Source organism: Impatiens glandulifera, chromosome 8 (genome assembly GCF_907164915.1).
Source record: "Impatiens glandulifera chromosome 8, dImpGla2.1, whole genome shotgun sequence".
In the NCBI taxonomy this organism is placed as follows: Eukaryota; Viridiplantae; Streptophyta; class Magnoliopsida; order Ericales; family Balsaminaceae; genus Impatiens; species Impatiens glandulifera.
In genome coordinates, this window is record NC_061869.1 from 22,722,179 (window position 1) to 22,866,357 (window position 144,179).

The following is a 144,179-nucleotide window of genomic DNA, read 5'->3' on the forward strand; positions in this document are numbered from 1 at the left end:
GAAGTTGGTGTACTTTTATCGATTTGTCGATCTGTGTAGACCACATTAAATGTCGAATGGAGACTCGAGACCGGTATCATTAAATAGGAATGTGTCTTACGTTTCCAACCATAGGTAGCAATCAATTTATGAAGCAATGTGACTCAAGTTATGAATTTTTAATCGCTAGCGTGTCCGATTCATTCCTATTCTGGTCGTATTGTCTTGCATCGCCAATTTTTGGGGTTAAGATATTTGATTCGAATTTAGATAAACAGTCCTGTATAGAATTCTTCAAGGTTTCCAAAACATCCAATATCATCTAAAGCCATCGAGTATAGCAATCTGGGTGAATTTTTGAAGTTGATGATCTTTGTCGAACGTCATTCAACAAATCAATGCAAAAAACAGGCTTTTTTTAGCCTTTTCAAATATGACGCGCCTGATGTCATCATGACGTCACCCGGTCATTTTAAAGTAGCTTGGACACGCACGAGCTCCTTGTGTTGAGTTGCATTGACTCGGGCATGACTTGACCGATTTAACTCGATTTTGATACTTTTACCCTTTTAAATCCTTCTACATAAAATTGCAAATAACAATATTATACTTAAAGGTTATAATTTTTCGAACCAGTTAATTTGAACATATTAGGTCCCTTGAATTCCGACTCTTTATAAAAAGTGACGTTTGGTTACAAGAACAAGCCTTAAAATAGATATTCTATATATTTTCTCCAACAAAAATATTATACACAAAGTTTATGATTTTTCAAATGGATCAATTTGAAGGTGTTGGATCATCTGTAACTTGAGTATTTTAGGAAATTGGCATTTGGACAACTAATCAAAGGTCATTCTAAGCCAATTTTGAAAAGTATTTCTAATTTTAGTTTTTCTGATCCAATAATTAAGTATGATTATCTTATTATATTAAGATTTATTTTAATTTTAAAGTGTAAAAATGAGATGTTTATACCAACCTATAAATTATTTGCACTTCAACCAATATTTAAGGTCATATTTGAAAAGGTCCGTGTCACTATTGTGATAAATCAAATTAATGTTATATATAATTAAATATTATGTGTTTTCAGTTTTATCAGTTTTTTAGTTTAGTAATATTATATTTATTAAGGTGTTACCTATTTATAAATTATATTATTATATAAGTTCTTTTATTTAACATTTTATCTTCACAATACACATCTTTATGATTTGTTTTAAAAAATATTTAAATAATTTAATATACCTTCTAATGTTTTATTAATTTTTTTTAGTTTTTAAATTAGATAACATAATATCCTTTCATTTAGTTGGCAGTATTAGATTGGAGAATCCTAAAGTTCTTTTCAATCACATTATTGTAGCACTCACAATTCTATGTAGCTCCATATTTGAGAATATTTTTATGTTTGATACACTGTAAATTTTGTAGTATTCAGAAATAAAATGTAGTAATTTGATTGATAAGAGATTTGGCTTAAATAGCCTTACAGCCTAAAACTAAGTCAACAAATGAAAAGTATAAAAATATGATAAACTAAGTCAGCCTAAAAACAAGGCACGTCAAAGGAAATAAAATAAACTACTACTGCTATTACTACTAACTGCTACTAATACTAACTGCTATTAAGACTTAGTCTTTTATTTTGCTAATACTAAATTTCTTCAACAAACTCTCCCCTAAACTGAATATCATCACTTCAGTTTATACTCTGCATCCTGCAAATTCCAAGTTTTGCCCCGAGTTTTTCAAATGACTCCAACTTCAATGCTTTCGTCATTATATCTGCAGTCTGTTCATGTGTTGCACAATATGCAAACTCAACTTCCCCATCATTAGACAGCTCACGTATAAAATGGTATCTAATATGAATGTGCTTACTTCTACCGTGTAACACTGCATTTTTAGCAAGCTTTATGGTAGATGAGTTATCACAGAACAAAGTAATACACTCATTATGAGAATAGAACAATGTTTTAAGCAGTCTTTTCATCCACACTGCCTGACAAGCACACAATGCTGCAGCTACAAACTCAACTTCTGTAGTAGATAGTGTTACAATAGGTTGCTTCTTAGATGCCCAAGCCACAGCCCCTTTTCCCAATGTAAAAACATAGCCAGAAGTGCTTCTTCTATCATCAAGATCTCCAGCATAATCACTATCTGTAAAGCCAACCAAATTTCCTTCATTTCCTCTGTTGTATAAAATGCCAAGATCCAATGTACCCTTTATGTATCTGATCACCTTCTTAGCTGCATTCAAGTGAATTTCTGTAGGCCTTTCCATGTATCGACTAATCAAGCCAACTGAATACATCAGATCAGGTCTGGTTACAGTCAAGTATCTGAGACTTCCTACTATCCTCTTGTAATTTGTAGCATCCACAGGAGGTCCCTCTTCATCCTTGATAAGTTTAATACCTGGAACTATTGGATTCTTTACAGCATTGCAGTCCATCATCCCAAACTTATCAAGTATTTCAGTGGCATACTTCTTTTGACTAATGAAAATTCCTTTCTTGCCTTGTTGAACTTCTACACCCAAAAAATACTTCATTTTCCCAAGGTCTGTCATCTCAAACTCCAGCTTCATAGACTTCTTGAAATCCTCAATCAAGCATTCATCATTCCCAGTCACAACAAGATCATCAACATATAAGCTCACAATGATGATTCTATATCTTGATACAACCTTGATAAACAATGTAGGTTCTGATATACATTTTTGAAAACCATCTCTGACAAAATATGAGTCTATGCGACTATACCATGCCCTTGGAGTTTGTTTGAGACCGTACAAAGCTTTATTCAACTTATAAACCTTGTGTTCTTCTTCCTTTTTTATGAAACCTTCTGGTTGTTCAACAAAGACTTCTTCATCTAGCTTTCCATATAAAAATGCACTTTTTACATCTAGTTGAAAAACAGTCCACCCCTTTTGTGCAGCAACAGCTATAACTAACCTGATAGTGTCCCATCTAGCCACAGGTGCAAACACTTCATTGTAGTCTACTCCATACTTTTGTGCATACCCTTTCACTACAAGCCTAGCCTTGTGTTTCTCAATCTCTCCTTTCTCATTCAACTTCGTTTTGAATACCCATTTCACCCCCAATAGGTTTGGCTCCTTTAGGAAGTTCAACTAAATTCCAAGTTGAATTCTTCTCTATAGCTTGTATTTCTACTTTCATTGCATCTGTCCAATTTGAGTTTGTTACTGTTTCTTCAAAATTAACAGGATCTTGAGAGACAAGAAGAGCTAGATTCACATTTTCTTTATCTGAAATATCTGCTCCCATCACATAATCTTCTTGCCATCTAGGTGCATTTCTCAACCTTATTATAGGTGTTCTTTGGTTTTGAATTGTAGATTCTGGATTATCTGATCCACTGTTTGTATCTTGATCTGATCCATCATCACTTTGAGATTTATTCTGTACAGCAACATCAATTTCTTCTAATATGTCACCAGCCCATTTAAGTTCTGTCTCTCCATCTTCATTCCAGTTCCAACTTTTCCCTTCCTCAAAGACCACGTCTCTACTAATGACAATTTTCTTAGTAACTGGATCATACAAACGATAAGCCTTTGATTGGTTGCTAACTCCAAAGAACACACAACAATGGCTTTTGTCATCCAGCTTAGCTCTCTTCTGATCTGGAACATGCACATGGCCAATACACCCAAACACCCTCAAATGTTCCACTGATGGTAACACACCAGTCCAAGCCTCTTCTAGTGTTTTCCCTTTAACAGATTTAGTGAAACTCCTATTTATCACATAAACACACCATTGCACAGCCTCTGTCCAGAAAATCTTTGTAACATTTCTTCCTGTCATCACACTTCTTACAGCATTCATTATAGTTCTATTCCTCCTCTCAACCACACCATTCTGTTGAGGAGTATAGGCTGTAGTTAACTGTCTTTTAATTCCTTTACTCACACAGAAATCATCAAACTCTTCTGAATTAAATTCACCCCCTCTGTCAGTACGTAAACATAATATTGATTCACCACATTCTTTCTCAACTAAAGCCTTAAACTTCTTAAGCATTTCAAAACTTCCAGATTTTTTAGCAAGAAAATAGACCCACAATTTTCTACTAAAATCATCAATAAAACTAAGAAAATACCTCTTTCCACTTGATGATACTGGTGTAATGGGACCACACAGATCTGAATGAACTAACTGTAATTTCTTGGTAGCCCTCCATTCATTCTTCTTTGGCATTTTTTGCCTCGGTTGCTTACCAACCAGACATTCAGAGCAGATGTCCTTTGGAATGTTGATTATAGGCAGCCCCTTCACTAACTTCTGATTTTGCATAGTTTGTAAGGCTTTGTAGTTGAGGTGACTGAATCGACAATGCCATAACTTGACCAAATCTTCTGTGACTGTTTGTAGACAGATTGAGGATTGAGGATGAGTGACAGTCTTTATTATTATGTCAAATCTGAGAACAAACAATCTGTTTGCTGTCATCATTGATGTGAGTATCAATCCCTTTTCTGGATGAAAGATCTTACATTTGCCATTCTGAATTAGAATTGAAAGACCATTTTCTGAAAGTTGCCATATGCTCAACAAATTGTTTTTGAGGTCTGGAACATAAAAAACTCCAGAAATTGTATGTTTTGGGGCTCCAATATGCATCCTTATACTTCCTTTACCACTAATTGTAAGTATTGATCCATTTCCAAGCTTGACAGTACTATTAAAACTTTGATCTAGTTGAGAAAACCAATTCTTGTGTCTACACATATGATTAGAGCAACAAGAGTCTAAGAACCATGATTCTTTTGGCTCTAGCTCAGATATTTCAGTCTCTTGATTTTCTGCATAAGCCATCAACAACATTTCTTCTTCTTCGTTAAATTCTGCATAATTTGCCTTATCTTCCCATGATGGACACTCATATTGATAGTGTCCAAGTTTGTGAAAATTGTAGCACTATACTAGATCCTTATTTCTAGGTACTCTGCCTCTTCCTCTACCTCTAGGCGAACCTCTTCCTCTTCCCCTGCCTCTTCCTCCATCTGGTACATATGCACCAAGGGCATGTTCTTCTCCCTTTTCTGTCTTCTTGAACTTATGTTCATGAACAGATAATGAGCTTTGCAGCTCATCAATTGACATCTGTCTTGTATCTCTTGCCTCTTCGATTGCAACCACCACGTACATGAATCTCTCGGTTAACGTCCTGAGTATCTTTTCCACCACCAGGTAGTCGGGCATCACCTCACCATTGCTACGCATCTGGTTTGCCACAACCAATACCTTTGTAAAATACTCCTTAATCGTTTCACCTTGCTTCATTTCAAGCACTTCAAACTCTCTTCTCAAGGAGTTCAACAACGACCTTTTAACCTTTTCATTTCCCCCAAATTTCGTTTTCAGAGAATTCCAGATGATGTTTGAGGAACTTCGATCAAGAATCTGTTCGAACGTAACCCGATTAATTGCCTGGAAAAGGATATACTTTACTTTGCAATCCTTTGTCGTCGCCTCAGCAGAGGGGTTCTCCTTTTCGATTCCATTCTCTACGATACTCCATAACCCTTTAGCCATCAACAAATTTTTCATCAATTCACTCCAATGATCATAGTGTTGGCCGTCGAATTGAGGAACTTGGACGAGACTACCCTTATCGTCACCCATGGCTTCTTTGATAAACACACTGATTTCCTCACAAAACACTCGTGTTTAGTTTTAGGTATATGGCTCTGATACCAATTTGTAGTATTCAAAAATAAAATGTAGTAATTTGATTGATAAGAGATTTGGCTTAAATAGCCTTACAGCCTAAAACTAAGTCAACAAATGAAAAGCATAAAAATAGGATAAACTAAGTCAGCCTAAAAACAAGGCACGTCAAAGGAAATAAAATAAACTGCTACTGCTATTACTACTAACTGCTACTAATACTAACTGCTATTAAGACTTAGTCTTTTATTTTGCTAATACTAAATTTCTTCAACAAATTTATGATTCGATAATTTTTATCAAAACAACATATTCATAAATACGTAAATGATTCACCAACATATAAATCTTCTCTTTTTAGTTATCCTTATACAAGTCATAGCAATGATGCACACTTTTTATGTGACAATAGAAATCATACATGCAAAAATGTCACGAAAATAAATATTACCATGGACAAATGTAGAATAATATGTTAAAAGGTGTTAACACATTATTTTGAAAAATGCAATGTCTAATTTTTTAAGTTTTTATTTGTTCAATAATTATAATGTTGGATTAATTGTAATATATGCTCAATTCGTCTTTGAGGATCTTACCATAGTTTTTAATTTTTTAACTTTTTAACAAAGACTAACAATTTAGTAAGCCTACTAACTTTTTTTTTTTAATCTTTGTGGGAAAAATTAGGTTAGTTAGAATAGTTGACTTAACTCAATATTTTTTTGGAAAACAACTTATTGCCATTTAATTAATAAAACAATTAAAAATGGGAAAAAAGACATGAGTTCTTGAATCAAACTAGATAAATCCTAGTTTGATTTTAAGAAGAAAGACACGGACAAAGCTCAAAACGATTAAGGACATCGCTGAAGAATCAAATAAATGAATACGAACAATCACACAAACTACAATTAACACAAGTCAACTAACTCGCCTTATACAAACATAAATCAGTGACTTTTTCGAATATAATACCATATTCTCGACAAAGCATCCAATTCTCGAAGTGATAGGAATACGCCTCCATGTGTGGATTAAATCTTGACTGTCCAAAATGATATCTTTCCATACTTGCTTCTCATTTCGCGGAACTCTATAAAACGCACTCGCATTTATTTAGGCCCAACGTGATAAAAAATCGAAGCAAAGAAACATTTGAAAACATTATATAAGAACCGATTACCCCTTGCTTTAACGATGACAGCCTCTTTGATCTCATGACATTCCGAAGGAAAACTAGTGAACCCTACGCATCTCGAGAACCTCTTCCATAACACATTAGTAAACGGACATCAACCAAACAAATGGTCCATTGTCTCCTCATTTTCATTGCATAACAAGAACTTAGTATCCGATATATCCATGAATCCCTTGAGACAATCCCTAATTGAAAGTCTTTTCCTAAATAATATCCATAACACGAACTATTGTCTCGGGATGATCTTAGAGGACCATACAACATGAAAGTAGTCCACATTATCTCCCTCTCACGAATAGAGTTTCAAGTTAGTTTTGAATTGAATTTCCCGTCACTCTCACCCATCAAAATATGTGAATCAATAGTTTCATTAAAATGCAGCGTTTGGATGTAATAGAATATCCTTGCACCTTCCAAAATAAGCATTAGAAATTCATTACATTCCCCATCACGTATATCTCTAACCATGGAAGTAAGACAATCTATCCTTATTCAAACACCCCTGAACTCTGCCTTAAGTAGAATAGGCTGATTTTCGAACCAATGATCGTTCCAAAACATAGTACCCGACCATTTCCCAACCAAATATTGAACAATAATGTAGCACTGTCCTTAAGCTTAAGTATCTTCTAAAATGACCAGTCATTTCCATTTTAATTTTGCTTGTCCAAATACTAACTCAATGTATTTTAGTGTGCCTTAACATCATTTTATGGATATATTGTAACTTATCTCTTACATTCTTTTTGCCAATTACTACTTCATAAGTATTGTGAATACCTAGCTAAGGAAGTCGTGATCAACGTGAGTTACTCCGTTACATGTTGTAAGGATGCCTTCATTTCCACGAATTCGGTTATAGAGACCGTTTCAGGTAATGGGAGTTCTTTGGCCATCTGGTGGCGTATAAAAAGTTCGGTTTTTGGGCCTCTCATTCTAGGGGTCGTGTCGGCTTATCGTAGTCGTGGACTGTTGCAAAGAGAAAGATGTGAGAGTTTGTAGATGTAACAAAGTACAAATGTATATGCATATAAAATGAACTTTAGAGAATAAACATCTCCTTTGTGATTTGATAAGCAAACATAGAGTTGTTATATAAACATACTCTCTTAGTTTGTTACAGATAGAGCTCTATTGTTGTTACATAGAGTATGTTATATAAACATACTCTCTTAGTTTGTTACAGAGCTCTATTGTTGATATTTTATAGAGAGAGTCTAAAAGGGAAAAAGTTAGGGATCACAGGCTTGTAGTCCTATTGTAACATGTTCCCACACTAGAAGCTTCCTCCTCTTCATTTTTCTTTACCCTCTCGTATTCTTCAAGAATGACGATCTGATAATTCTTTTGCTCTTTTGGTATACCCATCTGAGAGGCATTGTGTCATTTCTTGAGGTATCTCACATAGGACTTGTGATTGATTGGCCTAACTATATCAATGACATTTCTCGAGTAAGGGGGCATGAAGTCACGACCAAACTGTTTATAGAGGTCATGAGTATAGTAAGAGGTAACCCATTCTAAGATCATGGGTTCATCATCCATCATGTACGCAATTTTCTTGATGCCATGGGAGCAAATCCCTAAATTTATCGTCATTTTCTACGAGGGGTCCAGGTGAATCCTTCTTCATTCTCCTATATTGAAGAGAAGGGGACAAGTTGTCTCTGAGACATATTGGCGGTAGGCGTCCAAGCTTGTCAAGCAACCAAATGTAGAGGATCAGAGGTGAGTCTCTTTTGCTCACAGTGGAGGTTAAGAACGAGTCGATCAAACCCATCAATGTTTCAGCCAAGATGATACTTGATGGGTCTTTGTTATCCCTACGCATGTGGTATGCTACCTCCAGGATTTTGGAGGATATCTTATTATACACTCGAGCCATGAAGAAATGGGCCAACAAGACTGTCATCGTCATCAAAGAGCATGCCATACTTAGGGGGACTTGTCCATACATGATTTCCATATTTGTCAATTTTGGAAGTCAATGACAATCTTTATGATGATTGTTTGAGATGTTGTTTTTGTATATTTGTATTCCTCTTGTAAGAACTTTCTTAGGGACATTGATTCTACAAATGGTTTCAAATGCAGAACGTTAATTTTGTCCATCATCAAGATAATTCGAAATTCCTCTATGGTTTGGCACATAGACCTTTCTCCCATATAATAAACCTGTCATGTATGGCTCCACCTTCTTTGTATTTGCAACATGAAGGTGAGGTTTATTCTAAAGTTTTTGAACCTCATGTTGGGGGTGAATCCGTAAATCTCATAATTTCACTCGTTTTCTCGAAAACATTCATTCCATAGGTATAACTCGACATCCGTCAGCATGGACATTGTTTGTGATTGGAAATTCAAAACATGTGTTTGATTTGAAAAGAATGAACATGTTTGAGATTCTTATTTATATTGTACATGCATACCATAATACATATATAGTAGTCAAATAAAGGGTTATAGTGACGAGGTTTTGGTTGTCTGAGCATAACAAATAACCAGCTTGGTGATAGTAACAAAGTTTTTTTCTAAGGGGAATCATAATAGAATATTATTCACCGATAGTGGAGGGGGTAAAAACGCCTCCATAAACAGAGAATATCAACTCAATTAGAAATTTCCCCCACCTCCACAATGCCATTCGTCCTATTGGACGACTCATCGTCAAAGGGTGGGGTCGATCCCGTGCATTCTAATTTTTCCTCTCACAACATCACTCGATTTATGACAAGTTTTCATTCCTCATTGACAATAATTGCACATAAGTGTAGAAGTACCGATCCCGGTTGTGTACTTCTTTACAAGTAAGAAGAGTGATATACCCATTACACATAAAGGCTTTAAATATGGTAAAACATATGCGTCTTTTAGGTGTTGTACCTTTTAAGACAAGTCTGTTAAGTTGAACATGTGATACCAACGTTTCCAAAGCCAAATTTATATTTTTGAGTTAAGCATTTAATCTCCAACAGAGTCACCAGAAAGTTGTAACACCTAGAAAACCCTTAGGGTCCAGAAAAGCTCGAGTTTTGAAAAATTTCAACATCAGTTTGCGTGTTAGAAATCTCTTTTTAAAATAAAATATTATTTTAAATTATTTTAAAATGATCCCTGATAGCTTTTGAAATTAATTAAAATAATTAATTTGGGTTCAATTTTTAAATAATCTGGGGATTTGTGTTTTAATCAAATAACAATTTGATTTTTTAGAAATTCATTTTTTCAATAAATTTAAAATAATTAATTTAAAGGATTATTAATTTAAATATAGTCTCAAATTTTTTTTAAAATCAATAAAAATGGCGTAGTGCATAGACGTACTAGCCATAATTTCGTTTAGTTCATAGTTTAGTGGATACTCGGGAATGGATTTTCGCGCTTAATCCTCCGTACCCGTTTTAAAAACAGCCTCTAATTATAAAGTTTGCTTTTAAAAATCAATTGTATAACGTTTTCTTTTACCGGTTATTCTTTCGATCCTAAGCATGCATAAGGTTTGTGCATTATTTAAAATATTTTAAAAATAATCTTTAAATGCTGATACATATTGTTGATGATCGTTTAGGAGAAAAGTACCTAAAGAAAATCAGTCATTTTTAAAGTCATTGGGGTTTAGGGATAAACACAAAAAAACATTTATCAAAATATTTTTTTTTGGAAACATCCCAAAAATATTTTGAAAGCATTTTCTAATTTTTTTGGATTTTAGAAAATAATTTGGGTTCCAAAATTACAAAAATAATTTTGGATTTTGAAAAGTTGAACCAAACAAACTTTAGGACTAGTGATCTAAGCCTGGGGTTCATATTTTTCGGTTAGAGTCAAAAGACCCTCGGTCTGGATTGAGGAACCTCTCGACCGAGGCTTGAGATCTTTGGTCGGAGTGCCAAATTCATCGGTCCTAGGTTTGTTTTTTTGGTCGAACCTCAAGGTCATAAGTGGAAGTCATTGGTCCTAGGTTCGGGAGTGATCGGTTCTAAGTCTGACCTCTGGATCGGATATAAAAGTCCTCGGTCCTATTGAAATTCTTGGTCACACTCCACAGTCCTAGGCTTAGATTTTTCAATTGGACATCTCGGTCTAGATCGAGGATTTTTCACTTAGATCTCTCGGTCCTAGGCTAACAAGCCTCGCTCCTCAAGAACACAAAGGTTCAATTTTGAAAACATTGTATTAAGTTCGGATTCTTTGATTTTTAAAATCTAAATTTGGGTTTTTCTGTTTTAGATTGATTGATTGTTTCTAATTTATCCATAAAGTTCATAAATGATCCAATGAATGTTTTTCAACTATAAAACACCATAAACAACAAGCATATAAGCTTACACAATTTAAAATATAAAAATTTCAAATTCAAACTGTAAATATGAATTAGAGAGTGATTGAAACCTTATCAAGGATTGAAGAACACTCATTGATCCTTAGTGATGCTTTTGGGATGCTCATATTCAAGTTTTAAGGTCTCAAACAGAAAATTCAAAAAATCCGAAAACTTGAAGCTTTAATGGCGAATTTTTAATTTTCTTTGATTTGAAGGTGGAGAGTGGATCTCTTGTCCACGGAATGACTCAAAGGGAGTATTTATAACTTCCTTGAGTCGGTGGAAGATTCAAGTTGACTGAATCAGTCAAAATCCATTAATGGTGTTTTGGATGTTCTTGAGTCAACTTTAAATATGGATGAATCTTCCCTATTTTTATAGAATAAATAATCACCGTGGTAGGATGATCATTTCAGTCTTTAAATCAGCCGAAATGGTTGATTTTAGACTATATTTCATCTTTGGCATCAAAGACGGAACTTTATTCTTATCCATCCGTCGATCGCGTTGGATTAGATGGTGGCACATGAAACGATAACATTTCATGCACTATCTAGCGTTTCAGCATAGGTCTATTGGCGATCGGGCGTCTCGATAGCGTCCTAGTTAACAGAGCTAACACCTGGCTAGCTAATCCGGTGTGATGCGTGCGTGCGCTTCCTCGGCTATAACTGGCTACACGTGTGTGTCTAAAGTGTTGGATGAAAATCTAGCGCTCATCCGATGGACACGATTCCTATTGCAGCTGATCTTCATAGTTTCGGCCACATTGGATCTTGAATTTTATTTTTATTTAAAATCTTCGGGGTTTGTTTGAAATTGATTTTTCTTTCACCCAATATAATTTTGATCTTTTTAAATACACAAAATATTAAAATAATATGACAAATATATTACTGGTTTATATAAAAAATAATTGTGTGAATATTTTTGGGTTAATTATAAATAATTTTTGGGGATGAAATGGGTACCACATTTCATCCTAAATTATTTATTTTTTTTCATTGATTTTTTTTAAATTTATTTTAAGATAAATGAGTACTATATTTATCCCTTTTTTTTTTTACTATTTCTCTAATTAATTAGGCTTTAATAATCACAATAATTAGTTTAATTAATTGTTTTAATTGAGTTTTTGGTTATGGGGTTAATTTTTTTATTCTAAATTAAATAAAAATAATTAATTTAATTTTATAAAGTGTGTAGTTTTTTTAATGCTTACCTGTATTTTTTTTCTATTTTATTATCATTTTTTACCATATAATATTTATAATTTAATTGAATATTTATTAAATAATATTTGAAAGATGCGATCGTAATTATTAATATTAAATTTAAAAAAATATTTGAAAATTATAATATAAAATATTGTTTAGGTCAATCCTTTAATATCAAAACTTTGATTTAAGTGATCTCAAAAGTAATAATTAAGCATGTTTGTGAGTTACTTGACATTAGAATACAAAATATTAATTTTTCTTACTCCTATAACAACTTGTATGTCCCAAAATTGATAATAGCGGACTTCATTTCTTTTTGGATACAAGTCGCCACCTAATTTATTTCAAAAAAACTAGGTAAAAAATATTTGTTTGTTTTTTACTTTTTCATAGATTCTTTCAAGTTCGATGTTTTGTTTGTGTAGGAAAAGGCATCGATGTTGTGTCCCATACCCCTGTCTTGTTGGGCAATCTCTACTAAAAAAATTATTGGCCTTTTATAAAACATGATAATTTTATACTTTTATTTAGAAACTTTTTTCCTGTGCATGCTTATAAAAGTGAGCTTATTTCTAACATTTGTGGAGATGCACAATCTATTCATAACCATGCATTTTATGTTCCACATGGGTAATGAAAAGAAAATGCTAGAAAATAACATCCAAGTTATGCCTATTCATGAGAGGGCAAATTTTGGTCAAAACTTGAATTTATTCAAAAACAAATTTAGGTTAGTGCACAAACAAATCATATTTAATATAAAAATAATCTAGTAATTTTTCAAAAAAAAAAATATAATGAAACTCAAGTTAAACACAGCATAAGTTTGATAAAATAGAGAAATTGTCTCAAATGAGTCCTAAAATCAAGATAATTTTCAAAATTGTTGAGAAAAATATTCTAAACCATTTTTCTTTCAAATTTTAAAAAATTCTTTTAAGCATTTAAAATAAAAAATAATCTGGAGAATTAATACTGTGAAGTAATTATAGCCCATAATTAAGCTCGGGTTAGGAACGAACAAGATCAATGTCTCTAGCGGTTTAGATGTGGTTCGGGCGAGATTGGAGGCTAGAGTGGTTAGGAGCAAACCTGGTCATGAAGGTTCAACCGAGGCTGAAAACAAGGGAACCTTAATTTTGCCTTTCTTTGATTTTCGAATCCTTAACCTCCACTTTTATTTATCCTTTATTTGATTTTTAGATAAGGCACATATGAGCCCCGAGTCATCAGTTTGAATACCTAGATGTATGACTTTCTTCCGATATTATTCTTCCGCGGTCAGAGCATTTATTCCTCGGTCGGTCAGTTGCACAATGACTCGGATTCTTGGGTCACCTCCCTCACTTCCTCGGTCACCACCAAAGTCTTTGTTTATGATGCACAACACATTTTCTTTATATTCATTCATCTCATTAGTAGACCAACAATAAGCCTAAAATTTCTATTTGATTTGAAATATGATTATACTACTCTAAGACTTATCAATCAATTAGAAAACCCCTATGTGGTGCTTCAATTTAAGTTTTGTTTGGGTTAGGACCTCGGAATGGTGAGCACACGAATACACGATCGTAAAAGTAATTAAATGACTGATCTTTGTTTGCGCCCGTCACTCTTATACGTGACCGTGTTGACTCCTTTTTGACCGCCTGGGCACCTTATTTGGGGAAATTTGATCAAATGACCCTCAAAAGAAGGTCATTTCCATTTTTAACCTAAAAAAAATCAATTTTTATTTTTAACCTTTTTTTTAAATTTTTTCTATTTCTACCCTTACTAACCTTTTTTTTTTCCTCTTTTTCTTTTTCTTCTTCTTCCTCTTCCTTTTCCTTTTCCTTTTCCTTTTCCTTTTCCTTTTCCTTTTCCTTTTCCTTTTCCTTTTCCTTTTCCTTTTCCTTTTCCCTATTTCTCCTTCCCGTTTTCTCTTTTCTCCCCCTCTCTTCCCCGGCGACTCCTCAGGCGACATTGCTCCAGCCAGCCACAGCCGTCGTCCCCCAATCTTCCCTGACGACCTTGGTCCAGCCCCAGCCGCCGTGTCTCCCTGAAATCACAAACATGCCGACTCTCGACGATTGTTAAGCCCCGGAGACGCTGTGCCCGACGTTCGTCCAGCATTACTGAGGTTAGTAATGCTTAGTTAGTTCTACTCCCCAATGATTTTTCCGTTTTTTGCATGTTGAGTAAGAAGTTTTATGGTTGTAGTGTTTTAGTTTAGTATTTAGGCTTTTGTTAGGGCTTAAGGTTGAAATGCTTAGTTAATTCTATTGTTTTGGTTTGAAATGCTTTGATCCGAGAAATGTAGTTTAATCTGAATGGTTTGTGAATGAGGCATGGATCGTGGGGGTAGGGCGTGGGGGTTGTGCGAGGGACGTGGGGTAGTGCGTGGGTGGGGCGTGGGCTTGGGCGTTGACGTGGGCTTGGGCGTGGGCGTGGGCTTGGGCGTGGGTGAGCGTGGGAGGGGCGTGGGCGGGGTGTGGGCTTGGGCGTGGGCGTGGGCTTGGGTGTGGGCGTGGAGCGTGGGCGGGGAGTGGGCTTGGGCGTAGGCTTGAGCGTGGGCGTGGGCGTGTGGGTGGGGCGTGGAGCGTGGGCTTGGGCGTGGGTGGGGCGTGGATTTAATTGCAATTCAATTGCGTACCACGCAATATGTAAAACGAATTTGATAAATTTATTAATAAGCGGGGATAGCTCAGTTGGGAGACAGAGTTGTTATGCATCCCATAATTGAGATGCATGAAAACTGCACATGTCAAGTGTGTTTTTTTTCCTTTTCTGAATTCAAATAATACAAGTAATATGATTCTTGGTTAAGTTTAATTTCTTAAAATAGTGTAGTTAGTTAGCAAAGAATGCAGGTTATACTAAAACTCTGCTTCTGGTTTGGTTCATTGCAGGTCTTAGATCTTAGTGTGGATCTAAGTGCAGCCAGTGCTGCAGAAGAATGAATGAGCAAGCACACTCTTATCCAGTTTTTAATTTCACTGTCATTTGTATTCTCTACTTCTTTTTTAAAAAATGCTTAGAATTCGTATTTGTGGATTTATCTATTCCGATAAATTAAAGCACAAGACTCTCTGTTTAAAAGAGTTCAAATGTTAGTCGGAGTGGAATCTCCAACAAATTATTATCATCACAAGAATAGATTATGGATCGCCAAGAGAGCTTGAAATAATATATACTGCAATTTTGACTGGACAATCAATGAACAAAATGAGTAAAAAATACACTCCCTACTTAAAACACATATAACTTTCAACTTGTAGCATCTGCATCTTCTTCAACCTTGGGTTTCATACTGTCATAATTTAGTGGTGGAATTGGCAACTTATAACCGACAATTTCCGACGATACCCTTGAACTCTGAAAGCCCGACGTTGTATCGATCCTTCTTCCAGAGGAAACTCCTATGAAGTAAAAGGATAATCACGTATGATGATTTTGTTTATGTAGTACATATTGAAGAAGGAAATAAATTGAAAGGAAAGCAGCCAATTTTACAAACCCTGGAAGATGAGGACGACACAGAAGAGGATTGTGCATATCATGGCAAACAGATTGCAATTAACCGATGTTGAAGCAGCTTTGGCAGATTTAACCTTGAGTGCTTTGATTCTCTCAACTCTAGCCCGTTTCAAGATTATAAGTTGAGAAATCTCTATGATTAGCTTCTGATCAGCAACATCAAGTGACAAAGGTTTTGAAGATCGAGGAGGCCTTGGAGGTTTTTAGACAATTTTTTCTCCTTAACTACTTTAATTCTTGTCTCAAATAATTTCACATCATCCAAAACATGAACGTTGCTACTGCTGTTCATAGTTGTTTCAGTGGATCCATCAGTTCTTACCAGAGACCTGCAGCAAGTCTTGGAATAAACAACCCTTTGTTCTTCTTCTTCATCTTCTTCCTCACTAATACACACACCAACACTTAAAGCATAACAACTCTGTTTTACCAGGGATGTCACATGAATTGTTTAAAATTTCCAATAGAAAAAATAAAAATTTACGGTAAAGTTTAGTAAGAATAAAATTGAAAATTTTTTTAAAAAAATGTTAAAAATAAAAATGAAAATTTTTAAGGTTAAAAATGGGAATGACCCTAAGGGTCATTTGATCAAATTTCCCCCTTATTTGATTCCTATTTTTTTCTTGCCTAGTTGACTATGTTTGAACGTGGTTGATTACGTGACTTGCCTTTTCTTTTCTGCAAGATACACAAAATCAAAAATTAATACTGAATCTTTTTTAATAACATATATTAGTTTTTCATTTATTTATTTATTTTTGTTTTATTTAAGTTTTCCGATATTTTATTAATTTGGATTTTGTTGATACCAAACAATTTTTCAAACCAATTATTTATTTTAAATCTCGTACAATGAACCTAATATGAATTTATGAAAGTATTTTTATAAGCTCGTAATATTAAAAATTAAAAATTTAGGTGTAAAAAATAATGTCTATACAACCAATGTAACATTGGTATCTAGTAATGTGTCATCTCCTTTTCTTAAGAGCATAGTCATGTTGAACTAATATAACCCAAAAAAAAAAAATTCTCTCTAATTTAGAGAATGTTTTGTCTCTAATTTAAAGATTTATTCGTAACTCATGAAGAATAACGAAAGTGTCATCATCCATTTTGAGGAAAACTCTAATTATTTTAACGGTGCAGGCATGATATTTGTTTATTAACTTATTAATGACCAAAGAATTAGATACTCTAAAAAAACATGTAAACTTAAATTAGAAGATAAAGAAGAAGAGAATAAATAGAAAAAGAAAAGTTGAAGAAGATAATAATCGAAAAAGTAATAATTATACTCATAAAAATAGTATTAACTAAAAGGATAAAATAATAGATAAAAAAAAAAAAAAAAAGTTAAAGAAGAAGATTACATAAGCAAACTACAACAAAGGAGTTTTTAGAAGGAGAAAGGGGATAGCGCATTCTTCTCCTTTTTAGAAACCTTTCATTCCAACCATTCACATTTATAATTTATAATAAAGATATATTTTAAAATTTTATGACACAGTTTTAATTTAATTTCAATGAATAAAACCATTAAATTAAGAAAATAAATATGTACTTTTTATTTTTAATATGAAACAAATATATCATTTCTCATGTCATGTTCTATTATTGTCTTTAAATTATTCTTATCATTTTCTAATATACATATATCATTTAAAAAAATCAACAATATTACCATTATAACTTTATTTTTATTCTGATTCCATTTATAAAGTAAAAGTTATTTACATAACTCAAATTGTAAAAATAATGTTAATGTTATTATATTTTGTCCATAGAACTCTAATTTCTTACCTTTTCAAAGTCTTGAAATAATTATTTATTCGAATTCATATGGATGAACGTACAAATTAAGTATTTAAATGATTCTGAACGATTGTTGAAGAGAGGGTTAGCAGTCATATAATTATAGTCTTCTAATCAATAATATTGAGATTAGGTAAGTTATTGGAATTTTCTAGATTTTCTTTTATTGTTTTTTTTATAACAATTTTAATTGATTTGTGTCATATATGTAAACATGATTTTCACTTCCGTGTTTTAAATGAGAATCAAATTTGTGACATTTCTTCTCTTAGAAATCACTTTTATCACTCGATCTATATCAATGGAGTATATTTAAGGGTATTTAATATTTACTTTAACCGAATATATAACCGACCGGATTTAAATCCACCGAATTCGAATAAGCTAAATTCGAATTTCATTTTCAGTTTTTGAATCGAATCTTAAACCAATTAGAATTCAAATAAGGTGTTCGATTTGATTTTAGAGTTGGGATTTCAACTAGAAAACTAAACTAAAAACCGGATTTAATTTTTATATTTATTTTAGTTATATATTTTTGTAATAACTTCTGTAATTTATTTTTTATTTTAGGTTTTGTTTTTAGATGTTTTGATAACTTAATTGAAAAACAAATTTAAAATTCAAATTCAAAATTAATTTGACAATAAAATTAATAGAAAAATTGAAATTCATTTGAATTCGAATCGGTGAGGTTTAATTCAAATTTATTCAGATTTGGTTTGGTTTTCAAATTAGCTTACAAAAATCAAAATTCAAAGAACACGAACAGAGAAACTCAAAACTGTAAAATCTAACTGATGAACACCTCTAAACTTAATGAATTTATTATTTATATAGAAAGTTATACCTCGTTAAAAAATAATGCATTAATTAATAAAAATAAATTTCTAAGTGCGTGGTCATAAGTATCTCACGTGAGTTGAGGGAGAAAATCAAATGTAATGTAGTAATTTTTAGATTTTATAGGAAATAATTGAACATTATTTGAATTAAATTTAAGGTAACAATTAGTAGTGTACTTGGTTTACTAATTAAAATGAGTAATATAAAAATTGATCAAATAAACCTAATAGAAAACAAAAGTAGAAATCTATATGATGTAAAACATATGAGAGCGTTAAATGGACCTTTCTCTAAGGCTGGGCCGACAAGGCCCATGCGAGTATACTAAAAAATTTAGAAACCCTAATTTAACCTATAAATATAACCAAGCTTCTCTAGCCGCACGTCTATCAAGGTGTTACTTTCTCGGAAGAAGCCTAATTTTCCACCACCGCCATGCTAAATTGCATTTTTGATTCACATATGCACCTCCCATCTTTCCTAAGTCATTTCTCTGAACTGTCACTAGTATGTTTTCATTATGTGTCTCCATTTTCCACCGTGAAGAATCTAGAAAACATATATATTATGAACGTCGAGAATCCAATCTTCATTTTGGGTAACGTTTTAACTTTCGGTTAAACATTTCTAATTTATAGTACATTGAGTTCGATCACTAATAATTTATTTTTCAATTTGTAGTTACAAGATTTCAGATGGACACGGTTAAAGTCATCACTATTTTGGTTCTTAATATGAGGCGTGACTTGTTAGGGAGATATTTATTTATAGAGAATGTGTGTATTTTCGAGACTAAATCAAGGGATAGAGACTCTGTGTACTTAGAAAACCTTAACCTCCACAGCTGGCCATTCATCATCATTAGAAATCTCTGTTGGATGATATGTTCATGAAATGCAATGGATTGGGTGTTTATGTGTGGAACCCATCGACTAGGATTGGTTGTTTATATGTGTGGAACCCATGTATCATCGTCTTGTATGTGTTCTTAAGAAAATGAATTTGTCCATTTTTCGGGGGCGTGAAAACACATAAGAACTCTTGAATGGAAATGATGTAACTCTATGTAATATTTTAGAACAATATAAAAGTTATTAAGATCTCATGTCATTTTGAATTGGCTACAATTTATTTTTTATGCTTAAAATAATTATTGAAAATTTAAATTTAATAATAATAATAATAATGCTTAATTCTGGATTGGATTTTATTTTTAGATAAAATGAGTCTGATTTATTCCCTATGTTAACAGTATAGATAAAAAAAAAGTTAAATATTTATAAAAAAGAATGAATGCATAATTAATTATGAAATTTCATTTCAGAATATATGTCAAAAGCCATTTCTCTTTTTAATGGTACATTATATTCTTTTTTTAATAAATAATTTTATAAATATCAATAATTATATATATATATATATATATATTAATTATTTTATAATTATATATTAAATATATAATAATTACATAATAATTAATTAATAATATATTTAAATAAAAAATAATTCATTTAATTTAATGATTTGTCTCTCTTTTATATTAATATTTAATCTATTTAAAAATTAATTTACAAGATATTTAAATAAACTTTTATATTAATATAATTTTATCTCTGCATACTTTTTTAACTTTTTCTATATTTATTAGATATACTATTATTTTAACTTTTTTTCTTTCTTTTAACTTTCTTAAATTTCATATTTTTTCTTCACTAACTTTTTTTAATAAATAATTTTATATATACATCAATAATTCTATTTATTTTAAATATTTTATAATATATAAGTATATATTAAAATTTTAAATATTTTCACTTTACTGTCTAACTAAATTTTCAAATAATATATTAAAAAATAATTATTTTTATATACTCATATATATATGTATATAATTAAATTCAATAATCACAAGTGACCCAATAGTTAAATGATTAGCATTTCAAACTCAATATTAAAGTTGATCTTTCAAGGATGAGATATAATAGAGTATGTGAATTTAAATTTGAGGGACCGAGAGAATTATGGTGTTAATAATAAATATTTGAATGATAAGATATGTGGAATACGTAAATTCGAATTAGAGGGACGAATTAATAGTGGTTCGAATGTAGTTAATAGTGAAATCCTATGAAAGAATGATGGTTCGTAATGTCATTCTTGAAGGAATTTATATATTTTGTTGCGTAAAATTTTAATGAGTAGTACATTTTATTATATTTTAAAGATATTTTATGCCTATTTTACAATTAATTTAACAAATGTGTAAGATAATTTAAAAATATCAATTAAAAGATTTGACGAAAAAAATTATATACATATTCAAAATAAAATAAAATAAATGTTTATCTATTTTTGGTGGAAAGTTATGATTGCTTTTATTTTTATTGTAAATAATAAAATCTTAACAAGGTGGTGAATGCTTCTTTACAAGATAACATGTATTCCAGTGCACCATAATGAGGTAGCATGTTATATGATATATCTGTATAAAAAAAGAACGTGGATTTTTTATTTTTAGAGATTTGAAGATGCTGTCATCTTCTATTTCTTGAAGCAGTTCTGTCCAAACGATTACCTTACATATTAAATTATTGATAGCCTTCTTGATAAATTATTCATAAATTTGAAAGTATATTAGTCATTCGAAATATGTCTAATAGAATTTGTAAACATAGTTATAGAGTAAACAACTTAATTAAATATAAGGATTAATTATCATAGGAATTGTGTCTTGCACACAATTCTTTTCTTTTAGTATTTACATAAACATTGCATGCCTATCCCAAATTATTTTAGGTTACTAACTGTACGATGTTTTATCGGTCTGCGTAAAATGCAAGTGAAGCGTGGTAGATCAGTCGGTAGATAAAAAATCCTCGAAAAAAAAAAAAAAAAAACTCAAATTAAGGAAACAATTACTCTAAAAAAGTATTCAGTCATCGAAAAAATGATTCCAGGGGAATCACATGTACCTGAAAATGAAGAGATCTCTATAAATTATGTTTTGATTGGAAAAATATGGAATCGAAATTAAATTGACATCGATGAAAATTTTTCATATGTTATAACATGCGATATTGTTAATAAAGATGAGGATCTTGAACCAAATTTTGTAGAAGAATGCAGACGGAGAAATGATTGGCCAAAATGGAAAGATGCGATTGAAGCTGAATTAAAATCGCTCGCAAAATATAAAGTTTTTGGACCTTTCGTCCGTACCCCCGAATGTATTAAACCGATCGGTTATAAATGGGTATTTATAAGAAAAAAAATGAAAAAAATGAAATTGTCAGATATAAGGCACGACTTGTAGCCCAGGGATTCTCGTAAAGACCTAGTATTGATTATTATGAGACATATTCTCTTGTGGTGGATGCAACAACATTTAGATATTTGATAAGTTTATCAATACACGAGAAGTTGCATATGAGATTAATAGATGTTGTTATGAAATATTTATATGGCTCCCTTGAGAACAACATATACATGAAACTCCCTAAAGGATTTAAAATGCCTTTAGCATGTAGTTCAGATTATCGAGACCTTTACTTGGTTAAATTATGCAGATCTCTATATGGATTGAAACAATCTGAACGTATGTGGTATAAACATCTTAGTGAATATTTGTTAAATAATGGATTTCAAAATGATCCAATATATTCATGTGTGTTTATCAAGAGATCTGGATCACAATTTATAATAATTGCAATTTATGTGGACGATCTGAATATTATTGGAACCACCGATGAACTATTTTAAACAATTGATTATCTCAAGAAAGAATTTGAGATGAAAGATCTCGGGAAAACAAAGTTATGTATTGGCTTGCAACTTGATCATTTAGAGAATGAAATTTTTGTCCATTAATCTGCTTATACATCAAAAGTACTAAAATGATTTTTTATAGATAAAGCACATCCCTTTGAGTAGTCCAATGATCGTGAGTTCGCTTCATGTAAATAAAGATCCATTTTGACCTCGTATGAGTGATGAAGAATTAATTGGTCCTAAAGTACCATATCTCAGTGCTATTAGAGCGTTAATATATCTAACTAGTCATACTAGACCCGATATATCATTTGCAGTAAATTTACTTGTGAGATATAGTTCTTCACTGACAAAGAGACATTGGAATGGAGTTAAACATATTTTTCGGTACCTTCAAGGAACTATGGACATGGGATTATATTATTCATGTGTATGTGAAACTGAATTGATTGGGTACGCAGATGCAGAATATTTATCTGATCCTCATAATTGTAGGTCTCAAACGGGTTACGTATTCACATATGGTGGTACAACTATATCATGGAGATCTATGAAACAAACAATTATCGTTAAATCTACAAATCATTCAGAGATCATAGCTATTAATGAAGCAAGTCAAGAATGTGTATGGTTGAGATCAATTATGCATCACATTCGAGAATCATGTGGTTTATCAGTAAATAAAAATTCTCCAACAATTTTATAAGAGGATAATGTTGCTTGTATTGCGCAATTAAAGGAATTAAATATTAAAGGCGATAGAACGAAACACATATCACCAAAATTCTTTTTCACTCGTGATCTCTAGAAGAAAGGTGATATTGATGTTCATCAAATCCGTTCATTAGATAATGTAGCAGATCTATTTACAAAGTCATTGCCTACTACGATCTTTGAAAAGCTAGTGTATAAAATTGACATGCGGAGATTTAAGAGTATAAAGTGATGTTACAAAGAGGGCACTAAGCATACGTACTACACTCTTTTTCCCCTTCACCGTGGTTTCATCCCACTAGATTTTTCTGATAAGGTTTTTAATGAGGCAGTATGTAAATGGCATTCAACATGGAGTATTATAAATATAATAATAAATGGATGTCATTATGTATGACCTTTGACCTTTCATATTTCATCGAAGACCTTTTATTTTGTATCTTACATTTATTACTCTTTGTTTTAGTCCTATAAACAGGATATGTATGGTATATTGTAATGTGTCTTATTTTTTAAGTAATACGAATCTTCCTTAACTCTCTTGTTCTTTGTAGTTCTTTGTATTATTCGTTTATAACAAAATTTTCTTTATTGACATGCTTATATTAGACCATTTTATTGTTCTAATTTTCTATGTGTTATTTAATTTAGTTTTAAAAATATCCCACAATAATGTGTGTGAATAAATAAAAAAAAGAAGGAAATCAAATTGAAATACTTGTTCTACTAAATACTGTTAGATTTATTGGACTAATATATATAAATAATGTGTTTGGGCTATTGTCTATTCAGAACCCAATTGATAAAGTGATCCACTAAAGTATTTTGGTTATTGGGCTAAGTCATGTTTGGTTATTAGTATGGTACGATTTATTATGTGTAGAAACCGTCAATTTATTTATTATTTATGATGGTTAAATAATAAATAAATAAATAAATATAAAAGGGTTGTGGTTCCCCGATTCACAAGTAGCCAGTTTTCATTTTCTCATTAACCTCCATCGTAAGAGAGAAGAAGGGAGAAAACCGCTTGTAGAATTGGAAGAGCAAACCCAAACTCAAAGATCTTCATAATGAATTCAGGTACGCTTCCGCTTGTTTAATCAACTTATGGACATAGAGAAATTTATGTATTAGGATTGTGATTCATCCATGTTAGATATTATCGATCTATAAGATTATATAAGATTATAGATTAAAGCCTAAAAGAAAAGAAATCTAATATGTATTTGTTTAGAATCATGAATTTAGGACTAAAGAAAATTCCTACAATTGGTATCAGAGTCAATCTCTATGTTAGTTTGTTGATATTAAGATTTTTTTTTTTATGATATCATATTATGATTAAATCATGAATTAAGATATCTAGTAAAGATGATTTGAAGAAGAATGATTTTTTTGGGTTTGCGATTCTGGTTATTATTATTTTCTGGTTATTATTATTTTCTGTAAATCTTTAATTTATTATTTAAATAATAAATTAAAGATTAAGTTTTGAAAAGTTCAAAAATTTAATTATTTATTTAATAAATAAAGATTTTATTATAAATAAATCATATAACCTCAATTAAGGAAATATATAACCGATATATATTATTATTGAGATATATATTATTGAACTCTAATTAAGGATATATATATTATTAAATATATGTATTTACAGAAAACTGTAACCGATATATATTATTGAATATATATAAAATAGTTGATTATTTTATAACCTCTAATTAAGGATATATATATTATTAAATATATGTATTTACAGAAAACTGTAACCGATATATATTATTGAACTATAATTAAGATAATTAAGGATATATATATTATTAAATATATATTTACATGAAACTGTAACCGATATATATTATTGAATATATATAAAATAGTTAATCATTATGTGATATATATTTATTTATTTGGAACATAAAAAAATATAATTAAAGAATTATATATATATATATATATATATATATATTTAAAAGAATTATATTTAAAATATATATACGGGTTGTATACCTTTTTCATAATAATATTAAGAATTTAAGGAATTAAGAATTTAATTAATAAATTCAATTCGGCTTTTGAGATTTAAGGAGTTTATTATTCTAACTAATCAATTGAAACAACATATTACCAAAGTAATCTATCTTGTGAATGTTGATTCGGTATATAGATTTTAAATGATAAATACGTCTGTAATTCATGCGGATATTATATCGGTCCAAAGATAGATTAATATTGTCGGGCCGAATTACAGAAGTACTTGTGATGATGAATATGTGACGATTATTCGGTTCCATGTGAACAATAATTCAATCCAAAGATAGAATCATTGTTTGACAGGATTTACTGTCAGTATTTGATCATTGCACAAAATATCACTTACAAGTTAATATTTATGTCCAAAGACTAAATATTAATGTTGTGCTAGATATTTTTTTTTTGTTGATGGAAAAATCTCAATGTGAATTTATTAATCAAGATGTAAAAAAAAAATGTGTTCATAGTATTTTTTGTTTAATTTCAGTTAATGCTTCCGCATCTACAATATCTGCCAATGTCAATTCTATTCCTATACTGAATGGAAATAACTTTAAGGATTGGAAGGATAATGTTTTGATTATCCTCGGGTGTTTGGATCTAGACCTTGCGCTTAGGATTGATCGACCCATTATTACGGATCAAGGTTCCCTTGTTGAAAAACAGGACCTTGAAAAATGGGAAAGATCAAATCGCATGTGTCTAATGATCATTAAGCGAGGAATTCCAGAAACGTTTAGGGGTGATATCTCTGAAGTCGCTAATGCTAAGGAATTCATTGAGGAAATTGAGAAACGTTTTGCAAAAAACGATAAGGCTGAAACAAGCACGCTTCTTGCGAGTTTGACCTCAATGAAGTATAAGGGAAAAGGAAACATAAGGGAGTACATAATGGAAATGTCTCACCTTGCTTCAAAACTAAAAGCACTAAAGTTAGAGCTTTCTGATGAATTGCTCGTGTATTTGGTTTTGATCTTTCTTCCTGCACAATTTAATCAGTTTAAGGTCAGTTATAACTGTCAGAAGGAGAAATGGACTCTTAATGAGTTAATTTCATATTGTGTGCAAGAAGAAGAGAGATTGAAGCAAGATCAGACTGAAAGTGCTCATTTGGCTTCAGGAAGTAATTTCAGAGATAAAAAGAATAAAAGGAAGAACCCTAAAGAAGCTGCAGGTGGTCCCGTGCAAAAGAAACAACAAACTAAAGAAAATGAGGAATTTAGTTGTTTCTTTTGTCGGCAATCCACACACTTGAAGAGGGACTGCACTAAATATCACGCATGGCGTGCAAAGAAAGGTGAATCTCTTACTTTAGTTTGCTCTGAGGTTAATTTAACTTCAGTACCGAGTCACACTTGGTGGGTAGATTCTGGTGCTACTACTCACATTAGTGTTTCTATGCATGGTTGCCTGAGCTGCCGAAAGCCAAGTGATGATGAAAGATTCATTTTTGTGGGCAATGGCAAATCAGTTGAAGTTGAGGCTATTGGGAATTTTAGATTATTATTAAGAACTGGTTTTTATTTGGATTTGAAAGACACTTTTGTTGTACCGTCTTTTAGACGGAATTTAGTTTCTATTTCCGTTTTGGACAAATTTGGTTATTATTGTTCATTTGGAAATGGTCAGTTTAGTCTTTCTTTAAATTCAAATATTATTGCAAATGGTTCTTTGTCAGTTTATGATAATCTATATTTACTTGATACAATTGCCTCATATAATGAAACTTTGCATACAAGTCATCGCGGTACTAAAAGAAAATTAACAACTGAAAATTCTGCATCAATTTGGCACAAGCGTTTAGGTCATATATCTAAACACAGAATTGAAAGGCTTGTAATGATGGAATTCTTGATTCTCTTGATTTTTCCAATTTTGAGGTTTGTATTGGATGTATTAAGGGAAAGCAAACAAACGTAAGGAAATTGGGTGCCAACAGAACTACAGACGTCTTAGAACTCATTCATACTGATATTTGTGGGTCATTCCCTACGGCTTCTTGGAATGGTCAACGATATTTTATTTTGTTCATAGATGATTATTCAAGATATGGCTACCTTTATCTCATTAGTGAGAAGTCCCAAGCACTGGACGTGTTTAAGGCATACAAAGCTGAAGTAGAAAATCAGCTTGGTAAAAGAATTAAAGCTATCAGATCTGACCGTGGTGGTGAATACTATGGTCGATATGATGGATCAGGAGAACAACGTCCAGGACCATTTGCTAAATTCCTAGAGGAATGTGGAATTGTACCTCAATACACTATGCCAGGTTCTCCTCGCATGAATGGTGTATCTGAGAGACGAAACAGAACTCTTAAAGATAATGTAAGAAGCATGATTTCTTATTCTACTTTACCGGAATCTCTCTAGGGAGAAGCAATAAAGACTGCATCATATATTCTCAATAGAGTTCCAACTAAATCAACAACTAAAACTCCTTATGAGCTTTGGACCGGAAAAAAGCCAGTCCTAAAGCATTTTCATATTTGGGGATGTCCAACAGAAGCAAGGCCTTATAAGCCTCATGAAAAGAAATTGGACTCCAAAACAGTTAGTTGTTACTTTATTGGATATTCTGAGAAATCAAGGGGTTATAAGTTTTTTGTTCCCACGAACAGAACTATTTTTGAGACGGGAAATGCAGTGTTCTTTGAGGATATTGAGTTTGAGGGGAGAAATACTAAGGAATTTGTATTTGAAGAGGAATTTGTTCAAATTCCTATAATTGCTACTGATGATAATCATGAATTTATTTATGATATTAATCAAGAAGTAATTCCAGAACTTCAAGACAATAATACAAATCTTCCCATTGAAAATGAGGTAAACATTCCTGAAGAACAAACTCAACAACCTCAAGAACAAATGCCATTACGGAGATCCACGAGAGAAAGGAGAAATGCTATTTCGGATGACTATATTGTATTTCTCCAAGAACATGAAGATAGAGTTGAAATGATGGAAGATGATCCTATCAACTTACATCAAGCAATGCATAGTTCTAATTCTCATAAATGGATTATTGCCATGAATGAAGAAATTAAGTCTATGGAAGACAATGACGTTTGGTATCTAGTCTCATTACCTGAAGGTGCGAAACCTATTGGTTGTAAATGGATATTTAAAACCAAAAAGGATTCAAAGGGTGATGTAGAAAGATATAAGGCACGTCTTGTTGCAAAGGGTTTCACTCAGAGGGAAGGTATTGATTTTACAGAAACCTTTTCCCCTGTTTCGACAAAGGACTCTTTTAGGACGATCATGGCATTAGTGGCGCATTTTGATCTTGAGCTACACCAAATGGATGTTAAGACTGCGTTTCTAAATGGAAACATTGATGAAACAATTTTTATGAACCAACTAGAAAATTTTGTGGTGGGAGATCCAAATAAAATGGTTTGTAAACTAAAGAAATCCATATATGGTCTCAAGCAAGCTTCTCGTCAATGGTATCACAAATTTCATGAAATTATTATCTCGTTTGGTTTTGAGAGTAATTTAATTGATGATTGTGTATACCACAAATTTAGTGGGAGCAGACATATTTTTTTGATTTTATATGTTGATGATATATTGCTCGCTAGCAATGATACAGGCTTACTGCATGAAACTAAAAGATTTCTTTCAACTAAGTTTGAAATGAAAGATCTTGGTGATGCCTCTTTTGTATTAGGAATTCAGATACATCGAGATCGTTCTCGAGGTATACTTGGATTGTCACAAAAGAGTTACATTGAAAATGTACTAAAGAGATATGACATGCAGGATTGTAAATCAGGAAACACCCCCGTTGTTAAAGGAGACAAATTTTGTTTTCAACAATGTCCTAAGAATGATCTTGAAGTTAAAGAAATGCAGAAAATTCCTTATGCATCTGCAGTAGGAAGTTTGATGTATGCACAAGTCTGTACTCGACCAGATTTGGCATACATTGTCGGAATGTTAGGCAGATATCTAAGTAACCCTGGTATGGATCACAGGGTAGCAGTCAAGCGGGTTATGCGTTATTTGAAAAGAACTAAAGACTACATGCTCACATATAAGAAATCGGACCAACTGGAGATCGTTGGATATTCAGATTCGGATTTTGCTGGATGCCAAGACAGTCGGAGATCCACTTCAGGTTATATCTTCATGCTTGCTGGAGGAGCAATCTCATGGAATAGTGTTAAACAAACACTCATTGCTTCTTCCACTATGGCCGCTGAATTTATAGCATGTCATGAGGCATCCAATCATGGAATGTGGCTGCGGAATTTTGTCACTGGGCTAAAAATTGTGAAAGGAATTGAAAGACCACTAAAGTTATTCTGTGACAATAAATCAGCAGTCATGTATTCGAACAACAATATGAGTTCAACTAAGTCAAAGCACATTGACATCAAGTTCCTAGTTGTTAAAGAAAGAGTTCAGAGTGGTCATTTATATATAGAACATATTGGTACAAACTCTATGATTGCGGATCCGCTAACTAAGGGATTACCACCCAAGGTCTTTTTGGAGCATACTGCTCAAATGGGTGTTATGTTATTTGAAGATATTCAGATTTAGTGGGAGTTTGTTTCTTTATATATGTATGTTATAAAGACTTATTGATTACTGCAGTTTATGGATAATAAAGAATTTTGTTACACTCTGTTTATAGAAAATTTTGATCTCATTAGGGACCAGTTAGAAGTTGACATGATGGATCACACTGGATGTCATTTCTATGCTACACATCCGTACTATGATCTATGTCATTTAATTATATTGATATTCGTGATCATTGATGGGTTGAATTACGAACTAATGTAATTAAACCGCTTTGGTTCAATGTTGATATGATTAATGGACGAGATTGATTTGGAGTGACTTTAAATTATGATAGCCACATTATTTGCGCATAAAGATGAACACATGTAATTATATATATTGTCCAAGTGGGAGATTGTTAGATTTATTGGACTAATATATATAAATAATGTGTTTGGGCTATTGTCTATTCAGAACCCAATTGATAAAGTGATCCACTAAAGTATTTTGGTTATTGGGCTAAGTCATGTTTGGTTATTAGTATGGTACGATTTATTATGTGTAGAAACCGTCAATTTATTTATTATTTATGATGGTTAAATAATAAATAAATAAATAAATATAAAAGGGTTGTGGTTCCCCGATTCACAAGTAGCCAGTTTTCATTTTCTCATTAACCTCCATCGTAAGAGAGAAGAAGGGAGAAAACCGCTTGTAGAATTGGAAGAGCAAACCCAAACTCAAAGATCTTCATCATGAATTCAGGTACGCTTCCGCTTGTTTAATCAACTTATGGACATAGAGAAATTTATGTATTATGATTGTGATTCATCCATGTTAGATATTATCGATCTATAAGATTATAGATTAAAGCCTGAAAGAAAAGAAATCTAATATGTATTTGTTTAGAATCATGAATTTAGGACTAAAGAAAATTCCTACAAATACTACTACCATGTATTCAGTGCATTTGCACAACTAATGATATAAAAATTTGTGAAAAAAATATTACAGTAAAATTTTGATAGTATTTTTAACCATTTTAAGTTTATGGACGGGTCAACTCAAAATCCGACTTAAGTATCTATTTACCCTCACATATATATTCAAATTAATCACAAACTCTCGACTTGTCAATCCGAACATTTTAAAAATTAAGCATCATTATATATAAACTAGCATGTATCCCGTGCATTTGCACGGGTAATAATAATATAAAAAAAATTGTGAAAAAAATATTACGATAAAATTTTTATGGGTGGGTCAACCAACAATCCGACCCAAGTATCCATTTACTTTCACATATATCCAAATTAACCACAGCTCTCGGTCCAACAATCCGGACACTTTAAAAATTAAGCATCATTATATATATATATATATATATATATATATATATATATATATATATATATATATATATATATATATTAGTTAGTTAAAAAGTTGAACTTATATTGTTAAAATATCACGCGTTTATCAAATTTTGGGTTGAATTTAAAACATAAAGTGTTATTAGTCTAGTTTGTTAAAAGTTTATACTTGTTTTGTTGTTTTGTTAGGTTGCAAGTTCGAACCATACCTATAGCATTTTCGACCGGCAATCCGAACATTTTAAAAATTAAGCATTATATTTTATATATATATATATATTATATAAATTGTAGTTCATTTCATAGAAATTTGTCATCTTGTTAAGCTTTTATTTAAAACTTTAGGGTTTTGTAAAGGTGTTATCTTCAACCTTAGAAATATCCTCTTTTTGAGTTGTTTTATCGGTAGAATTTATATTTTAAAGAAACCCTCTTCTTCTTCTTCTGTGGTTCTGGGGAGCGAAAACGAGCCGCCGGCGAGAAGAAGACGAAGTAAGTAGCGAAAGCAGATGTTAGGACAAATGGCGACTACACTAGTCTCCCTGAATGATTTAAAATGCCTGAAGCATGTAGTTCAGATTGTCGAGACCTTTACTTGGTTAAATTATGCAGATCTCTATATGGATTGAAACAATCTGGACGTATGTGGTATAAACATCTTAGTGAATATTTGTTAAATAATGGATTTCAAAATGATCCAATATATTCAAGTGTGTTTATCAAGAGATCTGGATCACAATTTATAATAATTACAATTTATGTGGACGATCTGAATATTATTAGAACCACGGATGAACTATTTTAAACAATTGATTATCTCAAGAAAGAATTTGAGATGAAAGATCTCGGGAAAACAAAGTTATGTATTGGCTTGCAACTTGATCATTTAAAGAATGGAATTTTTTGTCCATCAATCTGCTTATACATCAAAAGTACTAAAATGATTTTTTTATAGATATAGCACATCCCTTTGAGTAGTCCAATGATTGTGAGATTGCTTGATATAAATAAAGATCCATTTCGACCTTGTATAAGTGATGAAGAATTAATTGGTCCTAAAGTACCATATCTTAGTGTTATTAGAGCATTAATATATCTAGTTAGTCATACTAGACCCGATATATCATTTGCAATAAATTTACTAGCGAGATATAGGTCTTCACTAACAAAGAGACATTGGAATGGAGTTAAACATATTTTTCGGTATCTTTATGAGAGTATATTATGCATATGTATGTGAAGCTGAATTGATTGGGTACGCAGATGCAGGATATTTATCTGATCCTCATAATTGTAGATCTCAAACGGATTACGTATTCACATATGGTGGTACAGTTATATCATGGAGATCTATGAAACAAACAATTATCGTTGAATCTACAAATCATTCAGAGATCATAGCTATTAATGAAGCAAGTCGAGAATGTGTGTGGTTGAGATCAATTATGCATCACATTCGAGAATCATGTGGTTTATCAGTAAATAAGAATTCTCCAACAATTTTATACGAGGATAATGTTGCTTGTATTGCACAATTAAAGGAATGAAATATTAAAGGCGATAGAACAAAACACATATCACCAAAATTCTTTTTCACTCATTATCTCTAGAAGAAAGGTGATATTGATGTTCATCAAATTCGTTCATTAGATAATATGTAGCAAATCTATTTACAAAGTCATTGCCTACTACGACCTTTGAAAAACTAGTGTATAAAATTGACATGCGGAGATTCAAGAATATAAAGTGATGTTACAAAAAGGGGAGTATAATCCACTAAGCATACGTACTACACTCTTTTTCCCTTCACCGTGGTTTTATCCCACTGAATTTTCCTGGTAAGGTTTTTATTGAGGCAGTATGCAAATGGCATTCAACATAGAGTATTATAAATATAATAATAAATGGATGTCAGTATGTATGACCTTTGACCCTTCATATTTCATTGAAGACCTTTTATTTTGTATCTTACATTTATTACTCTTTGTTTTAGTCCTATAAACAGGACATGTATGGTATATTGTAATGTGTCTTATTTTTTAAATAATAAGAATCTCTCCCTTAACTCTCTTGTTCTTTGTAGTTCTTTGTATTATTCAATTATAACAAAATTTTCTTTATTGACATGCTTATATTAGACCATTTTATTATTCTAATTTTCTATGTGTTATTTAATTTAGTTTTAAAAATATCTCACAATAATGTGTGTGAATAAATAAAAAAAAAAAGAAGGAAATCAAATTGAAATACTTGTTCTACTAAATACTACTACCATGTATTCAGTTTATTTGCACGACTAAATGATATAAAAATTTATGAAAAAAATATTACAATAAAATTTTGATAGTATTTTTAACCATTTTAAGTTTACGGGCGGGACGGGTCAACTCAAAATTCAACTCAAGTATTCATTTAATCTCATATATATTTAAATTAACCACAAGCTTTCTACTCGTCAATTTAAATGATTATATATAAATTATATAAATTGTACTTCATTTCATAGAAGTTTGTCATCTTGTTTAGCTTTTATTTAAAACTTTAGGGTTTTGTAAAGGTGTTATCTTCAACCTCTTTGTGAGTTGTTTTATCGGTAGAATTTATATTCTAAAGAAACCCTCTTCTTCTTCTTCTTCTTCTGGTTCTGGGGAGCGAAAACGAGCCGCCGGCGAGAAGAAGACGAAGTAAGTAGCGAAAGCAGATGTTAGGACAAATGGCGACTACACTAGTCTCCTCTTCCTCATCTTCTTATCTCCTCCGACCGCCGTCGATTCATTCTCCTTCTTCTTCCTCTGTTTTATCTTTCTTCTTCTTATCGAAGAAAAATCCTCTGTCTACCATTCACCACCACCACGAGAAGTCGCCGATTTCCATCGTCTCTTCTTCTTCATCTTCATCTTCATCCTTGAATCGTTTGTCTTTTCTACCCCGTCTATTCTCCAATCCTTGTCTATCTCTCTCGATTTTACCACCACTTTGTTCTCTTTCAACCTCCCAATTAACCACTGAACTGACTGCTGATGATGATAACGAAGACGGGTTTGTTGAAGAAGAAGAAGAAGAAGAAGAGGAAATTGGGAAAGATGAAAGTTTGAAAAGTGGTGATGTTTTGTCTCCATTGATTGCAATGAGAAGGAGAGAACCAATGGCGAAATTGCCGAATCTTACAATGAAAGAGAAGAAAGAGCTGGCTTCATACGCCCATAGTCTTGGGAAGAAGCTGAAGAGCCAACAGGTGGGGAAATCTGGTGTGACTGACTCTGTTGTGACTGCACTGATCGAAACACTAGAAGCTAACGAGCTCCTCAAGGTAAAACACACACACACATACATACCTTTAGCCATTTTGATATGTATGTAATTGAATGTTGACAGCTGAAAATACATGGAAGCTGTCCTGATGAGTTAGATGAGGCAGTGAAGAGATTAGAGGTGGGTACAGGGTCAGTAATGGTTAGTCGAATAGGTAGAACCATTATCATATATAGGCCAAGTCCAACAAAGTTGAAAGTGGAAGAGAAGAAGAAACTAAATCAAATTGCATTTCAGAAGAAAAGGCTGGCCTTTTACAATTCTCAGGTTAGTTTTTGAATTTTAATGATGGGTGTAATTCAATTCATCATAAATTGAGATGTTCTTACAGAAAAATAGGCAACAGCAGCAGAAAGAGGAGTTACAAGAAGGGCCTAAGAAGCTATCTGGACGTGGTCGAAGAGGAAGCAGCAGATGGACAAATTCTTCTTCTTCTTCTTCTTCTTGAGATGCAGATTGCAGATGCAACAATCAATCAATGAGTTATTATTATGCATTTGTTTCATCTCTTATGAATGTTGGCATGGGAGGGAGGAGGAGGAAGAGTGATTTTCTTGAATTAGTTCCAAATTCTCCTGAAATGTGTATGTGTCTGATCTTATCTGATATTAAATTAGTATTAATTATCTATACTAAGTAGAGTTGATAAGAATTTCAATTAGTTTGCTAATTATAATAATACACTAACATAAGTATATTGCATCTAACTGTTGGGGTTTGTGTCTGATATAAGAAACAAAAACTTTTGAGATTATAGATGTTTAAACTATTCAATCATTCATCTGAAGTTAAATATATAAGTACAAATTATTGTAGACTATATAATTTACTTTGCCTATTATTTGAGAGCTTTGTGTTCACCAAATGAAGCAAAGTTCCAAATTCATTGCACACACAACACACTTTTAAAAGATTTCACTTAAGGCTGCCCAAACAAAATGTGATCAGACCATTCTAAGTAGAATCATGAGTTTTGTGTAAATTTTTAAATTACTATATAATGGATAATTTCAAGATATTAAAAAATATATATTACTTATTAACTTTAAAATTTAATACTTAATTAAAATGTATTTTTAATTCTTTTACTATTTTATTGGAAAAAAAAAATGTGACAACAAGATAATTAAATATAAAGTTCTAAACACACTTAACTATTTAATCATGTGTGCAAAATTTGTCAACTGAAAATTTTGAACCCAAGACCTCTCGAAAAGACTGAGAATATCCACATCTTGTTTTCGCTAAACTAGAAGATGAGATAAAATGTGGTCACAAGAATTAAACACATACACGCAAACACAATATAATATTATTATATTAAATTGATTAATTATTTATATTTTGATGTTAGAATATATATATATTATATAAATTTATTTTTATATGTATTATAAAAAAAAATTAATAATTTTCAAATACCAAATTTAAAAAAATTAAATATATTAATATTTTATTATAATATCTTAAATAATTAGTTGAAGATTTAAAAAACTTAAAATAATATAATATAAATTTAAAAACTAATTGATCTATTTAACAGTATATTTGGATATCTTTTAAATAGTTGATAAATATTTATTATTTTAATTTATAATATTATTGTTACAAATAATCAGGGATAAGCATATTAGGGTTTGATTCAATTTCCACTCAAACCCAAAATATTAATTTGCGTAAGTTAATTTTAGTTGGGTTGAGTTTAATTTGGGTTGGATTAGAGTTACCCAAATTATTTCGATTATATAAATTTAATTTAATTCTCTCTTATTAATCTAATATAAACTAACCATCTTCCAACTTTAATATATTCTCTTGATTTTTACTATGTTTATCTCCATTATAGTCAAATATGTTTTTGACATGATTAACATGTTCAACACATTTTTTACACGTTTTTTTACGTTTTTGGCACGTTTAACACATTTTCACACTTATAACACGTTTTTCACGTTTTTGACACTTTTAACACGTTTTTGACACATTTAATGCGTTTAACATGTTTTTCACGTTTTTGGCATGTTTAACATGTTTTTCAAGTTTTTGACATGTTTAACATGTTTTTCATGTTTTTGACATGTTTAACACGTTTTTGACACGTTTAACACATTTTTGGCACATTTAACAGATTTTTAGCACATTTAACACGTGTTGTTATATTTAACAAAATTTTCACGTTTTTGCCACATTTAACACATTTTTGACATTTTAACATGTTTAATATATTTTTGCACATTTAACACGTTTTTGGCAGGTTTAACACGTTTTAACAAGTTTTTGACATGTTTAACAATTTTTTGCAACTGTAATACATTTTGGCATATTTGACACATTTTGGCATGTTTAACGAATTTTTCATGTCTTTTTGCATGTTTAACATGTTTTTTTGGATGTTTAACATGTTTTTGACATATTTAACAAGTTTTTCACGTTTTTGATACGTTTAACATATTTTCACGTTTTTGGCACGTTTAACATATTATTGATATGTTTAACACGTTTTGACACATTTAACACGTTTAATACGTTTTTGATATGTTTAACACGTTTTAAATGTTAAACGTATTAAAAATTTGTTAAACGTGTCAAAAACGTGTTATATATGCCAAAATGTATTAAATGTGCCAAAATGTGTTAAACGTGTCAAAATGTGTTAAATATGTCAAAAACGTGTTAAACGTGCCAAAAACGTGAAAACATACTAAACAAATCAATAATGTGTTAAACATGTTAAAAATATGAAAAATGTGTCAAAAACGTGTTAAATGTGTCAAAAACGTGAAAAACGTGTTCAACATGTCAAAAACGTAAAAAAAATGTGTAAACGTGTGAAAATGTGTTAAACATGTCAAAAATATGTTAAACATGTGAAAAACGTATTAAATGTGTCAAAAATGTGAAAAATGTGTCAAAACGTAAAAAACGTGTCAAAAACGTGAAAATGTAAAAACGTAAAAAAACGTGAAAACGTGCTAAACATGTCAAGTGTGCCAAAAACGTGAAAACCGTGTAAAAAATGTGTTAAACATGTTAAAAACATGTTAATCGTGTTAAACGTGTTAAAACGTGTTAAGCATGTCAAAACATGTTAAACGTGCCAAAAACGTGATAAACATGTTAAACGTGTAAAAATGTGTTAAACATGTTTAAAAGGTGTTAAATCTGTTTAAAACGTGTTAAACAAGTCAAAAACGTGTTAAACAGATAAAAATGTGTTAAATGAGTCAAATACATGTTAAATGAAAAAATTAATTTGGATTACCCAACTCAACCCAACCCATAGCCAACTCATATTAGTAAATAATATAGATTGGGTTATGAGTTGAGTAAATTTAATTTTGGTTAAATATGTGTTGAGTAATACGGGTTGAATTTACCATTACTCATTCCTACAAATAATTATATATTTTAAAACAGTATTATTATATTGAATAAAAAAATCAATAAAAATAAATTAAAAAACTGAATATATATATATATATATATATATATATATATATTACTAACCATGTTAATATTAAAATTAGTAAAACATATATTTCAAATTTATTTATTAAAAAACTAGCAATATTTATTCCTAACAATTATTTTTATATCCTTGCTTAAATGCATCCCTGTATTATTAAAAAAAAAATTGTGTCATCTATGTTTCTCTTTATATTCTAGGGTAGGTAACCCATTTTAATTTTTTTTGTTTTTTTTACTTTTTTTAAGTTCAAATATTTTCAAACAATTAAACACATCTTTTCTCAATCTATTTCAAAACAACCATAATTTTATCTTTTTCTATTTTGAAGAAGGTCTGAAAGTAGTTTGTGAGTATAAAATTTTAATTATACAAAAAAAATTAATGACAGAGGAGCCAAAATTTACAACGAAATTGGAGTGGGGTGATGTTAAAATGTAAGATACTAAGCATAATTTTAAATGTTCATTTATCTCTTTTTTATTCATTAATAATTTTTCTCATTATCTTCATTAATAATTTATTCTTTTATATCTTCAATCTTTATTAATAATTTATTTTAAACACTGATAAGAAAAATAATAAATAAAATAATAAAATAATAAAATATAAATTTTCAAATATATTATATTTAATAAATATATATTTAAAATAATAAAAAATTAAATCTAAATTTTTTAATTAATTATTTCTCCTTTCTCTTTTTTAATTTTTTTTTCATATTTTATTTTTTTTATAAATGTATTATAAATTCAATCAATTAACTCAAAATGTTATATATTATCTTTTTTTATATTATTATATTGGATAATAATTAATTTAAAAAATTAAGAATTTTTATATTTATTTTATTATTCTCTTAACTATATATTTATCAAATATAATATATATTTTTTTATTTTTTTATTTATTTTATTTATTATTGTCCTTATTATTATTTAATTTTTGTAAATAAATAAGTTAAATAATAAAATATATAAACATATATTTATAAATTAATAATATAAATTATTAATGAAATTGAAAAGAGAAAAAATAAATTATTAATAAAAAAATATAGAGAAATTATTAATGAATAAGAGAGATAAATAAACATTTGAAATTATATTTAGTCATAGGCCTAGTCACCCTTCCACGTCATTTCGCTACATTGCAAACGGAGAGAATTGAAAGACACAATAAAATAATTAAGCTTCTTCAAATTAGAGAAGGGTAGAATTTCGGGAAAAGAAAAAAATTTGATTGTTATGAGAAATATTGAGCATAAAAAAAATGATAAAAAATATTGTGGTTGTTTTAAAAAATTTTAACGTGATTTTTATCCTTTATTATTAATATATATTTATAAAAGCTTATAAATTTATCTAAAAAATAGCTTGGTTCTGTGGACAAAAGCATCCAAAATGGACTACAGTTTTAGAAGCATAATAATATTCACACCATGTTTAAAACCTTGCCTTTGTGCATGGACTAAGGATTGCAAGAAAACAAAGTAATTAACGTTTAAATTTGAACCAACTGATCTACGATTTTTGAAGAGTTTAACCGATCTTAGTAATTCAATTGATCAGTTTAGTGACGATAATGACTCTACTGAACAACCATGATTAAAAAAATTATGTACAATTCAGTTCTAATTAAAATTTCATACCTATACCTTGACCCCTCTCTTAATAATAAGAGTACAAATTTTGTTTTGTAAAATGAAAACATATTTATAATAAATCAATTTATATGCATTTTTCAAAACATTTTTTTAGAAAAAAAACAAAGTTTATATTACTTTATTGAGATCGTATATAACTTATCGAACCAACCACTTTGACTCACAACCAGTTTAAAACCAATTACGCAAACACTCTTCTTTAGTCGTAACTTTCGAAAAATTGATATGTTCCAACATTTTAAATGAATTAATTTACCATCATTAGTAATAATATTAAAAAATGATAATATATATTCAACACAAATTTGTTATAATGTGTGGAAATTTCCTTTTGAATTTGACTAGCTAGTTTCCATTGACCGTGTCAAAATAGTTAAATTCAATTGTGTAGCAATCATGCAAGACCAAGCATGCATGCTATAAGTTGAATAGTATGCAAAGACGACGTCGTCCAACTTTGAATAAGAAAGAAAGTTACACTTGTCATGTGTCAATCAATTGTTTCTAGTTAATTAAGGTTTTCCAACCACTATTTTCCTTATTTTTTTTCAAATTTACATTTATTAATTTTAACTTGTACAAACCATGAATGAATACATTTGAGTGTGTGTCACAGATAGAATTAAACATCTACATCGATTCAATCCCCTATTCTTTAGACCGATTCAGTCTCTCCCAAAGGTTGGAAAGCCCAAAAAGAAAGTTATTAATTTAAAAAAAAAACCATTTAGTATAATAGGTATGAGAATAGTCTTAGGCAACCGCTTAGTTGACCTCACAGCACGGTCTGTCCTATACTGATCTCATTTAAATAGAAAAATCCATGATATGTCTATCTCGTCGACAACCCCTTTTTATCGTAAAAAGTGTATATATATCTATACAAAAGACTTCTTATTTGAACATTTAAAAGAGAAATAAATAAAATGATATTATTATTCTATTTGTAATTTGACCTTCTTTAAAATATAAATTTTAGAACGTATTGAGTATATGCAAATTTAAAAAAAAAAATAAAAAAAAACAAAATTAAATTACTAATTTTGAAATATTTAATTTACTCAAATTTATCGACCTTTCTATTAACAATCCTAAACAATTTTTATTTTATTTTTTACAAATGTATTCATTTCAATTAAGGTCTTATTTGATGGTTACGATTCTACTATATCTGTTTATTTCATTTCGTTGAAATCGATTTTACAAATATATATTTTTAATATAATACATCAATTTATTTAACTTTGATATAATTTTTTTTAAATAACTGAACAACAAATCAAAACTCCAATTAATAACGTTACAATTTCCCATAAAAATTATAAAGTATGTAAAGTAATAAAAAAAAATTAGACTATTTATTTTTTTAGTCATTAATTGTAACTATTATTTTTGTTAAATTATTTTATTATTTTTATTAAGTTGAAAATCGTATAATTATTGTCACATTTATTTAGTACAAAAATTTATTTCAAACAAATATTATTTATTATTATTAATGTTACATTTTATTTGATTAATTGTTTTAAATTTTATTTTAAAATAATGTCAATTCAAAATATATAGTCAAATGTTCAAACATAAAATATCAAACCGACGTATAGTTTCTTGTTAAAGTAGAACCGACGTAATGGGTGATATTTAAATTTATCTATCCATTCTATTTATAATTTCATAAAGAATATCACAAATGGAGGTTATAATAAATACAATGCCATGTTCCATGAGATGAGATGACCCACCAAATTATTCATTCGTTTGTTTGTAGTAATAATAACCATAACCATCTCTCCCATCTCCCTGTATTGTCGGTCGAACATATACATATTCCTTTTATTTATTTTTGTTAGTTTTAAATTTATTAAAACAATTAGAGTAAAAATAAGCATATGGTTGATTGCTTTGCTTTGTTTTGCTTAGCTAGAAAAAATAACTTGGTGATCTTGACTTAGGGATGTATACATAGTGAATTGGACCACAATACAACACTTGGGTAACCAATTCACAAATACCCGTTCCCTTCGGAATACCCTACAAACGAACATGTCAAAAAATCGAGAAAGAGATATACATGACAAGGTCGAATGATCTAAGAAGTTGGATAACTAACCTAATAGATCAATATCAAAATGACAAATGGCTTATGAGCTATAATCTATATATATATAATGTTGCTTAATTTTGAAAATGTCTGAATTACCGGATCGAGAGATGTGGTTAATTTGGATATATATGTGAAAGTAAATTGATATTTGGGTCGGATTCTGGGTTGACCCGCCCATAAACTTAAAATGGTTAAAAATAAAATAAAAAAATGTTATAGGAATGTTTTGAAATCCCAACCTAACAAAAACAGCTACAACTTTTTAACCAACTATGTTAATAACACTTTTTATTTTTAATTTAACATCAAATTTGATAAATGCGGGATATTTTAACAATATATTTTTATCTGTGTGCATCGCACGGGGATCTTCCTAGTTTATTCTAAATTGTCAATAACTTACCCAGTCGATACACAAGAAATACATGTATTGACTAACGAGTCACTTTTTTTTTTTATCAATGCTTAGACTTTTACACATTTCTAACCAAGAATACAAAACTTAGGTATTACCCATTGAATCAATCTCAAATTATTCCATAGTGACTCTCCATTTTCCTCACAAAGACGACTTCCATTAGCAATATATCATAATCATTTTCCTTTGATATCGGTCATCTTATTTACCCTACCATGAATTGAACTTCATTTGAAAAAGATAATTTAAACGGGATGTTTGACGCCCAAATATGTTCCCACATAATGAAATTTGACGAATGTGCCACTATATATCGAAAATGTTTTATTATTGGCCTATCAAAATAATCATCAATTTTTGTTGTCTCGCGTTTCTATCTCGTCTCGTTTAGGATTTTGCATGAAAGAAGTGTACGAGAGATTAGTTGGGTTGAGAATATTATTAGCTAATAAGAGATTCATTTTCTTTTTAATTTGTAATATATATAAATTATAGGTTTGTCCTATGGATGGAAGAAAGATTTTAGCAAATAGAAAATTTTGACGAAGTTAATAAAATAAAAACAATTAATTAAACAAAACAAAATGTGTTTCAATCCCATGAGAATACAATTCTAAAACACTTACAAGCTTATTAATATCACATAACCGATTGTAATGAATTTATTTTTGTATATGATGTTAAAAAAATATTCAATTATGAAAAAATACTAATTCAAAACAAAATATAATGACTAGAGGATAGAAGCTCAAATTTTTATTATACATAGAGGCATTAAAAAGTTATATTTAATTTAATTTATATACTTTTTTTTCAGTTAAAATTTTAATAATCAATAGAAGATTAAATCATCATTTTAATTAATCATAATTTTTTAAATAATCAATGAAATACAAAAATTAAAAATGACCTTTTAAACCTTAACCATAAAATATTAAATAATGAAACAAATATAAGAAAGAAAATAAGATGCTCTTAAATCTTTAAAAGTGCAATGAAATTTCTATTCAACCATAGATTCCATATACCAAATATTGGCATGCAATAAATCAATAGACTAAAATTAAAGAGAAACTCCATAACACAATGCACCTCAAAAAAGAAATCTTCAATGTTACATTATTCCTTCTTATTTGAATAATTATTTAATATATATATATATAACTAACCAAACATTAAACCAATTAAACCAACTAGCATGTATCCCGTGCATTTGCACGAGTAATAATATAAAAAACCGTGAAAAAAATATTACGATAAAATTTTTATAGGCGGGTCAACTCACAATCCGACTCAAGTATCCATTTACTCTCACATATATCCAAATTAACCACAGTTCTCGACCCGACAATCTGGACACTTTAAAAATTAAGCATCATTATATATATATATATATATATATAGATATATAGATTATTCGATTCACTCTCATATATCAATTTTGTATACCATTCTAATGCAATATTATTTTTCTTATAATAATAATAATTATGATTAGTAAGTAATCATCCTACCCTTTTGATCAAAAACTTATTTAAAAAAATCTCTCAATGTCACATTATTTTTTACAATTTTTTTTTTTTATCATTTTTATATTTAAAATGTTACTTTTATGATGTTTTCTTATATACGTTCCCGGTAGCCTGTAGAACTGTTGGGTGAGCGAGCTAATTTTTTTTTTGATCTTGTTCATGTTTGCATGCAGAAAAATCAGCTTTCGAATTTAAATTCATTTTGGGTTTCAAATCGCGATCTCTAATCGTTTTTCTCGAATATTTATGAGTTCGATAACTTGTTAGACATCATCGTGTTTGTACTTTTATATATATATATATATATATTTTGAGATTTTTTTTTATTTTCTACCATATGCCATAGCCGCCCCCAATTGCATTTATTAAAAAAAAAAATGAATTCCCCCACATTTATGATGTTTTCGTCTTCAACTTCCTTTTTATCCAGGTGGGTACCCCCATTTCATTGTGAAGTAAATTTATCAACTTTTTTTTTATATCTCCCCCTTCATCTTATTAATAATTATTATTCCATTATTTGATCTTCCCTCAAATTCTTTTTCTTCTTCTTCTTAAAGCTTGATAATTCTTCTTAGAGAGAGAAAAAGAAGAAATGGAGTATTGCATTAATGAATTAGACATGACTACACTTCAATCTACTATCCCTTTAGATTCCTCTACTTTCCACCACTTAGACGATTTCTTCTCACTCAACTCCGGCGCCGACGCCGACGACGACAACAACAACGTCGACGGCGTCGACTTCTCTTCTATCGATTCCTTCCTTGACCTCTCCGACGACCACCACCATCAATTATTACAAGAAGACCAATGGAAAGAAGAAGTTTCTAATTCTCAAGACAAACCAGGAAACATCCAATTTACCACCACCTCCTTCCCCGGCGGCGACTCTCACGTAGTCGAATTTCCACTTTTGGTAAGTACCCATAAGTCCATAATCAATTTTCTTTAATATTTTCAAACAATTCATCATAAATAAATAAAACCCAATTCATCATTTGCAGCAACAAGTCGAGGATTTTGAAGATCTAGAATGGTTATCTCGAATTGTAGATGACTATGATTCAGATTCCAAATTAACCCTTCTCTATAATCCCCCCATAAACCACCACCACCACCACCGATCTCATCCGCCGCCGCCGCCGCCGCCCCTTCTCTGCTTCTCCTGTCCAATCCCAGCCAAACCCAGAACCAAAAGAACAAGACTCGCCGGAAAACTATGGGGAAACGCCGTGACCGCCGCTTTATCAAATTCCTCTTCCTCTTCTTCTTCTTCCTCAATAATATCCTACGGTTCTTCAAACTCTTCAATCAGTTCTAATACCAACTTAACCATTCCAATGAAAAATCAAATGAAGAAAAGAGGGTGGTCGGAATTGGAATCGGAAACGCAGATTCGACGTTGTAGCCATTGCCATGTTCAGAAAACACCTCAGTGGAGAAGTGGTCCTCTTGGTCCAAAGACACTTTGTAACGCTTGTGGAGTTCGGTTTAAGTCCGGCAAACTTTTCCCGGAGTACAGACCGGCGTGTAGTCCGAGCTTTACCGGCGAACTTCACTCGAACAGTCATAGGAAAGTATTAGAGATGCGACGGAAGAAGGAGACTATTGATAAACCGGGACAAGTGAGTTTTTGAGGATAGACCGGTTCAAAAATAAATCTATAGAAAACCGGGTTAATTGGAACTTTAGATAGATAGAATTGATGTATAATTACTGAGTTAGGCAGGCAGGCCGGCATCAAGGGTATAATAGTACTTTTCTTCATTTTTAGAAAGCAGCCTTTCTTTTATCCATTAATAACAACAGTAATTTTTATATTATTTATTTGAATTAAATTTACTTATTTTAATGTTTTTATACTCAATCAGTCAGTTCAGTTCCATTGCAATAAAATCCTGATAAAAAAAGTCAAAATAAGGCAGGTGAGAAATAAATATTAATAAAATTATTTGAGTGATCTAACACTATCTATGTTAATGTTTTAAAATACAAATTAATTTTGACTAATTGGGATTTGGGACCACATTAATTATGTTTAAACACATGTTAAAAATGGCCACTTGGCTTTATTATAAACTCAGTTTATTTTTGGCTGATTACCTTATTTTTCAAATATTGATGTCATTTTTTTTTATCAGTTTCAGGTTATAATATTTCTATATGAAGTAAAACCAACAAACTTTTTTTCAATAAAAAGTTAAGAGATTGAATTAATAAAAAAAAAATTATTATTTAAATCAAAAGAATCTAATATTAAGCAAGACTTTCATATTTGATACTATATTTTTAATGTATTTTTATTAAGAATATTAAATTTAATCATTTAATTATCGATTAATATGATATACGAAAACATTAATTAAGAAATATTGTTAGTCACATTTATTTAATTTCTTTCTTTTAATATAGAAAGATAGAACGACTCATAAGATGTTTTAAGTGAAATTTTGTTATTTTTATATTTTTTTTGTCACTTAAAATATCTTAATGAATTATAATTATTTAATTTTAAATTAATTTACTTGTTTACAATCAAAATAATAAAAAAAAAAAGTAGCATAATCTTCCAACATAGTATACTCTAATTTAAATCTCATTTAAATTGATTTATTTTTTTAGTGAAATCAAATAAATATTTTAGACAAAATTGTTTACCCATGATAGGGTTATAGTAATACTAATGATACAAGTTATTTTTTCTTACTTATAAGCCTTATTGATCATAGTAAAAAATTAAACAAATGAAAAAAAAAAAGATATTATTTATGCTTACAAAATAATAAATGAGTGAGTTGAAAGGGAGGGTAAAGCTAATAATGAAGATGAATGGAAGCCAGCAAACCAGAAGTAATATAAATGGTCCAATTTCTCCACCCACTCAAGTCTAATATTAGTTATTTTTATGACCCACTTCCTTTATCTTTTATTATTTTTATTTTTTTTACACAAGCAATTGCTGATTCTATCTATCTCTTCTTTCTACTTTTTTTTAAAACTTTGAGTGATCAAGATAAGATTAGGAAAGTTTGCATTATTATTTATCAATAAACCATCACCACCCATGTGGGCTCTCTCATGTCTCTACCATTTCAAATAATCCCACCCATGTGGGGGCTCAAGTTTCATTCTTTCATCATCAATTAAATAATGAATGAATCTTCAAACTTATATTATAATAATGGCTGATGACTCATTCCAGTTTCAAATAGTCATCACACCCAAAACCCAACCCACCCATTTCAACATTTTAGAGCTTGTTCAGTTTGGTTTCTTAAATAAATTTTTGTTTATTGAAAAATGTTGATAGTGGTGATTTTGAAAAGTGGGTATTTTTGATAAAAAATAAAAATAAAAAAATAAATGTATTAATATATAATGATCAAATAATTTATTTATTTTTAAATAAAAGGTATTTAGTATTTTATTTAATGAATTTAGTAATGTAATTAATGAGATAGTTAATAAAATAATGTTTAATTATAATTAAATTTATAAAAAAAAAAAAACTGTATTACACCCAAGAAAAAGAGCAAGGAATTTACCTTGCACAGCCTCCATAAGAAAAGATTTAAACATTATTTAAAAGCAATCCATATTCAATACAAAACAAGTGGGTATTAAAGAGAAATCATCCACTTTCACTTATTCATAAAGAAGATTGATTTTAATAATAGAAAGATATAAAGGAAAATCTTACATACCTGCTGTAAAATATATATTTTATATATTGTAATATATTTTTTTAAACGATGGGTTTCACCACTCCATTGGAGTGCGATTAATCTCCGCGAGTTACATAGCCCGCAAACACACCTAACCAAGCGAGCGAAACTTGTCGCCTGACACGGGTTCGAACCAAGGACCTCCAAGAAAGCTGAGAATACCCATATTTTGTTACCGCTAAACTAAAAAATGATATATATATTATAATACTCAATGATAACTTAAGTGACAAAAATCCATATCTAAAAGATTAAAAGTTCATTGGGAGTGAATTGACCTCCTATATTAGAAATTACTTGTACATGAAATTACTCATATTTATTATTATTATTATTATTATTATTATAAAGTTTTCAACATTGTGAAAGAAATTAGGCAACACACCTACCTTATATGGTTTTTTTTTTTGCTTCCACTCAATCCTACTTTCCTTGTGATCTTGACATTAATCTAGAAAATTGTCAAATTTCAGATAATAGAAACAATGGAGAAACTGTTACTTGTATTATTATTGAACTTTATTAAGTTAGAGTTACAGTATTTTCCATATAACAAATCTAAAACTAAAATTAATTATTGGTTACTTATTAAAAAAATAAACTCCTATATTCAAGAATGTCACATCATCAATCATGACATTTTATATTATTGAATAATTGAATTCGATTGTAGCAGAATACAAATCCTATACACTATTGTCACATTGTTCAGGCTTCAGGCTGCAACCATTTACATAAATCCAGCATAATGTGACGGCCCATTCAATGGGTTGACCAAAACCCAAAGATGTGAAGCCCTTTATGTATATATCCTAAAAGGTTATAAATTTTGTTAGTTTTTTTATTGGACTCTCTAAAATTTTCTAAAAGTTCTTTATTGTAGATAAAGATATAGAATTTTCTAAAATTGGTAGATAATAGAACTTTCTAGAATTCTTTAGTAGTTTTTAGGTCTAGGTATATAATAGAATTATCTAAAAAATCTTAGGTGATAAGGAGGATCTAGAAAGATCCATCAACTTGTATATAAACAATTCTTGGCTATAAACCAAGCACCTCACACTTGTAAGCAACAAGCAATAGATAAGATATTCTTCAAGCTCTTTCTCTCCTAAAGTGTTCCTTCTTCTTGCATCTTTTAAGAGGCTGACTAGCTAGTATTGAAGCAATTTAGACTAGTTCCGCACAAGACGATGAGTTATTCAGTGACCGAGTTTCTACCCGTGACAAGTGGTATCAGAGAAAAAGTGGTATCGTATCCACATTTGTGCTTCCGCATTCAAGAGAAGATCGTGCTAAAAGAGATGGATTCAAGTTCCAAAGTCACAAAGGTTTTGATCGGTGAACAGAAGGACAAGGGGTTCAAGAGGGGCAAGTCCATCAAGAGATGTGTCAACATGAAAGCGTTGATGACTCGACTTGAGGAAGGCATGTGCGAGCACCAAGAGGCTCTCGAGATGTTTAGCGCGGTGGCCGATATGGTGACGGTGTTGGATGAGGCTGGTGAAAAGTTGGAGAATAAGGTCATGTGGATCATTAACAATGTGAATTGTAGAATTCGTGACAAAGTGTTGGGATCGGTTCGAGGTGAGGTTAATTATATCCGGAAGGAAGTGCTCGAGACAATTCGAGGGGAAGTCCATGTGATGGCCGACGCCCTTTAGAGGTAGATGATGGGGAGGCTCGAATCGATGGAAGATCGAATTTGGTGGAATGGAGGGGAACTTAGAGGTGTGGCACCTCATCGGATAGAAGTTCCCAAACCAACTACGTTCAAAGACTCGAGGAATGCAAGAGAAGTTGAGGACTTCCTATAGAGCATGGAACGATAATTTCGGGCATCAAACATACTTGATGATCGCGCCAAGTTGCAAACGACCCCTTATTCCTGATTGAAATGGGGCTATTGTGGTAGAGAAGGCGTGAAGCAGACATTGAACGAGGTACATTGAGGATAAAAACATGGGAAGACTTCAAGACCAAGTTCAAGCGCCAATTCTTCCTAGAGAATGCTGATTTTGAGGCTCGGAAGCGGCTAAGTCAACTTGTGCACGACAAAACCATCAAAGAATATGTGGAGTTCCAATAATTGATGCTTGAGTTACCTAATCTAACGGAATATGAGGATCTATTTGCATTTGTTAATGGCCTAAAAACTTGGGTATAGTTAGAGTTGCAAAGGGCTAAGGTGAAGAACGTCTCCGAGAAAATTGCGGTTGCGAAGAGGTTGATCGAGCTCAAGGTGACCGTGGACAGACCGAAGTTCAACGGAGAGGATGATGAGAAAGGTGGAAGAGACCGTCCACCTAAGAAGTGGCATGCACACAACAACTTGGGGAGGCAAACGGTCGAATCGGGTAAGCCAAGAGTCTAACATATTTGTGGAGCTCATAATCACATAAAATTTATGTGGCCGTATAGTGGGAAAAAGTTGCAGCGGTTAAAAGAATCGAGTCCTCCGAGGAAGAGGAAAGAACTCGAGTGAGATCCTTAAGACTACGCAATGCTGTGAAGACTAGTGATGCGGAGCCGATCAAGGGAGAAAATAGGGGCTCGATGTTCGTGAAAGCCGTGATCAGGGGAAGACACATCAAATCACTAGTGGATACTTAAGCTACTCAAAAATTCATGCGTGAAGGAGTGGCTAAGTCATTGTGTCTTCGCATCAACCCAACAAGAGGGATAGTTAAGTCCGTGAATATAATAGCTAGGCCGGTGGCCGGGGAGGCTAGGGGAGTGCACACCAGGAACAAAGACTGGAAGAGAACGAACTCATTTACGTTAGTCCCTATGGATGACTACGAAGTAATGTTGGGACTACAATGGTTTGATCAAGTACGTGCTTGCATAATGCCCTATTTTGATTCACTCACCATTTTGGATCACAAAAATACTAGCATGATACCAACAAGAAGAGAATCAGATGGAATGGACATATTCTCGGCAATATGATTCAGCCAAGGTCGCAAACGTGGTAAATGAACATTTGTCACTTTTGCTATGACAGATGATGGGACAATTCCAAGGGAAAATGGGAAGAACCCGAGTATGTCCAGATAGCTTGCGTCGAGGCCTTCAAGGGCTCAAGGCCAAAGACACCAAACAACCATCAACTCCACAAAGTTTGGCCATATTATACGTTGGTCAAAGTCAGTCTGCCTTCACTCTCGCCAAATCCTTAGGAGAGGAAGAAAATATTGCTCGGGCATCTTTGGACAAAGTCACCAAAAGATGAAGAAATGGACAGGTCTGAAGAGGCGTGCAGTTGAGTTTAAGGAAGGGGACCGAGTAATAGGGAAATTACTCCCGCAACAATTTAAGTCTATACGATATGTGCTCAAAAGCTTGTGTGTAGATACGAGGGACTATTTAAAATCAAGAGACGTGTGAGAAATGTCTCATATCAATTGGAGTTGACCGCCATAAGTCTACCCAATGCTGAGAATAGTAGGGGAATGGAAGATCACTCATGGCACGCCAAACAAAAGTAAAAAGTATCAGTCCAAGGTCGAGCCGAGGACGACCACGACTTAGGTGGGGGAGAATGTCACGACCCATTCAATGGGGTGACCAAAACCCAAAGATGTGAAGCCCTTCATGCATATACCCTAGAAGGTTCTAGATTTGGCTAGGCTTTTCTTTTTGTGAAACTCTCTAGAATTTTCTAGGAGTTCCTTATTGTACGTAAGATGATAAAACTCTCTAGAATTCTCTAGGAGTTCCTAAAAGTAAATAGATAGTAGAACTTTCTAAAATTTTCTAGGAGTTCCTAAGTCTAGGTAGATAATAAAATTCTCTATAAAATCTTAGATTATGAGGAGAATCTAGAAAGATCCCATCCACTTGTATATAAACGAGTCTTGGCCATAAACCAAGTACTTCATACTTCCTTACACTTGTAAGCAACAAGCAATAGATAATATATTCTCCAAATTCTTTCTCTTTCAAAGTGTTCCTTCTTCTTACATCTTTTAAAAGACTGACTAATTAGTATGGAGGCAATCTAGACTAGTGCAGTCGTGACAATAAGCTTGTTTCTACCTTTAATATTAAAATATAAGTCATCTTGAAACCACACTTTTGTAATAATTCAGTTAATATAAGATTTAATTTCCCTTTAAACTAAGTCATATTAAATTATTAATGGTCATTTATAACAAATAAGGGTAGAAGAGAAACTTGTATGGCCAGTTATCATGATGTAAAAATGTATAAAAGGCCAAAAACACACCATCCTTAATTTACATTGACTAACTACTAGAAAAGATGATTAAGAAATTTACAAAATATTTCAGTAGCAATATTTTTCTTTCCTCTTGTATATTTGTCTAATCCAAAAATCAAAATATCTAGAGTTTAAGACAGGATGGTCCGGATGGAAGAGAAAAACAGAAGAAATAAATAATAGCAAAGTGATGACTAGGTCATTTCTAATTTTTTATTAATTGATGTATAGAAAAAAATAATAGCCCTTCATACTTTTTATCAATCTATCAATCTAAGTCTCTTATTAATCCATTGTATATTAATTTTTGACTGAAATTATGTCTAAACATATTTTTAACAATATATGAACATAAATTACAACATTGTCATTATCATTATCATTATCATTATCATTATCATGTTTACTAACTTTATCATCATATAAATTCTCACATTTACATAAATTATATACTTATTTTAATACAAAATTCCCAAACATGTATGTGTTTCTGGGTTTGTTCGGTCCAACTTATTTAAATAACCTGGAGAAGGAAAAATAATTATTGATAATTATTTTGAAGAGATGATGATGTTTTTTTTTTTTATAAAAAAACTTAAAAAGTATTGATATATATTTAAAAAATAAATAATTATAATTTAAAATATAAGGTATTTTAATATTTTGGTTAATGAATTGATTGATTTGAAGGATGAAAGAGGGAATGAGTGGACAATTGATTTTGTTAGGTTATTTGGAAAATTCAAATCCGAGAATTCCTAAATACTCCTAAAAGTTATCATCATGTTTTTATTGAGAATTGAGATCTCTTATCTTCATTCTCCAAGTTACAAAATCATTCCAACATTTCCTAAAGATAATGAATTTAATACTAATTGTTTTGAAAAGTGAGCCTAAAAAAGAGATGGATAAACCTTAATATCTTAAAAATCACAATTGAACTACAAAATAATATGTTATCTTTCTATCATATTTCCGTTGTAGTCTAGTTGGTCAGGATATTCGGCTCTCACCCAAAAGACCCGAGTTCGATTCCCGGCAATGGAATCTTTTTATTCTTTTCTTATTAGGGTTTGTTTATACGACGTCGTTTACATACAGATCAGGGTATTCCTGCAAATAATAATAGATAGATAGATAAAAGAGAGATCTTGAGATTTTGATAGCTTACGAAAATGGCGATAACTCTCAACAATGGATTCAAGATGCCATCAATCGGCCTTGGAGTATGGAGGATGGAAGGAAAAGACATTAGAAACCTCATCATCAATGCTATCAAGCTCGGATATCGCCACTTCGACTGTGCTGGTATTTTCTTCCTTCTTTGCTTTCCAAGCAGCTTAAACCCATTTCATCTCTTTCGATCTCTTACTTTTTTAACTTATAGATGATGATGATAAGTGGGTATTTATTATTTCTGTTGTTTGATGTAGCTGATTACAAGAATGAAGGAGAAGTTGGTGAGGCACTAGCTGAAGCATTTCAGACTGGATTAGTCAAAAGGGATGATCTTTTCATTACAACTAAGGTACTCAATGGTATCTTTGTTTTGAACCCTTAATAGATAGATATAGATATGCCATGATTATTATAATTATAATTAAAACCCTTCAAATGCTGATTCCAGCTCTGGAATTCTGATCATGGGCATGTACTTGAAGCTTGTAAAGACAGTCTCAAGAAGCTTCAACTGGATTACTTGGATCTGTATCTTGTTCACTTTCCAATAGCCACAAAACACACTGGTTTAACCCTAACCCTTGATTCTGTATCAGAAAATACATGATATAGGAGGACCTTTATGTGATTAATACTGAATTGTGCAGGAGTTGGTACTACTTCGAGTGCTTTGGATGAGGATGGTGTTCTTGATATCGACGTAACCATATCCCTTGAAACTACCTGGCATTCAATGGAAGATTTAGTTTCAAAGGGTTTAGTTCGTAGCATAGGAATCAGGTCTAAATAAATAAATAAATAGTTTGAATGTTACGAATTTTGTTGGTGTTTATTGATGTAAATGTTTATTTATTTGCAGCAACTATGACATATATCTAACCAGAGATTGTCTAGCCTATGCTAAAGTGAAGCCAGCAGTGAACCAGATTGAAACTCACCCATATTTCCAGCGCGAATCTCTTGTGAAATTCTGTCAAAAGCATGGTGTTTGTGTTACAGCACATACACCACTTGGAGGATCTGTGGCTAACACTGAATGGTTCGGCTCTGTTTCGTGTTTGGATGATCCCATTCTCAAGGTGACGTGGTTTTGCACTTGGTGTTGTTGTTTTCTCATCAATATTAGTATTATTAGCTAATTTGACTTTCCATTTTATTTTTTAAAAAATATAGGGATTGGGTGAGAAGTATAAAAAGAGTGTAGCTCAGGTTGTTCTTCGATGGGGGATTCAGAGAAACACAATTGTGATTCCGAAAAGCTCAAAGGTGGAGAGATTGGAGGAGAATATCAAAATCAGTGACTTCGAGCTGAGCAATGAGGATATGGATCTTATCAAAAGCATTGATCGAAAAGCTCGTACAAACCAGCCTGCTGTATTCTGGGGTATCGATCTATTTGCTTGACTTTGCTCATATCCATTTTCTTATATCAACTATGCATTTTCTTGTTTTGCGGTGTTTAATGATTGAAAATTAGGATCATGAATTTTGAACATTGTTGATCCAATTTGAAAGTCATCTTAATATAAACTACCATCTTATTTGTCAAATGAACTAGGTGTTTACCTAAAAATTTCAAAACAAATTATTGTGTTTGATCAATAGAGAGTTTATATGATGTATTATGTGCCAATTAGAAATGGAGTTAAAATTTTTATTACTAAACAATTGTATTATGAACTTTCTTTTTTAAATCCTCAACTGAGTGCGGTTATCAAGTTAATTTCATTCAAAACAAATCTGAAGGTGGCAGTTTAGGGTTTTATTTGCTTTTACAAAATTTATGGATTTCATGATGCAATGAAAAGGACTTCGATGCTTGGATTGGGAATGAGATTTTGAATAATGTCTTTTTTTTAAGGTTTCATAGACAAATTTATTTTCACTATCATGGTGAGTTAAAAGTAGAGATAGTCAATTAAGTCAAACTGTATATATGTGAATAATTCTTTAACTTAATCAATTAAGTCAAACTGTAGAGATTTTGAATAATGTCTTTTTTTTAAGGTTTCATAGACAAATTTATTTTCACTATCCTGGTGAGTTAAAAGTAGAGATAGTCAATTAAGTCAAACTGTATATATGTGAATAATTCTTTAACTTAATCAAATTTATTAGGGTATTTCATATGAGAAGTGAGTCGGTGTCTAATAGACCAAAGATCGTGTTGTGTTTGATTCTTATTTATAATGCCTTAAATTAACGTAGATATCATGGTTGTTAGGGTCTTGTCATGAATTTTAAGGGACGACAGTCAAACAGAAAAATAATAAATGTTTGTAATGCTAATCAGAAAGCTGTTTTGTTATTACAAATTCCCTATCATGACATGAATAACAAACCATACAAATATACACACTTCAGAGCTTGTTTGTTTTATGCAGTTTATTAAAATTTAAATAAACAATTTCTTCTTCCTCCACTTTGTAAGAGCTTTTTCTGTTTAGGGTAATTTAAATAATTGGTGGTAATTTTGAGGGGGAAATTGGATGAAATAACCCTCCTAAGAGGCTTATTTCCAAATTTAGTATAAGCTAAATAATTTTTTCAAATATAATTTTTTCCCTATGCAAAAAGACTTTATTGCCCTTAAATTTTGTTTTAAAAAAAAAAACAGTATCATTTCTCCTTCCCTTCTCCCCTTCAGTTTTTCCTCCCTCTCCCTCTTTTCAACTTTCCCCGAAGACGACCGATCTAAGCTCCACCTCTCCCCGACGATGAAAAGCCCCCGAAACCCCCATCTCTCCTCGACGACGATCCAAGCCCACGAAACCCCACCTCTCCCCCGACGACTATCCGAGCCCCCGACAACATATACGAGCTCCCGACGACGATCGAAGCAGAACTATTATCCAAGCAGAACGACTATCTAAGCCCGCAACATTGAAGGTGAGTTTAGGGTTTTATCTTTCATGTTTTTCCGTTTTCTATCCGAGTTTTTCCGTTTTCTATCGTTTATCTTCCATGCATGCTGAAATGGAAGAATGGTTTAGGGTTTATTGTTTAGGTTTAGGTTTATTGGCTGACTGAATCGTTTTGGGTTTAAAATTCATCTGTCGAAGGCTGTCGAAGACGACGGTGCATTTGTCGCAGGCGACAATGCATCTGTCGCAGGCGGAAAATACTATTCGCCTGCGATAGATGCACAGTCGTCTGCGACAAATGCACAGTCGTCTGCGACAAATGTTTTATTTGATTTAAAGAAGTGATAATTCCTTTCATTAGTCTGACATAATGTTTTTTTACCGATGACACAAACCAAATGCAAAACCAAAACGGTTATTGAGAACTTTCCTGGCCGTGTTTCATGAAAATTCCACTTGCACTTGCTTGTTAAAACGTAGGACAAGTTTAATCACTTTGGTCTTATGGTAAGGGCTATGAAGACTCAATTTCAGTATCTATTGAAAGCCCGACTGTAATTTTCTCCGGAACAATAATCCATCAAATGTTTATGAGGAAAAGCAGCTCCAATTCAAAGGGAATAACTTTCCTAGTCAATGGTCAACAGCTGTATTGGGGCATGAAGGAATATGCCTTGGTGACAGGCCTAAATTTTGAAAGATTTATTGTGATCGAAAACTGGCACGTTGAAAAATGTCCACCCCTAGTCCATAAATATTTTGGTGGCAAAACAGTTGTTAGAGTGACAGAGGTTCAAACAGTTTTTTCTCTGATGCTCTGAGAAGGATGATGCATGGAAGCTTGGGCTCATCAATCTTATTTACCAGTGTTTTTTTGGATCTGATAATAGGAAGAGGGTATGTTTAAAAATCTTCAGCATAGTGGAGGACATGGAGATGTTTCTTCAATTTCCATAGGGAAATGTGTCATTCAATTCAACCTTGAAGGGTATTGACAAAGACATGAAACATCTTCGGCAGCTATATCTGGAGAAGAAGGAAAGCTGCGGAACTGTGATGTTGTTTATACTATTAGTGGGTTCGCAATAGCCTTCCAAGTTTGAACATATTTGGTTATAAAGACATTTGTCCCCAAATTTGCGGATATGACCGAGGAACAACCTATATGTCCAAGGATATTACTCTTTACAGCCTCCAGAAGCAACAACACTGTCCAAGAGGTATCCACTGCCCTCCTGAAATGCAATGTGTTTCAAAGATGATGATGATGTTGTTGATGAGGCTGAAAACAAAGATGCTGTTGTTGTTGAGAATGAAAACAACAAATTAGCTGATGATGATGTTGTTGTTGATGAGGCTGAGCTGAGTTGGGAAAAAATGAGGCTGAGTTGAAGATGGACGACAATGAAGATTTGGCCACGAAGAAGAAGAAGGAGTTCACCACGAAAAATGAGTTGGGCACGAAGAGGAAGGTCGAGTTGACCAAGAAGAGGTTGCAGGAGTTGGCCAAGAAAAGAAAAGTGGAGTCGGAAAAGAAGAAGGATGATGTAATAGAATTGACTCCAACAAAATTTGAGGGACATAATTTTCGGAGAAAGAAGAAGTCCACACAATTGGGGAACTACACAGACCCTAATGTTGTTTTATTTCTCCAAATTCTTCTCCACTAAATCAACATCAACATCTTTTTCTGTTGTTTTATTTCACCCAATAATTTGATTATGTGATTGAACATAACACGTTGATCCTCTTTGATGACCTTCATTTCAGTTTTAAGCTCATTCACATCCCTTATCAGCTCCTTCATATCCTTTCTCAGCTCATCAAACTTCACATCATTCTGGACTTGAGTCACCCGATTGTCTTGGCTAGTTGGAAAATTGTCTTCTTTATTTTGAGGACTTGTTGCTGAAGGGACATGGTTAGATTCACGAGTAGTAGACCGAGAGGTGTCTTGGCTAGATTCATCACTAAATGACTTCTCGGTCCTCTTGGGCGTCGGTTTGGGAGTACTGTCATCTTCATTCTTTCTCTTCCTACAATCCACTTCAAATAATTCATCATAAATGTAGCCTCCCATTTCTTCAAAGTCTTCCCCGCAGTAGTTCCTCTTCTCCTCCACAGACTCATCAATCTTGTTAAACACATTGCATTTCAGGAGGGCAGTGGATACCTCTTGGACAGTGTTTGTGTTGTTTCTGGAGGCTGTAAAGAGTAATATCATTGGGCATATAGGTTGTTCATCGGTCATATCCGCAAATTTTGGGACAAATGTCTTCATAAATAAATATGTCCAAACTTGGAAGGCTATTGTGAACCCACTAATAGTTTAAGCGACATCACAGTTCCCCTTGCAGGTTTCCTTTTCTCCAGATATAGTTGTCGAAGATGTTTCATGTCTTTGTCAATATCCTTCAAGGTTGAATTGAATGACACCTTTCCCCATGGAGATTGAAGAAACATCTCCATGTCCTCCACCATGCTGAATTTTTTCAAACATACCCTCTTTCTATTATCAGATTCAAAAAGACACTGGTAAATAAGGTTGATGAACCTAAGCTTCCATGCATCCTCTTTCTCAGAGCATTAGAGGAAAAATGTTTGAACCTCTGTCACTCTAACAACTGTTTTGGCACCAAAATATTTATGGACTAGGGGTGGACATTCTTCAACGTGATAGTTTTCGATCACATGAAATCTTCCAAAATTTAGGCCTGTCACCAAGGCATATTCCTTAATGCCCCAGTACAGCTGCTGACCATTGACTAAGAAAGTTATTCCCTTTGAATTGGAGCTGTTTTTCCTCATAAACATCTGATGGATTATTGTTCCTGAGAAAATTGCAGTCGGGGCTTTCAATAGATACTAAAATTGAGTCTTCATAGCCCTTTCTATAAGACCAAAGTGATTAAACTTGTCATTCGTCTTTAACAAGCAGGTGCAAGTGGATTTTCATGAAACACGGTCATGAAAGTTCTCAATAACCGTTTTGGTTTTGCATTTGGTTGGTTATGTCAGACTAATGAAAACAAATATCACTTCTTTAAAGTAAATAAGACATCTGTCGCAGACGACTGTGCATCTGTCGCAAACGAATAGTATTTTTTGTCTGCGACAGATGCATCGTCGACTGCGACAAATGCACCGTCGCCTTCGACAGCCTGCAACAGTCTTCGACAGATGAATTTTAAACCCAAAACGATTCAGTCAGCCAATAAACTTAAACAATAAACCCTAAACCATTCTTCCATTTCAGCATGCATGGAGGATAAACGATAGAAAACGGGAAAACTCGGATAGAAAATGGGAAAACATGGAAGATAAAACCCTAAACTCACCTTCAATGTTGCGGGCTTGGATAGTCGTTCTGCTTGAATAGTAGTTCTGCTTCGATCGTCGTCGGAGGCTCGTATATGTCGTCGGGGGTCAGGGGAGAGGTGAGGTTTCGTGGGCTTGGATCGTCGTTGGTAAGAGGTGGGGGTTTTCGGGGCTTTTTGTCGTCGGGGAGAGGTGGGGCTTGGATCGGTCGTCTTCGAGAGAGTTGAAAAGAGGGAGAGGGAGGGAAAACTGAAGGGGAGAAGAGAAAGAGAAATGAAACTGTTTTTTTTTTTTTTTAATTTAAAGGCAATAAGGTCTTTTTGCATAGGAAAAAAGTTATATTTGAAAAAATTATTTATCCTATGCTAAATTTGGAAATAAGCCTCTTATGAGGATTATTTCATCAAATTTCCCTTTTGAGCATGGTAATTTTTTTATATAAAAATACTTAAATCGTATCAATATATAATAATAAAATATTTATAAATATATATATTTTAGTATTTTGAGTAATTTAGTATAAATAATGTTTAATTATTGTTGAATTTAAAAAAAATGGTAAGTGTATAAGAATTGTTCTACAATATTGAGAAATGAGGGTTTAAGCTGGGCATTGAAAATTGTAAGTTAATTATGTTGATTTATTTCTTAGAAAGAAAATCATTATAGTTATTCATTTTTGTGTTCAAATTTCTTAGCAGAGTGGCATAACAAGGGTGAAGATGCATTGTTAAACCTTTATTTTTATTCTTTTCTTAAAATAGATAATAAATTTATCAATCAAAAGTAGAATAAATCTGTTTTTGTTTGGTTTCTTTATTTGATATTTGGTTTAGTTAAGTATTGATGTTATACATAAAATAAAAATAAAATCATATGCTTTGGTCTTCCCAAAGATTCTTATATTATTTTCTCAGTCCATAAAATAATAATAGTAACAGAAAAGAGAGTGCCATATAACATTATTCCTTATTATTGTTCTATTGTCCACTTTAAAATTGATTTATTTTTAGAATTTAAGTGATATTATTGACTAATCCCTTTATAACTCCCAATTCTAATGGATCCATTTGAAAAATCTTTCTTTCTAAAGTTGATCTAAGATTAGGTCTGAAATTAAAAAAAAATATATCAAAAAAACTTATCAAAACATTATCTCATCTAAATCAACCCACTTCAGAAACTAAAACAACAAATCTAGACATGTCTAAATCCAGTTAGTTTTATTGTGTTTGAAATAGTCCAGTATGCCTAAACAAAATATCACAGACTTATTTGTCATACTGATTTCAAAAAACAACACAACATTGCTCCTCCAATCAATAAAAGCAATGAAACAGAGCATCCAATTTCCTGATTTTTAGGATTAATGTTCTGCCAAGTTAAATTATGAATTGCCCATGTTTTGGTTGGTTGGTTGATCTTCATTAAAAGAGTTGTTTAATAAGAGGAATCCTTACTTGTTAGGAAGTCCATGAAGCCGATCATTTGATCTGTTGCTTCATTCTCATTGTCCTCCTCCAGTGATACAATTCCTAAGTGTGATGGATCTTCCAACATCATTTTTGCCACTAAATAACCTGCAATCGACCATGTTTGGAATTTACGCGCCTGTTTTCCTATGTACCTCCCAAGCTTTCCATCATAGTTAGTATTCAGGCCACCCGTCCTTCTGCAGTCTCCTTTCTGCCAGCTCGATTGCTCGTTTCGCTATCTGCGGCCTTCCTGTCTTTATGCACGACCACTGTCAACACCCACAAAAGCACTGCACACAACACAACAAGTCCCATAAATCTGGTTTTGAAGAGAAAAAAACATAAAACAAATTACCTGGCCTAGATCCTCCATTATGGTAACTCCATTGAGTATTTTTGGGATCGCACCCGGTTATAATCCTCCACTCGTGGTTTTGTAAAGCGGGATAACAAACCTTGACAGGCATTTCTCCAACAAGTTCACCCCAACGCGATCCTATTAGATCCATGATGGCGTGAGACTGTTCGGGAGTAGCCAAAGAAGATAAAATGGCAATGCAATTTCCCATGCAAAACCAACGAAAATCCATGTTGGAAGGACCAACATTTCCAACAAAGTAACCGCCATGAACGGGCATAAAATCAAATACCCATTCAGGTAGAGAATCCGGCATGATATTGAACTTGTTATTCGCTATGTGTGAATTTCCCTCCGTCTTGTATTGAACACTGCCAAGGATAGTTGTTCGCTAAGAGACCTCTCATCATATGATAACTGTCTCTAGGCTTTGGCTTATCCAGTAATCTTGAGAAATCAATATCCGCAGATGCCAAGATCCTTGTTAAAGATCGAGTCAGCAGTTTTCTTACAGACTTTTTCGATCATATCTGCATTTTGTTGGGAAGAATCTGTTTTTCCTTCCATATTTCAAGAATCTGTACATCAAACTAAATCTACTTGAATCAGTGTCCAAAGATTGTGGAGTCTTGTAAACAGATAAACAACGATCAATCAACATCCATAATACCAAAAGATATAATGACAGACAGCCATTTCTTCATCAACTGATCCAAATTTGAATCAAAATGTCCATAAACAAACTCAAAAGAACAAAACAGCATTGGCTAGTGTTGATGTGAAAACATGGAAAATGAACTCAATATATGCATAGAACAAACAAGAAAAGTAGAAAAAATCATTCTGCAAAACCTGGAGCAGAAATAGATTGGTATAATCAACAGTCAGGAGACTGAACCAGAATACTTACAGTCCAAAAAGACTAACCGTGGAAAGGTGATGCTGATTAATGATAATGATGAAGTTTGAATGTTTCAATAGTTTGAATGTGATCAAGTACAGTTCTCAAATTCTGGATAGTTTCAAACTGTTCAAAATTTAAAAATTATGCATAGTTAAGTTCTCACAGTATTACAAATACATTTACATTGGGCATATTTAGAATCATTTAAATCGATAATTAAATTGAATTTGAATGAATAAATGTTATTAAATTTATTAATATATACATAATTATAAAAAAAAATTTATACCATTATTTTCTAAATCAATAACTCAATAAGATATTAAAACTTTTTGTTCAAATCCTGTCATGGGTCTCAAAACATAGCTAATTTCATATTTATTTTAAAATATGCTTATTAATAAAAAGTTTTTTTCATAAAAGAAAATTATAACCGATTTTGTTAACAAAGAACTTTGTTTGAATAATCTTGAGTAGTGTTATTTTAAGATGGATAAATTTTGATAAAAAAAAACTTAAATAAATTTTTATTATAAATTTAGTATTTTGGTTAATAATTGTAGGGTTAATTATTTTTAAATAAATCCAACCGATTAATAAATGAATCCATTTAGGTGATGTTAAAATTTAAAAAAAAAAATGGTACACTAAAATATAAATAAATGTTTGAAAATATATATACTAATAAAAAAATCATTAAAAAATTATTTTGACTTTAAGAATAACTATATTATTTAACAATATTTTTTTTTATAAATAAATTTGATCTTCTAACCCATAAATAAAATCAAAATTGTCAATTTGGTGTTACATTTTGATGTATAATATGAACAAACTGAACTGCTTAACCATTAAAACACTTCACTTGTTTTCACCTTAGGGCAAACCATCATGCATATTGTCTTTTTCTATGTTATTGTTCATAAGGTTTGCTTATAATCAAATCACATACAACATTTCAACCAAAAGATAGGTTTTTCGTTTTATTTTTGTTCCGACCGCGACAAATCTGTGAAATAACTATAGCTGAGTGCTGTTTTACATATTGTAAAATGTAATTTTGAAAATTGGCTCATATCCTATTGTATGTTCCAATAAAAAAACCAAAGAAAATGATCCTCAAAGCTCTTTATTTGGACACAGTACAAGAAATCACAAGATTTTGTTACAATCAAACAGCTACCTTCTTCGATGTCACCGAATTCACAATGGTCGCAAACTCAGGTCCCTGCACCAATTCAATTCCATACAAGGATTAAAACCTTAATCCTGTTTAGGGCTTGTCAAGTGTGGTTTATTACTATTTTTTCAAACAGAAAGCTCAAGATTGTACCTTTAGTGAAGCACCTCCTACCAGAAATCCATCAATATCTTCTTGTTTAGCCAGTTCACCACAGTTGCTCCCATTTGCAGATCCTGTAAACATGAGCATTATTTCACATACAAGATAGCGAACAATATGTCATTTCTGTAATATTTCTCATCGGGACTGTGAATTCAAATGGGATCATATCTGGAAACCAAACTAGTCGTCACACGTGTTCTTGAAACAGTGTTTAACAGGTGATCTATTGTTCAAAATTGCATCATTTACATTTACAGTGCATGGATAAACTAATAGAAGCTAGTAAAATACCTCCATATATAATACGAGTCTTAGAAGCAACTTCAGCAGAAACATTATTTTTTAGCCAATCACGAACAGCAGCATGCACCTCCTGAGCTTGTTGAGGTGTCGCAACTTTACCAGTTCCGATTGCCCACACAGGTTCATATGCAACAACTACATTATCCCAACTAGGCACAGCATCTGCAAGGAAAGGGATATGACTTATGAGTTGCATGCTTAAGATTAAGAAGAACCCGAAAAAGCATAACTCCAGAAACCTGCAAAAGCCTTCATCTGCTGAAAACAGACATCAAAAGTTTTTCCTTCCTCCCTTTCCTTCAGCTGTTCTCCTATGCAGGCTATGACTCCAACACCCTGGCTCAAGGCATAAGCAGCCTTCTTTCCTATGAACTGAAAGACAATGAAAATAAGTTTTCTAAATAATCTACTTAGACTATAAGATATATCAGATGAATTTCGGGCATTTTTTGAAGCCATGACAGATATGAATTTTTTAACCTCATCATTTTCCCCAATAATATGTCTCCTCTCAGAATGACCGAGGATGACCCATTTGCAGCCAATATCCTTTAATTGTTCCACACTGTAACAACAAGATCACAGAATTGGTAAATGTGTCAAAATGGTAAACCAACTATAGATTGTGAACAGAAACACCTCACATTCTATACAAGAAACTGAAAACCAATCAGCAACAAAACATGAGAGACGTACAAATAGTGAAAACCAGACCATTTTGTGTGTAACCCCAGAAATATGAGGAATTAGCAGACTCGTAGTGAAATTTGCACGGTAGCAATAAAAACTATATCCTTTAATATAAATCTTCCAAACCCCATAGTAGTTAGACCTAGGGGCGTATATAGAATGTGGATTGACAATGGTAACAAAATAGTCAATAACTACTTGAATGGCTTGATGTGTACCTAAACAAGATGTATTCTAACTATCATCTCATGGCAAAACAAGTTAAAATATATTGATTTGACATCTTTAACATCGTCGATGAAATAATCAATAAATGAGTTTTTATGCAGGTTTAGCCTATTTTTCTGTTTAAGTTATTTGACATGGACACATTTTAAAGTTTTTCTTTGGGCATGACAACCGACTATTTGTTGCTCTAATTATTTTTTACGTAAATAATACACTTATCTTTAAAAAACGGATTGGACAGTTTCTAGTTAATGCTGCTTTGGATATTACTCAATGGAACTTGATCAAAAAGAAGCAGTCTAACCTAATTTCTCCAGTGAAGGCCCCACCCTTGCTGATCCATGAATTCTGAGCTGCAATCTCAATTCGATCTGTTAGTGAGCCCTTCACCTGATCTAAGTAAAGGAAGGGAGGTCCAACAACCACATCTGCAGCACAAAAAGGAGAATGAAGTTGTAGTTTTCAGGAATCAAAAACACTTTTTGTGCAATTTTAACAATACAGTTCAGAAACAAAAAGAAGCATAATTTTAGGTCATTAGAAGACATATTTCTAACAATTGCTGGAACAAAGTTAAACCCTTAATTTTGCTAATATGAATCGAACTTCACATGATGTAATACCAAAACAAAGTTAATACACTGAAAAGGAAATATAACTCACCAACATCCGCCTCCAATGTTACATTATTCAGGTCAGAGACAAGCTTGGAGATTGACTCCTTAGTTCCATTCTAAGAAAACAGCAATCACAATAAGGTTATGACACAAAAACCTTATGCATATCCAAGAGCTAATGAAGATCAATGTTCCTAAATAAAAAAGCCTTCTCAAACAGTATTCAAATTTAAAACATCCTCAAATGAATTCCCTAACTCCATTGTGATTTTAGTTGACCAAGTAGAGAAAGTTTGCAGATACTTACACACTTCCAGTTTCCACCAACAAAGAACTGCAATAAAAAAAGAACCACATCAGACATTGTATGATAGAACAAACAAAAAGGCATAAGATAAACATAATGATCTAAGTCATGATTTAAAGATGTCATGACGTATAGGTTTTCATTCATACCCAGAAAATGCTCAATCTTTAGAATCTAAACCAAAAAGTAATGAATCCAGCAGAACAAATCAATGTCATTGATATACATACATTCTTACTACAGAAATGAAAAATTGGATGGGGGAAAACAATACCCATAAAAAAAGAAAGTACCTTTCCAGAACCAGCCATGGTGATAACCCCTCTGCAAGCTTTCGTCTTGGAGGAGAGACGGAGATGGGAATCGACGCGATGGAAAAGAGATTGAGTTGCAGAAGTGAGAGAAAGTGACTGGTCGAGCTTTGAGCAAGATCGACGGAGACCAGAGAAGTGTGGGGCAGTAGATATGGCAGATTTAGGGCCGGAGAGTTGGGATACAAGAGATGTTGAAGCTACCGCCATGGCCGCCGATTCTGGTTGATATTTCTCTCTCTAAAGCAATAGTAGCTACAGCAGGTTTGGCTAAATTTGTGGCGCTGTGTCCAGTTGCTATCTGATATATAAACCACACAAGGCGCGTATACAATGTAACAACGCGTGTAATGCAATTAAATTGTTAATTTTGAAACATACTCTTGTATTTTTAACATAATTATGACTTTACACTCATACTTAAATTCTTCTTTTTTATTTTAATTTATTTTTTCAATTCCAACTTTTAATAAATACAAATAATAAAATTAGAAACTTGACATTTGTTCTCTTAAATTTAATTAATCACTATTAAAAAATTTAAAAAATTAAAAACTTTAATTGAGATAGCTAAATTTGTAAGTAAATACTAATTATTTAAAATTGTTAAATTAAAAATTAATAATTAATAAAAAAATTTGCAGTGTAAAAATTTCTTTAAAGTGTTAATATAAGAAATAATAAAAACTTCAGTCTTCAACCATTTGAATTTAAGTTTTTAAATTATAAATTTAATATAATATTATTTTTAAGTATTTTAAAAAAATAGTGTATATTGATCTTAAAATTATATGAATGAGCATTCCTAACCATTTGTAATATATTATTTATATGTTCATCTTCATATCTTATTCTATTTATGTATTCTCTCAAATTATATATCTTAATTTCTTTAGTGACTTTTTTTTTTATAAATACAATAATGCAAAAAGTGGCATGTACAAAAGGGAAATTTGATATGAGGTTATTTGATCTGATGGTAATATTATAATTTTTTTGCGCTCGTGGTTCTATATTTTTTTTATACGATTTTGCCCTTGTCGCGAAACGCTAAGTCACTTAGCGTTTCGCGAAGTGGATTAGGGTTAGTATAAATACTCAAATATTTTCATTTTCTTAGTTTTCTTTCTCTCTCTTCTCCCGTTCTCTCCTTCACGGCGGCCAGCGGCGACGACGGACGGCGACGGACGGCGGCGGTTATCTATACAGATCTATACAGATTTACAAGATCTTCTAACATAATCCATTTATGTTTTTACCTATACAGATTTACAAGATTTATAACCCTAAATCTATTTTGCATGCAGGTTTCCGATTATAGGGTTTAGGGTATGCAGATCTCCGATTCTAAGGATTTGAAGGTCGTCGAGGTAGATGTTCATTTCAGATCTGATAAACAGTTATGTTCATGTTTACATTTTCTTCATTTCAAAACCTTTTCATATTTCGTTCATATTTGTTCATATTTGGTTCATATTTGTTCATATTTGTGGGTTCATATTTGTTATTTGGTTCATATTTGACCATTTCGTTAAGTGTGGTTCATTAATGGGTTTTGCATATAATCTTGGATCATATGAGTTCCGTTTCAGGGAAGATTCGCTAAGGACTTACCGTTTCGCTAAGTGCTTAGCGTTTCGCTAAGTGCTTAGCATTTCGCTAAGTGCTTAGCATTTCGCTAAGTGCTTAGCACTTAGCGAAACAGATCTTGTCTGTCTTCATCACCGGTGAAACTGAGCTCATGATTCCTAAAGGCTCCAGTTAGAGCCATGAATCCTTTGATGGTTGCAAAAGCCTTAGGTGGAAAGCTTACATGGTATGTATCATGTATGTATGTAATGTAAGAAAATAAGAGTATAATTGAAATTTGTTTGTTTGATTGATTGTAGTTTCGAGAGGGATTGGCTACGGAAAGATCTGAACGTGATTGGGTTTGGGTTGATCGGATGGTTAGCACCTTCCAGTATTCCGGCGATCAACGGACTCTTTCCAGCATTGGGACTGAGCAATTAAAATATATTTCTGTTTCTTTCTAATATTAATATACATAAACAAGTAAACAAACAGGTTAGGCTGGTTACTTGACACTTGAGATTGTTCTTGGCATTGACTTTTGGACAAATTGGATTCAAGGGCAGGACTGAAGATTACTTCAGTAAATAAATAAATTAATTCTAATTAAGAAAATAATAATATATAAAAAGTGAACTACTTTCTTTGGTATTTGTTAATGAATGTTTAAGCTGCTTTTGGTATTTGTTAATGAATGTTTAAGCTGATTTTGTTTCATTTCTTTCTATACCATTTCATTTATGCATCAAACTAAAACATAACCATTTCTCTACAAATGAACATTTGATTTATGCAAAAGTAAAAAAAAAACAAACAAACATTTTCTATACCATTTCATTTATGCATCAAATTAAAACATAACCATAACAAACATTTTCTATACCATTTCATTTATGTATCAAATTAAAACATAATCATTTCTCTACAAATGAGCATTTGATTTATGCAAAAGTAAAAAAAAAACTATAAAAACACCATCTGTGGGAATTGAACCCACAACCACATGGTTAAAAGCCACGCACTCTACCAGCTGAGCTAAGACAACTCATGTTACAATATTTAGCGAAACGATAAGTCCTTAGCGAAATGGGAAGTCCTTAGCGAAACGGGAAGTCCTTAGCGAAACGGTAAGTCCTTAGCGAAACGGGAAGTAAACCCTAAACAACAGTGATTCGAAGATGCATAAACCAAACATCAATAAACTTGAAATATCATAAGATAAACGTACCAAGTGGAACAGTGCTCGTGCTCGTCGTGAAACTCATTGTCGTTTCGCCGCCGTCGCCGCCGATCGCCGCCGCCCAGTTTAGAGAGAAGGAGGAGAAGAACGGGAAGAGAGAGAAGGAGAAGAAAAGAAATGAAAAAAAATGAGGGAAGTTATATTAAATAGTAAGGGTAATTTGGACATTTCACACATTTTCACTTCGCGAAACGCTAAGTGACTTAGCGTTTCGCGACAAGGGCAAAATCGTCCAAAAAAAATAAAATCACCACGAGCGCAATTAAATTATTAAATTACCACCAGGTCAAATAACCCAGTCTTTAAGGTCATTTTGTCAAATTTCCCGTACAAAATAAATCAAACTAATATTAAAGAAAAAGGTTCAAAAATGATTATCAACATCTCCAAATTAGAAAAAGGAAAAGAGAAACATAAAAAACTAAGTTATGGTCTGAACAAAAACTAAGTTGTGTAATTTGCTTTTGTGTAGGTACAACACAAAGAAGAGCGCGATCAGACGGGTTGTCTGAAAAAGAGCGCAAGCAAATGGAATCTGAACTTCATCAGACTGGTTTTCTGAAGAAGAGCGTAAGCAAACGAAGTCCGAACTTCATCAGACGGGTTGTCTAAAGAAGAGAGCGAACATACGGAGTCTGAACTTCATCAAACGGGTTGTCTGAAGAAGAGCGCAAGCAGACGGAATCTGAACTTCATTAGACTAGTTGTCTGAAGAAGAGAGTAAGCAAACGGAGTCTGAACTTCATCAGACAGGTTGTCTAAAGAAGAGCACGAACAGACGGAGTCTAAACTTCATCAGACGGGTTGTCTAAAGAAGAGTTCAAGCAGACGAAGTCTGAACTTCACCATACGGGTTGTCTGTAGAAAAACGCGAGCAGACGAAGTCTGAACTTCATCAAACAGGTTGTCTAAAGAAGAGCGCAAGTAGTCAGAGTCTAAACTTCATCATACGGGTTGTCTAAAGATGAACGCAAGCAGACGGAGTCTGAACTTCATTAGACGGGTTGTCTGAAGAAGAGCACAAGTAGACGGAGTCTGAACTTTATCAGACAGGTTATCTGAAGAAGAACGCGAGCAGACGGAGTCAAAAATTCATCAGATGGGTTGTCTGAAGAAGAGTGCAAGCATACGGAGTCTGAACTTCATCAGACGGATTGTCTGAAGAAGAAGCACTAGCAAACGTCTAAGTTTCAATAGACGCTCTGGTCTAAAGAAGCACTAGTAGACGTCTAGACTTCAACAGACGCTCTAGTCTAAAGAAGCGCTAGCAGACGTCTAGGCTTCAACAGACGCTCTGATCTGAAGAAGCGCTAGCAGACGTCTAGGCTTCAACAGACACTCTAGTCTAAAGAAGCGCTAACAAACGTCTAGGATTCAATAGAAGACTAAAGTAGTGCCCGTTCATATTCCTTGCTCATTGCCCGATAAATGACAAACTACCACATCAACACACACAATAATCCACGGAATAATGGCACATGTCAATATTCAGATTCGACTGTTGCATTAATTGTCATGCATCATTTATACAAACCTTCTAAGAAGCTCAAATAGTCACACGCCATTCAAGTAGGGCTACGATACTCAAGTGCGGCTACAACACTCAAGTAGAGCTACGCTACATAGCACGCAGAGCTCTACAACACGCCATCATTGAATGCAAAGTGGCTGTGACTCATATATATATGTGGATCTTAATCGAGAAGGGGTTGGACGTATTGCACACATTACTGCCACTATTCAAGATTACTCCCTCACTATCCCAACTATAATTCATATACTATATATTTTCCATTAATATAAGATGAGAGAGAAATTGATGTAATATCTGTTAAGAATATTAAGCGTTGTAAGTTAAATAGAGGGTGTCTGTTCAACAGAGTGAGAGCTAGGAGTTTAGGGTTTATGCATTGTTAAGTCATGGGTTTCTGACCGAGCTTGTGTAGAGACTATACAAGTTAAAGTCTTCTAGTGTATCCTTCTGGTAATAAAAGAAGGGGTGACGTAGGAGTTTTATCTCCGAACATCCATAAACAACTCTGTGTCCATTTCTTACTATCTTATTCATACTACATCAATACACTTCAAATCTAGCAAGTTATTCCGCACTTAAATCTGATTCAAGAGCTCACGAAGATTTGTCATGAGAATAGAAATAGGTCTTAACCTCTAATAGGGTTAAAACCAAATTAGAAGTCGATAGTCGTTCAACAATACTTAACCCCACCGGTTGTTGTTGACGCCGATCCCAACAGCATACGTGTACAAACGTATTGGCCAGAGTTTATTTTAGTTCGTAGTTTGGTGATACTCGAGAAAGAGTTTTTGCGCTTCATCCTTCGTGCCCGTTTTAAAAATGGTCTCTACTTATAAAGTTGGTTTCTGAAAATCGGTTGTATCACGTTTTATTTTTACCAATTATTCTTCCGTTCCTAGTCATTCTAGACTAGGTTTTAGCGTTATATAAAATATTGAAACAACAATATTTAAATATTGATACCTTTTGTTGACGATAACTAGAGAGGAATATACCTTAAAAATATCAGTTATTTTAAGGGTGTTAAGGTTTAAAAATAAACACCAAATAAGCCTTAATCAAAATATTTTTTGTGGAAATATCCCAAAAATATTTTGAAATCATTTTCTAATTTTTAGGAATTTTTAGAAAATGGTTTGAGGGTCCAAAATTAAAAAATAATTTTGGAATTTTTAAAAGATAACCAAACAAGCCTTAGGACCAGAGTCCTAAGTCTTGGATTTGTTTTTATAAGTTGGAGTCTAAAAACCCTTAGTCTAGGTCGAGGAGCCTCTCGGTCGAGGCTTGGGATCTTCAGTTGGAGTGCTGAAGTCCCTCGATCTAGGTGCTAAGGACTCTCAGTCCTTGACTGAGATCATCGGTCTAGGTGTATCAACCCACCGGTCCTAGGTTAGCTCTAGGCTAAGTTCATCGGTCCGAGATTAGGGAATCCTCGGTTAGGGTCAAGACTCCTCGGTCCTATATATACAAATCATCTGTCGGACCTCTCGGTCCTAGCTTAAGAACATCGGTTGAACCTCTCGGTTCTATTAAATTTCTCGGTTGGACCTCTCGGTCCTAGGTTCAAATTTCTCGGTCCTAAGTCTCAGTCCGGACCGATGATTGTCGGTCGGACCTCTCAGTACTCAAGAACACAAATGTTGCAAATTTTTTTATTTTTGATTTAAGCTTGGATTCTTTGATCCAAGAGTTTGGGTAGCTTCACAAAGCTTCCAAGAACGGTGGTGGAACCAAACCGGGGCCAACATGGGCTGACTCCAGGATTAGTTGATATTTTAAATAAATAGTACTATGATAGAAATAAAATGATATGTTAAAATATGTAGTATCAAGTAGTTGTAGTATTAATTATTTTAGCCAAATGACCCGGGTTCGATCCCCGATAATGTTTTTTTTAGCCCATTTTGAAATTTGATCCTGGTTCTGCTACTGTCCAGGAGCATGTCGATCATCTTCTCAAGGTATCAATCAACCTTGATGATGATCAAATCGTTCAAAACAGTTTGTGATCAAAAAATGGATTTTTGATTTTAAAGCTATTTTGAGGAGAAATGAGCTATCCAATATCTTTCTTATATCTCATATATTTGATTAGTACCAAAATAAGAACACTGTCTATTCGTTTTGACCAAATTAAGAACTCAAATTTTTTTAATTATTTTGAAAATTTTGATTTTGATCAAACGTGATCGGGATGGCTCAAACATGATTCAAACAGTTCCCAACATGATTATTATTTTTAGAATAAAGGAGAGCTAGCATGGGCACCCCCACAACCATGACTCCCGCTTAAACTCAAAACTCTTCCAGATGTAATCGATCCCGTGACATTTTGGTCTCTTAAGCCGATTCTTACTACTAGGCGAATCCATATAAATGTTATACTTTAAAAAAATTATTATTCACTACATTTTTTATATATTTATTTAAAAAAAAATTATAATACACCAGTAATATAGTCATTTTAAAAATACATTATGTACATTTGACCATCCTCAGTAAACCCAACAACCTCTACTCATAAAACAATCCATTTAATAAAAAAAATATTTATTTACTTTTTAAACATAAAAAATTATATATAGTATTTTGATTAAAAATTGAGAATTTTTATTTAGTCATATTTAATTCTATAAAACCATTTTTTTTATTAGTTTTTAAAAATAAAATTAGGGCACTCAACAAAATTTTAATACGAAATAACCCAAAAACTCAAGCCGGTTTGATTCTCCCTTGATTCAATAATCAAAGAATGTGACTGCATTTGTACTAAAAGATTTTTAAAAAGTACAAACATTTAAATTGATCTTGGTGTGTCTTGTTTTGCTTAAGTTATTAGGATATCCATTGGTTGAAATTCTAAATTGTGAGATAAAATTGTACACTCGTTGATTCTTCAGGAGCTTAATATATTTTATAATGATTATTAATCATTGTTTGTAGGTCACGCGCTTGAAATGTTTAGATCCTTAGCTTCGTTTGATTCCAGTTTTTAAGTCAATTTTTGCTGGGTTTTGCATTTTGTTGAATTAAACTATGCCTTAATTAAATATGTGGAGATTTTTGCATTTCAAATCTTCATAAAAAAAAATAACTTTTCAGAAAATCTTAATAATATAACTTTTCAGTTTAATAAAAGATAAAAATGATTTAATAGAATTTTTATTTTATTTTTTAATAAGAACTTCATCATAATAATAAGGTAAATAATCGTGCTAACTTTCTCCATATGAATTAAAAAAACTAAATTATTGCAGTTTAAAAGCAACATGCATTATCCCTGTTTTTTTTGTTAATCAAACTAGGCTTTAAAATCTTTGATTTGTGATTAAAGTGTGGATATTCGTCAACGGTGGGTCTGATTAAGATTGTTAGATAGAACACAAGCTTATTTAGACGTTAAGAATCAGCTAGGAACATTTTATTGATATCTTTTTAAAGTTAAACCTACCTATATAGATTAATCATATAGGTATATTTTAATCCATTTTTTTTATTTGAAAAGAAAAAATTCGTGTAAATTATGTACTAGTACAACTAGTTCAGTTAACCGTATCACCTAATAAAAATTAACTCATTTAGCCTTTATCAATAATTAATACTATATATTACTAACTATAGTTATTTTTTTTTTTATTTTAAATTTATTAATTTTAATTTTTTTTATTAATTAATTAATTAATCTATTTTTACTATTTTTTTTGTCTATTCTTATTTTATTAATTAATTAATTCATTTATTTTCTTTTACAATTTTTTATTTGATTATTATTTTTTACTATTTTGTTTCTTACTATATTAACATATATTATTTTAAAATTATTTGGTCTCTTTTAAGAACTAATATTTAAATAATTCAATATTTATTATAATATTTAATTAACTAATTGATAGAATAATATATTCATTTGTCATTTCATGTGATTTTTATTCCAATTTATATAAATATGATGAGTACATAATTTGTGTTTAACTTATAGAAGAATAGTTTACACTGCAAATAATTTTTTTTAAAAAAAATTATACAAATAATTATTTAATAAAAATACTTTAATAAAATATAAAAATATTAAATTATCAAAACATTTTAATAATTTATACATTATAATATTTTATAATTCAAGTAGACCAACTAATTTTAAAATAATTTATATTGATATATAGAGAAACAAAATAATAATTAAATAATAAAAAAGAAATAATAAAAAAATAAAATTAATTAATAAAAAAAATAAACAAAGAAATAGTAAAAAGATCATTGAATTAATGAATTAATAAAAAAAAAAGTAAAGAGAGAAAAAATAAATATTTAATTAATAAATATTAAAATTTTAAAAAACAATTAACCATGTTTAATTGTACTAATAGATACTAGATGAGTCAATTTTTAATAGAGATGAGAACGTAGATGAGTCAATTTTTAATAGAGATGACAACGGGTACCCTACCCACCGAGAAGTGAAGTATCCATCTCCGACCCAATTTTTATTTTATTATCCATCCCGACCCCAAACCCGACGGGTATATCTATTTCTATCCCCATTCCTGATTCATCGGGTACTTCATACCCGCCGAGTACCCCATTATCCAATTAATTAATGAATTTTTATTTATTATTTTCTAAATATATTAAATACTAAATGTTAAAAACTCATATGAAATATTACTTACTTGTATAGTTATATTGTAGAAGTTGAATAATATACATACATAAACTTCAATAAAAATTTAAAAATTAGAGAGAAGTTCTTCAAAAATTAGAGTAAATGTTGAAACAAAAGAAAGATAAGAGATGTTAATCTTGAAATAAGAAATGAATGGAGAGAGAAAATATTTGTTATTAAAAAAATAGAAAATTAAGAGTTATGAGGAATATAAATTAAATTAATGATGACCTGGTTGAGTGTGGGTATAACTAATTAATTAATATATTTAATGTAAATTTGTAATTATGGTAATAATATAAAATTTGAAAAGTCATTTAATTTTTTAATATATATATATATAATATTAATATTTCGGGTATCGGGTTTGGTTTTGCACACTTCCCATCCTGAATCCGACCGGGTAATCATTTTTACTTCCCATCCCCGACCCGAACCCGAATCTAACTATCGGGTACCCACGGTTATCGAATATACGGGTACCCATTATCATCCCTAAATATGTACGTTTAAATGAACTTTTATTAATTCATACGTTCAAATAAACTTTTTTTTTCCTAAAACAATTATATTTTTATTACATTATTATTATTAATTTAATTATCAAATTACTTAATTTAACAATTAAAATACTCTTATTAAACTAAAATTTTAATTATAAAAAATTATTTTAATAATTCATTTTATAAAATATTCAAATAACTTTTATTTTATATAAAATAGAGAAGATCTATATATTATTAAGGAATAGTGAAAAGATAAAATATGTAAAGGTCACAAAGAGATTGTTTGATCTTGTTTATAATTTATTTTCAGGTTTGGTAAAAAAAAAATCTTAATTTTATAAAACAAAAATATGTCATTCCTTTAACCATTCCGTCATGGATGTTTAGCGAGATCCTCATAAATTGAATAACGATAAGTACTAAAAATCTACACTTTAATTTATAATATTTAAATAATTATTTTGATTACTTTTAAATAAATAAAAATTAAAATAATTAATCCAAAAATCTATTTAAAATAATTAATTAGGATTAATCATTGTCTTAATTAATCAAATTAATTAAAGATTAAGAAAAAACAAAAAATAAAATTATTTAAGATAAATGCTTTACCCATTTTATCTTAAAATTATTTTAGAAAAAATGAGGGACACAAATAAATAATTTAGAATGATTTTTTTATCCATTTGTCTAAAATTATTATTTATTTAACCTTAAAAATATATATAAAAAATAAATAAATTAGTAAAATATTTTCCATATTTATTTCAATATTTTGTATATTTAAAAAGATCAAAATTAAAACTAAAAGGTGAAAGAAATGTCAATTTTAAATAAACCCTTAAAATTTTAATAAAAATAAATATCAGTAATCGGGTGTAGCCGAAATTCTGTTGAATGGCTACAGCCCAAACTATAGCCATCAAATGAGCATCGGATTTTCATCCAACGCCCATCAACAACACACATAGCCCGTTGTAGCGGAAGCAGCGCACGCCCAGGCCGTAGGGGAGCAACTAACATGGATGTTAGCTCCTTCCATCTAAACGCTAATGGAACGCTAACGGAACGCCTCGCGAACGCTGGACATGCACAAAACGACACCGTTTTGGCCTCCGGTCTTCTTCTTCATCGCGACGCCACGAGGATAAGGATGAAGATCCTACCACGATGATCATTTCTCCTTATTAAAATAGGGATGATTCATCCATATTCCTACGACTTAAGCCAAAAATAGCCAAAAGCCATTAATGACTTTTGGCTGATTCAGGCCACTTGAAGCCTCCACCAACTTAGGGCAGATATAAATAGACCCCTTGAGTCATTCCCAATCCAAGGAATCAACCTCCCCTTTAAATCAAAGAAAATCAAAAATCCGCCATTAAAAACTTGAAACTTTCTGATTTTTCAAATTTTCTGTTTGAGGCCTTAAAGTTTGGATTTGAGCATCCTTAAGGATCAATGTGTGTTCTCCAATCCTTGGTAAGAATCCAATCCTCTAATTCATATTTATAGTTTGAATATAGAATTTTTATATTTCAAATTGCATAAGTATGTATGCTTGTTATTTATGGTGTTTTATGGTTGAATAATGATCCTATGATCATTTAGAAACTATCTAGATAAGATAGATCCGATCAATCGATCTAAATAACAAAAACCCATATTTGAATTTTTAAAATAAAAAAACAGAGTTTGATGTTCTTGGGTTAATTTTGTTGAATCACAACCCAAAAAGTTTCCCAACATGATTGTAATGATGTTGGACAATTGTTTGGATCCATCCCGATCATGTTTGATCAAAATAAAAAATTTCAAAATAATAGAAATTTTGTGTTATTGAATTGGTTCAAACAAGCTGCAAATGTTCTTATTTTGGTATCAATCAAGTATATGTAATATAAGGAAGCTATAGGATAACTCCTTACACTTCAAAACAAATTCAAAATCAAAAACCAAATTTTTAATCACAAACTGTTTTTAACAAATTGATCATCATACAGGTTGATTCATACCTTAAGTTGATGATCAACATGTTCTTAAGAGCTTTGTAAAGCTACCCAAACCCCTGGATCAAATAATCCAAGTTTAAAAATTGAATTTATAAAACTAAACCTTTATGTTCTTAGACCGATGCTCGTTAGCCTAGAACCGAGAATTTCAACAGGACCGATAGGTTCGATCGATGTTCTTGATCTAAGACCAAGAAATCCGACCGAGGATTTCCACTTAGGACCAAGAGGTCCAACCCGGGACTGAGACTCCTGAACCTCACGACCGAGAACTCTGACCTTACGACCGAGAATCTATGAATGGCTAATTGAAATCGCCCCATAGTAATCAAACCGAATTACCCCGTTTGGGGCGGTTTCCCCCGAAATCGAATGAGGATGGAATGAGGATGATATTTGTGTCCCTCGCCCCGACCCACCCCGATTTTGTGCCGAACACTATAAACACAATTAAATATATAAAATCACCGATATATTTATTTATTTACTATATTTTATAAGAGTTGTAAGTTTATTTATTTATAATAATATAAAATTTCAATATATTACAATAAATATTATATTAAAAAAAATCGTTTATATAATTGTATTGTATAATTTTTTATTTAATTTTTTTATAAACGGTGCTTCGCGGGATACCTTGAAACCGAACGGTGTAGGGATGATATTAAAAAATCCCCGAAATACAAATAGTACGGGGATGATAAATACATTCTCTACCCCGAACCGTCCTATTGCCATCTCTACGAGAATCCCAACTTGGGATCGAGAGCTCTCGAACCCAAGACCGAGGGACTTAGCCTATAGCTAGCCTAGGACCGAGAGATTTATACACCTCAACTAAGGGACCTAGCCCAAAGCTAACCTGAGACCGATAGGTTTGTACACCTAGACCGGCAAGATCAATCAAGGACCGATAATCCTTAGCATCCAAATCGAGGGACTTCAACACTTAGAACGAAGATCCCGAGCCTCGACCGAGAGGCTACTCGACCCCGACCGAGGGTCTATCGACCTCGACCGATAAAAATGAACCCGAGGCTTAGGAATTCGGTCGTAAGGCCTATTTGGTTCCACTTTTTAAAATTCAAAATTATTTTTATAATTTTGGGACTCCAAATCATTTTCTAAAAATCCCGAAAAATTAGAAAATGCATTTAATTTTTTTTGGGATATTTCCACAAATATATTTGACAAAGGCTCGTTTGATGTTTATTTCTAAACCCTAATGCATTTAAAAATGACTGATATTTTTTAGGTATTTTCTCTCTAAGAAATCATCACCAACATATACCAACATTTTAAATATTATTGTTTCAATATTTTAAATAACGCACAAACCTTACGCATGTTTAGGACCGGAAGAATAATCGGTAAAAATAAAACGTTATATAATCAATTTTCAAAAGTCATATTTATAAATAGAGAGCGTTTTTAATAAGGGTACGAAGAATGAAGCGCGAAAGTCATTTTCCGATTATCATCAAACTACGAACTAAAAGAAAATTATGGTTAATACGTTTATATACGTATGCCAACATTTATTGATTTTCAAAAGTTAATTGGCGTCTCTGTTTTAAAACAAATAATCTTTTAAATTAATTATGTTTAATTAATTTAAACTAAAGGATTTTCTAAAAATCAAATTGTGATTTGATTATCATAAATTCACGGATTATTTAAAATTGAACCCCGACGTTAATTATTTTTTAATTAATTTTATAAGTTGTTAAGAATCAATGATTTTTTTTAAAAATAATGTTTGATTTTAAAAGAAAATATCTAACACGCAAATCGAAATTGAATTTCTCGAACCTCGAGCTTTTCATGGAAACCTATTCAAATGAGTTTTTTTTTCTCAAAGGGTTACAAAAACCAAATTTTAATTAATTTTTTTTGGATAAATCATTGTAATTTAGGATAAATCAATAAAATGACATCAATTCAAATCCATACAGAAATTGGGTTTATGATAAAATAAAATCATAAATCGCGAATAGTGAATCAATTGAGGATGAAAAATTAGTTTAGTTCTCCATTTTTTAAAAAAGAAAAGAAAAAAATGACAAGATTTATTGAACTCACAATTCTTTATATATATTTTTTTGAATGTCAAGCTGACCGAGGAAATTTGTTGCCCCGCACACGAATGAGAGGTTAGGCCTCTAGCCTAGTTTTGATCGATAAACCCTTGCCCATGACCAGTGTTAGAGATCTGCTCCCGCGTAGGTGACCCACGACCCGTTCTATACGGAGACCCGAATCGACACGCCTTAAGCGCTATTTCTTTTATAACATTGATTTAATTTCTTATTTTTGTGTTTTAGTGCCTTATTTGATTTTTATAAAATTAAAAAAAAATATAATTTATTTTTAACTAGAATAAAATATTTGTACTTATGGCTCTTTTTCAAAATTTCTTTTGATGTACACAATTGGACTTTTAAAACCCAAAAACTATGAAATTGATTTCTTTGTGTTCACAAAATTTATTTGTAAGCATACAAACTTAATGTTCATTTTTTGAATTATGTTGACACTAGATTTTCACACCCGAACATATTTTAAATAAACATGGGCTAGTATACTTGATTATTAGAACGAAAATTCAGAATAATTAATTAATTTAAGAAAAGGTCCTCTAACCCATTTCAGGGTTAATTAAAAAACTCAATTTCTTTTTGTAAAATATTAAAAAAATACAAATATAAATAAATATAGTTAATAAGGCGAACATGTAGAGCGTTTAGAGACTAATACTGTGTTTTTATGTTTTACAATGCTAAAGTTGCCTTGATTCTGGTGCGAGCCAATATAATGCCTTAGAAACAAAAGAGAAAACATGTTTCTTGTGCACAAGTTGTAAGGAATATTCATGAACTTGTAGCTACGGTTGTTTTTTGGCACAATTAGAATACATCAGAAGATGTTGAGAGTGAAAAAAGTTTCTTAGTATATAAAACAAATTCTTTTCACCATTAAAATTTGTTAGGATCGGGTTAACTATAGAGAGGGGTTCTGAATATAGTTAACATCTTTAAACTTTCAGTTTGATGTTAATCTTGTGAGGGATTAAGATTTGTTTCTATTCTTCGCAAATCTTCGTAAGCTCTTGAACGATTTCAAGTGCGAAACTGTTTGCTGGATTTGAAGCGTTAGAGAAGCGAATGCAAAGAGCGGAAGGGAAATAACACACAGAGTTTTATGGATGTTCGGAGATAAAACTCCTACGTCAACCCCTTATCCTGTTTCTAGAAGGATATTCATTAGAAGACTTTGATTTGAATAGAATGCTACACAAATCCGGTCAGAAAACATAGGACTTAACAACCGCCTATTTATGAACTCCTAGTTAACTCTCTGTTGAACAGAACAACCTTTGTCAACTTACAACACTAAAATTTCACATAGAAAAGACAATAGATGAATTACAGAATAATCACATGGAGAGTAAGCACAACACTTGGAAGTTTGGAATTCTTGCACTTGTGTTCATAGAATAATCATTAAGTTAACGAGAGTGCAAAAGTGAGATTCTAGAGCGAGAGCAAGAGGGATTCACCGTTGTCCTTGGATAGCTATATATACTAAACTTGCACCAACGGTCGAATATTCATTTTGGACACGTGTCAGCTACAAAATGGATGGATGCCAATAGTACAAGATTGTATAGTAGAGTAAATGCGTTTAATCGTGGAGAATCAGTTCGTACATCAGAATATTCACAAGAATGTGGTGTATAGGACAGTATATAACGGGAGCTGGAATATTTAAATACGTGGAACTTGAAACAACTCCTGAAAACAAAATTCATTATAACGAAAAGATGAGAGTATGTTGATTAAATAACTAGTAAAGAAGCACATATGATTGGATTAAGACAATAAAATATAGGCATTGACTACTGGATAAACAACTGAAAACAAATTTCCGATAATATGATTGCCGAAGAAAATAGGAACATCAACATAATTATTTGAAAGAATATAATATTGTTAAAATATATATAATAATAATTATTAAATCCCTCCATCAATGACTAAGGTAACCATTAATGGAGGTAATAGAAAATTATCATTTGATTGACTCAAGAACAACAATATTCAAAATTAAATCCAACCTAATCTCAAAACGCCATAAAATCTAGAGCCTAATGTTACGACCCATTCAGATGGGGTAGGAATGTCAAGCCCACAAGGTGCATTCTCTAGAAGTTTCTAGGTTTGTGTAGCATTTTCCTTTTGTAGAACTCTCTAGAATTCTCTAAGAGTTCTCAAAATTAGGTAGTTAGTAGAATTCTATAGAAGTATCTAGGAATTCTTGGGTCTAGGTTAGGTAAAATAAGAATCTAGAAAACCCTAGGTCAAGGAGGATCTAGAATGATCTCTCGACTTGTATATAAACAAGTCTGAGTCATAAACCAAGTACCTCCCAATCTTGTACATCACACTTATAATAAACAATATATTCTTCAAGCTCTTTCTTTCTCAAAGTATTTCATCTTCTTGCATCTTTAGAAAGACTGATTAGCTAGGATTATGGCAATCTAGACTAGTGTCGCGCAGGACGAAGAAATATTCGGTGATCGAGTTTCAGCCCGTGATAAGTGGTATTGTATCCACGTACGTGCTTCTATATTTGAAAAAAGATCGTGCTAAGAAGGGATGTATGGAGAGGTACTTTCGGGCATCAAGTATATTTAATGATCGTACCAAGTTGGAGACAATATCTTTCTTCTTATAAGAGATGACATTTCTATGGTGGAGGAAGCGTGAAGTAGACATTGAACGAGGTATGTTGAGGATGGAAATATGGGACGATTTCAAGACCGAGTTAAAGCGCCAATTCTTCCCCGAGAATGTCGATTTTGAGGCTAGAAAGAGGCTAAGTCAACTTGTGCACAATAGTACCATCAAGGAGTATGTGAATGAATTCCAAAAGTTGATGCTTGAGTTACCTAGTCTAATGGAATAGGAGACTTCGTTTGCGTTTGTTAACGGTCTAAAGACTTGAGCATAGATAGAGTTGCGAAGGTCCAAGGTACAGAACGTCTCCGAGGAAATAGTGGTCACGGAGAGGTTGATTGAGCTCAAGGTGTTCCTGGATAGGCCGAAGCTCATCCGAGTTGATGAGGAGAATGGTGGGGGAGACCACCCACATGATAAAGAGAAAAGTGGGGGAGACCTCCCATCCAAGAAGGGTCATGCACAAAACAACTCGGGGAGGTAAGCCGATGAATCAGGTAAGTCAAGAGTTTGTCATATTTATGCTGCCCATAATCACATAAAGTTTATGTACCCGTTCAAAGGGAAAAAGGTTGCAGTAGTTAAGGGAATCGAGTCCTTCGAGGAAGAGGAAGAGACTCGAGTGGGATCCTTGAGATTCCTCAATACTGTGAAGACTAGTGTTGCAGAGCCGATCAAGGGAACAAAGAGGGGTTCAATATTCGCGGATTCTTTGATCGGGGGAAGGCGCATCAAAGAACTAGTGGATATAAGGGCTACTCACAACTTCATGCATGAAGAAGTAGCTAAGGTATTGGGTCTTTGCATCAACCCAACGAGGGGGATGATCATGTCCTTTAATGTAGCCAAGACTATGGCTAGAGACGCCAAGAAAGTGCACACCAGGATCGGAGACTGGAATGAGACAATCTCATTTATCTTAGTCCTTATGGAAGACTACAATGTAGTGTTGAGACTACAATAGTTCGATCAGGTATGTGTTTGTATAATACCTTTTTGGAACACGGGAAGACTAGCGTGATATCAACAATAAGGGAATTAGAGGGAATGGTCATGTTCTCGGCGACAAGATTCAGCCGAGGTCGCAAATGTGGTAAAGGGACATTTGTCACTTTTGCTAGGAAGGATGATGGGGACAGTTCCAAGGGGAAATGAGAAGTACCCAAGGGAGTCTAGAGAGCATGCGGGAAGGCCTTCGAGAGGCTCAAGTCTAGAGGCACCAAACAACCATCATCTCCATAAGTTTGGCCATAAGTTACGTTGGCCAAAGTTAGTCTGCCTTCTCTCTCGTCAAACCCGTAGAAGGAGAAGTAAATCGTGTTCGGACATCTTTGGAGAAAGTCACCAAGAAGATGAAGAAAATGGCAGATTTGAAGGGGCGTATAGTCAAGGAAAGGGACCGAGGAAGGGGGGAGTTACCCCCGCAACAATTGAAGTTTGTGCACAAGGGGCTTGTGCTTAGATGCGAGTGACCGATCAAAATTGAGGGACGTGTAGGAAACGTCTCATATCAGTTGGAGATGATCGCTAGAAATCACACAAAGCATCGGTCTAAGGTCGTACCGAGGATGGCGACGACTTAGGTGGGGGAGAATATTACGGCCCATTCAGATGGGGTGAGAATGTCAATCCCACAAGGTGCATTCTTTAGAAGTTTCTAGGTTTGTGTAGAATTTTCATTTTGTGAAGCTTTCTAGAATTCTCTATGAGTTTCTTATTCGAAGTAGGTTGTGGAACTCTCTAAAATTCTCTAAGAGTTCCCTGTTTTTGGTATGGTCATGGAACTCTCTAGAATTCTTTAGGAGTTCCTAAAGTATGTAGATAAGAGAACTCTATAGAATTCTCTAAGAGTTCTCATGAGTAGGTAGTTAGTAGAATTCTCTAGAAGTCTCTAGGAATTCTTGGGTCTAGGTTAGGTAATAAAAGAGTCTAGAAAACTAAGTCAAGGAGGATCTAGAATGATCTCTCCACTTGTATATAAAAAGTCTTGGCCATAAACCAAGTACTTCACAATCTTGTACATCACACTTATAATAAACAAGATATTCTCCAAGCTCTTTCTCTCTCAAAGTGTTCCATCTTCTTGCATTTTTAGAAAGGATGACTGACTAGAATTTTGGAAATCTAGACTAGTGTTGCGCGGGACGAGGAAATATTCAGTGACCGAGTTTCAGCCCGTGACATTAAACTTTGAAACCATATTATAATAAAGGAAAAAAATGTATATGAATGTTATATATTTAATTATATAAGTTATGTTTACTAATAAACATTATATTCGACTTATAAGAAAATTAATATAATATAATAATAATATTATCATAATTTATAATATTAATATCTTACATATATATTATCTTATATTCTAACATAGACAAATATATTTTATTTTACATATATATGACTATCAAAGTGCAGTTGGTTGAAATTATTTTTTATATATTTAATTCACATGCTGAAACAAATAAAAATGTATTTATTAATGATAATAAAAATATTCTTAAAATATAAAAAATCAGTTTGAAAATTTTATTGTATCTTTTCTTGATTAATAACATCATAAAAATTCATAACCTCTTTCTTCATCCTCCACTTTAACATCTTCATTATCAACATCTAATAAAAAAGTATAAATAAACTAATGAAGTATCATACTTCTCAAACTATACTAAATAAAATCATTTCACATTCTTTTAAAAATATTAGATTACTAACATACTTTTTTGTTTTATTTAAAAAATAATTTATAACACAATTTTTTATTTGAGGAACAATAAAATACTATACATGAATATAATAGCAAAAGAAAATTATCGGACACAAATATTATACAAATTAAATAATATCGATCTAAACTAATTATTTATAATGGAAATAAAATAACTAAACTGACCTGAAATCAAAAATATTGTCGTCTCTCGAAGATGTAACAAAGACTATGAAAGACAAAGACGAAGATAAAAAAATCCTACAGAAAAGATGTGATAATTAGTAAGAAAACAGTAAAATAATATACAAAATGATATTAACAAAGAGTTCAACTAACCTTCAACCTAAAAACATTCTCAAGATTCAAGATAGAATCATGCAGGTAGAAGAAAGAAGATGATTATAATAAATCCTAAAGAGAGAAATGATAATGAGAAAGATGAGAGGAAGATGAAGAGGTAAAAAGTAAAAGATAAATTAGAGATAGCGTGTAGAGGGAAGGAAGATAAAGAAATTTTCAATGGAAAAGAGAAAAGTAATGATGACATTAAATAATGATTTCATTTATTAATTATATATTTTCATTAAATAAATATAATTATATTTTATTGGTTCGATTCGGGGATCAGTTCGGTGCATGTAAATACCATCCCCGCCCCGAACCCCGGTCAACATATTTCGGGTTTTCCCCGACCCGCCTCGATCCCCAGTCAAAGCGGGGAAAACCATACCAATCGGTTCGGTTCGGCTCGATTTCAGCGGAGCGGTTTCAAATTGTCACCCCTAGTAGGTAGTGAAAAAAGTGATTTGTATCAAAGGTACTTTGAATTTTGGTGTGTTTTACAAAAGGGGAGTTGTTGGAGAGTTAACTATCTATACAGATAGTGACTATGTTGGAGATATTAATGATAGAAGGAGTACACGTGGTTATCCACTCCTTTTGAGTGGAGGAGCTGTAGCATGGGCATCGAAGATGCAACTAATGGTGACTATATCCACAATAGAGGCTGAGTTTGTCATAACAGCTCACTATGCTTGCTAGTGTATTTGGATGAGGAGGATTTTGGAGAAGTTTGGGCTGGAGTAGTCAAGAAGTACTACAATCATTTGCAATAACAGTTAAACTATTAAGTTGTCCAGAAACCCTATTCTTCATGGTCGGAGCAAGCACATTGACGTTCAGTTTCATTTCTTGAGAGATCTTACAATTGTATTGCAGGCATTCTAACTAAGATATTACGGTGGGAGGTTTTGTCAAGTTGAGGGAAAAGCTTAGAATATGTGCAAGAGTCCGCGTTCAGTTTAGGAGAGGCATTGTTGGGTTTAATTTAGTCTTTAGTCAATTGCAGAATAAAATCCTATCTTTTAGGGGTCAATTAGTTGTCCTAGTATTCGATTTTTCAGTTATGTTTCCATAGATTTCTACGCCACGTTCTTGTAGAAGACTAAGTCTTAACTGTTAGTTTATTTAAATTCAAGCAAGCAATATTAATAATTATTGAAGCATTAAGCTTTTGTCTGAGTTAGGGCTGCAAATGAGTCAAGCCACTCGTGAACTGCTCGCGAGCCGCTCGTTCAAAACTCGACTTGAACTTGACTTTGACCAAGTTCGATCCGAGCTCAAGCCGACTCGTTTAATATTCAAGCCGAACTCGAGCTCATAAAATGTTTGCTCGATGGCTTGTCGAGTTTTTTCAAGCCTAATAATATATAATATATTTATTTATTTAATATAAAAAAAATTTAAAATTTAAAATAATTTGTTTTCTTTTCTCTCTCTTTTCAAAGCCATATAAAAGCCCACAATCCACATTATTATATTCTATTGTCATAAAACAAAATCATAATTCCTAATGTATCAAATCTTAAGTGACTCTTCGTCACTTTTTCTCTTGTCTTCACTGTTTCTTCTTCTTTTTCCATTTCTTCTTCTTCATCATCAGTAGTCTTCACCCTTTCTTCTTATTTCGCTTTCATCATTATTTTCACTCATTCATAATTGGTTAATACATTTTACATGATATCTCTCATCTACACTATTTCTCTCATTCATTCGCAAGAAGCTTACAAATAAATTAAAATCAATTTCATTTCTATTATAGCTAATGCTCCTACTATTAAATAACCTTGATTTTTTTTATTTTTTATTATAAGAAAATTGTTCTTATATAGATCGTTCATAGATCTATATAGAAAAATACTATTATATATATTGATCAATTAGTCAAGAACAAAATAGGTTTACAGTTTGTATTAGAGTTAAATTGATGATAGAAAAAAGGGAGTAGACAATATTATATTATATATAATATTAAAAAGATAAAAAAAATTAATATATTATATATAATATTAAAAGAGATAAAAAAAATATTAATATATTATATATAATAAAAAAAATATTAATATATATTTTGTATATATTATGAAAAGATAAAAAAAATTAATATATTTATATATAATATGTTGAGAAAGAAAATGAATTTACAAGATTAATAATATATTATAATATATAAATAAATTAATAGTTCTTATTATAGATAAGTTAATAAATTCTTATTATATTTGTACTTAAATAATTAAATATATATAATAATATTTAATAGAAAATTGGTTAAATTTGTTTTTGTGATATGTACTCTTAAGTAAGTTAAATTTTAATTATTTGTTTTAATATTTTTTTTTATGTTAATTACTTTTAAGCTTAAATATTTTATATTATTAAATGTAGGTAGTTACATTTGTGCTATACTTGATTGAAGAACGTGACTTAAAAAATGTTAATATATTGAATGTTCAAACAATTTGTATTTTGATTTTGGAATTTTATATTTTAGATTTTTGATTAGTAATTGTAGTTTGATGCTTTTTGGATTATCATGTTTTTGGAATTTTAAATAGTCATGATTATTTCATATATTTATTTTAAAATATTATGTTTTAAATATTAAATATGTATGAAAGTTTAATTTTTCATTTTAAAAATAATTTTTTGTTTGATTTCGAGCTCAATCTTGAGTTCAAGCTTTTCGAGTTGAGCCAAGCTTATAGGTAAATAGTCGAGTCGAGCTCGAGCTCAAATTTATAAACTCGTTCGAGCTCGAGTTCGAGTCGAACTAATAAATACTAAATCAAGTCGAGCTTGAGCTCAAGAAAATTCGAGCTCGACTCGACTCATTTGCAGTCCTAATCTGAGTGATTTCTTTTAGTTCAGAAAACACTCAGACATTTAATTTATGAATCGTAAGATCGCAAGTTGAGTTCAATGACAAGATACATGTTTTTTAAAATTGCAGTTAGAACACTTCTTAAGACATTACATTTAACAGGAGAAGCCACCTCTCTCATTTTAAATGATTGAGTCCTATTATGAATGATAAGTTTGAGTAAGTAGTTTTTTCTACGACAATTGTTTACTTTAGTTCATAATTTGTTTTTTTATAATGATTCAAAGCACATATATATGCAATAATTTTATTTTTTAACTTTAGGAAACTAAAGCACAATTAAGAGTAATGACACAAACTTTAATTTCAAATATTTTAAGTGTGAGTTGAACATGTGATATTTATTCTCTTATATATCATGTTTTGTCACTTCAGTTATCCTATTGGGTTTAATATGTTTTTTTTTTTTAAAATAATTACAAAATTTGTAAGAGTGGAGTATCAATTTATTCATATAAGTTAAATGAAACCATTCAAAATAATGTTTTATTCTTATAAAGTTTTGAAAATGATTTTGAGGTGTTAATTGATTTAAATATTCTTATTAAAATCCAAGAGTTCCTCATTTTTTATTTTTTAATTGGTTAGGGTAATTTTAACTTGTAAATATTTTGTAAACATTTCATGTCATTGAAGGTAAACATGTTATTAAAATATAATAAATGATTTTGTTTTTCTTTTTAAAATTAGTTAATTAGAGTGTTATAATCAAATAATATATATATATATATATATAATTAATGATTTGTTTATGTCATTTAATTTAGACGTCTCGAATAGGATATGTGACAGAACTATACGTTTTTATAGTATATATAGCATAATATCTTTTATAACCTAATTTCAAGTAAAAATTTATCACCGCCGCCGCAAAGATAGAGAGAGTAGAGAGTTATACAAAGAGATTTATGAACAATACTAACTACTTGGTCGTGGTCAATGAATCACAAGGTTATAATAGATCTAAGTATCATTTATCAAATTGTCTATATTCATTTTATTCTCTAATTTCACTTATATTTTTTAGATTTTACAACAATGCTGACTATTTGACCAAGGTCAATGAATCGCAATGTAAGAATCGATCTAAGTATCATTTATCAATTTGTCTATATCCATTTTATTCTCTAATTTCACTTATTTTTTTAGATTTTACAGTTGCGTATGTTTCAGATGAATATTTTCACTGACGTGATGGAGTCAATGAGATTTACGAGGGCTCTCTTCCGAAAAAAAGTGAATCAACTTCTAGGTGTAAGTGTTCTTAATTTCTCCCTCAAATTTGTAAAACATAATAAATTCTCCTATTTTCCAATAATTATTTTGTTTATTGAGTTGAAATTCATATTCCTATTTCAAATGTGAAATTATAAACATCATACAGGAGTGTTTGAAATCATATGTTTAGATCAGTGAATGACAACATAATAATTTACATTTATGTTTCATTTGCTCTGAAACTATCAGATTGTTGAGTTTTAAAAATATTCTATGAAATAGATGTGTATAGTATAAATGAATAGATATATTTGTTATAATGCTTATAATTCTTCCACCATGCATAAAAGAATTGTAAAACATAGAATGATAATTAAGATTATAATGAATTATTAGCTCTCTTATCGAAAAAAATATTTTTTTTCTAAATTATTTGTGCATAATATATATCTTACACTACTTTAAGATGAATTTTCAATATTATACATGTACAAATTATTATTATTAAGTGGGTCTTTAGTAAGAATATATTTCACATGCTTAGCTCTTTTATGGTGCACACAAATCCTTTTAACATATAATCACATATTGATTCCCACAATATATTTGTTAAGAGTTCTTTGACTTTGGAACTCTTTCATTAGTCTTTGTATCCTTAGTACTTCACATATACTACGTGTCAAATCTCCCTGTTCTAATTTAACAGTGTAGGTTTCAAAACTGATATATGTTGTGATGCACTTATAATAGATCTATCTAGATTTCAAATAATTTTATAAGACATGACTCAATAATTGGATATCAATCTTTAACTTAAAATTGTATATTCATACTTATAATGATAACAATGATATCATTTGCAGGTTTTGTATGGAGTCAATCATGGAAACTCATTAAAGAGAAGCCGACTACATGATACAATGTAAGAAGTCCAAGTCTTTATTTTTCAATAGTTCTATGTAATAGCTTTACTTATTTTATTGTATATATCTTTATTATTTAAATTGTGTTACACTAACTTTATTATTCTTAAAATCAATGACTTTGGAGTTTGGTATAGTTTTAGTGATCAATGTTTAGAAAATACATAGAATTGTTATAAAATATTTTAAATTACAAGGTTTGTTATCTTATAATTGCAAATTTATCTTAGGACTTTAGGAAAGCATTACTGATCAAATTATAGGTAGTTGATCACAATGTCAATATAGAGATTGTATTAGGATTAAACCAATCCAATATAATATATATATATATATATATATATATATATATATATATATATATATATATATATATATATATATATATAACTTTTATGTATCTAACTTTTAAAATTAATAAAAAAAAATTGTATTAATTGTCTAAGTAGTTTTTAAGATAAACATATATTCATTCATCTTGGTTCAATTATCCCGAGTGTACCTATCCTAACTCTGATTTCTTGCTCATATGGATTTTAGGTACTGTGGTTATGGCTTGAGAGGAATATCTTCCCTCCAGCCTTCCTTAGGTTCCTTCCATATATGTATGTATGGCGGGTAGTAAGAGTCTCCTTGACTCCACGGAAAGACACATATCAATGCGAACATTTAAAGTGTTTATTGACAAGGTTGAAAACATATTACAAACCGGTCACACTTTCGAAGAAATCACTTACTTAGTTTATAGTATTTCTTTGACCCTCTAGTACTTGTCTTTTAATTGAATCACCTTGTAATCTGAACAGAATCAGAAAGGGGAGAGATTAGATTATCATATCTCTAGACAGATCGATCCATTTGGTTATTTTATGTTATCAACAACGACCTGCTGCATGGATAGAAAGGTATGTTGATTTCTCATTGTTTCTCAAAAATATTTACTGAGTTACTTATAGTTTAATAATATATCTGTTACTAATATGATGGTGCAACAAAAACATTTTTGTTAACTGATGATGCAGGTGGAATTGAGCATTTAGAAGAATACGAAAACGTAAAATCAATGGGTTGATAAGGTGTGAGAGAAAGATGATGGTGCTACAAAATAATAAAACATAATAATCCCTAAACAAAAACAAGCGGACAACAACGTCCAAGAAGGAGGAAGAAGGTCACTTAACGAGAACAACAAAGGAGGAAAGTCACTTCAAACGAGATACCAATAAAGGAAAAAAATTGCTGCAGAAAACATCATCATTGGTCGAGGACCTCTACTAATGGGGAATTGTTGAGGTGTTCCTTGCCATTGCGGGCGGGTATTTTTAAATTCCGGGTAAATGGGTCAGGGTTTTCTTTTATGAAAACGGGTTAGAGTATAAATACTTTTTTTTGGGTATTTTTCTCATAACATACAGTAAGGTTGAGAGAGAGTGAATTACAGATCTAGGGTTTTCTGGTTTCCTTCTTCGTCTTGTTCTTTGGCTGATCCAGAGAGATAGATTGGGGGAGTTTTTGATTGTGGAGTAGTCCAATCATTCCTAGTGTAATCACTTCTTTCATTTGAGAGCAAGGCATGTAAGTTTCTACTATTGACATTTCTTTGATTTAGTGAAACTTATCCCTCCCGTGGACGTAGGTCGATTTTGACCGAACCACGTATATTGTGTTGTCGTTTATTGCTTTGTACTATTTCAGTCTTCGTAATCTGTTTGTCGTCATAGACGATTTGGAAACTGATTTATTACAGGTTTGATTTCGAAGAAGATCCATAGTTTTGCTGTTGCAAAACCCAACAGTGGTATTAGAGAAGTATTGATTGGTTATCTGTTTTAACATTGGAGTAGAGTGCTCTGCTGGTTTTTTGGCGAAATTCATAGAAGAGATCAACTGGTTTCTTAGCTGGGGTTTTTGTCAGTTGTTAAGGCAGTAATAATGGGGAAATCTAGACCTGATATGGTGAGTTTGAATGGTACAAACTACAGGCAATGGAAACTGATGATTAGTGATCTGTTAGTTTCAGATGATTTGAATGAAGAAATTGAAAATGAGGGTGTTAGACCTGAGACTACAAAAGAGGCTGATTGAAAAAAGACAGATAGAAAGGTCTGCAGCTTTATTCGTTCATGGGTTGGTGTAAATGTTGTGCACCATGTTGAGAATGAGACTACGACATATGGTGTGTGGAGCAAACTTGAAGCTCTCTATGCTGGGAGGTCAACAGGGAATAAAGCAGCACTAGTACGAAGGCTGGTGAATCTGAAGTACATTGATAATAAATCAATTGCTGAGCACTTGAATGAATTTCAAAATATTTTGAATCAGTTGAGTAGTATGAAGATAAACTTTGATGATGAGGTGCAAGCACTTTTAGTCCTTGGATCTTTGTCTGCAAGTTGGGAGACACTTATTATCACTCTCAGCAACTCAACACCAAATGGTAAAGTCAACATGGCATTTGTCACCAGTTCCTAACTTGATGAGGAGAATCGAAAGGGGGGTAAACCCTCTAAGTCTGATATGTTGGTGGCTGATAGAGGACGATTAAAGGATAATCGAAATGGTTCGAGCAGGGGCAAGTCTAGAAGCAAGTCTAGAGCTCCAAAAAAGGATGGTGCTTGCCATTACTGTGGCAAATTGGGTCACTAGAAAAATGAGTGCTGGAAATTTAAAAATGATAAAGTGAAGGGTTCAGTGAACCCCAAAGAAAAGAAAGAATAGAGTGCAGATACATCTGCTTATGCTTCAGATGGTAAACTTACATATGCTTCTAACTGTCAAGACTCTTGTCTTAGCACATTTTCAAATGAAACAGCATGGATTGTTGACACAGGTGCATCATTCCATTACTCCACACAAAGGTTACTTCCAGTCTACAAAGCTGGTGATTATGGTGAGGTTCGCATGGGTAACAGTGGTGTGTCCAAGATAGTTGGTATTGGTGATGTTAGAATCGAGACAAACATGGGCTGCTTCATAACATTAAGAGATGTAAGACATGTTCCTGATTTGAGAATGAATTTGATTTCAGCAGGTAAGCTCGATGATGGAGGCTACCATAATGTTTTCAGTGGTGGAGCATGGAAGCTAAGCAAGGGTTCATTGGTTGTTGCACGAGGTAATAAATGTTGTTCCTTATATAAGACAAATTTGAAAATTGTCTATGATGCAGCATATTCTATTTTGATGGAGTCATCCTATGAGTTGTGGCACAAGAGACTAGATCACATTAGTGAAAAGGGGCTGAATGTTTTGATCAAGAGGAATGAGTTGCTGAATCTCAAGGATGCTCATCTTGAAAATTGTGAGCATTGCTTGAAGGGTAAGCAGAACAGAGTCTCCTTCAGTAAGTCAAAAGTTGAACTGAAAAAGAATGTCCTTGAAATGGTCCACATAGATGTTTGTGGTCCTATGAAGATTAAATCCATAAGTGGGGCTTCCTATTTTGTAACCTTCATAGACGATACATCTAAGAAGGTTTGGGCTTATGCTATAAAGTCCAAGGATGAGGTTGCAGCAAGGTTTGAGGTCTTTCACAAGCTGGTTGAAAGAGAGACAGGAAGAAAACTGATGAGGGTGCAGTCAGATAACGGGGGAGAGTACATAGGCTCATTTGATGATTATTGCAAAGAGCAGGGTATTCGACATGAACAGACTGTGCCCAAGATTCCACAACAAAATGGTGTGGCAGAGAGGATGAACAGAAAAATGTTAGAACGGATGAGGAGTATGCTCTCCCATACCATGTTGGCTAAGCATTTCTGGGCTGAAGCCATGAGCATTGCAGTGTATATGATCAACCGTTCTCCCTCCAAGCCATTGAATAATAAGTGTGCAGAAAGCGTCTGGTTAGGTAAAGATGTTAATTATGACTATTTACGTGTTTTTGGTTGCAGAGCTTTTGTGCATGCTCCAAAAGATGAGAGGTCTAAGCTAGATGCAAAAACCAGACAATGCATATTTTTGGGGTATGGTGATGAAAAGTGGGGATACAGGTGTTATGACCCAGTTGATAAGAAGGTTTTGAGAAGCCGAGATGTGGTATTTCTTGAAGATCAGACTATTGAGAATTTTGAAGATGGTGAAAAGCTTGATGCATACATACGTGACCTTTCTAGTCTTGAGTTGTCTCGTGATGTTGAGGAGACAAGGCCACATGTAGCTTCAGACTCAGATAGTGATGATGATGTTCCTCAGGGTCAAGCTGTAGGCCATGGAAATGATACTGATACTGAAACTAATCTTAGTGATAATGTTGAGGATGATTTTGAAGTTCAACAAGAAGATGGAAATCAACAGAATCAACAAACAGAGGTACTTAGGAGGTCTACTAGGGAGAAAATATCAAGTTCTAAGTACCCTGCTACAGAGTATGTCCTTCTAACTGATTGTGGGGAGCATATATTCTATAAGGAGGCTCTTGAGGATGCTCATAAGAAAGAATGGCTAACTGCCATGGATGAAGAGATGAAGTCATTGCTGAAAAATGACACATATGATCTAGTTGAAAGACAAAAGAACATAAAAGTATTACAAAATAAATGGGTATACAAGATCAAGCAAGAAGGTGATGATAGAAAGACAAGATACAAGGCTAGGCTGGTTGTCAAAGGTTTTGGCCAGAGGCATGGAATCGATTATGATGAGATTTTCTCACCAGTAGTGAAGATGACTTCTATCCGGGTGGTGTTAAGTCTAGCTGCTTGTATGGATCTTGAGGTTGAACAGCTTGATGTCAAGACTGCATTTCTCCATGGTGATTTGGATGAAGATGTTTATATGGAGCAACCTGAAGGTTACAATAAGAAAGGTGAGGAAAGCAAGGTGTGCAAACTTGTCAAAAGTCTGTACAGTTTGAAACAAGCACCAAGGCAGTGGTATCTTAAGTTTTAGTCGTTCATGATCATCCATGGATACATGAAGACGTCTACAGATCACTGTGTCTTTGTACAAAAGTTTGCTTCTAATGATTTTAGTATACTTCTCCTATATGTTGATGACATGCTGATTGTTGGGAGAGACAAGCTCAAGATTGCCAAGTTGAAAAAGGATTTGGCTAAGTCTTTTGAGATGAAAGACTTGGGTCAAGCAAGACAAATTCTTGGAATGCAGGTCATTCGTGATCGGGTGAAGAAAAAGTTATGGTTGTCTCAAGAGAAATATATTGAGAAGATTCTAAAACGATTCTATATGGACAAGGCAAAGTCAGTTGTTTGTCCATTGGCTACACACTTGAAAATAAACAAGACAATGTCTCCCAAGGATGAAGAGGAAAGACAAGAAATGTGCAGTGTTCCATATGCTTCAGCAATAGGCAGTCTGATGTATGCAATGGTCTGTACTAGACCAGATATAGCTCATGCAATTGGAGTAGTTATTCGTTTCCTTTCAAATCCTGGTAAGACACACTGGGAAGCGGTTAAGTGGATAATGAGATATCTTCGAGGGACCTCCAAATACGCTTTGTGTTATAGTACTGGAAAGCCACATGTTGAAGGGTTTTCTGATTCAGATATGAGTGGTGATATTGACACACTGAGATCAACTTCAGGGTGTTTGTTTACTTTTGGAGGAGCTGTATCATGGCAGTCTCATCTACAGAAATGTGTTGCTTTGTCTACTACAGAAGCTGAATATATTTCCATTACTGAATGTTGTAAGGAAATGAGATGGATGAAAGAATTGTTGAAAGAAATAGGCATTACACAAGAAAGGTTTGTGGTGTTTAGTGACTCACAAAGTGTTATACATGTGAGCAAGAATCCAAGTTTTCATTCACGTTCAAAATACATCCAAAGAAGGTACCATTGGATCCGTGAAGTGCTCGAGAAGGAGTTATACTTGGAGAAAGTGCATACAGATGAGAACGGGTCAGATATGATGACAAAGGGCTTTCCAAGAGGCAAGCATTAGATATGTTGTGCCAAAGACGGAATGGTTCTGGCAGGAGCGTCACGATGATGAATGTTTATAGCAACATTCTCTCATGGCTCGGAAGGGGGAGAATTGTTGAAGTGTTCCTTGCCATTGCGGGCGGGTTTTTTTAAATTCCGGGTAAATGGGTCAGGGTTTTCTTTTATGAAAACGGGTTAGAGTGTAAATAATTTTTTTAGGTATTTTTCTCATAACATACAGTAAGGTTGAGAGAGAGTGAATTACAGATCTAGGGTTTTCTGGTTTCCTTCTTCTTGTTGTTCTTTGGATGATACAGAGAGAAAGATTGAGGGAGTTTTTGATTGTGGAGTAGTCCAATCATTCCTAGTGTAATCACTTCTTTCATTTGAGAGCAGGGCATGTAAGTTTCTACTATTGACATTTCTTGGATTTAGTGAAACTTATCCCTCCCGTGGACGTAGGTCGATTTTGACCGAACCACATATATTGTGTTGTCGTTTATTGCTTTGTGCGATTTCAGTCTTTGTAATCTGTTTGTCGTAATAGACGATTTGGAAACTGATTTGTTACAGGTTTAATTTCGAAGAAGATCCATAATTTTTCTGTTGCAAAACCCAACAGGAATAACAGCAACATCGTAGGAGGAAATGCGCACCTAGGTAAAAAAGAGGTGGCTTCGGTGAAACTATAGAAATGAATGTGAAAGAAGTGGTCATTTGAGTGGAATAGAAGTGAGAACAATCAAAAATGAGAATATGTCTCATGAGAGCAAAATTAGATAAAAGAAAAAAAAGGTGATATGTTGTTGACATGAGTTTAGTTTGATACTCTTGAATAAACCATTTTAATTATTAGATTATATTTTTTTCTTTTTTTATATATTTTGTTTTATTTTAATGATATTAAGTTATACTCACATTTTTTATTGCTTTAATTTTATGATTATGTATAATATTTCATTTGAAAAACATTTTATTACTAAGAGATACAATAAATAAATGATATTTCACTCGCAAATAAATGTAAATGAAATAAATAAATATATATATATATATATATATATATATATATTAGCTGAAAATTAAAAGAAAGGCGGTCGTGCTTTAATTGATGCCACGTGGAAAACAATTGAAGTAACCTCACTAATAAAAAAAAATGAGTAGTAGTAAGGGCGAAAGCCGCCACTGAAAGCCTTTAAAATCGTTACTGATGACATTCTGTAACGACATTTATCGCCGTTACCATTCGTTACAGAAACGAGCTTTACTAATACTCTTTCAGTATTCTGTAACGACTTATAAAGTTAATTAAAATGGTTGCCTTTATTGTTTGTTTATAATAGTATGGTTGATTGGTATGTGTGTATAAAACTGTATTTGGATTTTTAATTAATATTGTAAATATTTTTTTTTTGTTATCTCAATACAAATGTAAAATTTTTAAGTGGTATTTAATGTCTAAAAAGTTCTACCAAGATGATTTATAAGGTATGGAATGATGGCTTTAAGATAAGAAAATAGATTTCGGTTAGATGTGCTTTCTACATGCGCCTCAATCTCCCTTTCTCATTCGACTTGAGGCAAAAGAGAAGTCATACGAAGAAAAGAAAGGTTCTTTCATGCAATGCATAACGAGCGCGCCTCTATTTAATCAATACAAATAAATTGTGATTCCGATCTTGCAGATATTTTGATTCCAACGAACGACAAAACCTATTGTCCAAGACCATCCCTCAATTCATACTTGTCCTAACTCTGCTCTAGCTCTAGGAATTTGGGGAAGACTATGCTAATCATAAACTTGTTTTCTAAGTCTATATATATATATATAGCATTTGGCAAGAAGAATGTGGAAAAAAAATAACATATATTAATGCTTGTAATCATGAAAATTTAACATACCCTAATTTATAATAATATTTAATATTTAAAAATAATATTTCAATTTTTTTAATTTAAAATAATCAAAAACAAAAAGCTAAAACTAAATTATGATTAATTATTGTGATAATTAAACCCAAATTAGAAAAATTAAATAAAAAAATGAGATTAAAATATTGTATTTATTTTACCCAAATTAATCTCAAAAGGGGTTCAAATAATTTAGTTATGATTTTAGGCAAAAATTATGTATAGATTATGGCTTAAAATAATTAAATAAATACCCCAAAATACCCAAAAATAAAATAAATGAACATAATTTTTATTATGTTCTAAAAAATATTTTTGTGTATTAATTTGGTGAAAAAAATGAAAGAAAATAGTTAAAATTTAATTTCAAATAACCCTTTTATTAAAAATAAAACTGAAAATCCAATGTGACCGAAATTAAGGGAATCGACTACAACAAGATTTGTATCCATCAGATCAGCGCTGGATTTTCATACAACGCCCAGGAAGAAGCCACGCATCCGGTTGTAACCAAGGAAGAGCGTGCCCGGGTCCACACGGGATTAGCTAACGAGACACTAACCTTGATAGCCAAGACGCCCAAACGTTGGACGGAACGCTTAGCGATGGACAGAATGCCAACAACGTGTTCATTTAAACAAAACGATGTTGTTTTGTTCATCTTTTTCGATGATATAGGGCGAACGCCGGAGGATCGCGATCGATGTCGGCGATCCTTCCAAAAGCCTTATCTCCGCCATCTTCTATCCTTATCCCTCAAAATTTCACTCTGATCCTTCCAGAAGCCTTATCTCCTCCATCTTCCAGAAGCCTTATCTCCGCCATCTTCCATCCTTATCTTCCAGAAGCCTCATGCTGTTCTGATGAAGCGGGTGCTATTGGGTCCTTTAGCTTTGATGCTTCTTGTCTAGTGTCTAAACCTGGATGTAATGGGGAGCTGATTAATGTTGTGAGTCTTGGCTCAAATTGTGATGCTTGTGGTCCCAGCTTTAGGTCTGATGGAAGTTTGGACAGGGGTTTTGTTGTTGTCTCTTGTCGTGGTGATGTAGCTGATTTGACTAGTGGAAATGATGCTCCTGTTTTTGTTGCTGAGAGGGCTGTGAGGCATTGTCTTGGGACTGAACCTGTTGTGGCTAGCCAGAAGATGCTTTCATATCATGTTCTTAGTTAGGATCAGCCTTGTTCTTTGGTCAGTGTTATTCCTGCTGCAAATCCTGAGTTGAAGATGGTTGATGACTATTTGCTCAAATCTGAAGATATCCTTAATTCTGATGCCATTTGTTTAACTAAAGACACTTCTGTGATGAGGGTTGGTCCTAACATATCTGATGCGGTTGAACCTGGGATTATTTGGGTCTATTCTGACTCTGATTCTGGTTATGAGCCCGGGTCTTCTTCAAGGCCTGCAGCAGATCATAATAACTTGCTGCGTGCAGAGGATTTAATACTAGCTGATAACATGGGCCTTTCTGCTTTTGTTAAGACAGATGGCTCTAGCATTGAACCCGTTCCTGCATTTTCAATTGATAAATCTAAAGTGGTTTCTACAGCTATTAGATCTTGTGAACATATGATGAACCCATCTTTTATTGATGGTGCTGAAGTTGATCCAGTTACTCCTGGAGCAAGAACAAAAAAGTTAGCTAAAAAATTGAGAAGGAAGCCAAAACTGTTGGAGGTCTCTGCTTCTGCTGGTACTTTGAATGCTTTTTCTAAGCGTGTGCACTCTGTTCCATATGTCTCTCGGTCAATTGGCACTAATGACTCAGTTCATAATGGGAATGAGTCTATTCTTGGTAGCCTGCATGTCTTTCCCTCTACTGCCCACTCTTCAGCGTTGCAGTCTAATATTGGACCCATTGGTTTTAATTCTAATCGATGTCCTGCTACTCTTGCTCGGTCTGATGATCTTGTCAATGTTGGGTTCCTAGAGTCCAGTCCTGATAAACAGTTCTCACAAGCTGATTTTCACTTATCTCAGTCCCCTAGCTATAAATCTTCTGAAAATGCAGGGTCTTACGCCAAATATAGTAATTCTGGGTCTATTGAAGCTATTAGCAGCAAACCAAAACTAGGAGAAGAAAACCAAAAAATCTTGTGAGCAATGAACTTAAGAATGCTATAAATGATGCGCTTGATCCAATCATTATTGATCACGAGCTTTCTGATTCGCAACAGAGTTTATGCAGCAAGTCTAGTTCCAAACTTCCAGCAAGTCAAGGCATTTGTACTTTAAACAAGGAAGATTCTACTGGTTTTGAGTTTTCTGATTCTTTTGAAGAGAGGCAATGTGATGAGTTGATTGTCAAAATCAAAGCAGTCAATAAAATGCAAGAGCATGTGGCTAGTTCATCTACTCCAGTTGTCATCCCTGATCCTGCTCCTAATGAATGTTCTGCTGATTTTGAACTTCCAAATTTAGGGTCTGAATATGTTGGAATTTTCTCTCCTATATTTGATAATGATCCTGAGTTAAGGGTTCATGATGGGAAAGGTTCCAAAAGATCTGATAATAGGAGTGGGACTAGTTCAAGGCCGAATCCTAACCAGGGTAAAAGGGTGAGATCTCAAACTGGAAAGGCAGATTCTAATGCTGATATACTATTAAGAGTTGGGTCAGCCAACAATGCCTCTACTGGTAGAAAGCGGGTAAGGTGGGCTGAGAAAGTTAACAATGTACATAAAGAGGGTGTTAATCCACCAGGTGGTCCTGCCCCTGAAGCTAGTTGTAGGTCTTCTGAAGCAAATGCTCCTCATGCTCAGGGTCAACCAAATTCTTCATAAATTCCCCCTACCTGGAGGATGAATAAAAATAAGATCTCCAATTTGACTGGACTACGAAATCAGATCAAAATGATGCTGCTCCAGATTCGAATGCAGGAGGTTGTTATGGCAAAGGACCGTTGTGATCTGCTTAGTGACCAGTTTAAGGTTCATTTCTTGCAGGACTGGAATCTCTTCAGTAAGAACGAGTATGACACAGTTGTCAATTGGTCGGTTGATTTTATTAAGGAAGTTTCTAAGTGCCCAAAAGCCAGGGTATATTCTGTTAGAGGCAATCCCAATAGATCTTGGCAGGAAGGCAATGTTTGGAATAAGTTTGTTGTTACGGACCCTGAAAAAGGGAAATTTAAAGTGAATAGTGCCTTATTGGTTGCAATTACCCTTGACCAACCCCACAAATTCAAGCTTCCCTCTGAAATTGAAGAAACCTGTGTTAAGGCTTGGGAATCTGTTTTAGTGGGTCACTTTATGGGTAACATAAAGGTTCATTTTAATATTGTTAGAAATTCTCTACTGGAGCTATGGGAGAAGAATGGGCTTGAGAAGGTGACTGTTAACGATTATGGGTTTTATTTTCTCACTTTCCGTAATGGAAGTGAGCTTCAGGAAATTATAAACGCAGAATATGTCTTCATCAGGAACCATAGGCTCAAAATTTACAAATGGACCGAGACACTCAATACAAATTGCAAGCCTCCCGAATTTGAACAGATCTGGGTGCAATTCAAGAACATTCTCCCACATATTTGCAATCCTATTGGGCTTGTATATGTTGCTAGCATGCTTGGGAAGCCCTTGATGTTTGACCCAGCCATGGAGGGGTATGAAAGGGCATCAGTTGCAAGGGTTAGCGTGGAAATTCATCCAGCCAACTATCTCCCTTTGAACCTTGAAATGCAAGATAGGCTAGGAAATATTTTTACTATTGGGGTGCAATATGAATGGAGACCAAATCGCTGTACTAGATGTAGCACCTTCGCCCATTCCATCAAAAATTGTCCCATTAATAATGCTTGTTCTCCTAACAACTTCAATAGCCCCAGTTTTTGTGCCCCTTCCTCAGCAGCTGGTCTGAATAAAAGGGATGTTTCTGGAAATTTTGTGTCTTCAGCTCAACATTCTGATCAGAATCATGTGAATAAAGCTCAAGCGAGCAAGAATTTTGACAATCGGTCTGATGCTGATAAGGTTGATACTGGAAATGTTGATGGTCTATATAGAGTTTTGAAGTCTGGGAAGCTTGTAGGTTTTGATGTTGAAGCTCAAATAGTGGATGGTCTGAATAAATATTTGAAGTCTGGGAAACTTGTAAGTTTTGGTTCTAGATCTAAGGGTAACTCCAGGCAAAAACAGAACTGGGTCAAGGCAAAGAAGATTGTCAAACGTGACTGGATTAGAAATAATGTCAAGGGTCATGGTAAGTTGGATGTTCAGAAAGTGGATCAGCTGGTTCATATATCTGGTCATCATGAAGAAGCAAATCTGAATGTGAATGTTGGAAATGTGAAGGCAAGAAGTTTGTCTTATAAGCATGTGGCTAAGAAAACCAATGGGTTGGGATTGAATAAAAAGAAACAGCTAAGGCAAGTCTGGGTTCAAAAGAGAGCTAGGACCGGGCAAGGTCGGGGCCAGGTTCAGTATTCATGTAATCATGCGAATGGTGATGAACTTGGTCGAACTGATCCAGGAAATCAAAAACGAAATTCCATGAACAAGAACCGTGATTATTCTCTACAGGATTGGGTATCTCCTGGTCAGGATCGTGATGTCTTTAATCAGGATCGTGGATCCATTTTCAAGGGGCTGTGAATGCTCAAGATGATGGGATGATGAATCTAGCTCAGAAGTTGTCCAATGAAAAGGAGATCTCTGTTCTAAGGTCTTCTACCCCATGCAAAATCTCATCCCAGCTAGAGATTAGCCTGGAGCCTGATTCCTTGGATCTTAATGTTGCTGATTTTGACAGTAATCCAAACTCTGTGGGTCACAATTTTTCTTCAGCCCTTAATGACAAGATGAGACTTCCTGTTAGGATCTAGGTAGCCGCTGGAGGACCGGGGGTTGGACCGGTTAGCGGTTCTTACTCGTAAGGTGGTGGTTAATCCGGTTAGAGATTAACACCGGGGTTTCAATACTACACAACCTGTCACAAACCCTTGAACTAGGTTCAAGCGCGGAAGAGGTTTGCTTTCAGGTTGAAGCGGCGCACTTAAATGATAGGCAGAATCGGTTTTTAGATGATGGAGATTTGAGATTTGGTGGGTCGGTTTCGGTAATCTGGAAATTCGGCTTAGATGGAGTTAAGTCGGTTATAGCGGTATAAATCGGTTAGATAATGAAACCGGTAGACAGTAAATAACAAGACAGATTTTATGGATGTTCGGAGATAAAACTCCTACGTCACCCCTTCCTCTCGAAGCCGCGAGAAGGATATTCACTAAGGAATACAAGTACAATCCGATCGAGACTTATTTTCTGCTCGATAACACTCTTACAATTTACACCGAAATTGTAAAACACACACTTTTAACTTTAGCACTTAGGCTTTCTAGAATAGCACAATCTTATCACTTGTGGAGTAAATGCTCTTAGAATTTCTCACTTGCTTCACTGTATCTTACTTGTCCCGCATTTACTCTTCTTCAACTGCCCCTTTTATAGGTGAAGTATGCCAACGGTCATATTTCACTGCCTTGAATCTGATTGGCTGAGCAGAGGTGCAGTGATTCAGTGTTTCAGAGATTCAGACCTGCGGTCGTTTCCTCAGACCTGATGGTCAACCTCAGACCTGGCATTCTGTCTCAGACCTGGTGGTCTGTTCTTCCGGTGTGTAAGACAAACCTGTTGGGTTTGTCTTTTACTCAATGTAGACACTGTCTGTTAGACAGTTGTCTGTACTTGGAAGATCTCCTTTCTGATTTATCCCAAAGTGGAAAGATCCTGTAGGACTGTCTTCTGCAGCCTGCAGGCTTTCCTCAGACTTGTATGGATATGGAAGTGTTCAGTCTGTTCCTTTGGTATCATTCTCAACAGATACCCGAATTGTCTTTTTGTACTGGTCGGTCATTCGACTTAACCGGATGGCTTCCGGTACGAGTGATGTAACCGGACTTCTTCCGGTTATTCCTTTGCCTTGTGACTGATCGGCTGTTTGATGATTCCGGTTTTAAGCTTTGGCCGATCCTTTCTTTGTGCGGTCATGTTCCAAGTATTCTTGGTCGGTTTACTAGCTTGACCGGTTAGTTTTCTTTAGCCGGTTCTTTTGTTTGTCCGGTCCGGTTCCTTGTTCCTGCATGGAAGGTTTATTTAAGTTAGGTTTATTTGAACCGGTCTGATTTTATCTAACAATTTCTCCCTTTTTGATTATTTTATTTAAAATTATCAAAATCATGTAAGTTTGCAACCGTAGGCCGGTTGTTTTGTTTTGAAACTGACTTAGAAGAATTTTTCGAAAAATTTTGAGAAAATTTTTGGAAAAGTCTTTATCTTTTATCTTATCAATTTCTCCCTTTTTGATTATTTTATTTAAAATTATCAAAACTAAGTAGAGATGCAAAAGATGACCGGTTTCAAAAATAGCTTTTATATATATGATAGATAACCGAAAAGAACATAATATATGAAAATACTAAGACAAGTAAAGGAAAGAGAGCCCCTATTCCGAGTCCGAGAAGTCATATATGTTTCTCTTTTTCTTCTCCGGTTGCGGTCGACTGCCCGGTTCGGAAACTCGTTGTCTTGTGGACCGGGTCTGCAGGTGCTCTTCAACTTCATCCTCTTCGACTGGAGTAGCCTGCTGCGATGTACTCGTGATGACCGTTTCAGTGACCTCATTGAGCAGGTCGACTATTTGAACTTTCTTTGAGGGTTCCCTCTTTCGCTTTGTCGGCGCCGAAACGGAGGAGGCCGCCTTTTTCTTCTTGTTGTCGTCTGCGAAGCCTTCCAGCCTCCGTCTTTCCCTTTCTAACCGCGCAGCATCCTTCGCAGCTTGAGCGGCTGCCTTCTTTGTAAGTCCTGGAAACTTGGCCTCTGCCTTTCGAATCCGCTCGGCTTCCTCTTCTTCTTCGGTAAGTTGGGATGATCGCGGTGCTTCCTTCTCTTTACTTGCTTCGGCGTCCAGCTCATCCTGGACCCTCTTAGCCGCTTGAGCATCAGCCGCTACAGCCGCGGCATCCGCATTTATCTTAGCCCTCAGCAGTTCGGCAACTTGAGCGGAAAGCGCCTTGAGTTCGTCCTCGAGACCGGCATTCTTCTTTTCAAGTTCGGATACCCGTTCGAGTGTTGTGCCGACCAGGTCATCAGCCATCGTTGTCAATCGTTGATCGGTCTCTCTTTCAAGCCGGCCAAAGTCTTCCTTTAACTCGGAGGTCGTATCCTCCAAAATTACGGTTCGCTTAAAATATTTACTGCGCAGAGCCGCCTCTTCCTGTTGATCTTCGTCGATTTCTGAGAGCCGGTCCTGATTTCTGTTCAGGAGATACCTTGTGGTGTCGACGAACTTGAGTGCCGAGCAAACGATTCTTTGGAATCTCTCCTTGAATGGCTGAACCGCGGAGTCTTCAAACTCTTGAATACGGCTATCAATCCGTTCTTTTGTTGAGGCTTCAAACCTTTGAAGACGGCCCTCAACCCATTCCTTTGTGAAGTCTGATTCGGAGACTTCCGGTTGTGTAAGTGGAGGTTGCCCGGTGAGAAGAGGATCTGCCCTTTCATCGGATTCTTTTGATGCCGCATTCTCCCTTGGAGGTGTTGGACAATGATCCGGACTCGTTTCGATCCGGGGAGCAGTATAGACCGGTATTTCCCTTTGACTGTATATTGCCTCCAGCCGGTCAATTTCTTGAATGAGGTCTCCTTTGGCTTTTTCAAGCCTTTCTAACACCCGCGGTGTTAAGGTGTCTTCAGGTCCCACTTCTTCGAACTCCTCCGTAATTTTCCGGATGCGTGTGGTTAGCTTCCGTAGTTGTACCTGTGGTTTTAAGAGGTAGGTTCGGTGTAATACCTCTTCAATTGTGTTGGATTTTGTGAGATTCATGATCAAGTCCTCCACTTCCTTCAGTCTTTGGATGCATTCCACGTCTGTGTAGCCCGGTAGGATTTGGCTATACGGCTTGCCGAACCGGTGCTCGTGCCATTCCAGGTATAACTCCTCAATTGACTCGGCTCGCTTTTTGGCGCCCTGAAGGAGTTTCAGAGATATCCTATCGGCCTCTGCTTCTTCGGCCTCCTCATTATCTTCGTCGCCGCCTTCATCACCATCCTCTTCACCACCCTCGGTGGTCTCAGGGTTTGCGTTAGGACCGGCTTCATCGGCGCTCTGGGCCGAATGCTCTTCTTCATTGGCCGATCTTTCGTCGTCGGTCTTTTCTGTATTGGTTCTTTCAGATGATGAGGCCGACCCTTCATCCTTCGTTTGCTGCAGTGGTTCCGAGAAAGTTACTTTCTCTTTTCCTTTGCTTTCGGCCTTTTCTTTTGCCGGGACCGCTTTCTTGTCGGCTTTCTTCTTTCGGCCACCTTTGGAACCGGGGGCCGGCTGCTTCCTTTCTAGAAATTGTTTCGATCTGATGAGGCTTCTATTTACGACGATGACGCCGGGACCGATGTTGAGATTGTGGTGAAGGAAGATCTTACCTAGGGGAACGGCGTAACCCCACGACCGGTTTGAGTCCGGTTTCACCATTTCCATTAAGTTGTGGAACACTGCCTTTGCCCAATTAACCTTTGTTCCCTCTATCAGGCCGACCAGCATTCTGATTTTGTCCTTTGTTAGGCTGCTATAGTTGCCTCCCCTTGCCAGAATCGCCCTTGCAAAGATATCACAGATTGGGATATACTCCGGTTTCAACGTTGATTTGCTACCGGAGACCTTTATCGGCTTCTTAGACGCCGAGAGTATCTGACAGGCCGCCTCAAAAGTCTTAATCTCGATGTCCGCCGTTGCATCCTGGCCAGTTGTTGGGAGGCGCAGGCTCTCTGCCACCGATGCATCGGTGAGCTCTATTTCAGTACCGCATACAGTTGCGGTGATTTTGTCATCGGAGACAGTTGTGGTCTTGAAGAATTCCCCGACCGCATCTTTGTAAAGAACATAAGGACCGCCAAGAAAATATTCCAGACCGGTTTTGACTACCCGGTCAATAACCTCCTTTGCCTCGGACGTACCTTTCAGTCGGATTTCTTCGAAATCCACCTGAGTTAGGTGCTTAAACAAAGCCGAACTGCGACCCATCTTGGAGAGTTTGAGAAAGTTTGAGGAATAGATAACCGTTTTGAGAGAGTTCGAAAGCTTTAGAGAGAGAAAGCAGATTCGCGTGAGAATGAAATAAAATGGCCGAGAGTCCCTTTTATAGATGCGGTTTGGAAGCCCAACCGTCCCATCAACATTGGGCGGGAATTTTCCCTCCAAAACAGATGAGCGGCAAACCATGGGCAGGAACGGAATAGGCGCCAAACCATGGGCGGTAAACCGGGGGGCGGGAGTTTTGGGCGGGAAATTTCCCTCCAAAACTTTTGCTTACGCCATTGATGACGCACTCTTCTTTTTGAGAACGATTGATGGTACGGTTTCTAAATTTAACCGGTTATGTAGAGTGAGCAGAGTTTTTCCAATCTTTTGAGTTTAGGCGGTTTTGAAACCGGATAGGAACGCGGTTGTTTTGATAATGTTAATCGGTTACTTAGATATTTTAGATGTTAAGAAAACTCGGTCATTTTAAACTGAAATGAGATTGAATTCAAGAAATATTGCAGAAAGAAGACCGACAGATAAATCGGTATTGGAATAAGCATACATAAACAATGAAAAGTACAGTCTATGGAAGAAACATTCTGGAAATTCTTTCCTCCACCGAATCCTTGTCAAGGATGTTTGAAGAGGCGGCCGGTGTGCCCGGTCCAAACTCTGGCCGGTATGAGAGAATTAGTTTGCTGATGTGAGGTGCAAAACCAAGAGCTTTCTTGGTTATTACCATGGATTTCAGACGTTGGAAGATTACCGTGGACCAATTGATGGCCTTGTTGCTAAAGATGTTGGTCATCATGTTGTAGGTGTTCTTTGAGTACCGCTGATTAGGGGACTGACAAAGAATGGACCGAGTGACGATCTCAAGAAGAAGTTGAGCATGTCTCCCCAAAAGATTTTTGGGCCCATGGTCTTCCACCGGTTCCATGGTTCCAGAAAAGACGAGTGAGTAATAGAATTCGTCAAGCCCCTCCAGAGGTGGAAAATCAGAAAACCCTTCTGTGGGTAGGTTGAATAGAGTGGCGAATTCGACTTCATCGAGCCAGAAAGTGTGGTCCCTTACCGTAGAGACAATGTAATTGCCCCTAATACAGGCGCTTCTGAAGAACGCTTTAACGTCCTCAGTCAGAATCGAACCGGATTCTTCGAGGAATGGTCGAAGGCCGGTAAGAATGAGGGATTCGAACATGAGTTTCTTTGCGGGCAGCCCATCCCATTCCTCCATACATGAATCGAAATCGATGCTTAAGAAATTTCCCAAGGTTAGGCTAGGCATGATTCTAAACTTTGATATTAGGGAGAGAGAGAGTTTATGATTTGAAGTGTGTTGATTTCATTAGGAAAGCTCTCCTTTTATAGAGCCGGTTTTGGAGGGAAAATGTTTGCATTGAGTGACATTTTTGTCTCTTTAGAGGAGAGAATCTTTATATTTCCAAGGTCATTGGGAAGAGTGTGCTTTTTGACTATTTTCGGTTCTCGAGGTAGGTATTAGTTGAGAAGTAACCAAGTTAGTTGGATATTGATTACTTGTGTTAGTTGGGAGTTACTTCATTAATTAAAGATCCTTTTTCATTAATGCACTAACAAAATGAAGAGTAAACAAAAGTGACCGAGGGAATCATAAATAAAACCGAGGAAAGACATAGGAAAAGCCGAAGTGATCATAATGATGTTGGATAAAGATACACCCGGTGCATGAAGCAAAACGACCGGGTGCAAGAAGGAGTGACTCAGTGTGCTTAGGAGTTGACGACACCGGTAGGATTGTTGCGGCGGTTCCTCCTCCTCCACGCCCTCTCAAACCGATCATAAAATGAGTCGGTTATCTCTTTGGTGAGCACCTGGGCATGGTTCAGACCTTCACCGGGACAGGTCGGAACACAAAGCTCCACAAGAAGGCATCTTAGTTGAGGGATGAGGCCGACTGATCGGATGCCGACCATCCAGATGAGGACGTCAAATAGCACCCTGGACCAGTTCACCGGTATACCGGTGACAATTGCCGCCATCATATTGAAGGTCGCAGCACAGTAGGTATTGGTGACATCCCTTCTGAAGATGCTCCTACCTATCACATCGTTGAGGAGCTGATATTCAGCCCTCAGGTGTGATTTAGTGCCGTGATCGTCAACCGGTTCGGCAGACCGGGCAAGAGTGAGAGAGACCTCGGCCTTTATGTTGGCCGGTGGGTTGAGGTCTGTCAGCCCTTGCTTTGGCAGACTAAAGCACCGAGCAAAATCCTTCTCGGTGAAGTCGAAGATGATACCCCCCACCTTGGATTGGATATGGGTATCGAAATGGGGTGTACCCCTGAATACTCTTGCGTTGTAGAAAAACTCCATGATTGACTCAGGGTAAACGGTGTGTTTATCGTCAAGGAAGTACTGGAGGCCAGTATCTTCCAAAGATTTTATCATTCTATAAATATCGTAGTGCTCGGTGCTGGAGCACGACTGAAAATCAACCTGAAGTATGTTGGGAAACTGAGACATTTTTGTCTTAGTGAGAGAGAGAGTTTTTGACTTGTGAGTATTTCGGTAAGTGATTGCTTCACTTAAATATTAGTTGGGGGCTATCCTATTGTCCAGGTATTAAATGAGATGATATCTATTAACTGTAGGATAAGAGTTTTTGCATGAAATAGGCAGGTTTTTAGTCTAGGGTGTTGGTCATAGGCCTGGACTGTGAAAGATATCATCAGATCTTCACGTCTTTTTAGGCGCGACCAGTTTACTTTGAAAGGGCAATGTTTCAGAACAGATATCTTTAAACCCTGATAGTTATTCCTCTTCTGTTTGAAATTCAAATAATCTAGAGTAACCTGCTTCCGAACCGGTCAGCTATCAGTTGTTCATCCCGATGCGGTTATTTGGTGCATGCACCAAGTAACCGGTCGGTTTACTCTATCTGATGAACTGGGCGGTTCTTCCACAGACACCCTGAAAATTTGAAGTTCAACAGTGTAGGAGGAACTACCGGTTTTGTCTGTCTGAACCGGTTTCCCTTTAAGCATCCTTAGGAAGGATCTGACTAATGTCGGTTAGACCGAGAGTAAGTCTGAATTGAGAAAACTTAGCTTCCTGTAGAGGCTTCGTGAAGATATCGGCTACTTGTTAATCAGTTGATACGTATTCCAGCCGGATATGCTTCAGCGTGACATGTTCCCGGATGAAGTGGTGCCTTATATCAATATGCTTGGTTCTAGAGTGGAGAACCGGGTTGTACGTTATTGCAATGGCACTTGTATTGTCACAGAAGATCGGGGACTCTTCGGCTATGATACCGAAGTCCTTCAGCTGTTGTTGGATCCAGAGGAGTTGTGAACAGCAACTTCCGGCCGCCAAATATTCAGCTTCCGCGGTTGATGTGGCCACCGATGTCTGTTTCTTGCTGTGCCATGACACCAGTCGATCACCTAGGAATTGGCACGTACCGCTTGTGCTTTTCCTGTCAATCTTACACCCCCTGCATAGTCTGCATCCGAATAACTCGTTAGGTTAAAAGACGAATCCTTTGGATACCACAGACCGACGTCAGGTGTGCCTTTTAGGTACTTCAGTATCCTCTTTGCGGCTGTGTAATGGGATTGCTTTGGATTTGCTTGAAATCTCCCACACACACCGACCGCAAACAGAATGTCCGGTCTACTCGCTGTCAAGTATAGGAGAGAGCCGATCATGCCCCGGTATGCGATCTGATCTACCGATTGACCCTCATCATCCCTGTCCAACTTAATCGATGAGCTCATTGGAGTAGCCGCCGAGGAGCATGTGTCCGTTCCAAACTTTTTTAGAAGCTCCTTGGTGTACTTAGGTTGGCTAATGAATGTTCCTTCTTTGAGTTGCTTAACCTGAAGATCTAGGAAAAAACTTAATTTTCCCATCATACTCATCTCAAACTTGTCAGTCATCATTTTTGAGAATTTATCACATAGCTTAGGATCGGTGGAACCAAAAATAATATCATCTACATAGATTTGAACAAGTAGGATATGTTCCTTCTTTTCAAATTTAAACAATGTTTTATCCACCGAACCGATGGTGAAATCATGTTGTAATAAAAATGCGGTTAGTGTATCATACTAGGCTCTAGGTGCTTGCTTTAGACCATATAAAGCTTTATTTAGCCGGTATACATGGTTTGGAAATGCAGCGCTTTTGAAACCGGGTGGTTGTTCAACATACACTTCTTCACGTAGGTCACCGTTCAGAAATGCACTTTTAACATCCATTTGAAAAACCTTAAAGTTTTTGAAAGCAGCAAAAGCTAGAAAAATCCTAATGGCTTCAATCCTAGCTACAAGGGCAAATGATTCTTCAAAATCAATGCCTTCTTCCTGTTTGTAACCTTGAGCCACTAATCTGGCTTTGTTCCTCGTGACCAAACCGTCCTCATTGAGTTTGTTTCTAAATACCCATCTTGTTCCTATGACCGATTAATCTTTCGGTCTAGGAACTAGGTACCAGACTTTACTACTCTCGAACTGGTTTAGCTCTTCTTGCATTCCCAAGATCCAATCCGGATCTGACAATGCTTCATCTATTCTTTTCGGCTCAATCTGGGATATAAACGCGGAATTAAAATATTCCGTTAGATGTTGACGCCTAGTTCGAATAGGTTTTGAAGGATCACCTATAATTTGCTCAGGAGGATGTTTACTGTTTCTTCTGAGAATCAGTTCAGGGATGTCTACCAAATTACCGTTCACTTGATCAAGGCTAGACATGTCGGTAGGCTGAACGAGATTGTCAGACCGACCGACTTCCTCGGATTGGACCGAAGTGTCAGCTTCCAGTTGTGGAACAGCTTGATCCGGCTGGGTTTCAATACTACCCATTTGGTCATGGACAAATCGCCTGAAGACCGGGGTCTCATCTTCACTATCAGAGTGGATATTATTATTTTCCAATCTGTTGTGTAGATCAAAGCATGAAGCAGTATTACTTTCAACCGATTCATCGAAAACAACGTGAAGTGTTTCCTCCATGGTTGCAGTTCTATTATTATATACTCTATATGCTTTACTCACTGTTGAGTAACCTAGCATGATCCCGGTATCAGTTTTTGCATCAAAAACGGAGAGTTGGTTTTTGCCATTTATATGTATATAACACTTACAACCGAAAATCTTGAGGTATTTAAGTTTGGGAACTCTGTTAAAATAAACCTCATACGGTGTTTTGTTGTGAAACTTGTTTATTAAAGACCGGTTTTGTGTATAACATGCAGTGTTGATAGCCTCAGCCCAAAATTTCTGAGCAATGCCGGAATCGGCTATCATGGACCGTGCGGCTTCCTTGAGAGTCCGGTTTCTTCTCTCAGCCAGGCCATTTTGTTGAGGAGTCCTGGCACTAGACAACTCGTGCCTAATGCCGGATTCATCAAGATATGCGGTCAAGGTACTATTGGTAAATTTGGTACCTCGATCACTTCGAATACTATTAATGCGAGTTGATTTTTCATTTTGCAAGCGTTTAAGAAGTGTAATCAGGTTTGATGCGGTTTCACGTTTAGATGGCAAAAATATTACCCATGTAAATCTAGAATAATCATCAATAACTACCATGGTATAAAGAATGCCTCCTAGGCTAACGACCTGAATCGGCCCAAATAAGTCCATATGAAGAAGATCTAAACACCGGCTAGATTGTATATTTCCTTTACTCTTAAAGGATGACCTAGTCTGTTTACCCATTTGATATGCTGAGCAAACCTTATCCTGGTTAAATACTATATCAGGAATACCTTCAACTAGCTTTTTACCGCGAATGTAGTTCAAAGTTTTCATGTTTAGATGGTTTAGTCTCTTATGCCACAGCCAGGTTTGATCAGTCTTAGCTATCATGCATATAGGATATTCTACTTTAGTTTTCCAGTCTACCTTGTAAATATTACCTATCCTATTTCCGGTTAGCAGTACGATGCCTTGAGAATTCTTGACTAAGCATGCATGTTTAAGAAATTCTACAGTATATCCAGCATCACACATCTGACTAATGCTAAGCAGATTAAAACGTAGGTTTTCAACTAAAAGTACATTATCAATAGTTAGGTTACCATGGACAATCTTACCCTTGCCCACAGTTCTACCTTTTGAGTTGTCACCGAAGGTGATTAGAGCACCGGTTGCTGTTCTGATATCGGTTAGCATATTGCTGTTTCCGGTCATGTGCCTGGAGCAACCGATGTCCAAGAACCATTCAGAATTTCCTAGCCGTTTCTTTAGATCCTGCAAAATATACATATTTACAACTGTTTGGTACCCACATTTACTTGGGTCCACATGCGATTAGTCCCTTGGGTATCCAAACCTTGACAAACCGGACGGTCTTCTTTGCTAGGGTTTTAACCGTCTTTTTGGCACTCGGTCTTATGTATCTCGGTTTTTCTACAATGGTCTTAGATGGGGGTGATCTTCGGTTTGATGATCTTCGGTTTGACCTATGCGGTTCAGGAAAGGCTTTCATATATTTGAGGGTTTCGGCTCTTCTTTTCACAGGGTCAAGCCATTTCTCAGAGTCGGTTGGACCAACATAGTCGTATTTTATCTTTTCTTCCCTACAGTATGCGGTCAGTTCCTCTTCAGCGGTCATGGAACTTTTAATGAATCTTATAAGAGGAAGATGACTTCTTGTAAACCTTACTTTCCCTACAGGTTTTTGGTTTTTGGAGCTATCCTCTGTGTATCCTAGGCCAAACTTGCAACGGGGATGTCTGAAATGACTACACAATTTCTTTACTATATCACTAGATCTCTTATATGCATCCATCTTATATTGAAGTCGGGCGTTTTCTTCTTCAGTTAGTTCTCTAGCCGGTTCACTAGATTGTTCGGTCTTGGGATCTAACTCGGTTTCTAAAATAGGGGTATCATCAGGTTTTACGACCGGAGGTTCGGTTATGATGGGTACCTCTAGTTCTGTCGGAATGGGTATTATAGGATCGATTCTAATGTTTGTGTGCTTAGGCAACATGGCTAGTAGGTTCCTATATTCTTCTACCATGTCATTTAATGCATTGTATAGTTCATCTTTAGTAAATTCGTCGCAAGGAGAGTCAAATACCTGTTCCTCATTTGCCATAAGGCAGGTGAGTTCATCATCACTATCGCTGTGAGCCCACAGACTTCCTCCATCGTCGGCTATTAGTGCTTTCGGTACCTCACTTCCTTCACCGGTTTGTTGATAACTGTTTCGGTTATCTTGATTATCCGGTTTCCGGATATCTCTCTTTGGTTTCCTGCATTCCCACTTAAAGTGACCCAAACAATTACAATTATAACATCTTACATTGGATTTGTCGCCGTAGTTGTATTTTGCTGGTTGGCTCCTTTTCATGAACCTTCCAAACTTTTGTGCAAGCATAGCCATGGCATCCTTAGTAAACTGTTCGGCTGTTCTGATAGGTGCTGGAGCAGGAGCAACCGGTTCTATAGGTGTGATCAATGCTCTGGTTGAGGTTGAGGCCGAGACCTCCTCTTCAGTTCTGGATCTCATTTCAAACTCATATGCCTTTAGATCTTCGAATACATCGTGCAGCTTCATCTTGTTTAGGCAGTTTGACTCCCTCATTACCATTGTCTTTATGTCCCACGCACTTGGAAGAGATCTCAATGCTTTCATGATGACCTCTTTGTTGTCATACCTCTTTCCAAGTGTTGCAAGCTCATCTAACACACCAGTGAACCGGTCACTGTATTCCTTCATTATCTCTCCTGGTTTCATCTTCATGCTTTCAAATTTCTGGGTGGCTACCATTATCTTGTTCTCTTTTGTTCTTTCATTTCCTTCAAAAATCTGGATAACGGTGTCCCATGTCTCCTTTCCGGTTTTGCAATCTCTAATCTTGCAATATGTGTTTCTGTCCACGCTGTTAGAGATCCAGTTTCTTGCATGGTTGTCCAGGTTGTTTCTCCTTCTATCTTCAGCCGTCCATTCCTTTCTGTCCTTATTGATAATTATCGGTCATTCGGTCAGAATGGACTCCATCTCATCGTCCAAGGTGATTAGGTGTAGATACATATGTGCCTTCCAGTTGGCAAAGTCATCACCTTCTAGCATTGGAGGCTTATCTTGAAACATGCTTGCTTGAGTATTGAATACCAACTACTCTGATACCAATTGTTAGGATCTAGGTAGCCGCTGGAGGACCGGGAGTTGGACCGGTTAGCGGTTCTTACTCGTAAGGTGGTGGTTAATCTGGTTAGAGATTAACACCGGGGTTTCAATACTACACAACCTGTCACAAACCCTTGAACTAGGTTCAAGCACGGAAGAGGTTTGCTTTCAGGTTGAAGCGGCGCACTTAAATGATAGGCAGAATCGGTTTTTAGATGATGGAGATTTGAGATTTGGTGGGTCGGTTTTGGTAATCTGGAAATTCGGCTTAGATGGAGTTAAGTCGGTTATAGCGGTATAAATCGGTTAGATAATGAAACCGGTAGACAGTAAATAACAAGACAGATTTTATGGATGTTCGGAGATAAAACTCCTACGTCACCCCTTCCTCTCGAAGCCGCGAGAAGGATATTCACTAAGGAATACAAGTACAATCCGATCGAGACTTATTTCCTGCTCGATAACACTCTTACTATTTACACCGAAATTGTAAAACACACACTTTTAACTTTAGCACTTAGGCTTTCTAGAATAGCACAATCTTATCACTTGTGGAGTAAATGCTCTTAGAATTTCTCACTTGCTTCACTGTATCTTACTTGTCCCGCATTTACTCTTCTTCAACTGCCCCTTTTATAGGTGAAATATGCCAACGGTCATATTTCACTGCCTTGAATCTGATTGGCTGAGCAGAGGTGCAGTGATTCAGTGTTTCAGAGATTCAGACCTGCGGTCGTTTCCTCAGACCTGATGGTCAACCTCAGACCTGGCATTCTGTCTCAGACCTGGCGGTCTGTTCTTCCGGTGTGTAAGACAAACCTACTGGGTTTGTCTTTTACTCAATGTAGACACTGTCTGTTAGACAGTTGTCTGTACTTGGAAGATCTCCTTTCTGATTTATCCCGAAGTGGAAAGATCCTGTAGGACTGTCTTCTGCAGCCTGCAGGCTTTCCTCAGACTTGTATGGATATGGAAGTGTTCAGTCTGTTCCTTTGGTATCATTCTCAACAGATACCCGAATTGTCTTTTGTACTGGTCGGTCATTCGACTTAACCGGATGGCTTCCGGTACGAGTGATGTAACCGGACTTCTTCCGGTTATTCCTTTGCCTTGTGACCGATCGGCTATTTGATGATTCTGGTTTTAAGCTTTGGCCGATCCTTTCTTTGTGCGGTCATGTTCCAAGTATTCTTGGTCGGTTTACTAGCTTGACCGGTTAGTTTTTTTTAGCCGGTTCTTTTGTTTGTCCGGTCTGGTTCCTTGTTCCTGCATGGAAGGTTTATTTAAGTTAGGTTTATTTGAACCGGTCTGATTTTATCTAACACTTCCAATTAATGTTTTTGACCAAGGACCTTCAAGAGCGGCTAAGGATTCAATCTATATTGTTGATTGTGATGCTGAGAGGACTGAGGAATGCTCAATAATCGACCGGATTAGTGTCAATCATAGGTTTGATGTTAAAGCTTGGACTGGAAATGCTCCTGAGGATATTCAGGTTAATAATACTGGTAATGATAAATATAATAGCAGAATTGGGCTTCAACAGGTTCTAAGCAGCAATGATTTGACTGAGTTACTTATTAAAGAACGCCATACAGCAAGTCTTGAAGCGATAGAGCCTGAATTTGATCGGTCTTCAAGGCAGTTGAGGATGGTTTGTCTGGTCCAGCAGGGATTGAATATAATGGGTCTGGTTTGGCAAATCGGTATGCGACGGTTGGTTCTAAATTGGCAGTTTCAAAGTCTGGTTTGGTTGGTTTTTCTGGTATAGGTGTTGGTTGTGTTGGGTCTGATGGGTCTGATAAGATCACAAGGGTGGATTCTGGGATTGATGGGTTTCTGAATAGTTTAGCTGAGTTTTCTGGTTCAATTGTTGATTTTGTTGGGTCTGAATCTGGTGGGGTTAAGTTGGTAGTATCTTCGTTGGCTGTCTCTAAAGATGATGTGGCTGGTGTGAATGTTACTGTTTCAGCAAATCAGGCTCCTAATAGTAGTGAGCAAACTGCTATTGGTCTGATGGGTGATTGTAATTTCAATAAGATTAATTCTAGTCTCCACCATTTTGAAAACCAAACTGTGGCCATCGAGGACAGCAAAGACTCCTATGGATTTTCTGAAAGTGAAAGCAGTGTTGAAGGGGATCATAAAATGGATGTTCTTAATAGCCATGAGGGCATTGAAATTCAGGAGTTTAACCCGTATATCCATCCATGAATATTATGACATGGAATATACGGGGCCTCAATGATCCCATTAAAATCAAGGAAATTTGGAAGATCATTGATGAGCAGAAGCTTGTTATTTTTGGTATTCTTGAAACAAAGGTGAAGGAGCGCAATGTTGATCGCATCAAATGTCTTTGTATGGACAGAAATTGGAATTTGTTACACAATTCTAACAACAGGACCGACAGAATTTGGGTAGCTTGGAACAATGATGTGGCTGATATCAAGATGATTTATTCTTCTAATCAAGTCATAATGGTTGAAGTCAAAAACAAAGTTGATGACAATCTCTTTCGTTTGGCTATTGTTTATGGCTGTAACTCGGGATCGGATAGAAGGATTTTATGGAACTGTTTGAAAGCTAAGATTGATGATGATCATCCTTGGGCTGTTATTGGGGACTTCAATGTTACTAGATTTGAGAATGAGAGGAGCCCTGAATCTGATATCACTCAAGACATGATTGACTTTAATGAGTGTATTCGTGACATTGGGTGTGTTGAACCGACTAATTCCGGAAATTTGTTTACTTGGTCCTCCATGAGAGGTGATGAGCAGATCAGAAGGAGCAGGATTGACAGAGGTCTTATTAATTCGACTTGGGCTACTAAATATCCTAGAAGTCATGTTCATATTCTTAACCCGGGAATCTCTAATCATTGTCCACTTAAGCTCTATTGGGAGAAGGAGAAGAAAGTGAAACTCCCCTTAAAATTTTTCAACTTTTGGATGGAAAATGATAAGTTCAAAGACATTCTCAATGAGATCTGGAATACTCATGTGGACGGCTCTAATATGTTTCGAGTGTCGAAGAAATTGAGGCTTCTTAAAAACCAACTTATTAAGTTTGACCGCAGAAAATTCAGCAACATATCAAAAAGGGTCATGGCTGCAAGAGCTGATCTTGAGGAGGTTCAATCCCGATTTCTTCATGATGACATTGATGATCTTCTTCGGGAGGAGGAAAAATCTGCCCTTGCAAAATTTAGAGAGCTTAGTTCTATGGAGGAGAGTTTCGCGAGACAGAAGTCGAGACAGAATTGGGTCTCTCTTGGGGACAAGAACATGGCTTTCTTCTACCGTAAGTGTTCATCTAGGAATCTTCGGAACAGTGTCCAAAGACTTATGAAAGATAATGGGGATTTTGCGCATGGACAGGATCAAATTCTGGATTTGGCTGTCCAATTCTATCGTGGTCTTATGGGTACTAAAACCGGGCAGCATCTCAGTCATCTCAATACTCTATATCAGATTGTTGACAAAAGAATTACTGTTGAGGATAGTCGGGATCTTGTTAGAGTTGTTTCAAGAGAAGAAGTTAGAAATGCTCTGGCTAGCATCAACGGCAATAAGAGCCCCGGGCCTGACGGTTTTAATGCGGAGTTTTTTAAGGCTAATTGGGGTATTGTGGGTAATGACATTACAGAGGGGGTGCTTGAATTCTTTCGTAATAGGAAAATGTTGACCCAATGGAATGTTACTGTGCTTAATCTTATTCCCAAAAACTTCGTGCCCGAAAAAATACAAGATTTTCGTCCCATTTCCTGCTGTAATGTTGTGTATAAAATTATTTCTAAAATTCTCTCTAAGCGCTTTCAAAGAGTTATTTCTAAAATAGTGAGTCTAGGACAATCTACTTTCATACCCGGTAGGTCTATATCGCATAACATCCTTTTAATGTAGAATCTTCTTAAGGGTTATGGGAGAAGGAAGATTTCTCCTCGAGTTGCGTTTAAAATTGATATTCGTAAGGCATTTGATTCTGTTAAATGTGGAACTATTCATGACTTTCTTGTTGTTTCTGGTTTTCCTAGAATTTACATTGATTGGATTATGCAGTGTGTCTTTACCTCCCACTTTGTTGTTTGCGTTAATGGTGTACACGGGGGCAATTTCAAGGGCGGAAATGGTGGGAGGCAGGGCGATCCTCTCTCTTCTTATATCTTCGTGTTGATCATGTAGGTCTTTGAGAGTGTTTTAACAACATTCCGAAAGAATCGCCATTACAGTTTCCACCCTTTCTGCGAAGAGGAGAAGATCACTCATTTATGTTTTGCAGACGACTTGTTCTTACTTGCTCATGCCGATGTTGAAACCATTAAAACTATAAAAGATGCGCTTAACTTCTTTTCTGATGTTACAGGCTTATCAATTAATGTAGATAAAAGTGCAGCGTTCTATGGCGGTGTTGATGATGAGACAAAGGCTAGGATATAAGACATTATGGGCATCCCCGAGGGTTCGTTTCCGGTTCGTTATTTGGGCATTCCACTCACAACAAGGCAGATTCAAATTGTTCATTGTAGGTCGCTCATTGAAAAAGTTAAAAACGTCGTTATGGGGTGGGCATCCAAGAAGCTTTCATACGCGGGCATAATTGAGTTGGTTGGAAGCGTGGTCATGGGATTAATCGGTTACTGGTCTCAACAAATTGTGCTCCCGAAGAAAGTTATGAAAGAGCTCGATACTATCATGCGTAATTTTATTTGGGGCAGCCAAGGACGTGGTGGAAAGAAAGTCAAGTGGATCGACGTTTGCAAACCGAAAGACGAAGGTGGTATTGAACTGAGGAGCTGTATTGAATGGAATCGGGCTGTTACCTAAAAACATGTTTGGGCTTTACAAACTAAACAAGATTCTCTATGGGTCAAGTGGGTGCACTCTCGGTTTTTGAAGCGCGAATTGAGCATATGGACTTGTAAAATCACGGATGATATGACTTGGTCGTTGAAAAAAATTTTGAATTTGAAAAACAGCATCGGTTCGATCTTTGATATTCGTATTGGGGATGGGTGTGGTACTCTCTTTTGGCACGATCCTTGGTTAGAAAACCAGCTGTTGATTACTAAGGAGGAATTTCGAGGTTTGAGAATAAGAAGGGATTGTGCGGCTGCCACGATTGGCGACATTGATGTTGGGCGTTGGGTTTCAATTATTAGACGAGTTCCGGAAGGAAGACGAGTATTAGACTATTTGAGTAGAATTCGTCTAAGTGATAGGGCTGATGTTCACTCTTGGGCTGCTGAGGAAGATGGTAAATTGAAGTCGAGAATAGTTTGGAATGTTATTAGAGAAAAAGGTCAAATTGTCAATTGGGCTGCTCTCGTTTGGTCTTCAAAAGTCATTCTGAGGCATCGTTTCATCCTCTGGTTGGCTTTACGGGGTAGGCTTAACACCCGGGATCGGATTCTTGCCTACATGGACATTCCGGATGCTAATTGTTTGCTTTGTGATGGGAATACAGAGTCTATTTTCCACTTGTTTGGGAGCTGCCCGTTTGTTAAATCCTTTTGGAGTAAGTTCACATTGGCTTTGGGCTTTGTTCATTTACCGGGTTCATGGGATGAGATCATTGTTGCTGCCCGCATCAAGGCTAAAGGTAATAGATTTCCAGCCAATGTCTTCAAATGTGGTTTTACTTCCATTGTTTATCATGTATGGGCCGAGAGAAACGCTAGAGTTTTTGGGAGAGTTCGTCGTGACATTGAGTATGTATGGAGGGATATCGTGTTTGATTGCGGTGCGCTAATCGGTACGTGCAGACGGATTCCCAAAGGTGAGCGCGAATGGACCCTTTGTCGGGAGTGGAAAATCGATTATGACAAAGTGACGTCTTTTAATTTTTCGAAAGTTAGTTAGTTTCTTATGATTGATTGTAAGTCTCGTGTTTGTTTTGATTGAATGTTTGTTTACTTGAACCTAACTTTAACTTTCTAGGTTTGTTAGAAAGTTAAAGGAGACTATGTCCGTTTTTTTTCCCGTTTTGGGTTTTTTTAATGAAATGACAATAAGTCGTTTTCCCCAAAAAAAAAATCACTCATGTGCACGTCTCTCCGTCGCCTTCATTACCCCTAGGCTAAGAATTCAAACACTGCCCTAGAACTAGGCTGGAGAGGACAAAACAGAAATCAAAGGATAAGGTTTCAGAAGCAAAATTGAAGATGAATACGACTTCAATAACCGACCTAGCTTGAGTATATATACTCCCTAGATGGTTTTCTTCCAATCCATCGAACAAAATCCAATAATCATGGCCTATTTGAAGATTTCCATTAGAGCTCCGGCGACTGGTTTTTGAAGAAATCATTCTAGTGATCCAAGCTTCGATCCAAAGTTCTGAAAAAGCTTTCTAAAGACCATTGGAGTGTTCTCCAATCAATAGTAAGCTTCCAGACCTACTGTAATTCAAAATTGAAAATTTTCAAGTTCGATCGGGTTGATCTTATTTAGGGTTCAATTTTGTGCTTTCTATAGTCGAAATCAATCCCTAGATGATTTCTAAGCTTTCTATTGAAAAAGATTTCATCAATTCAACTGGAAAAAAAACAAATTTGATTTGAAAATCTGGAAATTTTAAATTTTGTTCTTGAGCTTGTAAGCTTGAATTTTGATTCAAATAGTTGCCTAACATGCTTGTAAACATGTTATGATAATTTTTAAATGATATTACATACATCCCGATCATGTTTGATCGATCTGAATTTTTTAAATAAAAACTTTAAATTTCAGTTTTAAAGTTTGTTACAATGCTCACTTAATGTTCTTGTTTTGATCGTGTTTGAATTTAAACACCATTTCGTAGCTTTTAGAACAAAATTAGGCCATGAGATGACCTAATTAATAAGATCCCAAATTTTGCCCTAGAAGTCGTTTTAAAAAATCAATCGTCTTAGGGCTTGATTGATCGGGCTTAGGATTAGGATCTAGAGCACCCTTAGTCTAGGCCGAGCCCATCTAGTATATGAAATCCAGTTTCAAATAATCCTGAGAGGTCATAAAATGAATTCAAAATATTTTCGAGATATTTCTCAAACAAATATTTTGACTAAGGCCCCGTTTGGAATTTATTTTTAAATTCTAATACTTTTATGATATTTTTCAGGTTTTGTACTCAATCTTAAATAACTGTAATCGCAGGTACGCACTTCGAAATAATTTTGTATAATTATTTATGTAATATAAATTTATCCTTGTTTAGGACCCCTAACTACTAATTAAAGAAAATAAATGTTATAAATAAAACTTTTGATATCCAAATTTTTACATAAAAAATAAAACTTTTTTCAACGGGCGCGGAGGACAAAGCGCGAAAGCCATTTTCCCGAGAGTAACCAAATAACGAACCCCTTATGGAAACTCTAGTATAAAATACATTTTATACGTACATTTTACTAATTTTTCTAAAATTATTTGGCGACTCTGTTTTCAAATAAATAATATTTTCTTTAATTAATTTAAAACTGAATTTCAAGCCAAGTTATCATTTGATTATAGTAAATTCCCAAATTATTAGAATTTGAATAAAATTAATTATTTTTATATAGTTAATTTCAAAATCAGTCATGTACATTCAAAATCTTTAAAAATAATGTTTTATTTAAATAAAAAGATGTTTGGAACGCAAAGCAATGTTAAAATGCATCGAACCTCAAGTCACCCCGGATCCCCGTATTGCCACGTGTTATCCGACACGTTCTAAGCTACGGGACCAAAGGGATTTTCCCGGGGTTTACAATGCTTAAAAAAATATTTAAAATGTGTGAAGCATTTTGTTTAGTGAATGCATTGGTAGTGGCCTTGTTTTGGGTGCAAATCCAATCCAGTCATCCCATTAACCATTATGGGCCTTCTAATGCGAAGCCTTCACTTTTTCTTACCATATTTTTATTTATTTTGGCATACATGGTGACATTAAGACTCTTGTTAATATATGAAATTTGTCATACATATCGAAATGTTTTACTATGTTGGGGGCTTTGACTTGAAGAAACTTTGAGGGATTGAAGAAAAAGAATAACAATTTGATCGAAGTACTGGAAATTATCATGCATGGAGACATGACAACCGAAGATCATTGCGTCGCAGATCGACAGAACCCAAAGGCAAGGCCACCAGGCCCATCAAAGAGCCCAAGCGTAAGGTCAATGCGCGTGAGAATCAGACCCATGCGCTAAGCCCATGCCCAACTCATGCCTAAATTGGAACGTCTTCCTTCCCTTGATGTGGATCGTTATGGTGGCTCTTAATGTGGATCTCCAACGTGGTTATTAGTAGGGCATCGTCTTTAACGGGTCCCTCTCTTCCTCGACTAGCCGATGAACCAGAGCCCCAAGAACAACAACCACAACCCAATTTTTGGAAAATCCTATTGGATGAATCATTTCGCGATTAGAATGAGGTTGGATGACCAGTAATCATCTGGTGATGATACACTTATATGAACAAGTTAACTAATAAAGAACTTTTTAGTGTTGCATTATTGAGCCTAACAATTGATGGAATGACTTTTTAGGAGCATCGGGTCAAGCAACAATCTCGACAACCTTATAAATAGTTTCAGAAAGAATCAATGTCTCAACAACAACTTGAGCAACATGATCTCTAGATATAATGCTCGTGTAAAAAATATCATTGAGTTCCATAACTATGTTTCAATTAGTAGATCGTTCTTCAATCAACTAAGCCTTACAATGGTGTAATGATTTAAGATTTCTTTATATATTTCTTAGCTTGAAACATAGCCACCAATGTTAATCCAAATACATACAGGTATATATAAGCTTGATTAAACACATAACTTATTGTAGCCCAATTTACTAATATAGAACTTATAAGAATCAATTTCGTTATATCTTGTTTACTATCCAAAATTGCAACAAATATTTTTTTCTTTTCAGATCCACTCGCCTGAGCCTGATTGTTTTTTTTATACTAATTTGGATCTATAAACACATATATTTCGTTAATTAAGAAACCAATGGAAGGAAGATGAGAACTGAAGAAAAGAAAGTACCATTGTAGTAGCTTTCATGGTGACAAAATGATTGTCGCGAGGAAAGGAATGAGCAAAGAGCTTGGGATAGAGAAAAGGGGAAGAGTGGAGGAGAGAGCTTGGGATAGAGAAAAGGGGAAGAGTGGAGGAGAGGAGGGATCGTCGTTTTAAGAAGAAACATATAGAGAATATGATGAGTTAGGGTTTTGACTTTTCACATTCCCTAATTAGATTAATTAGAGAATATGAAAGGCCACGCAGATAGATAGTGAAAAAATTTATTTATTTTAAATTTTAATATTTATATAAATAAAAAATATATTTTATATTATTATGCTCGAAAAAGTTTGACAAGACATCGAGTCAGTATTATATAAGTTTGAGCTCGACTTGAATATTAAATGAGTCGACTCAAGGTCGACTCAAACTTGGTCAAACTCAAGCTCGAGTCAAACTTTGACCGAGTGTCTCGCGAGCGGCTTGACTCATTTTCAGCCTTAGGTTGGTGGTTGAAGATGATCGGAAGACCATGTCTCTCCTGCCTCACGAACGATGACTTGAATTTCGACCGAAGTGTCCAAGAAAATTTTCACTTGGACTATTTTTTGACTGAGCGTATGACCTAGAATTTCTCAAGGCCGCGATCCAAAATATTTCCCAGCCACATGACCGTGAAAAAAACTAAGAAACTTAGAGACTTCTCGCCTTCAACCAAGAAAATTTGTTTCCCTGCGCACGACCGAAAGATTAGGCCTCTAGCCTAGTTTTTTGCTGATAACTCCTTGCCCGTATCCCATGCTAGCGACCGATGTCGAAGACCTGCATTGACGACTCGCGACTCTCTCTGAACCGAGACCCAATTTGACACACCTTAAGCCTTGTTTCTTTTGTATCTTTGATTTATTTTCTTATTTTTGTGTTTTAATGACTTTAAATCCCAAAAAAAATTAACAAAAATAAAAATATTTTTTTACTTATGGTCCGTTTGGCTCATTTTCAAATATTTGTTTTTGAGAAATGGCTTACGCCATTAATTAAAAAGACCCGAAAAGGGTAAAAGGAGTACAAGAGCTGAAATTGAGCTTACAAAAGTTTGCTCAAAGTCAACACACGATATCCATAAGAAATCCACAGTTGGCCTAAAAAACGCACACGTACATGTAATCATAGTACAAAAGTGAATAAGGAATGAAACTAACAATCAATCAACTAAAACAAGACGATAGTGGTTGATTTCCTCGGACTCGTCTCTCTTGTCTTTTCCCTTGTTCTTTCTTTCCTTCTTTCTTGTCACCCTTAGGTCTTTTGGGGATATATTTCCGGATAGAGTTCCAGCTTCTTCGTCTTCCCTAGCTTCTCTTGTCACTTTTTTTCTTTTGGGCTTGAGTTTGGTGTTGAGCGTATGAGTTGTTTCCCTTAAGGTGGTTTCTTTGACAACGTTGCGGCTTTCTTTGGTTTCGGAGCTCATGATTTTTGAGATGTTTTGGCTTTCGCTATCATTCACGTCGACGTTGGGCTTTTCGAACCTAATTAGTGGGAAAAGGGCCTCGGTTTCAGGCTCGGTGGGATCGAGATCAGTTTGGTTCACGTTCACGTGTTCGTTGTGTCTTTCATTTGCTTTGAGGATTTCGATATAGGATTTCTTGACCACCTTGAGATTCTCTTGTTCGGGGGTGGCCATGGGTTTCTTATGTTTTTCTCCGTCCTCTTTTTCCAGTTGCTCGTACATGACCTCAATGACAGTCATGTTTCCATTCCGGCATCTTAACTCGAATTTTTTTGGTTTTGTACTCGTTGAATCGATCTCAATGCAAACTCGTTCAAACATGACTCGTTCAAACGAGTCAAAGTCGGGATCGAGCTTAAGCGACTTTCCAATGAGTCCGGTGAGGTAGGCAAGTGCTTTGACATTACAAAGGTACGGTGGAATGTTTCTTAGTCTCACCCACACTTGTTTGGATTGTGGCGGTTTGCTATTGATGTCCATTTCTTCATTCCATTTGGCGAGCTTGAAACATAAGCTAAACATGAAGGTTAAATATGAGTCGGCAATGGCTTGGGCTTCGGTCTCTATGCCAAAAGTGAGGAAGAAATAGCCAAAGTCGTTGACTTTGACTTTTTTAAATCCCTTTTCGCTCCATTGTCGGAAAAGGGCGGCATTGATTGCTCGGAATGGGGCCTTGTGGGTGCCCATGAAGTGACCGACGACAACTCGCTTCCAATCGTTGACGCATTCCTCTTCAATTTCTAGGGGAAGTTCGATTTGGAGAAGGTGTTCGAGCGTTTTAATTTTTAGACTAGGATCCACATTGAGCTTGCCTTCATTAGCTGTCCCGTTTTTTCCCCAAACCTTATTAGTTTGCCATGTTCGGTTTGCATTTGTTTGTGTAGTGTAGGCATAGGTTTTGGGGCACTTGTAGAACTCTCTCATGACACTAACCGACCACAGAACGATTTTCTCGTATTCGGCTTTGTCGAATGAGTTCAAATCTTGCTCAAATCGGATTTTAAATTGGCAAATGATTTTCTCGCTCCTTTCATTGGTCATGACAAGTTCATGTCTTTGGAACTTGGCGAGGGATTTGAGAATTTGGTTCCTAATGCCCGCCAGATTTTCGATTTCATTTCGTCCCATGGTCCACGACTTATCGGGGATTTGAGCGGTCGGGGTGGGGATGTCGTGACATGTCGTAGTGGCTGAGGTGAGCCCGACTGGAAAAACAGCATCGTGACCGGTCAGGGTGGCAGCGACATGGCATGTCGAAAGAGTAGCGCTACTGGTTTGGTTGATAGCAACTAGGACGGTGGGGGTGGAGGATACGTGACCGGTCAAGGGAGGGGCGTCATGGCCAGTTGGGAGATGAGTCGGGAGATGGGCGCGACCACTTGATAGACCAGCCATGTGAATGGTCGATGCAACAGTTGGATTGAAGGTAGTGTCATCTACATAAGAAGCATTGTGACCGGTCAAACACCTAGAAGAAGTGGCAGCCATTTCAACCAATTTCTCTAGATTCCCTTTATTTTTCCTTGTGCTTTTAGGTCGGTTAAGCAGGCTGGTCGAGCGGAGGCTGGACGAGCGTAGACTCATCGTGGCTTATCCTGTGCAGTAGACAGCCAAATGCCTTAGCAACTATCAACAATTCAGACCAGCCTGATTAAGGAGCAAACTGCACAATAAACGGCAACCAGCAGATCCCAAAAAACAGCCAAAAGAAACCAAAACCAGAAACAATAGTCAAAACGAATTGCACAACAGAACGTCACTAGACAATATTGTGTCGTCCGTGCAGATCGGGTCGTCTCGTCTGTGCCTATTATGTTGTCTGTGCTGATCGAGTTCAATTTCTATTTTTCTTTATATGTCCACAATTGGACTTTTAAAACCCAAAAATTATGAAATCGATTTCTTTGTGTTCACAAAATTAATTTGAGACCATAAAAAAATTATTTTCATTTTTTGATTCTTTTTCCGATTTTCACATTTTTATCTTTTATTCAAGACATTCGTTTTTGTTTTCTTTTTAATTATCCTTGTTATCCTTAACATATGATATGACATAAGTTTGATATTTTTAGACCGAATAGGGTATTGACAAAAAAAAATTATAAGTGTAAAAATATTTCTAAAATAATGCCAAAATATACGAAGTAGAGACCCTCTATTTTGGAATGGTCACGTGAGACGTAGCGTTAATGTTTTTTCACGTATAACCAAGCACCGAACATCTAAGGAATTTCTTTTCTAAAATCGTTATTGTTTTACACGTTAATATTTATTTTCCTAATTTTGTGAGAAAATTAAGGTGGCGACTCTTGAAGTCAATTCTTTTCCAAGGCCTTGATTGATTTATTTTTTCATTTCAAAAATCGAAGATAATTTAAAATATTTATTATTTATTTTCTTTTTGAAAAACAATCGGGCGGGTGATTTTCAAACGTATACAATGGTCGGACGTGAAATATTTTATGAAGAAATGTATTAGTCGATGACAACATTATAACATGTTGATAAGATTATCCTTCTTGCCAAAAAAATTCAATATTTCATTTTAAAAAAAATAATGGAAGTTCATCTTGAGTTCCCTTCGTTATAATTAATAGCCGATTTTAAGAGAGTAGATAATAAAAGTTTATTTAGGATTTTATCGGGTTAATAGTTGTTCTTGAAGAAGAACACATTATGTTTGTAAAAATCATTTTGGTGTTATAAGAGCATCTCCAATAGTGCTGCAAACGCATACCCAAAATGGGTTTTCTTCTCCAACCGAACTGCAAAACCAAACCCAAAATGAGATTTCTCATTTTCCCTCTTCAAAAAACCCAAATATGCGTTGCTACTGTTCACAAACGCATATATATTTTTTTTTTTTGCATTTTAGCCCTTTAACTTTTACTTAATTAATTTTATATATTAAACTTACTTATATAATTTATTTATATTTTAATTTATTTATATTTTAATTTATTTATATGTTTTATTTATTTATATGTTTTATTTATTTATATTTTATTTTTATATTATATTTTATATTAAGTTTATTTATATAATTATTAATTTAATTTATATAATATTTTTTATATAACATAAATTTATAATATAATTAAAAAAAATTATAATAATATTAAAAAAAAATTTTAATATATATATATATATTATATATATTATTTTAATAAATTTTTATAATTAATTAATATTTAAGTTTAAAATATTTGGATGATATTATAATATTGTGGTGTAATTTATAAGTTTGTAAAAGATATGGGTTATATTAAAAAGTTATAAAAGTTGATGTAAGAATGAATATTATAAGAATATTCTTTTGGGTTTGAGAATGGGTTTTTCGGTTGGAGTAGAATTACTGTTTGATGTGACATTTACACTAAAATGAGTTTGAAAATGGGTTTTTCGGTTGGAGATGGTCTAAACCATATGAAATTGTAACATGATTATACTATTCACATACACTAATATACACATACACTATATATGTGTGAATAATATAATTATGCGCAGGGTCAAACATTTATGGAATTAATTCGAAAACAAATTCGAATTACAAATTTTGATTAACTATTTCAATTTAAATTAAATTCGGATTTAATTTAAATAATCTCATTTATTTAAAGTAATTTAAATTAAAATATATTTTTTTTTCTTGCTAACGGGTTTCTCTCCCCCCTAACAAATACTCAGAAGTCCTGTTCATTCCTTCTTTCTACAGATCCGGCAGATCTGGCAATAAATTTCTGTTTTATATTGTTAAAACTTTGATGATATTTTATTTGGTATGAATTATAAAAAAAAATTAAATTAATTATAGTCTTTTTTTTCTTACATATATAAAAATATAAATATAAATAAAATTATATATAATATACTTAAATTACTTTAATTAAATATAAATAAAATAAAATGAATTAATTAATTAATCATAAAAATAATATCAAGTTAACACTTAAGAAAATATTTTTTAGATTGAATTGCGAAACTATATTCAATCAAATTTATATTTGATTCGTATTATTTATGAGCCTGAAAAATAATAAATTTAATTTTGTAACTTTTTGTATTAATTATTGTAATATAAAACTTTAATTTTAAATAGCTTAATACAAACCCTAAACGATTAGGAGGACGCAAATATTATTGACCGAATCTCATTAAATATATATAAAAAATTGTTTTTATTATTTTAGATTGCATGTATAGTTAATTTGACCAATAATAAATATTAGATCATTTCTAGAGAATTATTAACTTTGTTTTTGTGAGAATGCAAATGATATCGAAAGTTTTTTGTTTTGAGTCCCACCCGCACATTGTTTATGGTTTTGAGGAAATCGACTATAGATGTTTTTCTTAAGTCTCCTCGTTTCAAGTTAGAGAACAATTTGAGAAAGTTGAGAATAAATTTCTGTCTTAATTTTCTTTAATTTTCGAATCGTTAACTAATTTTGAAAAAGTAAACTTTGATTATTTGTCTTAAGTTTAATTTCCGACAATATTTAGGAAGTAGGTGAATAATAGTTCATATTAGGAAAGTTTAAATTATTTTTTATTTTGATGATTACAATTTGTTTAGAATCTTTTCAGATTTAGTTGATTGTTATTATTAAAGAGGAAAACATTCCGTTTATAGAAAACGAGGAAGCAATATGATAGTCCAAATTCATTTGTTTTCTAAAGGACTTAGTGAAATTCACTACATGGAGAAGAGTATTAATGCATGAGAAACTTAGAAGAAGAAATATTATATTGAAGATGAAAAGGAGTGGCTGAAACAAAAGAAATGCGCATCCGGGGAATCGAACCCCGGTCAGTACCGTGGGAGGGTACTATGATACCACTACACCAGATGCGCTTCTTGAAATTTAACAATCCGAGCTCAAATCTGTTGTTTTATAAATCTGATGCTCCACGCCCTAACAATCCCACGTATATAAAAACATAATCTTTTGTATATATATATTGTGATTAAATTTAGAAAATAATTATAACCCACCTAAAATTTAAGCATACATAACAAACTGGTGTAATTTTAGTTAATATAATGAAAGAAAATTAATTTTGAGTTTACTGTTTCATTTTATCTCCGCACAAAAGTAGGCATATACAACGTGATCTAATACTTACTTACACTTAAAACTAACCCTACTCTCTTCTCTTTCACATCTCTCGACACATGTCCCAATTCAACCATCCAAATCTCCTTCCCATCTATATATAATAAAACCATCACCTTAACTAAATACTAGTATTAAACTATTAAACTACTAAACTACTAGAAATGACAAACCCTAAAGTCTTCTTCGACATGCAGATCGGCGACACTCCGGCCGGTCGAATCATTATGGAGCTTTACGCCGACACCACTCCCCGTACAGCCGAGAATTTTCGTGCACTCTGTACAGGAGAGAAAGGTGTAGGTAATTCCGGTAAGCCATTGAATTATAAGGGATCTGTTTTCCACCGGGTGATACCTGGATTCATGTGTCAAGGAGGAGATTTTACTGCTGGTAATGGTACTGGTGGTGAATCAATCTATGGTTCTAAATTTGCTGATGAAAATTTTGTTAAGAAACACACTGGTCCTGGAGTTCTGTCAATGGCGAATGCTGGACCGGGAACAAATGGATCTCAGTTCTTTATTTGTACGGCGAAGACGGAATGGCTTGATGGGAAACATGTTGTGTTTGGGCAAATTGTGGAGGGGTTGGATGTTGTTAAGGCGGTGGAGAAGGTTGGTTCGAGCTCTGGGAAAACGTCGAAGGTCGTGACAATCGCCGATTGTGGCCAGCTTTGAATTATTCTATTTATTTTTCTTAGGGTTAATGGTTGATTTTGTAGTCTTTTTTAATATTATGGATTATCAATAACTCTTTTCTAAATAAGGTCTTACCCATTTCATCCAATTTAAATGTGTCATCACTAAACAAAAAAAATATCCCAAACATTAAAATGTTATTTTTTAATTTATTGTTTTTTTTAATATATTTTTTTATTTATTTGTAAAGGCCTTCCTCTTAGTTGTCTCTAGCTCAAAAAATATATAATAAAAAGTATTTTATTTATTTATTATAACGAGTTAGTTCTCATTAATTCAAATAACTATACATTATTAATATAAAATTAAAATTACCCCAACTCTAGCTCTCAAGTAATTTGATTAAATGACCCTCAAAAAGGGTATTCTCAAAAGTAACATCATAATTTGATTTTTTAAATATAACTTTTTTTTTAAAAAAATTTTGGACAATTTTACCCTTACTTATTTTGTTATATTTTTTATTCTCTTTTCCTTCCCCCCATTTCTCTGTTTTCTTTCCCCTCTCTTCCCCCCGCGACCGTTACTCTTCCCACGACTCTCACGCCCCAAGCCGACTCCCCCAACTACAATCATCCCTGACTCCCCGACGATCGCCAAGATGCTTCCAGCCTGACTCCCTCACGATCGTTGGACGCTTACCCCTCGAGCCCGACTATCCGACGATCGCCAAACGCTTCCAGGCCGACTCTTCAACGATCGCCAAGCCCTGGACGCTGAGCCCGTCTCCCCGATGTTCGCCCAGCATTTTTGAGGTTAGTTCGACTACTCCTCCATCTCTTGCATGTTGAGTATGAAAGGTTTTAGGGTTTTTGTTTAGAGTATAGGCTTTAGTGAGTTCTATTATTTTGGTTTGAAATGCTTTGATCTGAGAAATGTATAGTCTTTCCTTAATCTGAATGGTTTGTGAATATTTTCTTGTGGGTAATTGAATTGCGTGGTGCGCCAACACAATTGTGTGGTACGCCAACACAATTGCGTGGTACGCAATTGAATTGCGTGATACACAATTGAGTTGCGTGGTACGCAAATGCATTGTGTGGTACGTACGCAAATGCATTGCGTGGTACGTACACAAATGCAATTTTCCTGGTTTGCGTTTGACATTGTGTACGTACGAAAATCCATTATTAATGATTTTACTAGCCGTGTTTCATGGAAATCCACCGACACCAGCTTGGCAAAGATAAATAAGATGTTTACTCACCATGATCTTTTGGATAGGGCTTTGCAGACCCAATTCCATTATTTATTCAAAGCCCCAACATTATTTTTTTCAGGAACCATACTCCATCAAATGCTTATTAGGAAAATCAGCTCAAATTTGAAGGAGATAAAGTTCTTGGTCAATGGTGAGGAGGTCGGCTGGGGCATAAAGGATTATGCCTTTGTGACAGGCCTCAACTTTGGCAGATTTTCTTTGGTGGAAAACATGGAGGTTGAAGAATGTCCACCCCTTGTCCGCAAATATTTTAAGGATAAAATGGATGTTAGACTGAAAGAGGTTCAATCCATTTTCGTCGAATGCTCTGATAAGGAGGATTCGTGGAAGATGGGGCTCATATTCTTTATTTACCAGTATCTGTTCATAGATGATAATAGGAGGAAGGTAAGTTTCAGAATCTTTCGCATGGTGGAGGACATGGAAATGTTCCTCCAATTTCCATGGGGAAAGGTGTCTTTCAAAACAACCCTGCAGAGTATTGACAAAGATATGAAACACCTCCGGTGGTTATATCTCGCCAAGAAGATAACCTGGAAGAAGAAAAGCGTCTGTGATGTCGCTTATACTTTACATGGGTTCGCACTAGCCTTCCAAGTGTGGACCTATGAGCTTATCAATACATTTGCCCCCAAATTTGCTGAAATGACACAGCAAGATCCTACAATCCCAAGGATAGTGCTCTATACATCTTACACGAGTTATTCCCTACAAGAGGTATTCACTGTCCTTCAGAAGTGCAATGTTCTCAGCAAAATTGATGAGTCTGAGGAGGAGAAGAGGAAGTACTCTAGGGACGATTTTGAAGATATGAAAGGCAACATTTATGATGAATTCTTTGAATTGGATGGGAGGAAAAGAAAGATTGAAGGTTGTGAAGAAGATGAAAAAGATGAAAGGACTCCCAAACTGCCAGTCAAGAAGAGGAGACTTATTAGTCCCTAACTCTCTGAAGTTAACGATGAAACTAGCCAAGACAGCTCTCATCATGTCCCCTCTGTGACGACTCCTCAAACTAATGAAGAAAATTCTACATCTAGTGCGCCTAATCGAGTGTCTCAAGCCCATACTGATGCCAAACTTGATGAGCTCACAAAGGATGTAAATGAGATTAAAATTGAAATCAAGATCATCAAGGAGAATCAACATCTTATAATCACATTATTTGGGAAATAAAGGGACAAAAAATAGTGGAGGAGAAGAAAATGAAGTGGCAAGTACTGCACTTGATACTAAGAAGAGGAAGAATGAGGAGATGAAGAAGATGAAGCAGGAAGAGGAAATGAAGAAGATGCAGGAGATGAAGAAGAGGAAGGATGAGGAGATGATGAGAAAGAAGGAGGAGAAGAATGAGAGGCTCATGAAGTTGGCCAAGAAGAGGAAGGCGGAGGAGTTGGCCAAGAAGAAGGAGTTGGTCAAGAAGAGGGAGTTGGCCAAGAAGAGGAAGGCGGAGATGGCAGCCAAGGTATAATTGCGCACCACGCACACCACCATGCACACCACCACGCACAACGAACCCCACCACGCACCACGCATACCACCACGCACCCCACCACGCCCCACGCACCGCACCTCACAAAATGTATATTAATCTCATTTCATTTTTGATTGTGCAGGACGAGGAGAATGATGAGGATGACAAGGAGAATGACAAAGGTCTTACCCATTTCATAATTTTTAATATTATGGATTATCAATAACTCTTTTTCTAAATAAGGTCTTACCCATTTCATCCAATATAAATGTGTCATCACTAAACAAACAAAAAAAACATCCTAAGAACATTACAATGTTTTTTTATTTATTTATTGTTTTTTTAGTATAATTATTTTTTTTTCTTTTAAAGGCCTTCCTCTTAGTTGCCCTGCCCCTAGCTCAAAAAATATATTATAAAGAATATTTTATTTATTTATTATAACGAGTTATGTAGTTCTCATTAATTCAAATAACTATACATTCTTAATATAAAAATTAAAATTACCTCCACTAAGTAGCTAGCTCTCAAGCTTTCTACATTAATAAAATAAAAAATTAAATTATGAAGAAAGATAATGAAATATAAAAGAAAAGTTTATAAGGAAAATAATTTTAATATATTAATCAATATTATATTTAGTTCATATTAAAATTTTGGTTTTTTTTATTAATTTAAATTATATTGTTTTAAATTAATATTAAATTATATTAATGATAATATAATATATAAATCAATAGTAAATTATTTATTATTTATAAATAATATTAAAAATATTATAATGATTAATATTTAGAAAATTAGTATGTATAAATTAGAGCGGAGAATGAGTCAAACTACTCATAAGTCGCTCGTGAACAGCTCGATCAAAACTCGCTTTGTACTTAATTTTGACCAAGCTGAGTTGAGCTTGAGTTGACTCGTTTAATAATCTAGTCGAGCTCAAGCTTAGATAATACTTGTTCCATGATTTGTCGAGCTTTTTCAAGCTTATACTAAATAATATTTTTTTTAATTTTAATATTAACCTAAAATTTAAAACAAATATTATTCACCCTATCCCTTTCCAAAGTTCATATGTCATACCCACATCATTATATCCTATTACATAAAAAAAATTAAAATTAGAAACTTTAATTCTCTAATTCGTCGTCGTTAAAATAATATATTATATTCTAATAATCATATCATATATTTTTATGTGTATTCCTCTTTTTTTCCTATCTCTCACTTATTAAAAGTATTTTTCTATTTTCATTATTTATTTCACTTATTCACAAGCATTCTTCCCTCTTCACCATTTCTCACTTATTCACAAACACATTTCCTTCTTCAGTTATTTCATTTTTTTATACTATTTTATTCGAGAATTAGTAAACTCAAGTTACTCAATTTTTACTTTCGTTGAATAGGTACGTAAGTTTGATATTTCGTTTTGAAAATAAATTTTGGTTTAAGTCCAGTCTCAAGTTTAAAAATTTAATTTTAGTTCAAACTTTTTAAAAAAAAATCGAACTTGTATGTAAATAGTCGAGTCGAGCTCAATTTTATAAACTCGTTCGAACTTGAATTCAAACCCAACTAATAAATACTTAATCGAATCGAACTCGAGCCCAAGTTGATTCGAGCTCGACTCATTTGTCGCCCTAGTATATATGTTGCATAAATATATAAAATATTATATAATATTATATTAATATTAAATATTATTATAAATAAATAAATTATGATTAAGGAATGAATAAGCTCAAACAAACTCATCTTAAAAGATGAAAAGATTCTTATAAAGAAAAGAAATTTTTTAATTATAAATATAGATATAACATCCTTAAAACCTTATATTATATAAGAGGATAAATAGTTTACAAGTTTAGATGACTCTTTTTATAGTTTATAAATTTAAATGATTTTTTTTTCTTTTAAAATTTAAAAGAATAAATTATAAATTATGGTTAAATTGTTATTTTTGTATGAAAAGTTGGACATAATATATAATTTTTTTAAAAGGATAGATACCAAAATTATATTTTGACTTGTACAAAAATAAAGAGAATTAAATTAAAATGTCAACAAATACTTACAATTTTCAAATAAGTGCACTTTTCCATATATAATTTTGTAACTTGAGTGATAAAATTGAACATAATAGTAAAAGTCAGGGCCTAAGAATGCAGTTTATTAGTATAACATGTGTAACAATATTTTATTTCAAAATTTGATTAATTTAATTAATAATAAAATATTGAATTATTTCATATCTGAACAAGATCTTTATAACAAAATCAAGATCCAAGTTCAATCTGAATATTTATTAGCTTTATTTGGTTGCTAAAAATAAATAAATTTTTAATCTGAAAATCAAGATCTCATTTCAAACTGAATATTTATATGCTTGTATTTGGTTGCTAAAAATAAATATACTTTCAATCTGAAAATCAAGATCTTATTTCAAGTTAAATATATATATGCTTTGGTCGCTAAGAATAAATAAATTAACTAAACTTAGAGATCCAACTAATATTTTATTTTAATTATAACAATTTTTAAAAGAAAAAATATTATAAATAATAATGTCTATAATATATAGTTTATAAACAATGTCTTGCTATTATTTTCTGAACTAGTAATAGTAAACATGTATTTTGATATAATTTATTTAGTATATAAATTCATAAAATGATTGGATTAAATAATTATGTTAGATTAAAGTTGGATAATTAACTTAAGATAATTAACCAACACTATAAAATTACCTGATTTTAATCATTTTTAGGATAAATAATCAAAAAAAAAAAGAAATTGTTAGATCAAATTAATATAGGACACTTCCTAGAATGATTCTACCATATTTTGATAATTTAACTTAAATAATCAAAAAGAAAAAAATTGTTAAATTAAAGTCTTTGATTAATTTTAAAATGTATCAATAAAACTAAGTAGTGTTATTGATTTTAGGTAGGGTCAAAGTGAAGAAAACCGAAAAGGAAAATCGTCTAGCATTTGTCCAAATCGGTTTTTGGATAAGTGCTTCCGGTTTTATGTTCGACTTTGGTATTTTAGAGAAGCGCTTCCGGTTTTATCTGAGTTCAGCTTTTTTGCAGAAGCGCTTCGGTATTCTTGATCGGCTCGGCTTCTGCTAAGCACTTCTGGTTTTATCTAAGTTCAGCTTTTTTGCAGAAGAGCTTCGGTATTCTTGATCGGCTCGGCTTCTACTAAGCGCTTCTGGTTTTATCTAAGTTCGGTATTCTGAAGAAGCGCTTCGGTATTTTGATTGGCTCGACTTCTCAAAAGCGAGTCCAGTATTATATTAACTTCGGTATTTTAGAAGGCCTTCAAGTATTTAACCAGTTTGGTTTTATATCAGCGTGTCCGGTATTTTAACTAGTTTGGTTTTATATTAGCGCGTTCGGTATTTTAACCAGTTCAGTTTTATGTTAGCTTCCGGTATTTAACCAGTTCGGTTTTATACAAGGCCTTCCGATATTTGATTAAATTTGATATTTAATCAAATTTGGTTTTATGAAGAGTTTTCGGTTCTTGATCAAATTCAGTATTTGATTAAGCATTCGGTATTGGTAGTTTGACACATCAGCAGAGATAATCCTATAGAAGACTGCCATGTGTCAAGATATAATTCAAATTACATGTGTTGTATGTTTCCAGTACACCACGATCTCCTAAAGGATATTCGGCGTAGTATCTTCATCCAGTACATCCACGTTCTCATGGATATTCTCTGATGTACTACCTTGGCACACATCCAACCGAAATAGGACATGTGTCCTCTAAAGCAAATCTATCCGTTGAGTTGTTATCTATTTAAGAAGAAGTTTGAGGACAATTTGCACCTACCGTTCTAACGACCTTTTGAGCAATCAACCCCGATTCTATCACAATTTCTTACGAGTCTTAAGCTTTTCTGCAATCAAGCTCTAAAATCTACAAGTTTGCTAGATCATTAAGTTGTATAACATACTGTTCTTTCTGTGTGTGATTTCAGTATTGTAAGTTAAACAGAGGTTGTTCTGTTTAACAGAGTGTTGTGTGCTAGGAGTTCGGAAAGAAGCGGTATCTAAGTCTTGGTTGTCCGACTGGGCACGCGTTGTAGTCAAACCAAATCTTCTAGTATATATCTTTCTCAAGGTTGAGAAGAAGTGGTGACGTAGGAGAGTTTGCTTTGATCATCCATAAACAAACTTTGTGTCTTGTGTTCTTTTCTTTTCGAATCTTCCAACCCCTTTTCTGACACTTCAAGTCTAAATAAACAATTTCGCACTTGACTTTGGTCAAGAGTTTGTGACGACTTGCGAAGAATAGAAACATATATTAACTTCTAACAGAGTTAATATCAAACGAATATTTTCGCAGTTAACAATACTTGGTCAACCCCCTACTATTGTTGACTCATTTCTAACAAGTGGTATCAGAGCAAGGGTTTCTATTCTCAAGCAATGAGATATCATCATGTCTTTCATTATCAAGCCTCCCATGTTCATAAATGAAGAGTATGGTGATTGGAAGATTCGCATGCAGGTGCATCTTGCATCCCAAGACAACGATATGTGGTATGTTATCATGAATGGTCCAATAAAGATCTACAAAGCCAGCTCATCCACCACTGCTGCTGATGGCATTTCTCACCCCGTTGAGAAGCCTTAACATGAGTGGACAGTTGAAGACAAAAGGAAGGCCAACCTTGATGACATGACCAAGAACATCTTATACAAAACTTTTAACAAGAACATGTTTAGCAAAATTAAAGAATGTTCTACTGCCAAGGAGATATGGGAAAAGATTATCCTACATTGTGAGGGCAATGAGCAAATAAGAGAGAATAAACTCATGGTTGCTACTTAGAAGTTTGATAATATCAAGATGCATCCCGGGGAGACGCTGAACGAATTTGACGAGCGCTTCACCAGCATTGTCAATGAACTTTCCACTCTAGGAAAGGTCTATGGCAATAAAGAAATCATTGTCAAGGTGTTGAAGGATCTTACCACTACTTGGGACATTAAGACTATGGTGATGAGGGAGTCCAGAAACCTCCACAAGATGGAGTTGCACGACATATTTACCGATCTGAAAGCCCATGAGTTCGAGATGAACTCAAGGAATGAAGACGAGCCCTCATCCTCGACCTCGACGAGCCCTCATCCTCGACCTCGACTAAGGCGTTGGTGTCCTCTGTGGAGCCAACAATTCCCTCACCCATCAAGTCGGCTGAGCAGCTCAGCGAAGATGCGATGATAATGTTTGTCAAGAAGTTTGGCAAATTTTTGAGAAATAATCAATCAAACCCTTCTTTTAATAACAACAATAACTCTAATGATCATAAGGCTAACGTCCGTTGTTTTAACTGTGACACTTTAGATCACTACAAGTCGCAATGTTGGAAGCCAAGAAGAGATGATAAAAAGTCAGTTGATCAGAAACAAAAGGAGGATCATAAATCATCCAAGCATAAGAAGGATTAAAAAGCTATGTTGGTAGAGGAAAGCAGAAGCAAGTGGGCGCAAAGCGATTCGAACTCCAGTTCCTCAAGTGACAATGATGACGAAGAAGTCAAGTGCTTCATGGCTAATGATGAAGAGGTATTTGACTTTGCCTCTGAAGAGTTCACTCGAGACGACTTGATTACTGCACTCAATGACATGGTCATTGAGTATATAAGAAATTTTTTGATTTCATTTCAACTCAACTAGACAACTTAACCGGTGAAACAAATGAACTATCCTATGAGAACGAGAAGCTCAAGGAGACAGTTCAACTGTTGACCAAAGAAAACGAGAGAGCCAACTATGTGATCCCTGCATTGACGAAGTTTAGGGATGCAGTCAATCAGATGACAAGTCAACTAAGACCTGCCAAATGCAAATTTGGTCTAGGCTATGACGACAACAACCCAGACAAGTCATGCAAGAAGTTGAAACCCATGAAAGACAAACTTCCCTCTATAAGTTTTGTTAAGGGTACCTCAACTGACACTCAAGTGACTTACGATGCAGATGAGTCAATAACTAAAAAGGAATTGAAATATGTGGAGCCAACTGACAAGTCACGGTGGCTTAATCTTGAGATAAGGAAAGTCAGTCGGTCAGCTGGACGTAAACTTGACAGACGGCCGAGAAGGCCTCATCAAAAAGCATCCTCAAAACATATTAACTCATCGAAAGGCAGATAGAGAGATGTCAAGTCTAATGCAAGTAAAATTATTAAGACAAACACTAGGAGATCCATCAAAGTAACACAAATATGGATCCCTAAAGAACTAATTAATCGTGGACCTATCAAATATGGGTACTAGATTTGTTATTGTCTATGAATGTAGATAAAATAGGACTATAGTGTGGAAGATTTGTTATAAACATTTTTGGGTCTTCTAGACCTTAATTAATTTTTCTAAAAACATGGCATGCATAAATTTAGGGAGAACCTTTTTCTCTTAAAAATATTTCTATTGCATTTGTTTTTATAAAAACTCCATGCATGAATTTAGGGAGTGATTTTCTCTATAAAACCGATTTTATTGTATGATTTTATGAAATATTTCTTGCATAAGTTTAGACATATATAACCGGACGGTTTTCTCATTTTAAACCGATCAGATCATTCGACCGAAACCATTGTAGATCGGATCGAAACCGTTTAAGCAACTAGGAATTTAAGCCAGTCGGTTCTTACAATTTGAACAAAATACCGATCAATCAGTTTTCGCTATAAGCGAAAGCGGTATTTTTCTCAAATAAATAACCGATTTCTTAATTACAGGATATGCGAACAACTCATTCTTTTCGGCTATTTACATGAAAATTTCGGTAGTCTCATCTACGCATTAAAATGGGACAACTGTCTTATTTTGTCAATGTACCTTTCCATCTCAATTATTGAACAGTCATATTTCAAATAACTTAAAGACAAGTGTCTCTCAATGTTAAAAATATGACTAATATATATGACGGTTCTTTTTCCCTCTATTTCTCTTTCTCTGGACTTTATGATGGTTCTTAAATGACGTCTTCTCTATTAAATGATGACTTTATTGGGAACACGTTTTTAAAATTAAATGACGATCCATTTCAAATTATGAAACTTGTAGCAATATGTCTGTCATACTCTATAAAGAGTAACTTCCATATCTGAAGCAATTCACTATCTTGTTAGCGATTCTAAGTTCCTATCTTCTCTCGCTCTAGAAATCTCCTTGAGATTCCAAACTACTCGCAACCAAAAGTCATCTTCTTCATTCGTGATTTGAAATCAAAAGATGGCATCCTTCGCTCTAAACACTCTGCAAATAAAATTCAAATTTGTCTCCTCTTCGATGATTATATAGATGGTCTCAATTTCGAATCCCTCGAAGCTTTAGGCCTGAAGAAGCTCTCGTGTTATTCCCCATCCTTCTCGAACAAGAAGTTCGTGAGTTCTTTGAGTCTGCAAGGATAATAGGCGATAGGATTATCCTGGCAACAATAAAAGGAGATGAGGTCTCCTTCTCTGAACAAACCTTTGCTCTATTCTTCGAACTTCCATCGGAGGGGCTATTAGAATTTCCCACCTCTCCAAACGATATCCTATCCGAGATGAAGCTAATATTCTCAAATACCTCTATTCCTATCGAAACTCATGAGAATAAGTCTTCCCTAAAACCTGAGTTTTCTATTCTCAATGACATTATTTCCAAATATCTCTTGGCTTAGAAAGCCTCTAATGTCTACTCCCAAAATATTTTTGAAATGATGGTGGTTCTAACTAGGGGTATATCCATCAACTAGTCAAAAATCTTTTTCGATAACTTGGTGAAGCTAATCTCTTTTCCAAGAAAGCCAACTGGGTATGCTGCTTCAACATAATGCTCTCCTACCTCCGAGTTGATGTTGGACTCGGGGTCCGTATTAAGTCTCCCTATGTTTTGGACAATGAAGGAGTCTATAATTATGTCATTAGATTAGGAAGAGAAAAGGTCAAGAGAAGAAGGCTTCTAGGGCCCCAAAGGCATTATGATTTTTAATCTTTTCGTTGATGTCAAAAAGGGAGGGATCCTAATCTTGTTTTATTCCCGTCCTTTTAATTATGAACTCCTTGAATTGATTTGGTTGAATTTTTGAACTTGACTAATCGCATTTCATGAATTGATTATTAACAGGGAAAATCGAATGATACATGTTTAAGATTTAGTCAATTGTTTAATCATTTTTAGGATAAATAATCAAAAGGGAGAAATTGCTAGATATATATCAATGACTTTGATAATTTATTCTAAACATCAAAGAGGAAGAAATTGTTAGATTAGAGTTGATAATTAACTTAGGATAATTAATCAACATTATAAAATTACATGGTTTTGATCATTTTTAAGATAAATAATTAAAAAGGGAGAAATTGTTAGATCAAATTAATATATGACACCTACTATAACGATTCTACCAGCTTTTGATAATTTGGCTTAAATAATCAAAAAGGGAGAAATTATTATTTAAAGTCTTTGATTAATTTTAAAGCGTATCAATAAAACTGAGTAGTGCTATTGATTTTATGTAGGGTCAAAGTGAAGAAAATCGGAAAGAAAATCCGTCCGGTAGTTGATCAAATTCGGTATTTGGTCAACTTCGGTTTTCTGCAGAAGCGCTTCTGGTAGTTTATTCAAATCGGTTTTTGGATAAGCGCTTCTGGTTTTCTACTCGGTTTCGGTTTTCTGTAGAAGCGCATTCGGTAGTTTGTCCAAATCAGTTTTTGGATAAGTGCTTTCGGTTTTATGTTCGGCTTCGGTATTTTGAAGAAGCGCTTCTGGTTTTATCTGAGTTCAGTTTTTTGCAGAAGTACTTCGATAGTCTTGATTGGCTCGGCTTCTGCTAATCGCTTCCGGTTTTATCTGAGTTCGAATTTTTTGCAAAAGCGCTTTGGTATTCTTGATCGGCTCGGCTTCTACTAAGCGCTTCCAGTTTTATCAAAGTTCGGCATTCTGAAGAAGCGCTTCAATATTTTGATCGGCTCGGCTTCTCAAAAGAGAGTTTGGTATTATGTTAACTTCGTTATTGTAGAAGGTCTTCCGGTATTTAACTAGTTCGGTTTTATATCAGCGCGTCTGGTATTTTAACTAGTTCGATTTTATATCAGCGCGTCTGGTATTTAACCAGTTCAGTTTTATACAAGGTCTTCCGGTATTTGATAAATTTGGTATTTAATCAAATTTGGTTTTATGAAGAGTTTTCGGTTCTTGATCAAATTCGGTATTTGATCAAGTATCCGGTATTGGCAGTTTGACACAATAGTAGAGCTAATCCTATAGAAGACTGCCATGTGCCAAGCTAATTCAAATTTCATGTGCTGTACGTTTCTAGTACACCACGATCTCCTAAAGAATATTCGGCGCACTATCTTCATCCAATACATCCACGTTCTAACGGATATTCTCTGATGTACTACCCTGGCACACATCCAACCAAAATAGGACAGGTGTCCTCTGAAGTAAATATGTTCGTTGATCTGTTATCTATTTAATAAGAAGCTGGAGGACAATTTGCACCTACCGTTCTAACGACCTTTTGAAGAAGGGGTGACGTAGGAGAGTTTGCTCCGAACATCCATAAACAAACTTTGTGTCTTGTGTTATTTTCTTTTTGAATCTTCCAACCTCTTTTCTGACGCTTCAAGTCTAAGCAAACAGTTCCGCACTTTGGTCAAAAGTTTTTGACGACTTGCGAAGAATAGAAACATATATTAACTTCTAATAGATTTAATATCAAACGAAGGTTTTAGTGGTTAACAATACTTGGTCAACCCCCTAATATTGTTGACTCCTTTCCTAACATATTAAATATTTGTTTGTATGTAATATTTAAAATATAAATATAATTAATAAGGTAAATTGAGAAATATAATTAAAAAAAAAATTAATTGAATTACATACCCCTAATTATAACATTATATATATTTTTTTAAAATAATTCTCGTTAAATTAGTTAGAGTTACCTATATAAAATTAATTTATAAATAATACAAAATAAAACATATCAAATCAATCAATTATATATATTAAATTGTAATACCAATTTATAAAAATAAGATTTAACAATCCACAATTTGTTGAATCAATCAATTATATATATTAAATTGTAATACCAATTTATAAAAATAAGATTTAACAATCCACAATTTGTTGATGGTCACTCAAAGAACGAAAATTCATTTGAGTTCCTAAAAGATAGTGTTAAAGTAAAACAATCAAAATGAACCAATGAAACGGTAACAAAAGAATTTTTATTAAATATTTTCAAGCGACAGTTAAAATTATTCTTAGCCGATGATTGGTAAGCAACGCCAAAAAATATCAAGTAAAATGATAATTGACCATCTGCATATATGACCAAAATAGTAAAAAAATTTGTACAAATTATGATAGGATAAATATAAAAGCACGTTCATATTAAAGATCAAATCAAATAACTTGTTATTGAAAACATGAAAAACAACCCAAAT

The 144,179-nt window shown here is 33.9% G+C and overlaps 6 protein-coding genes, 3 non-coding genes and 1 pseudogene across 9 annotated transcripts; 6 read left to right on the forward strand and 4 right to left on the reverse strand.

Moving 5' to 3' along the window:
- Positions 1–33,623: 33,623 nt before the first annotated feature.
- LOC124911901 lies at positions 33,624–34,969 on the forward strand. Its single transcript, XM_047452432.1, has 2 exons — positions 33,624–34,346; positions 34,412–34,969. The coding sequence occupies exons 1-2, from the start codon at positions 33,738–33,740 to the stop codon at positions 34,625–34,627; spliced, it is 825 nt and encodes a 274-aa protein (XP_047308388.1). The 5' UTR covers positions 33,624–33,737; the 3' UTR covers positions 34,628–34,969.
- Positions 34,970–44,044: 9,075 nt separating this feature from the next.
- LOC124912250 (GATA transcription factor 6-like) lies at positions 44,045–45,352 on the forward strand. Its single transcript, XM_047452818.1, has 2 exons — positions 44,045–44,453; positions 44,542–45,352. The coding sequence occupies exons 1-2, from the start codon at positions 44,130–44,132 to the stop codon at positions 45,172–45,174; spliced, it is 957 nt and encodes a 318-aa protein (XP_047308774.1). The 5' UTR covers positions 44,045–44,129; the 3' UTR covers positions 45,175–45,352.
- Positions 45,353–52,461: 7,109 nt separating this feature from the next.
- TRNAE-CUC lies at positions 52,462–52,534 on the forward strand. Its single transcript has one exon. It is a non-coding gene; the product is annotated as a tRNA-Glu (tRNA).
- Positions 52,535–52,610: 76 nt separating this feature from the next.
- LOC124911485 (NADP-dependent D-sorbitol-6-phosphate dehydrogenase-like) lies at positions 52,611–54,216 on the forward strand. Its single transcript, XM_047451980.1, has 6 exons — positions 52,611–52,795; positions 52,921–53,015; positions 53,115–53,232; positions 53,314–53,446; positions 53,526–53,745; positions 53,840–54,216. Exons 1-6 carry the CDS (start codon positions 52,663–52,665, stop codon positions 54,068–54,070), a joined length of 930 nt encoding a protein of 309 aa, XP_047307936.1. The 5' UTR covers positions 52,611–52,662; the 3' UTR covers positions 54,071–54,216.
- Positions 54,217–60,253: 6,037 nt separating this feature from the next.
- LOC124911753 lies at positions 60,254–61,043 on the reverse strand (annotated as a pseudogene).
- A 1,498-nt stretch (positions 61,044–62,541) lies between these two features.
- On the reverse strand, positions 62,542–65,671 carry LOC124911752 (triosephosphate isomerase, chloroplastic-like). Its single transcript, XM_047452267.1, has 9 exons — positions 65,369–65,671; positions 65,076–65,102; positions 64,815–64,884; positions 64,456–64,579; positions 63,714–63,798; positions 63,473–63,605; positions 63,222–63,395; positions 62,919–63,001; positions 62,542–62,813 (listed from the first exon to the last, which is right to left on the reverse strand). The coding sequence occupies exons 1-9, from the start codon at positions 65,594–65,596 to the stop codon at positions 62,757–62,759; spliced, it is 981 nt and encodes a 326-aa protein (XP_047308223.1). The 5' UTR covers positions 65,597–65,671; the 3' UTR covers positions 62,542–62,756.
- A 2,259-nt stretch (positions 65,672–67,930) lies between these two features.
- Positions 67,931–68,003, reverse strand: TRNAK-UUU. Its single transcript has one exon. It is a non-coding gene; the product is annotated as a tRNA-Lys (tRNA).
- Positions 68,004–119,619: 51,616 nt separating this feature from the next.
- On the forward strand, positions 119,620–120,543 carry LOC124913184. Its single transcript, XM_047453789.1, has one exon. The coding sequence runs from the start codon at positions 119,620–119,622 to the stop codon at positions 120,541–120,543; it is 924 nt and encodes a 307-aa protein (XP_047309745.1).
- A 9,427-nt stretch (positions 120,544–129,970) lies between these two features.
- TRNAG-CCC lies at positions 129,971–130,041 on the reverse strand. The gene has a single exon. It is a non-coding gene; the product is annotated as a tRNA-Gly (tRNA).
- A 426-nt stretch (positions 130,042–130,467) lies between these two features.
- Positions 130,468–131,000, forward strand: LOC124912017 (peptidyl-prolyl cis-trans isomerase-like). The gene has a single exon (XM_047452570.1). The coding sequence runs from the start codon at positions 130,468–130,470 to the stop codon at positions 130,981–130,983; it is 516 nt and encodes a 171-aa protein (XP_047308526.1). The 3' UTR covers positions 130,984–131,000.
- Positions 131,001–144,179: the final 13,179 nt, after the last annotated feature.

Coding starts and splice junctions, on each gene's coding strand:
- LOC124911901 (XM_047452432.1), top strand. CDS start 33,738: ATGTTAGGACAAATGGCGACTACACTAGTCTCCTCTTCCTCATCTTCT. Junction 34,347..34,411: donor AAGCTAACGAGCTCCTCAAG/GTAAAACACACA, acceptor GAATGTTGACAG/CTGAAAATACATGGAAGCTG.
- LOC124912250 (XM_047452818.1), top strand. CDS start 44,130: ATGGAGTATTGCATTAATGAATTAGACATGACTACACTTCAATCTACT. Junction 44,454..44,541: donor TAGTCGAATTTCCACTTTTG/GTAAGTACCCAT, acceptor CATCATTTGCAG/CAACAAGTCGAGGATTTTGA.
- LOC124911485 (XM_047451980.1), top strand. CDS start 52,663: ATGGCGATAACTCTCAACAATGGATTCAAGATGCCATCAATCGGCCTT. Junction 53,233..53,313: donor AATAGCCACAAAACACACTG/GTTTAACCCTAA, acceptor TGAATTGTGCAG/GAGTTGGTACTACTTCGAGT. Junction 53,447..53,525: donor GTTCGTAGCATAGGAATCAG/GTCTAAATAAAT, acceptor ATTTATTTGCAG/CAACTATGACATATATCTAA.
- LOC124911752 (XM_047452267.1), bottom strand. CDS start 65,596: ATGGCGGTAGCTTCAACATCTCTTGTATCCCAACTCTCCGGCCCTAAA. Junction 65,103..65,368: donor CCATGGCTGGTTCTGGAAAG/GTACTTTCTTTT, acceptor TTTTTATTGCAG/TTCTTTGTTGGTGGAAACTG. Junction 63,606..63,713: donor TTATTGGGGAAAATGATGAG/GTTAAAAAATTC, acceptor ATTGTCTTTCAG/TTCATAGGAAAGAAGGCTGC.
- LOC124913184 (XM_047453789.1), top strand. CDS start 119,620: ATGACTTGGTCGTTGAAAAAAATTTTGAATTTGAAAAACAGCATCGGT.
- LOC124912017 (XM_047452570.1), top strand. CDS start 130,468: ATGACAAACCCTAAAGTCTTCTTCGACATGCAGATCGGCGACACTCCG.